At 36.7% G+C, this 144,179-nt stretch overlaps 1 protein-coding gene across 3 annotated transcripts; it reads left to right on the top strand.

Annotated features, from left to right (window-relative positions):
* The first annotated feature begins 38,269 nt into the window (after positions 1 to 38,269).
* TMLHE (trimethyllysine hydroxylase, epsilon) lies at positions 38,270 to 138,612 on the top strand. 3 transcript variants are annotated; one of them, XM_058535056.1, is made up of 8 exons: positions 38,270 to 38,388; positions 81,817 to 81,998; positions 101,312 to 101,488; positions 107,231 to 107,510; positions 108,838 to 108,957; positions 112,042 to 112,278; positions 137,245 to 137,383; positions 138,052 to 138,612. In XM_058535056.1, the coding sequence occupies exons 2-8, from the start codon at positions 81,818 to 81,820 to the stop codon at positions 138,181 to 138,183; spliced, it is 1,266 nt and encodes a 421-aa protein (XP_058391039.1). In that variant the 5' UTR covers positions 38,270 to 38,388; position 81,817; the 3' UTR covers positions 138,184 to 138,612. The 3 variants fall into 3 exon arrangements, with proteins under 3 accessions (XP_058391039.1, XP_058391040.1, XP_058391041.1); XM_058535057.1 differs by having other exon boundaries at positions 137,245 to 137,410; positions 138,052 to 138,111; XM_058535058.1 differs by lacking the exon at positions 101,312 to 101,488.
* Positions 138,613 to 144,179: the final 5,567 nt, after the last annotated feature.

Below are 144,179 nucleotides of genomic sequence, written 5' to 3'. Positions count from 1 at the left end.
TCTATCAAAATAGATTAGCAAACACTTAATTATAAAACCAAAGATCAAGGGAAGGTCAGCATCAAGCATAAATATAACCTCATCATGTTAAAAACGAACTCACAACACAAGAAGGAATAAGATGTGACAACAATAACATAGAAGGGGAAGAGGAAAGGGATTGAATCGACTTAGCCTAAGGGAATAAGAGGACATCAAAAAATGGACTATCATATCCATGAGATTTTTTATACAAACCTCATGGTACCCACTAACCAAATAATCAGAATAGAATCACACACCATAAAGAAAGAGAAAACTAAGAGAACCCCCATACAGAACTACCAAACTGCAATGGTAGTCCAAAATAGATGGGACAAGGAACAAAAGAAATGCAAAAGAACCAGAAAAAGAGTGATAAAATAACAACAACAAGCCCCCATATATCAATAATTACCCTAAATATAAATGGACTGAACTCTCCAATCAAAAGACACAGAGTGGTGGGATGGATTAAAAAACAAGACCCCACAATATGCTGCCTCCAGAAAATACATCTCAGCTCTAAAGACAAACACAGGCTCAGAGTGAAAGGATGGAAGACAATACTCCAAGCTAATGGCAAACAAAAGAAAGCAGGTGTAGCCATACTTATATCAGACAAAGTTGACTTCCAGATAAAACAGGTAATGAGAGACAAAGAGGGGCATTATGTAATGATAAAAGGGACACTCCACCAAGAAGACATATCACTTTTAAATATATATGCACCCAATACAGGAGCACCAAGGTACATAAAGCAACTATTAATAAACCTAAAAGGAGATATTAACAAGAACACAATAATAGTAGGGGATCTTAACACACCACTCTCATCAATGGACAGATCATCCAGACAGAAAATAAATAAGGAAATAATGGACCTAAAAGAAAATCTAGATGAGATGGACTTAATGGACATATACAGAGCACTCCATCCAAACACAGCAGATTATACATTCTTCTCAAGTGCACATGGAACATTCTCAAGAATAGACCATATGTTGGGAAACAAGGCATGCTTATATAAATTTAAGAAGATTGAAATCATAACAAGCATCTTTCCAGACCATAATGCCATGAAGTTAGAAATCAACTACAAGGAAAAAACTGGGAAAGTGACAAAGCTGTGGAGACTCAACAACATGCTACTAAACCACCAATGGATCATTAATGAAATTAAAGGAGAAATCAAAGCATATCTGGAGACAAATGAAAATGAAAATACACCATACCAACTCATATGGGATGCAGCAAAAGTGGTCCTGAGAGGGAAACTCATAGCAATACAGGCCCACCTTAACAAATAAGAAAAAGCCTAAATAAGCAACCTCAAACTATGCCTAACAGAATTAGAAAAAGAGGAACAAACAAAGCCTAAAGTCAGCAGAAGGAAGGAAATAATAAAAATTAGATCAGAAATAAATGAAATTGAAACTAAAAAAACAGTAGAAAGTATCAATGTAACAAAGAGCTGGTTCTTTGAGAAGATAAACAAAATTGACAAACCCTTAGCCAGACTCACCAAGAAAAAAAGAGAGAAGGCTCAAATAAATAAAATTAGAAATGAAAAAGGAGAAATAATTACAACAGATACCACAGAAATACAAAAGATAATAAGAGAATACTATGAAAAACTATATGCCAACAAATTGTACAATCTAGAAGAAATGAATAAATTTCTAGACTCCTACAACCTCCCAAAACTGAATCAAGAAGAAATAGAGAACCTGAATAGACCAATCACAAGTAAAGAGATTGAAACAGTAATCAAAAACCTCCCAAAAAATAAAAGTCCAAGACCAGATGGCTTCTCTGGAGAATTTTACCAAACATTCAAAGAAGACTTAATGCATATCCTTCTCAAAATATTCCAAAAAATAGAGGAAGATGGAACACTTCCCAACACATTCTACGAGGCCAACATCACCTTGACACCAAAGCCAGGCAAAGACAATACTAAGAAGGAAAACTACAGACCAATATCCCTGATGAACACAGACGCAAAAATCCTCAACAAAATATTGGCAAACCGAATATAGAAATACATTAAAAAGATCATATACCATGATCAAGTGGGATTTATACCAGGGACACAGGGATGGTTCAACATCCACAAATCAATCAATGTGATACACCACATTAACAAAACAAGGAATAAAAACCATATGATCATCTCAATAGATGCAGAGAAGGCTTTTGACAAGATCCAACATCCATTTATGATAAAAACTCTCAGCAAAATGGGTATAGAAGGAAATTACCTTAACACAATAAAGGCCATATATGACAAACCCACAGCCAACATCATACTCAATAGGTATAAACTGAAAGCCATCCCTCTGAAAGCAGGGACAAGACAAGAGTGCCCACTCTCACCACTCTTATTCAACACAGTACTGGAGGTTCTGGCCAGAGCAATTAGGCAAGAAAAAGGAATAAAATGAATCCAAATAGGCAATGAAGAAGTGAAACTCTTGCTGTTTGCAGACGACAAGATCTTATATATAGAAAACCCTAAAGAATCCATTGGAAAACTATTAGAAATAATCAACAACTACAGCCAAGTGGCAGGGTACAAAATCAACTTACAGAAATCAGTTGCATTTCTATACGCCAACAACGAACCAACAGAAAGAGAACTCAAGAAGACAATCCCATTTACATTTGCAACAAAAAGAATAAAATATCTAGGAGTAAATTTAACCAAGGAAGCAAAAGACCTATACAATGAAAACTATAAGACGTTATCGAGCGAAATCAATGATGACATAAAGAAATGGAAAAATGTTCCATGCACTTGGATTGGAAGAATAAACATAGTTAAAATGTCCACACTACCTAAAGCAATCTACAGATTCAATGCAATCCCAATCAGAATCCCAAGGACATTCTTCACAGAAATAGAACAAAGAATACCAACATCCATATGGGGCAACAAAAGACCCCGTATAGCTAAAGCAATCCTGAAAAAGAAGAACAAGGCTGGAGGGATCACAATCCCTGACTTCAAAACATACTACAAAACAATAGTAATCAAAACAGCATGGTACTGGTACAAAAACAGACACACAGATCAATGGAACAGAATTGAAAGTCCAGAAATAAAACCTCATATCTATGGGCAGCTAATCTTTGACAAAGGAGCTAAGGACATACAGTGGAGAAAGGAAAGTCTCTTCAATACATGGTGCTGGGAAAACTGGACAGCCACTTGCAAAAGAATGAAAGTAGACCACCTTCTTTCACCATACACAAAAATTAACTCAAAATGGATCAAAGACTTGAAGGAGAGACCTGAAACTATAAAACTCCTGGAGGAAAATATAGGTAGTACACTACTCATCATCAGCCATAAAGGGATCTTTTTGAATTCCGTGTCTACTCAGACAAGGGAAACAAAAGAAAAAATAAATAAGTGGGACTTCATCAGATTAAAGAGCTTCTACAAGGCAAATGAAAGCAGGATCAAAATGAATAGGGAACCCACTAGCTGGGAAAAATTATTTGCAAACCATATATCTACAAGAGATTAATCTCCATAATATATAAAGAACTCACACAACTGAATAACAAATAAACAAACAACCCAATCAAAAAAATGGCAGAGGAAATTAACAGACACTTCTCCAAAGAAGATATACAGATGGCCAATAGGCACATGAAAAGGTGCTCAACATGACTAGTCATCAGGGAAATGCAAATCAAAACCACACTAAGATATCACCTTACACCCGTTAGAGTGGCCATAATCGCCAAGACAAAAAGCGACAAATGCTGGAGAGGCTGTGGAGAAATGGGAATCCTAATCCACTGCTGATGGGAATGCAAACTGGTGCAGCCTCTATGGAAAACAGTATGGAGATTTGTCAAAAAATTAAAAATAGAAATACCTTATGATCTAGCTATCCCACTACTGGGTATCTACCCAACGAACCTGAAATCAACAATCCAAAGAGGCTTATGCACTCCTATGTTCATCGCAGCATTATTCACTATAGCCAAGACATGGAAGCAACCCAAGTGTCCCTCGACTGATGAATGGATAAAGAAGATGTGGTATATATATACCATGGAATACTACTCAGCCATAAAGAAATACAAAATCATCCCATTTGCAACAACATGGATGGACCTGGAGGGTATTATGTTAAGTGAAATAAGCCATAAGGAGAAAGACAAACATGGCATGATTTCACTCATATGTGGAAGATAAACCAACACATGCACAGATAGAACTGTTTGGTGGTTACCAGGGGCTAGGGGTGTGGGGGGGTAGGCACAAGGGGTGGAGGGATGCACTTATATGGTGATTGATAAACAATAATGTACAACAAAAATTTCATAATAAAAAAAAAAAAAAGAGATACTACTACACACCTATTAGAATGCTAATCCAACAAGGATGTGGAGGAACAGGAACTCTCATCCATTGATGGTGGGAATGGAAAAATGGTGCAGTCACTTTGGAAGACAGTTTGGCAGTTTCTTAAAAACTGAACATACTCTTACCATACAATCCAGCAATCACAATCCTTGGTGTTTATCCAGATGAGTTGAAAATGTATTTCCACACAAAAACTTACACATGAATCTTTATAGCAGCTTTATTCATCATTTCCAAAACTTGGAAGCAACCAAGATGTCCTTCAGTAGGTGAATGGATAAATAAACTGTGGTACATCCAGACAATGGAACAGTATTCAGCACTAAAAAGAAATGTTATCAAACCATGAAAAGACATGCAGGAACCTTAAATGCAAATTGCTAAGTGAAAGAAGCCAATCTGAAAAGGCTACATACTGTACGATTCCAACTCGATGACATTCTGGAAAAGGCAAAAAAAAACCTATGGAAACAGCAAAAAGATCAGTGGTAGCCAGGGGTTGGAGAGAGGGAGGGATAAATAGGCAGAGCACAGAGGATTTTGAAGGGCAGTGAAACTATTCTGTATGATGCTCTAATGGTGGATACATGTCATTATACATTTTTCCAAACCCACACAGTGTACAATGCCAAGAGTGAACCCTTATATAAACTATGGACTTTGGGTGATAATGATGTGTCAGTGTAGGTTCATCATTTGTAACAAACGTACCACTCTAGTGTAGAATACTGATAATGGGGAAGGCTGTGCATGTGTGGGACAGAAATTATATGGAAATTCTCTGTACTTTCTGCTCAATTTTGCTTTGAATATAAAACTGCTCTAAAAAACACAAAGTCTATTAAAAAAACTAGAGGCTGGAAAATATAGTGCTTAGTTTCAAAATAATAAAGGAAAATTCCAGAATTTAGAAAATGTGACCTCAATGTAAAGTTTAATCTGGGATTTAGAACTGATTACCAAAAAACAATTATTGATGAGAAGAAAAAAAACGTGATGATCACCAGGATGATCACATGTATGACCAACAGTTTTGACAGAATACTCTAGTTTCCTGCTGAAAACTCCATGCTGACTTTTGATAGAACAAAAGACCTAAAATAAGTTACTTTGAATACTCTATTTTGGTATGTGGTACAGCTAGAAATATCTGTTGTACTGAGGCAAGCAGCTTTCTTCTCCCCTAAGCATCATATTTTGCATATTGTACACGCTTGGCACAATGTTACACTAAGAAGCTCAATCAACAGAAAATAATATATAACAACATTGTCAGTAGCTGGCATATGTAGCTGGCCAGCCACACTTTTCCCACGCTGCCTAATCTACAGTATTTTGGATGTCCTTTGTCTCACTCATAATGACCCAAGTTGTAGAAAATATTCCTGTTTGGAAACCACCACCTTTGCTATGTGTCTCCTAACACCTAAAATTTTGTCTCTGCCACCCTGGTGGGCCTCAATTGACTACTCTACTGTTTACTTTTGGAACTACTGGTGTATCTTTAAGTTATGTGCCAGTCACTCTCAATTACTCTGACATCTCTCCCTTCTCATTCCATGACCCCCCAAATTTTCGTCCTCTCTTTCCATGCAGAGACATATTTCTGGTTTCCCTTGGAGTCTTTCTCCTCAAGCAAGCCAGAGACACATCCCCACAAATTCTTCCTGTATACTTATTGGCAAGCAACATCTAAGCTTCCAATTGAAAATTTCATGCCTATTTATAGACATATTGCACTTGCTTCCTAGGGTTACCATATTAGTAGATAGAGTGAAAGCTGTATACATAGTGTACCTGGATCAAACAATGCAGGCATTTGACAAAGTTTCATATAATATACTTATGAAAAAAATAGAAAGGTGACAACACAATTAGATGGGCTCACAACTAGCTGAACAATTACACCAAAACAGTTCTGGTTACTGAATTAATTAGAAGCTCCACGAGGACAGAAACTGCAGGTGTTTTGTTCATTACATAAAAGATGTCCAAGAAATGTCAAGTGAAGTGATAAAAGGTATCAAATATAGGGAGGTCTGTAGCCCTTGGCCTGTACAGTATTTTTGCTGATGACTTGGATGAGAATGAAGAGAGCTGAAATGGACCCAATATTTTAAAAAATAAAATGTGATAATGATCAATGGAAAAATCCTTCAAATACACAGGATGGAGCAGACTTGTCTTAAGAGCTTCATATGTGAAAAAAGACTTAGGGGACTTAGTTGACCGTAAGCCTATGAGTCAACAGTGTGTAGTAACTAAAAAACCTAGTAAAATCTCAGTCTTCATTAATAAACGTATTGTATACAGAGGAAGGAAGGTGAAAATTTCTACTTAAATTTGCTGTGACCAAATTCCACGTGAAGGAATATGCTCTGTTCTGAGAGGCAGACTTAAGTTTGATAACAAGTGGAACTGTATAACTATTAGATTTAGCCAGCAATGGAATGGACTTTCTTCCCTGAGAGGCAGTGAGTTCCCCAAAACTGGACATATTCAAGTAGAGAATGAAAATCTACTTAGAAAGACTTTGTACAGGAAATTCATCTTCGATATGAGAGGATGGAGAAAAAAAAGGAAATCTTGGAATCTCCCAATTGGTGTGTTGTCTTTGGCACACTGGTTCTCCACAAATGGACTATAGGTATGCAATAAGATGTTGATTCCTTCAGCCCTCATGGTAACCAGACATGGCTTTAGGTAGCTGGAACCTCCAGGCCAGATGCCTCTGGCTGCAAGCAGCCTTACCTGTTCATCCCAGTGAGATATACAAGTACTACTTTCTGTTTGTGTCATGATGTGAAAAAGATTGGGAACCACTGTCCAAAATGAACTCTGGATTTCTTTCAACTATGATGACTTAATTGTCAAAATCAGTGTTACAGTTGAACTGGAAATTAGTCCAGGGTTCTTTCTAAATTACAACACCTATATTAGAGAGTAAAACATCTATAGAATCTTGAATTGAAACAAAACAAAGACAGCTGCTGTGGAATTTGACTTAGAGAAAGATCGTAAAAAAGACAAATGGGACAGTCTACAGTTCTAACAGTCTGGTACAAGGAAGAGAAATCCCATCCTTTGTGCATTAACAGTAGAATTGACCAGAGGCAAATAGGGCTATCCTCTATTTAGGTGTATCCTGAATCAGTGTCTATCCCCAGAGGGTTAGTCTTTCCAAGTCTATGGCTTTCTGAAAAAGAGTATAGATACATTTTGACCAGCAAAAGACTAAATAGAAAAATCCCAAGCAGGAACTGCCCACGTAAGACTGATCTGGGTGAGATGTAATAGGAAGAGGGCTTGGAAAGCTGGGGGATACTTTGAAGGCACTGGAAATTTGAGATCCAGTAGTCAGGGAGGTTGGAAGGGCACCAAAGTAACCTTGGCTGATTTCACACTTTGGCAGCATTTCTGACAAAACTTCAGCCAGAAACCTCTCCCACTGCAATGTCCCCTTTTGAGAATACCAGGCAGGATTTACTAAAACCAACAAATGCTTTTCACAGGAGCAATACCAACACCTTTTCAAATCTCCTTCATATTTAGTGAACAAAGAAGAAAACTGTGTTATATACATGCAGATAGATAGATAGATAGATAGATAGATAGATAGATAGATAGATAGATAGATAGATAGAAACACTATGGATATCTACTCAAAACAAATGTTTGAATGAAATAGTTAGATAATTGTTAAGGCTTGGAATGACACCCATAAGAAGATGGAGAATGATTTGTTCTAGCCCTTGGCGAGCACTTCCTGCTTCCTCACCAAGCCCAAATACCAACTCGCAAGATATTCCCATCCCCGGAAGCAATAACCTTCCTGCAGAAGAAAACTGGCTCCTTGCCTCTGGGATCAGAATGACTCAGGGGAGAGAGTGATTAACAAAAACCTTATCAGGCTAAAAGATTACTGTATAAATCATGAGAAGCCTAGAAGAAAAACTATTTAAAATGAGTAACTATCTTCCTCTTCACAGCCCATTATTCCTCTATGTCTTGTAGTTCTACATCCTCAAGCCCCCAGCTTCCTCATCATCTCTAAAATAAATAAAGCCTCAAAAGGTGGGAGTACAGTGGTTCAGCAGGAGATAGATGGAGGTAAATGGCATAAGTGTGTATTATGAAAGGAAAAGGTTGCTGTGAGCTCACATCTGAGGAAAAGGAAAGATCATAGACTGGTAATTGGTATGGGACTCTGTTTGAGATCAGTGGATCTGGCCCCTAAAGGGTTGTAAAAGGCCAATATGGTAGTATGGAAAGAACACTGCAATAGAAAGGTTCTAGCTCTGGTTCAGCCATGTGTGACCTTGAACAAGTCCTTTTGCCAATCTGGGCCTAATACCTACTTTGCCTAACTCACAGGTTGTAATGAGGTTATATGAGATAGTTCTCATAAAAGAATATTTAAAGCTATAAAGCAAACATGTCTAGCCATTTATTGAAACAGTCCTGTGCTCTGTGCTGTGATGAGGAAAATAGTGTATCACCATAGGGATTATAAATATGCTTATGATTCATCTTTCTGGAAGGTGTGAGATTTTCAGTTTAAGGTCAGTTTCTTAGAAATACAAGTAATAATGTGCGAGATTCATTTGACTCATACATATTGTACACCTTAAATAGTTCGATGTTTAGAACATGGGGGCGGGGGATGAGAGGTCCAAGGATGAATTTTAAAAGGCTTTGTGGAAGATGACTGATGAATACAATAGCACAAGTATTAAAATAGATGGCATGATGTGAAGGAATAAAGGATATAGGATATATAAGGATAGAGCAAGGATGAGAAAAGAGGGCAAAGGAGAATTAGCTTAAAGGTAACTCTATAAAAGCCATTGATGATTATTTACAGACACATTAGAAATTATTCAGTGGGTACTTAAAGTCTACAAAGAATCCCTTTATTACTTATCTGATCTAGGTTGTTTATCTCCAAAAGCAAATCAATGGAATGGGGCCAGTATTGCATTAGGGTTACTAATGGCTCACTGTCTATGATGGCCTACTTTTTTAATTTGAAAGACACTTAAAGAACATATCCTCCATAAGTACCCCTGAGCCCTTGGACCTTTATAACATGGACAATTCTAAATCATGGAACAGGGAAGAGGGCAGAAATAGAATACCCCAGAGCTGATAGTTATGGCTTGGAACATAGTGACTGGAATATTCTATAAGATTGGCCTAAGCAAAAGAGAAAGAAGAAAGAGGATCAGCAATAGAACAGAGAAGACACAGGAACAATATGGGCCCCAAGGAGAGGTAATTACTCTGGAAGCCCCAGAATAGTGTTGTTTCATGATTTAAAGAAGAGGCTCAAAACAAAGGAGTGAGGAGAGATGTAACATAAGAATTACCTCAGGAGCTTAAAAAATTTTTCAGATATAACATGCATAAAGAGCAATAATCTTAAGTGTACAGCTAAATAAAATTGCACATATGTATAACCCCTATACAGATAAAGATATAGAACACATCTAGCACCAGAGGAAGCTCCTTCTCGTCCTTTCTGATTCTATATTCCATTTGCTCTTTCCCAGGAGGTAACCCCTATTCTCACTTTTTATTATCATAGATTGGATCTGCCTTTTCTAAAAATTGGTATAAATGGAATAAGTCAGTATTTACTCTTTTATGTCTGGCTCTTTTGCTTAGCAAACTGTTTTTGAGATTCATTCATACTGTTGTATGAGTCAGTAGTTTGTAACGGTATTCAAATAAAAGTTTTTCATTCTACTATTGATGGACTTTTGGGTTATTTCCAGTTTGGGGCTATGACAAATGATGCTTTTCTGATTAGTCATATACATGTCTTTGGGTGAACGTGAACATTTGTTTCTGTTGTGTATATATTTAAGAGTGAAATCACTAGGGTTAGGATTATGGGTAGGGTTAGGGTTAGAATAACCATGTTTATGATAATGAATCTTCCCCTCATGAACATAGTATAACTCTACATTCTCTCTTGGGCCTTTTAAAAATACTTTTTAATTGGGGCCGGCCCAGTGGCATAGTAGTTAAGTTCACATGCTCCATTTCGGTGGCCTGGAGTTCACAGGTTCGGATCCTGGGCATGGACCTACACACCACTTATCAAGCCATGCTGTGGCGGCATCCCACATATAAAGTAGAGGAAGATGGGCACAGATGTTAGCCCAGGGCCTATCTTCCTCAGCAAAAAGAGGAGGATTGGGAACAGATGTTAGCTCAGGGCTAATCTTCCTCACACACCAAAAAAAATTTTGTAATTAAAGTTTTATAATTTTCATCCTATAAATATTACATCTTTTATAAGATTTATTTATTTTAATATATCTCGTAATTTGTGTTGCTATTATAAATAGTATGTTTGGGAGGGGGCTTCTCAAATTTTGCATATGTATATGTGTGTGTGTTTTATACACATAAAATATTTCACCATGTGATCTATTTGATTGGTCTGTACTTTTCTATGTATCTTTTGCCATTGAGAAAGGTTTCATTTTTGTTCTAATGATATCTTTATTCCAGTGGTTCTCAAACTTTAGCATATATCAGAATCCCTTTGGAGGGCTGTTACAACACAGATTGCTGGACCCAACTCTAGAGTTTCTCATTCAACAGATCTGAGGTAGAACATGAGTATTTGCATTTCTAACAACTTTCTAAGTGATATGGATCTACTGGTCCAGTACTACACTTGAATAACCATTATTTTATAATAATATCGTCATATAATACTTTTATCCCCCTTTTAAAGGTACTGTATATTGATTCCCTTCATAAGTCATAATGAAATTTGCTAATAACCTCTTTTTGCCTCTCCCCTCCTTCTGACTCAGCCTTTAATTTAAACCTATATCTTCTTGCTCCTAGTTAATATCTATGAGGCTATCCTCCTTCTACATCCATTTTTGTTATTCAGATTTTATCTATATTTAAGAGTATATAATATTTGCCTCTATTCCATCACTTCACCTCCATCATTATTCTTAGCTTTATAGGTAAATATAGCTACTACTAAACTTCAAACATATGCCAAACTTCTACTATGATTTCTTGGTTATATGAAGCTTTTTTTTTTTATTAAATCTCTTAGGAAGGCATCATGGAAATATTTCCTGAATTCTTGCATGTTCATTATAGCTTGTATTTATACCTGAAAGTTAGCACAAAGAGTCAAGGAAAATGAAGACAAAAAGAGAATATGTTCCAAACAACAGAACAAGATAAATCTCTAGAAACCAATCATAATTAAATGAGGAAATATGATTTAACTGACAGAGAATTCAAAAGCACTACCATAAAGTTGCTCAATGAGGTCAGAAGCACAATGCATGAATAAAGAGAAATTTTCAACAAGAAATAGAAAATACAAAAAAAGGATCAAACAGAAATCATGAAGCTAAAGAATACAATAACTGAACTAAAAATTTCACTAGAGGGGTTCAACATCAGACTAGATCAAGTAAAGGAAAATATCAGTGAATTTAAGGATATGTCTTTGGAAATTATCCAGTAAGAGGAACAAAAAAGAAAAAAGAATGGAAAAGAGTGAAGAAAACTTAAGGATCTATGGAATACCATCAAGCAGATCAGTGTATGTATTATGGGAGTCCCAGAAGGAGAAGAAAAACAGAAAGGGGCAGAAAACTTATTTGAAAAAATAATGGCTGAAAACTTCTAAAATTTGGAGAAGAGAACAGACATTCAGATCCAAAAAGCCCAATGGATCCCAAATAAGATAAACTAAAACAAATTCACACCAAGAAACATTATAATATAATATATATTATATGTTATTATTACATATAAAGTAATACATAATATATTATGATATATAATAGTAATGTAATAATAATATCAAGTTGTCAAAAGTCAAAGACAAAGAGAATTTTGAAAGGAAAAGTGACTTTTCACATACAAGAGAAGTCCCGTAAGACCATCAGCAGATTTCTCAGCAGAAACATTTCAGGCCAGAAGGGAGTGAGTTGATATATTCAAAGTGCTGAAATGTTATAAACCAATGCTATCTCAATAAATAAATAAAGAGAAAAAAATAACAGATGGGTTTTGGAATAAAAAAAAAGAAATAGAAAAACCCCACAAAGTGCTGAAAGAACAAAACTGCTAGCCAAGAATACTATACCCAGCAAAATTGTCCTTCAAAAATGAAGGAGAGATAAAGATTTTCCAGACAAACAAAAGCTGAGGGATTTCATTACCACTAGATCTGCCTCACAAGAAATGCTAAAGAGAGTTCTTCAAGTTGAAACAAAAGGATGATAAATAGCAATATGAAAACAAATAAAAGTACAGAACTCACTGGTTAAGGTAAATATACAGACAAATACAGAATATTGTAATACTGTAATAGTGGTGGGTAAATAACTTTTAATTCCAGCATTAAAGTTAAAGACAGAAATATTAAAAACCACTATAAAAATACATATATGTTAAAGGATACATAATATAAAAGATGTAAATTGTGAAATCAGTAACAAAAGGAGAGAGAGGAGAAGTAAAAGTATAGAGATTTTGTATGCAATTGAAGTTAAGTTGTTATCAGCTTAAAAGAGACTGTTATAAGTTGTTTTATGTTATCCCCACAATAACCACGAAGAAAATACCTATATTAGATACACAAAAGAAAAAGAGATAAAAATGAAATAACATCAATACAAGAATCAACAAAACACTAAGGAAGAGAGCAAGAGAGGAAAATAGGGACAAAAGAACTATAAGAAGACAAAAACAATTAACAAAATGGCCATAGTAAGTCCTTGTTATCAATAATCACTTGAAATATAAATGGATTAAAACCCCCAATTATAAGACAAAGAGTAGCTGAATGGATTAAAAAAAATAAACAAGATCCAACTATATGTTGTGTACAAAGAGATTCACTTTAGCTTTAAGGACACATATGCAGTCATGCATTGCTTAATGATGGGGATATGTTCTGAGAAATACATCATTAGGTGATTTTGTAATTGTGCAAACATCATAGAGTGTACTTACATAAACCTAGATGGTCTAGCCTATTACACACCTAGGCTATATGGTACTAATCTTGCGGGACCCCTGTTGTATATGCTGTCCGTCATTGACTGAAATGTCATTATGTGGTGCATGAGCGTAAGTTGAATATGAAGGGATGGGAAAAAATATTCCATGTAAATGATAAACAAAAGAAAGCAGGGGATGGCTATAATTATATCAACAAAATAGACTTTAAATAAAAAACTCTCACAAAAGAAAAAGGACATTATATAATGCTAAAAGGGTCCATTCACCAAGAAGAAATAACAAAATACACATGCACCAAACATCAGAGCATCCAAATATATATAGCAAACATTGACAGAACTGAAGGGAGAAATAGACACCTATACAATAATAGTAGAAGACTTCAATAGTCCCTTTCAATAACTGATAGAACATCAAGACAGAAATTCATTAAGGAAACAGCAGACCTCATCAATGCTTATAGACCAAATGGATCTAACAGATATATACAGAACTTTTCAGCCAACAGCAGCAGAATATACATTTTTCTCAAACACAAAGGGAACATTCTAGGGTAAATCACAAAACCAGTCTTGACAAATTTAAGAATGAAATCATAAAAAATATTGTTTCCAATCAAAATGTAATAAAACTAGAAATAGATAACAGAAAGAAAACTAGAAAATTCGCATATATGTGGAAATTAAGCAACACACTCTTGATCAGCCAATAGGCCTAAGAAGAAATCAAATGCAAAATTAGAAAATACCTTGAGGGAAATGAAAATGAAAACACAACATACCAACATTTATGGGATTCAGTAAAAGCAGTACTAAGAGGGAAGTTTATAGCAGTAAACGCATACATTAAATAAGAAGAAAGATCTCAAATAAATGACCTAACATGACACTTCAAAGAACTAGAAAAAGAACAGTCCAAAGTTAGCAGTAGGAAAGAAACAATGAAGATTATTGCAGAAATAAATGAAATAGAGAAGATAAAAACAATTTAAAAAAAATAAATGAACTAAGAGTTGTTTTTTTTAAAAAGGTGACCTTGACAAACCATTAGCTAGATTAACTAATAAAAAAGGAGAGAAGACTCAAATAGATAAAATCAGAAATAAAAGTGGAGACATTAAACCTGATGCCACAGAAATAAAAAGGATCATATAAGACTACTATGAACAATTATACACCAACAAATTGGAAAAACTAGAAGAAATGGGTAAATTCCTAGAAACATACAACTTACCAAGATGGAGTCATGAAGAAATAGAGAATCTAAACAAACCAATAATGAGTAAGGATATTGAAACAGTAATAAAAACCTCCCAACAAAGAACAACCCAGGACCAGATGACTACAGTAGTTAATTCTACCAAACAATTAAAGAATAATTAATGCCAATATTTCTCAATCTCTTCCAAAATGTTGAAGAGGATGAAACACTTTCAAACTCACTTTATGAGTATGGCATCACTCTGATACTAAAGCAAGACAAAAATGCGACAAGAAAGAAAACTGCAAGCCAATATCCCTGATGAACATGTATGCAAAAATCCTCAACAAAATACTAGCAAACCAAATTCAAAAGCAAATTAAAAGTATTATACACCATGACCAAGTGGGATTTATCCTTGGGATGCAAGGATGTTTCACATTATGAAAATCAATTAATGTGATACAACACATTAACAGAAGGATAATAACCACATGGTCATCTCAACAGATATAGAAAAAGCATTTAACAAAATTCAATACTCTTTCATGATAAAAAAACATCCAAAAATTTGTAGTAGAAGAAAATTATATTAACATATGCAAGGTCATATATAAAAAGCCTACAACTAACATCATACTCAATGGTGAAAGACTGAAAGCATTTTCTCTATGATCAGGAACAAAGAATGCCCACTCTCACCACTCCTATTCAACATAGTATTGGAAGTCCTAGTCAGAGAAATTAGGCAAGAAAAAGAATTAAACAGCATCCAAATTGGAAAGGAAGAAGTAAAATTATCTCTGTTTGCAGATGACATGATCTTATATGCAAAACAACCTGAAGACTCCACAAAAAAAATCCCTGGAACTAATAAATGAATTCAGCAAATTAGTAGGATACAAAATCCACATACAAAAATCTGTTGTGTTTCTATACACTAACAATGAACTATCTGAAAAGGAAATTAGAAAAACAATCTCTTTCATAATGCATCAAAAACAATAAAAACTTAGGAATAAACTTCACTAAGGAGGTGAAAGATTTGTAAACTTAAAACTATAAAACCCTTCTGAAAGAGATTAAAGAAGACACAAATAAATTGAAAGACATCTTATGTTCATGGATTCGAAGAGTTAACATTGTTAGAATATCCATGTTACCCAAAGCAATCTACAGATTCAGTGGATTCTTTATCAAAATCCCAATGGCATTTTTTACAGAAATTGAAAAAACAATCCTAAAATCCACATGGAACTACAAAAGCTTCCAAGTATCCAAAAAAATTTTGAGCAAGAACAGAGCTGGAGGTATCACACATCCTGATTTCATAACATATTACAAGCTACAGTAATCGAAACAATATGATACTGGCATAAAAACAGACATATAAACCAATGGAACAGAATAGAGAGCCCAGAAATAAACTCCTGCATATATGGTCAACTGATCTTTCACAGGGAGCCAAGAATACACAAGGGGGAAAGGATAGCCTTTTCAATAACTGGTGCTGGGAAAACTGGATATCCAGGTGCAAAAGAACGAAATTGGACTCTTATCTTACACAATACACAAAAATCAATTCAAAATTAAAGACTTAAATGTAAGATCTGAAACTGCAAAACTCCTAGAGGAAAACATAGGGAAAAAGTTTCATGTTATTGGTCTTGGTTCTGATCATTTCTTGGATATGACATCAAAAATACAAGCAACAAAAGCAAAAATAGACAAATGGGAGTACATCAAACTAAAAAGCTTCAGCACAGCAAGGGAAACAATCAACAGAGTAAAAGTCAATCTATGGAATGGGGGTAAATATTTGCAAACCATATATATTATAAGTGGTTAATACTCAAAATACTTATGAAACTCATACACATCAATAGCAAAAAAAAAAAAACCAATAATGTGATTTTAAAAATGGGCAAAGGACTTGAATAGGCATTTCTCCAATGAAGATATACAAATGCCCAACAGGTATATGAAATAATGCTCAACATCACTAATCATCAGGAAAATGCAAATTAAAATCATAATTAGATATCACCTCACACATTTTAGGATAACTTTTATCAAAAATTAACAAATGTTGATGAGGACGTGTAGAAATTGGAATCATTGAACACTGTTGGTGGGAATTAAAGTGGTGCAGCTGCTATGGAGAACAGTATGGAGGTTCCTCAAAAATTAAAAATAGAACTACTGTATGATGCAGCAATCCCACTTTTGGTATATATCCAAAAGAATTGAAATCAAGATCTTGAAGAGATATCTGCATTCCTATATTCATTGCAGCATTATTCACAATAGCCAAGATATGAAAACAACCTAAATGTTCATTGACAGATGCATGGATAAAGAAAATATGTTATATACATACAGTGGAACATTTATTCAGCCTTAAATAGAAGTAAATCCTGCCATATATAACAACATGATGAACTTGGAGGACACGGTGCTAAGTAAAATAAGACAGTTACAGAAAAACAAATACTGCATGATTCTACTTATGGGATGTATCTAAAATTGTCAAAATCATAAAAGCAGAGAGTAGAATGGTGGTTGTCAGGGGATTGGGGGAGGGGGGAATGGGGAATTGCTATTCAGTAAGTATAAAGTTTCAGTTAAGCAAGACAAATAAGTTCTAGAGATCTGCTGTTCAACATTGTGCCTATAGTTAACAATACTGTATTGTACACTTAAAAATTTGTTAAGATAGTAAGTTTTTTTGTGTGTGAGGAAGATCAGCCCTGAGCTAGCATCCACTCTAATCCTCCTCATTTTTTCTTCTTTTTTGCTGAGGATGACCGGCCCTGAGCTAACATCTATTGCCAATCCTCCTCCTTTTTTTTCCCTTTTTCTCCCCAAAGCCCCAGTAGATAGTTGTATGTCATAATTGCACAGCCTTCTAGTTGCTGTATGTGGGATGCGGCCTCAGCATGGCTGGACAAGCGGTGCGCCGGTACGCACCTGGGATCTGAACCCAGGCCACCAGTAGTGGAACGCGCACACTTAACTGCTAAGCCATGGGGCTGGCCCCAAGATAGTAAGTTTTATGTTGTGTTCTTATAATAAAAAAAGCCAAAGACGGAAATTATATATTGATAAAAGGGTTAATTACTCAAGAAGATACAACAATTATAAATATATACACACCTAACAACAAAGTCCCAAAGTAAATGAAGAAAAAAGCTGACAGAATTGAAGGGATAAATAGACTGCTGCACAATAATAGCTGAAGACTTCAATATCCCACTTTCAATAATGGATAGAACAAATGGACAGGAGATCAATAAGGAAATACAGTACTTGAACAACACTATAAATGACAAGACTTAACAGACAATATAAGACAATTCACCCAACAAGAGCAGAATATACATTCTTCTCACATACACATGGACATTATCCATAATAGACTATATATAAAGCCACAAAAAAAAGTCTCAATAAATTTTAAAAGATTCAAGTCATACAAAGTATATTCTTTGACCACAATGGAATAAAACTAGAAATTAATAACAGGAGGAAAACCAGAAAACTCACAAATATGTTAACATTATAGCCAGCCCTCTTGGTCTAGTGGTTAAGATTCAGCACTCTCACGACCATGGCCCAGGTTCATTTCCCAGTCGGGGAATTGCACCACCTGTCTGTCCATTGTCATACCGTGGTGGCTGTGTGTTGCTGTGATCCTGAAGGCTATGCCACCAGTATCTAAAATACCAGCAGTGTCACTCATGGTAGACAGGTTTCAGCAGAGCTTCCAAACTAAGACAAACTAAGAAGAAGGACCAGGCCACCCACTTCTGAAAAAATTGGACATGAAAACCCTATGAAAGGGGTGTGATGTCAGCATTGTGGCAAGGTGAATTGTTCCTTTTGTCTCTCCCCTCTAAGTTACAACCAGTACGACATCCATAGACCAACAAAGGACTCTGCACAGCACACCAGAACACCTGAGAGATCCATCTATACATCCATCTATCTATCTATCTATCTATCTATCTATCTATCTATCTATCTATCTATCATCTATATACACATTTATACATCTATACATCTGAAGGTGGGTGGACTGGACATCTCAGAGGTGGTGGAACAAGGGAAGCAGTGATGGCAGCTCCCAAGACCAGAGGGTCCAGGAGTTGCAGCCATGCCTGCAACCAGAGGCCCCAAGAACAGTGGTAATGCCTATGAACGGAGGACCAAGGAACCCAGGCAGCCTATGCTCCTGGAGGCCCCAGGAACCACTGTGGGGCCCATGACCAGAGGCTTTGGGAACCACAATGATACCTGTGACTCAAGCCCCTTCCCCTCCCCCAGCAGTGGTGCCTTCGACCCTGGCCCTCCAAGCAACAGGGACTGCATCCAAGACTCTGATATCCCCGGCAATGGTGGTGGTGCCTATGACCTGAGGTTCCAGGAATTGCTCCAGCACCTAAGAAAAGAAGCTGCAGGAACTGCAGCAACACTTGTGACTCAGCTCCTTCTCCCCCCTAGCAGTGACTGGTGGCACTCATGACCTGAGGCTCAGAAACCACAGTGGTGCTGTTGACCCAGCCCCTTAACCCTCCCCCAGTGTTGGCACCTCCAACACAGGCCCTTCCACCAGTGGGGACTGCATACAAGACCCTGGGCCCCCAACAGAAGTGATAGTGCCCATGATCTGATTTCCAGGAACTGTGCCAGTACCCAAGGCATCAGGAAACCTGGCAGCACTCACAATCCAGGTATCCTCTCCTGCTGTGCTGATGGCGGCATTGCCCATGACCCTGGCCCACCTGGCAGTGGCAATGACCGGCAAACCCAGAGCCCCCAGAAGTGATGGTGCCAGCACCCCTAGAAAACCCAGGAGCAGCAGGCCAGGCAGATCATGCTGCAGCAGCATCTAAGCCTATGGAAAGACCATGGAGAGCTGGGTAGCAGTGACAGAAGAGCCCATGACCCCATCCCTCCCAGCTGTAACTGGCACCTGCAACTTCAGTCCCCCCACCCATAGCAGTGCCACCTGCAGACTCAACAAACCCAGAGGTGTCAGAGGTGCCCATGACCCCAGCTCCTGCCCCCCTCTCCCCCTACCCCCACTGCAGTCGGGGAACTTGTGACCCAAGTACTCCAGAAGCAGCAGAGGTGGTTGCCAGCCTGGTGACCCTGGTGGTGACACCAGCAACTGCAGAAACATCATAAGCAACAAGGCACCAACAACCTCAGAGTCACAAGCAACACAAAGAGGGCACTGGTGACACCTCTAGTAGAGGCAGTGGAGGGTGGAAAGTGCAGACTCTCAAATACAACCAGAAGCAGCTCAGAATCAAAGTAACCAAATCCTTACCCAAATAAGAAAGGTGTTTACTACCACAAATGTTCTGGCAGAGGATCAACTCATCAAGCACCACGAAGAACTACAGTAAAATGGTACCACAAAAAGAAAATGACAATTCTCCAAAAACCAAACTTGAAGATATGGAAGGCTGTGCTCTGACAGAGAATTCAAAACAGCTGTCATGAAGAAACTCAATGAGTTACAAGAAAACTCAGAAAGACAGCTCAATGAGCTCAGGAATAAAATTAACGAACAGAAGGAGTACTTCACCAAAGAGATTGAAACTCTAAAAAAAACAAACAAACAGAAATTCTGGAAATGAAGAACACAATTAATGAGATAAACAATAAAGTAAAAAGTAGAAAGCATTGGAAATAGAGCAGACCATATTGAAGAGAGAATTAATGAACTCAAAGATAGAAATCTAGAAATTATTCAGATGGAAGAGGAGACAGAACTAACATTTTTTAAAAATGGAGAAATTCTACAAGAATTTGACTCAATCAGGAAAAGCAACATAAGGAAAATGGGTATGCCAGAAGGAGAAGAGAGGGAGAAGGGAGCAGAAAGCTTATTTAAAGAAATAAATGCTGAGAACATCCCAAACCTGGGGAAGCAACTGGATATACAAGTATAGGAAGCTAATAGAACACTGAATTATCTCAACACAACAAGATCTACTCCAAGGCACATTATATGAAAACTGTCAAAAGTCAAAGACAGAATAGTAAGGGCAGCCAGGAGTGAAGAAAATAACCTACAAAGGAACCACCATCAGGCTATCAGTGGATTTCTCAGCAGAAACTCTACAGGCTAGGAGAGAGTGGAATGATATACTCAAAATATTGAAAGACAAAAACTGTCAGCCAAGAATACTCAATCCAGTAAAGTTATTTTTCAGATATGAAGGAGAAATAAAGGCTTTCCCAGACAAACAAAGCTGAAGGAGTTCATCGCCACTAGATCTGCCTTACAATAAATCATGAAAAGAGCTTTCTTATCTGAAACAGAAGGGCAAAGGTAAACAAAGCTTTAAGCAAGGTGATAAATAGACAAATAGAATCAGAAAATTGCAACTCTACACCAGAATAGGTAAGTAAACACTTACTTATAATATAAAGACTAAATGGAAAGAAAGCATTAAAAATAACTATGACCACTTCAATTTGGTAATAAACTCACAATACAAAAAGGGATAATTTGTGACAACAAAAATATAGAAGGAGAAGAGGAAAATGACAGAACCTGCATAGGCAAATGAGGATAAGATGCTATCAGCAGAAAAAGGACTATTTCATCTATGAGATCTTTTATACAAACCTCATGGTAACCACAGACCAAAAGTTCAAAGGAGAGACATAAAACATAAAAAAAGAGGAAACTGAGAAACACATCACAGAAAACCACCAAACTGAAATGGCAGATGGAAACACAAGGAAAAAGAAACAATGGAAATATAGAACAACCAGAAAACAAAAGATAAAATGGCAATATTAAGCCCTCATTTTTGTCAATAATCACTCTAAATGTAAATGGATTGAATTCACCAATAAAAACACACAGAGTGGCTGGATGGATTAAAAAACAAGACCCAACAATATGCTGCCTCCAAGAGACCCATCTCAGCTCTAAAGACAAACATAGGCTCAGAATTAAAGGATGAAAGATTATACTCCAAGCAAATGGCAACCAAAAGAAAGTAGGTTTAGCCATATTTATATCAGACAAAATCAACTTCAAGCCAAAAAAGATAACAAGAGACAAAGATGAACATAATATAATGATAAAGGGGGCAATCCACCAAAAATACATAACATTTATTAATATACAGGAGCACCAACGTATAGAAAGCAACTACTGACAGACCTAAAGGGAGAAATTGACAGCAACACAATGATAGTAGAAGACTTTAACACCCCATTAACATCAATGGATAGATCATCCAGAGAGTCAACAAGGAAACACTGGCCTTAAATGAAACACTAGACCAGATGGACTTAAGAGATATATATAGAACATTCCATCCAAAAGCAGCAGAATACACATTCTTCTCTGGTGCCTATGGAAAATTCTCAGGGATAGACCATATGTTGGGAAACAAAACAAGTTTCAATAAATTTAAGAAGTCTCAAATCATATGAAGCACCTTTTCTGACCACAATGGTATGAAACCATAAATCAACAAAAGAAGAAGCTGGAAAAGTCACAAATATGTGGAGACTAAACAACATGCTACTGAACAACTATTGGATCAACAAAGATATCTGTCTTGAGTACATGTTTGTTTGGCTGCTCCATTGACCTACAGCCACCAGCACAAAAAGAAATATAAAAGCTGCTTTCTGCATGGTGGGAACTGGCCCTTCTCCCATGGAGATAGTTGCAATGCGTAAAAATTTCAAGGCCCTTTGGGCGCCACAGCCTGGAACAGACTGGCCATCTGTGCTGGGCTGGGATGATAAGCAGGGTAAACAATGCACGTACACAACTACTGGGCTGGGACGATAGCCAGGGGGCTCAGTGCACGTACGCCACTGATAACCATTTGTGCATGGAAACACTGAATGCTTGCTCTGTAAACTCTGTAACTGCTTATATAAACTGCTGAAAACTGAGGCCTGGTGAGAGTTCCACCTGTGGAAGGGACGCCTTGCCCAGGACGTGTGATTCCCACCCAGCCATGTCAATTGACAGGACTCTCCCGACAATGGGGCCTGGGTGTTGTGAGTAATTGATTTATTGTAAAATAATTGATCTGATATGTTCTTTTTTTGGTCAACCTGGTGTTTCTCTTTCCAGTTGATTTGTGTCATTTCCCTTCAGTCGATCTGGTGTTTCCCTTTCTGATCGAACTGATGTTTTTCTCTCTTATTATAGGACCTATTCGAATCTGCTGCTATCTCAGCTGATGTGGATGTTTTCCTTTTCCAGTCGAGCTGGTGTTTTTTCCCTCTTATTATTTGACCTATTCAGATCCGTTTGCAGACTATCGCCTTTACTATCCTCTATATAATAAAATATACCTTCAGTCCATTTGTTTGGAGTGAAAAGTTTCTTTTACATCTCCGATCAAGTCCCCAAACCTCTCATAACAATATCAAAGGGGAAATCAAAAAATACCTAGAGGCAAATGAAAATGAAAACACAACATATCAAACTTATGGGATGCAGCAAAAGAAGTACTAAGAGGGAAGTTTATAACAATACAGGCCTACATCAAGAAACAAGAAAAATCTCAATCTAAGAATACACCTCAAAGAACTAGAAAAACAAGAACAAATGAAGCCCAAAGTCAGTAAAAGGAAGGAAATAATAAAAATCCGAGGGGAAATAAATGAAATAGACTACAAAAACAATAGGAAAGATCAATGAAACTAAGAGCTGGTTCTTTGAAAAGATAAAATTGACAAACCCTTAGCTAGACTCACTAAGAAGAAAAGAGAGAAGGCTCAAATAAATAACATCAGAAATGAAAGGGGAGAAATTACAATGGATACCACAGAAATACAAAGGATTATAACAGAATACTATGAAGAGCTTCCTGCCAACAAATTGGATAACCTAGAAGAAATGGATAAATAATTAGAATCATACAACCTCCCAAAACTGAATCTGAAGAGGATAGGAGGCTTCCTATCTCATTTTACGAGGCCAAAATTACCCTTATACCAAAACCAGACAAGGACAACACAAAAAACAGAAATTACAGGCCAATATTGCTTATGAACATAGATGCAAAAATCCTCAACAAAATGCTAACAAATTGAATACAATATATTAAAGTATCATACACTACAATCAAGTGGGATTTATCCCAGGGATGCAAGAATGGTTCAATGTCTGCAAATCAATCGACATGATACACCACATTAACAAAATGAAGAATAAAAAAATCACATGATCATCTCAATAGTTGCAGAGAAAGCATTTGACAAGATTCAACATTCATTTATGATAAAAACTCTCAATAAAATGGGTATAGAAGGAAAATACCTCAACATAATAAAGGCCATATATGACAAACCCACAGCCAACATACTCAGTGGTGAAAAGCTTAAAACTATTCCTAAGAACAGGAACAAGACAAGGATGCCCACTCTCGCCACTCTTATTCAACACAGTATTAGAAATCCTGGCTAGAGCAATTAGGCAAGAAAAAGAAATAAAAGGGATCCAAATTGGAAAGGAAGACGTAAAACTGTCACTATTTGTGGATGACAGGATTCTATATATACAAAACCCTAAAGAATCCACCAAAAAACTATTAGAAATAATGATACAGTAAATTTTCAGGGTACAAAATTGGCATAAAAATATCAGTTGCATTTCTATACACTAACGAACTAACAGAAGGAGAATTCAAGAATACAATCCCATTAACAACCACAACAAAAAGAATAAAATACCTAGGAATAAATTTAACCAAGGAGGTGAAAGATCTATAAAATGAAAACTACAAGATGTTGAAAGAAATTGAAGAAAACATAAAGAAAGGGAAAGATACTCCATGCTCATGGATTAGAAGAATTAACATAGTTAAAATGTCCATATTACCTAAAACAATCTACAGATTCAGTGCAATCCCAATCAGAATCCTAATGACATTTTTCACAGAAATAGAACAAAGAATCCTAAAATTTATATGGAAAAGACTCTGAATAGCCAAAGCAGTCCTGAGAAAAAAGAGCAAGACTGAAGGAACCTCACTCCCTGATTTTGAATTATACTACAAAGCTATAGTAATTACAACGTCATGATATTGACAGAAAAACAGAAACACAGATCAACGGAACAGAATTGAGAGCCCAGAAATAAACCCACACATCTATGGACAGTTAATTTTCAACAAAGGAATCAAGAACACACAATGGAGAAAGCAAAGTCTCTTTAAAATATGGTGTTGGGAAGACTGGACAGCCTGATGCAAAAGAATGAAAGTAGATCATTATCTTACACCAAACACAAAAATTAACTCAAAATGGATTAAAGACTTGAATGTAAGACCTGAAACCATAAAACCCCTAGAAAAAAACACAAGCAGTACGTGTTTTGTCTTTGAGATCAGTCTTAGCAGTATCTTTTTGAATATGTCACCTCAGGCAAGGGAAACAAAAGAAAAATAAACAAATGGGACTGTATCAAATTAAAAACCTTCTGCACAGCAAAGGAAACTGTCAACAAAACAAAAAGACAATCTACAAATTGAGAGACTATATTTGCCAGTCATATATCCCATAAAGGGTTAATATCTAAAATATATAAAGAACTCATACAACTTAACAACAAAAAAACAAACAACTTGATCAAAAAATGGGCAGAGGATATGAACAGACATTTTCCCAAAGAAGATATACAGATTGCTGACAGATGGCACATGAAAAGATGTTCAACATCATTAATTATTCGGGAAATGCAAATCAAAACTACAACAAGATATCACTTCATGCCTGTCAGAATGGCTATTATTTAAAAGACAAGAAATCACAAGTTTTGCTGAGATTGTAGATAAAAGAGAACCTTTGTGCACTGTTGGTGGGAATGTAAATTGGTGTGACCACTATGGAAAACAGTATGGATATTCCTCAAATATTAAAGATAGAAATACCATATGATCCAGCAATTCCACTTTGGGTATGTATCCAAGGAAAATTAAAACACTAATTTGCAAAGATATATGCACCCCCATGTACATTGCAGCATTATTTACAATAGCCAAGGCATGGAAACAACCTAAATGTCCATTGACAGGTGAATGGATAAAGAAAATGTTAAATGTATATGTAATATATATACACACACACACGCAATGGAATATTGTTTGGCCATAAAGAAGAAGGAAATATTGCCATTTGCGACAACATGAGGGCATTATGCTACGTGAAATAAGTCAGACAGAGAAAGACAAATACCATATGATGTCACTTACATGTGGAATCTAAAAAAAAAACAACTGAGCTCATGGATACAGAAGTGGGGGGTGGGAGGTGGGTAAAATGGGTAAAGGGGGTCAAAAGGTATAATTTCCAGTTATAAAATAAATAAGTCCTGGGGATGTAATGTACAGCATGGTGACTATGGTTAATAATACTGTATTGCATATTTGAAAGCTGCTAAGAGAGTAGATCTTAAAAGGTCTCATCACAAGAAAAAAATGTTTTGTAACTATGTAATGGGTGATGGATGTTAACTAAACTTATTGTGGTGATCATTTCACAATATACACAAATATGGAATCATTACATTGTACACCTGAAATTAATATAATTTTATATGTCAATTATACCTCGATAAAAAAATTAATTAATTTTTTTAAAAAGCATGAAATTAAAAAAAGAGTAAAAGAATATTTCAAGAAGTCAGAGATGCCAGTTCTGGCTTCTGATGAAAGATCTTTAGGGTAGACTGATCATGAAGCTTTGGCTCCCTAACAAATGTTAATGATATCTCAGGTCACATTGAGATGACAAAACTGAAGCAAGGAGCACTTGCTTATGTGATAATTTTTGGCCTAAATAGAGGACATTAAAAATACACCCACAATGCAAAAGGATGAAGTTGGACCCCTCCATCACACCATATACAAAAATCAACTTGAAATGGGTAAAAGATCTAAATGTAAGAGCTAAAACTATAAAACTCTTGAAAGAAAACATAGGTGTAAATTTTCATGACTTTAGTTGAGGCAATAGGTTCTTAGATATGACATCAAAAGGACAAGCAACAAAAGAAAAAAAAATAAACTGGACATCATCAAAATTAAAATCTTTTGTGCTTCAAAGGACATCAGCAAGATAGTGAAAAAACCACTCAAAGAATGAGAGAATATTTTTGCAAATCATATATCTACTAAGGTCTTGTATCCAGAATATATAAAGCATTCTTACAACTCAATAATAAAATGACAATTAACCCAATTTTAAAATGGGCAAAGGATTTGAATAGAAATTTCTCCAAAGAAGATGTACAAATGGCCAATAAGCACATAAAAGATCTCAACATCATTAGTCTTCAGGGAACTGCAAATCCAAACTACAATGTGATACCACTTCACCCCCACTAGGATGGCTATAATCATTTAAAAAAAAAGAAAATAACAAGTGTTGAAAAGGATGTGGAGAAACTGGAACCCTTATGCATTGCTAGTGAGAATGTAAAATAGTGCAGCTGTTGTGGAAAACAGGCTGGCAGTTCCCCAAATGGTCGAATAGTGTTACCATATGACCAAGAAATTCGACTATTAGAAAAATGAGAACATATCTCCACGCAAAAACTTGTACCCACATGTTCATAGCACCATTATTCACAAAAGCCAAAAAGTGGAAACAAGATAAATGTCCATCAACTGACAAACAAACAAACTGTGGTATATTTATACAATAGAATATTATTCAGTCATATAAAGAAATGAAGTGTTGATATATGTTACAACATGAATTGACCTTGAAAACATTAAGCTAAGTGAAAGAATTCAGTCACAAAGGATCACACATTGTATGATTTGATTTATACGAAACTATCAGAATAGGCAAATCTATAGAGTGGAAAGTGGTTTATAGAAAGTGGATTAGTGGTTGCCCGTGTTGGGGGTAGGGGTTGGGAGATCATGGCTAAGGGGTGCAGGGTTTCTTTATGGGGTAATGAAAATGTTCTAAACTTGATCGTGATGATGGATGCACAACTTTGTGAATATACTAAAAGTCACTGAATTGTACACTTTATTTTTTTAGCATTTTTTTTAATTTTTTGTTTATTGCAGTAACATTGGTTTATAACATTGTATAAATTTCAGGTGTACATCATTATACTTCTATTTCTGCATAGATTACATCATGTTCACCACCCAAATACTAATTACAACCCATCACCACACACATGTGCCGAATTATCCCTTTCACCCTCCTCCCTCCCCCCTTCCTGTCTGGTAACCACCAATCCAATCTCTGTCTCTATGTGTTTGTTTATTATTGTTATTATCTACTACTTAATGAAGGAAATCATACGGTATTTGACCTTCTCCCTCTGACTTATTTCACTTTGCATAATACCCTCAATGTCCATCCATGTTGTCACAAATGGCTGGATTTCATCGTTTCTTATGGCTGAGTAGTATTCCATTGTGTATATATACCACATCTTCTTTATCCATTCGTCCCTTGATGGGCACTTAGGTTGCTTCCAAGTCTTGTACACTTTAAATGTATGAATTGTATGGCATGTTTATTATATGTTAGTAAATCTGTTTAAAAAACATACCCACAAATAATCAGCAAAACTGAAACTGTGGGAAACTACAGATAAACAATTCTTCAACAAACGAATGGCAAGAAAATGGTAAAACAGAGAGAGATGAAGAAGAAATCTATATTCAAAGAGATTTAAAAGACAAACTGACAAATTTCATTTTCTGGACCTTATTGGGGTCTGAGTCAAACAAACTGAAAAAGAGAAAACATTTATCACATGTATGAGACAATTGGATATTAGGATACTGACTGAACATTTGATGATATTAAAGAAATATTGTTTGGTGTGATAATGGTATTGTTATGTCAAATAAAAAAGTCCTTATATTTTACAGCTACACACTGAAAAAATTACGGATAGAATGGTAAAATATATGAGACTTGTTTGAAAATAATTTAGATGAAACAAAACTTGCCATGACTTGAATAGTTGAAGCTGGGTGATAGGTATATGGGGATCATTACACCATTCTCTCTACTTTGGTACAGATTTGAAATTTTCCATTAATAAAAATTTTTTAAAAAGAAAAATGTGTCAAAGCTCGGGGGGGTGCCCCTATACCCCAGAGAGGCTGACTTTACAGTGGGGACCACCCACCTGCACTTTGGAGGTGGCCTTTGGCTGCTGAGAGTTTGCAGTAAAAATATGGACAGAGCAGGGGCATTGCAGAGGTCTCTTCCACCGCTCTGTTGGAGAAGTCCCTCTCTCAGATGTATAGATGTTGTGGGATAAGATGGGGGTATAAATGAAGAGCATCCTGAATGCCTTGGGCTGCTCTGGAGTCCCAGAGACCATTATGAATCTCTTGCCCTGGAGGTCAGTCATACTGGAGAAGTTGGGCCCAGCACTACTGGTAATACACTGTAAAGCCCAAATAAATCTTTGACCATACTGGAGGGAGGAGACCTTGGCTGACATCATCCTGACTCCCTGAGTGGCGAGGACACCATTAGGGAACTTGGCCTCCAGACTCTTGAAGACACAATTTTTCCTGTTGGCATGGGAAGGCAGTCCAACTCATTTTATGAGAAGCAGTTGAAGCAACGGGGAATGTTTAATCTAGGGAAAAGGATACTCACGGAAATGGGCGAGTGGTAGAACAAAGGAAAATCCAAGAAGGGTTAGGGTGGGCAATGCAAGGGGATAAGCATAAAAATCTAGGTTTGTCAGAGTCGAGAGCCCAGAGACTTTGCCTCACCAGCAGTAAGACTGAAAAGAAAGTAATGGGTAATAAGAGAAAAATTAATATGATTTGGTGACTAGAATATTTCACTGTTTTGTGCATTTCTTGACTTAAATCCAACATAGATTTAAAGCAATTTATGATACAGGACAGGCACACATGGAATAAGTCTTCTAAAACAAAGGTTAAAATCTATTTAGTATCATATAATATAAGGATAATAATTAAACTAATGATAACAATTGTGACAGAGTTTGATCACAAAATCTAGCCATTCTTGTATGAGCTCACATTCATTCATGCTCTCTCTGTAAGCAGCCATAATTATTTGCCAGATTGAGTTTCCAGCATAGAAGCAGCAGCCATTAACATTACTGACTACAGTAGAATTTTTGTTGCAGAAGTAGCATGGTATAAATAGTGGTATCTAGTGTTCTGTGATATCAAAAGAGGTTTCCTCACCACACCAGTTTTGCAGTGAAGTTTTGGTTGTTGAACCTGGAAACTTAGCCCCATACCTGGTTCTCCATGCCTCATGGTAATTCTGTTAGCTACCAAATGTCCTTTCTTCCAACATAATTTTTATTGAAGTATATTTTATACAGGGTAAAATATACAAATCATAACTGAACAGGTCAATGAGTTTTGACAAAAGTGTACACTTTGTAACCAACATCACAAGATATAGAATGAAGTCATCACTCCAAAGCGTTCCCTCATTCCTCTTTTCAGTAAATCCATATTCTGTCTACTCCCAGGCAATCGTCATTCTGCTTTCTATATCACCATACGTTAGTTTGCATTTTCTAGAATTCCATATAAATCGAGTCATACATTATGTATTCTTTTGTGTCCAGCTTCATTAGCTCAGCATAATGTTTTTGAGATTCATCCATGTTTGTCACTTATAATTCATTTCTTTTATATGGGTTAGTAGTATTCCATCCTATGGATGTACAGTTTGCTTATCCACTTGCCTGTTGATGGACATTTGGATTGTTTACAGTTTGGAATTATTAAAAATAAAGCTTCTGTAAACATCTGTGTACCAAACTTTGTATGAATGTGTATTTTCATTTCTCTTGGGTAAACACCTAGGAGTGGGATTACTGAGTCATGGGGAAAGTATATGTTTAACTTTACAAGAATCTGCTAAATAGTTTTCTAAAGCAATTGTGCCATTTTATTTTGCTGTCAGCAAGGTATGAGAGTTAAAATTGCTCCCCATTCTCACTAACATTTGGTGGTATGATTCTTTTAAATTTTATGTATTTTAGTTGGTGTGAAGTGTTTTGTCTTTGTGATTTTTTTTCTTCATCTAAAGAGTAAATGATGTTGAGCATCTTTTCATGTGTTTATTGATCATTCATACATCTTCTTTTGTAAAGTATACAATCAAGTCTTTTGCCCATTTTTAAAAAAATTATTTTTTTGTGAGGAAGATCAGCACTGAGCTAACATCCGATGCTAATCCTCCTCTTTTTGCAGAGGTAAATTGGCCCTGAGCTAACATCCGTGCCCATCTTCCTCTACTTTATATGGGACGCTGCCACAGCATGGCTTGACAAGCGGTGCGTCGGTGCGTACCCCGGATCTGAACCTGCGAACCCTGGGCTGCCAAAGCGGAGCGCGCGCACATAACCACCGTGGGACTGGGCTGGCTCCCTTTTGTCCATTTCTAATTGGGTTTGTTTGTGTTTTTATTTTTTATTTTTAAGAGTTCTTTATGTATTCTAGATACCTGACCTTTGTAAGATATATATAGTGACTATTTTCTCCCTAGTTCATGGCTTATGTTTTCATTTTCATAACAATGTCTTTGATGGGCAGAAGTTTTTAATGTTGATGAAGTTCAATTTATTAATTTTTCCTATTATGGTTAATGATTTTCTCTGTTCTAAGAAATATTTTCCTAACCCAAAATCATGAAGATATTCTCCCATGTTTTCTTCTTTATGCTTCACAGTTTTATCATTTATGTTTGTGTCTATGATTTATTCTAAATTAAATTTTGTGTATGGTAAGAGGTAGAGTTTGAAGTTTACTTTCTTTAACATTCAGTGGTTTATAAGATTTCCTTTCCCTAATAATGGCATTGGTGACTTTAGAAAAAATTAATTGAAGTAATCAAAGCAGTGTGGTATTGGCAGAAGGACAGACACTTAGATCAATGGAACTGAATAAAAAAGTCAGATATAGGCCCATGCAACTATGTCCAAATTATTTTTGACAAAGATGCAAAAGCAATTCAGTGGAGTAAGGAGAGCTATTCAAGCAATTGTCCTGGAACAACTGGGACATCCATAGGCAAAAATATGAACCTCAAATCTAAGTCTCACACCTTACGAAAAAATCACTCACAATGGATCATGGATTTAAATGTAAAACACAAAACTATACAACTTTTGGAAAAAACATAGAAAATATTTGAGATATAGGTTTGGGCAAAGAGTTCTTAAATTTAACACTTAAAGCACAGGCAATAAAAGAAATATTGATAAATTAGACCTCATCAATATTCAAAACTTTTACTTTATAGAATACTCAAGAGGATGAGAAAAGACAAGCAACAGAGAGGGAGAAAATATTTGTAAACCATATATCTGACAAAGGATTAGTATCTTAAATATATAAAAAACTCTCAAAACTCAACCATAAAAAAACCAAACAATCCAAGTGGAAAATGGGCAAAAGACATGAAGAGATTTCACTGAAGATGATATACAGATACCAAATAAGTGCATGAAAATCTATTCAACACCGTTAGTCATCAGGAAAATTCAAATTAAAACCGCAATGAGATATCACTACAGACCAATCAGAACAGCTGAAATAAAAAATATTGACAATAAAAAATGTTGGAAAGATTGCACAGAAGCTAGATCTCTCATACACTGCTGGTGGGAATGTAAAATGGTATAGCCACTCTGGAAAACAGTTTGATAGTTTCTTAAAATATTAAACATGTAACTAGCGTATAACCCAGCAACTGTACTTCTGGGCATTTAGCCCAGAAAAACTAAATCTTGTGCTCACACAAAAACGTGTATATGAATGTTCACAGCAGCTTTATTCACAATGGAAAAATATTGGAAACAGCCCAAATGTTCTTTGATGAGTGAATGGTTGACAAACCAAAAAGATAAATGACTATGTATGTGTAGATCTGTTACTGGATTCTACTCTGGTCCATTGACTTATTTGCTGTTTCTTAGTCCAATATCACATTATTTTGATATGTGTAGCTTTATAGTTAAGCCTTGAAACCAAGAGGTATAAATGCTATACCTTTTCCCTATTTTTAAAGATTTGCTGGAAACCCCAGGACATATATTTGCCCATTTCAATATCTGCACAGCTTTGTCTTCTCTGATGCCTTGCTCCACAGATTTCATCTGCTTTAGCTACTCTGAACTCCGATCTTTGCCTCCTGACCTCAGTGTGACTGCCAAGCTCAGCTTGGAATCCAGCTCTCTGTGTTGGGGGTCAGGAAATTGTCACCAGGCAAACAACTGGGGCAATCCTGGGGGCTTACTTTGTGAGTTTCTCTCCCCTGTGGATCATAGTCATGCACTGACTATTGTTCAATACCTGTAAACAGTTTCCTTGCATATTTCATGAAGTTTTATAATTTCTCTAACAGCAGGAGTGCTAGTCTAGTGCCATTCACAAAATAGGTTTATTAAACTTTTTTTTTTCTCATTAAATCATCCAGATTCAGCTTCCTTTGCATGCAACTAAGAGCCCTGACTGATGAAAGCCACTACTTTATGCCATGTTCAATGACAGGTGCTTAGTATTCATTATGTGATTTAATCTTAATTTGGAGAAATCCTTCCCTGTAGGAACAAAAGCAATGGGCAAGAGGCATTTCTCTCTAACAGTGGTAAGAAGAGTAAGGGGAGGGAGGTTTCAGTGGGAGAAGTGTTCTAGATGGAAGAAGTATGTATAAATGCACAGAGAGTGAACATGACAAGAAATAAAGTATGAGACCTTTGGCATTTTCAAAGGAATAGTTCTTAGAGACCTTCATAAATTCTCCTAATCCAATAAAACCACTATAACATAGAATTTCCTCCATAAAATGCAACAAAATACAATTCTTTATATAGTATACAATCCTGTAGGATTGTCTTAAGTGCCCCTCTCACTCCTATTAACATGGATACCACTAGGATAACCAACCATCCCAGTTTGCCCTAAACTGTCCCAGTTTTAGCAAAGTCGCACACATCTCAGGGAATCCCTCAGTCCCAGGCAAAATGGGATGGTTGGTCACCCTTGAAAACTGTCCTTTAGTATAATGACATCGCTCACCTAGCTACAGTTGATTGGTTCTGGACGGGCACCACACTTAAACTTGGCCAATGAATCCCTCCCCTAGATTTATGGATATGGGACCACAGTGTCTGTGGCAGCCAGGGAGGTGCCTATCAGATTTTCTTTCAAGAGAAAACCTACTGAAGGAGTGGAGTCAGCCAAAAGCCTCCAGCTGTAGCACTTTGGGGATATTTTTACATCATTTGATCCAAAGCCATTTCCACCCCAGGCATCTCCAGCCAATTTCTGAGCACAGGCGGGATACTAGAGCCATTTCTGGCTCCCCCACTGGAATCCCCCACTGTGGGATTCCCCTAATCAGCAATCTTTGCTCTGGAGTCCTCAATAGGGCTGGCTGAGATTTCCATAGAGTTGCACTGCAATATGAGGCATTTCATACCCATTCCTCCTTCACTACCTGTCCTTTAACTAGTGTCAGACCTGTATTGTGGTCTGAAGTCTCTCTCTGCTTACTCCTGCTTCTCCTCTTTATCTTCCTAATCATTGCTCACAACAGATCTCTAGATTGTAACTCCATCTTGGCATCTGCTTTTCAGAGGACCCAATCTGGTGTAGTGTCTCTCTCCAGTGGCTGAAGCTGTAACATGAAAATTTAGGAAAGTGTCAGTAACCATATTTCTTGTTGCACGGACTTGAGAAAAAAAGGAACTTTTGGGGGAGGGGGAGAGAGTGAGAGAGAGAGACAGAGACAGAGACAGAGAGAGACAGAGAGAGAATGCACAAATGAACGTACAGGGAATAATAGAGATAAAAGAATGAGAGTCTTAACAGCATTTGAATCCTTGGTTCTGACCATTCTTGAGACTTAACTGTACCTTGCCCTTTCCAAGCTTTGATTGTTCCATTCCTTGAATTTCGTGAGACACCCCATTATCTCTCCATAAATTTCTCTCCTTCACTTAAGTTAGTTTTAGGTAGGTTTTTGTCACTTTCAAGTAATGAAATACCTCTTCACTGCAAAACTTCCTGTACAGGCTACTGAATTTGTGCTGAATCATATTTCTGTTGAGAGTCAGAAATTTTCACATCTTGTTCATATCCTCAGACACAAAATAATACACTTTTCAGCTTTTACCAAATTTTTGTCCCTCAGTAGATGAGGAAAATTTTGCATGGCCTAGGTGATTTCTGAAAAGTTTTAGCATTTATTTATTTCTATAAAGAGTATACAGTAGAATTGTTGTCATAGACCAAAGCCTCAGCCAAACTTAATATTGCACTGTGTCCAGAATATTTATTTTCTGGTGAAAAATCACTTTTAGTTACATAATAAAAGTTACTTTCATTATGAATCTTTTTTTTACTTTTCTTCATTTTTTAACCTTTTCAAAGATCACTAGTAGTTGGCGCTTTTAAGGACCATTTTGACAAATCAAAATTAAAAATTACAATACACACTTTGAATCACTTTTCAACAACTCTTAAGGTTATGAGCAGGATTAGAGAGCATGACAGCTTCATTAAGATGCTGATAAAACCAAGACATAGATGCTGGCCAAAGATGATGGGTCCCATACATCATTCTTACATGCTAGTCCATGCAAGAGATGGTGGTAATTTGGTTTAGTGCAGGGGTTGTCAAATCGTAGCCCACAGGCCAAATTCTGCCTCCTGCCTGTTTTTGTAAATAAAGTTTTATTGGAACACATCCACACCCATCATTTAAGTATTGTCTGTGGCTGCTTTGGCTCAATGATGGTAGAATTGAGTAGTGGCAGACAGAGACTGAATGTGCCCCACAAAGCCTAAAATATTTACTACCTGACACTTTATGGAAAAAAATTGCCAACCCTTGGCCTCAAGTGTTACCACTGCCTATGGAGACAAATAGATGAGCAGATTATATTTTTGGAAGCAGAGCAGGAACAAGCCTGGTGTGTTCTAGGAACACAAGGAAGGCCAGTGTGGCTGAAACATAAAAGGACTCAGATACTATCATTAGTTATTTTTCTTATTTTGTAGCACATTTGTACCTATTGCTTTCTTTTCAGACATTAATTCATTCAAAAAATATTCTTTAAGTTCCCACTCTGTGCCAGACACTGCATTAGCTGCTTCATACACACACAAACACACACAAATCATAATAAGGGAAACCAACAAGCAAACAATTACAACACAGAATAGTAATTGCTAACTAAAAATGAGGAAGAAAAGGATTCAATTGATACAAAGAGGAGGAAATAAACTTTTGTTTCACCACCCATTCAATACTTATCTGATATTCCATGTCACCTTTCTCAAATTGTACCTGAATCACATCTTACCTGGTTGGTCATGCCTCCCGTCCTCAGTCACTAAAATGCATCATTATAGTAATAATCATCATCATAGCAGCTAATATTCATTGAGCATTTACTGTGTTTCAGATATGGCCAGGTACTTTACACAGATTGTCTCATTTAATCATCACAACCCTGTGATATAGACATTATTATTATGCCTATTTGTGAAATAGTAAATTGAAAGTCAGGGAAGTGAAGTCCTTTGCCCAAGGTCTCACATGTGCTCCACAAAGTAGCACTCAGGGTATCTATCATTTTTTTTCTCCTCTGCTCTGCCTTGCTGCTAATGCCTAATGTTATGATCACTGTTGCCTGATGGTATCAACCATCAAAGACACTACTACCACTGCCAACACCAACCAATGTCTATGCCAAAGTCTTATGTCTGGAGCATTAATGTTTGAGTTCAGGGTATTATTTCTTGAAGCTCTTACAATTTTTTTCTCATAGATGCCAAATATCTTGGAACAATGAACATATTTTGTGAAAGAGTTCTTTGTAGTTTTTACTTGTGCTTTTATTACAGTTCCCGCCTTTGGGTCTGTAGCCATATTACTTAGTTTTGAATCTCAGCCTGGAAATTTAACTGCTGTGTGAGCCTGATGAAATTGTTTAACTTCTCTGTGCCCCAGTTTTCTTATCCTTAAAACACGGATAATAATATTATATACCTTAAATGTTTGTTGTAAAACACTTAGCCCAGTGTTTGGCATATAGTGCAGGTTTAATAAATGTTAGTTACTATTACTAAGGCAACTGGCTTCTTTTCCCAACTCTTAAACAGGCTTTACCTATTAACCTATTGCCTCTTTCTGGGTACTTTCTATCTGTTGATTTCACCTTACCTTTATTGATCTTATTCACTCTAATTGCTACTGTCATGCTCCTTCCTATCACAGGAACTTTGATCATGCTGTTCCCTCTGTCTGGAATGTTCCTTTTTCTGTTTGCCTGGCCAATTTCTATTTGTTCTTTAAACTCCATGAAGGCATGGACTTTATCTGGTTTTTGTTTACCATTTTACTCCCATAACTTAATATGGCACCTGGTTTACAGTAGGCACTCATTAATGTTTGTTGCATGAATGAATACTAGTCTGAGTCTAGAAGCTCACGTTACACAGTTATTCCTCTGTATATTAATTCATACGATAGCTATACCTCTTTTCTGTCTACTCACTGCTTCTAGACAATTTTCAACAAATATTCAGTAAATACATACTATATGTTAGATTCTGTGCTACAGTCTTGGAAAATAAATTTGAAAAATACGAATTTTTTGCTCTCAAGAAGCTATTTGTTCGTTGGAGGACACAGGCGTGCAAAAAAAAAATTATAAACTGGGATGATAAGTGGTATACTTGAGGCCTGTACTGGATCCATTAGGCATACTGGACCCATGGAAAAAGAATATAAACTTATCTGGGAAAGGCAGGGAAGGACTCACAGAGGAGGTAATATGTAAATTAAGTCAAGAATAATGAGTAGCAGTTTTCCAAATAGACAAGCAAGGGTAGAGCATTTGGTAGAAAGAATTCCAGGGCAAAAGTATGAAGGTTTTTTCTTCTCTTGTTCCTGACTTCTACAAACCATTTCCTTTATTTCCCTTTTGATATTAGACTAATATTTTTCATCTCTAATAACTACAATACTGCTCTGTTTCCCATTTTTCAATGTCTATACATTATATTTCGTTTGTTCTTGCTCTCAATTTTTTTCCTCTGCCCTGTATTTCCATTGCACATACTATTTCAGTGCACTTTTTGGTCCTTGTTTGTAATATATATTGTTCTTGAATTTTTATGCGCATAAGAAGTGCATTCCTAATGGCTCGTTCCCTTCTAGGTGCTCAACTGAACTGGTGGGAGTGCAGCAGTGAGTGGTACTTGATGTTAGTTCAACAAAGCGGTGGAAGGATAGTGGATTTTGGTTCCAGTAAATCTCGGTAAGCCACCACAAATAGGAGACTAATGGGGAGACGCGGAAGGAGCAACGAAAAGGCAAGCAAGGCGACCTGGACTTTACACGCAGTTTACTTTTATGGGTGCGTCTATTCTCCTCTCTGTGCCTGTGGCTCAAAATTTGTTAAATGAAGGCGATCGACTAGAGCGCCCCAACCCGACCCTTTCGAATCAGAAGTTTTTAGCACGCCTCTTCAGCGGGCGAGGTCTCTGCCGCGCAAAGCGCCCACCCCGCACGACCGGAAGGAGCGGGGCGGGGCATCCAGACTTGCAGCTGAGCCTGAACGGGTTGGGGGAGGGGAGCGCCGGGCCGACAGTTTCGGGGGAAAAAGCAAAAGGCGGGCGCAAGGCTGCCTCCCGAGGCTCGCCTTGCTTGCAGTTCCTCCCGCTTTGCTGAGTTTGGAGTCTCCACCTCCAGCACAGGTGGGTTCCGCGTCGTGGATCGGGGAAGGGGTGTCCTGGGTGGGTGTGATGGGTGCGTTTACAGAGGCGCTCGCTTTCAGGCCTGGCGCAGTGGGGGGCAGCGGCTCCCACCCCGGCTGCTTGGCCCCAGGGCGGTGGAACTCACCTTAACCCTGGCGGAGGAGAAGGCCACTTGTGCCTTGCTGCGGGGCTGTCGTCACGGTTTGTGCTAGCTGCGTGACAAAGGGTCTGCCCGGAGATCAGCGCGGGGCCAGATGGGCCTAGCGCTCGGGAAGAGCTCGAAGAGCTGGAGCAAGCTCCCGTTGCGACTGACGCCCAGTGTACATTGTTTCAAACTCGATCGGACTTCCCCGCCCTGGGTCTGTCACTGACTTGGTGTCTAGCTTTCAGCGAGTCTCTACCCTCTTCATGCTTCGCTTTGCTCGGCAGTGGAGTGGAAGGTGGAACTCGGCTGTCTTGCAGCACTGACTTTCTTTTGTTTTAATATACACGAATGTTCTCTGCCCACATTTTACCCTTTGTCTCCTCCTCCTGAGCAAGAATGCCTAACAAGATTACATACAATTTCTTTTACATTAAGTTAACTATAAAGCAAAGAAGAATTATAAACGCTATGGACCAACATTGTGGTGTCATTCTGATTCCTCCTCATTAAGGAACTTATGATAATGATAATGGCAACCATGTATTGTGCAAAACACTGTAATCTTCACAACCATGAGAGGTGAATGTGTTTATCACCATACTTAAAGAGGTTATACTTTATCTCATAAGCAGTATGAAGAAGGAAATGTTTGCTGGTTTGGCTGAGTCTGGGGGCATCTTTTGCGTGTCCCACGTCATTCTTTATTTCTGGGAAGTGTGGACTGGGACGGATCACTTCCTGGTTTTGGTATCTGTATCAGGAAACACAAGCAGTTGCGTGACTCTGCTTGTCAACCCTGGGAACAGCAGTAAAATATCCAAACTGATCACTCGGTATCTGCAGTGTTTCTGGCGGCTGTGTTTTCTGCCTGTCAGGACTGGGGAGGGAGGTCCCTGGATTAATAAATCTCTTTGGTGGGAAGAGTCTCTTTCTGCTTGGAGCCAAAGTGAACATAGATCTACCAGTTGGGCACCATCGTGACCCTGTTTCTACAACACCAAAACAGTCACTGATGCTGTACATGCACCTGCCATTGCCCTCACGTAAAGAATTTGCAGGATAAGAGGCTCTTGGCAAAACCTGGTCTGTGCCACACCTGCAGGTTCTAGGCAAGGTGTGGCTGATATGAAGGTGGGTGTTCTCCTGGGCATGGGACCTGATGATTTCCCAAATGGTCGATAAAGTGAGCGGGAAATTGTGATAGACATCTGCTGAGCCAACCTTGAGGGTGAGTTTAGGACTGGCTGTTTGGCAGGACCTGGTGAATGCTTTGTTTGGCCACATTTTCACTCTGTTCGCTCATTCTTTCACTCCAAAGACAATCAATGAATGCTTACTCTGTGCCGGGATGCTGATCCAACTCACTGAGATTAGCGGCACAGGAGGACAGTAACTTTGGGAGGACAACAGGGATTCAACTTTAAGCATGCCAAGTCTGAGACATCCTCACTCTTCCCCATTCCCTATATCTACTCAGCACAAAATCTTGTCAATTCTGCATCCTGAGTATTTTTAAACCCATCCACTTCTCTTTGCTCCACTGCTACTCCAAATTTCAAGCCAACAACATTCTTTTTTATTTATTTTTAAATTTTTATTTTAAAATACTAGAATCATTGCTTGACCTTCAGCCCTCATGGGCAAACCACCACTCCTACTGTCACCACAGCAACAACAACAACAACATACAACAGCGTCATGAGCTCTATATGATCCCTAATAAGTTGCCAAAGATATGAACTTTCTTTTTTTTCTCTGCTTCCCAGAGTGTCTTTAAAATTTTGTGTTGAGACAAAATTTGCATCCCATAAAACTGACCCATTTTAAGTGTACACTTCAAGATTTTTCAGTAAATTTATCTAGTGGTGCAACCATCACCAGAGTCCAATTTTAGACATTTCCATCACTCCAGTGACCTCTCCCTTGCCCATTTGCAGTTAATCCCTGTTGCCACCCCCCCACATCAAGCAATCATTGATCTACTTTCTGTGCCTATGGATTTGCCTATTCTAGACATTTCATATAAATGGAATTATACAATATGTGGTCTTTTGTGACTTGCTTCTTTTACTTAGCATGATGTTTTCAAGGTTCATTCATGTTGTGGCACATATTAGTGTTTCATTCCTTTTGATGGCTGAATGATGTTCCACTGTATGTATATACCACATTTTATTTATCCATTCATCAGTTTATGGACATTTGGATTAGTTCCACCTTTTGGCTATTGTGAATAAGGCTGCTATGGACATTCATATACCAGTTTTTGGGTGGACATATATTTTCAGTACTCTTGGATAGATACCTAAGAGTGGAATTGCTGGGTCCTATTGTAATGGTATGTTTAATCTTTTGCCAAAGTGTTTTCCAAAGGGGCTACACCATTTTACATTTATTACATTTACATGCCCCACCAGCAATGTATGAGAGTTCTAATTTCTCCTCATTCTCACCAACACTTGTTATTTTTCCTTTTTTAAAAATTATATTATAGCCACCCTTGTGGGTGTGAAGTAATATCTCATTGTGGTTTGGATTTGCATTTCCCTAATCGCTAATGATATTGAACATCTTTTCATCTGCTTGTTGGCCATTTGTATATCTGATTTGGAGAAATGTCTATTAAATATTTTGCCTGTTTTTCAGTTAGGTTGTTTCCCTTCTTATTATTGAAATATAAGAGTTCTTTATATATTTTGGTTACAAGTCCTTTATCAGGTATATGATTTGAAAATATTTTCTCCCAGTCTGTGGCTTGTCTTTTTATTTTCTTAATGGTGTCTTTTGAAGGGGAAAAGCTTTGAATTTTAAGTCCAATTTATCATTTTTCTTTTACAGATTGTGCTTTTTGGTGTTGTACGTAAGAACTCTTTGCCTAAACCAAGGTCATGAAGATTTTCTCCTATATTTTCTTCTAAATGTTTTATAGTTTTACGTCTTACATTTATGTCTCTGATCCATTTTGACTAAGGTTTTGTGCACAGTGTGAGGTAGGGGGTCTAAATTCGTCTTTTTGTATATGGATGTTCAATTTTCCCATCACCATTTATTGAAAAAACTCTCCTTTTCCTGTTGAATTGCAGTGAAACCTTTTTTTAAAATCAGTTGACCATAAATATAAGGGTTTATATCTGGACTCTCAATTGTGTTTCATTTATCTATATTTCTATTTTTCTGTCAGTCCCACACTGTTGTAACTACTGTAGCTTTGTAGTAAGAATTGAAATTGGAAAGTACGTGTCCTCAAATTTTGTTCTTCTTTTTCAAAATTGTCTTGGTTATTCTGGGTTCTTTGCATTTCTGTATAAATATCAGGATCAGGTTGTCAATTTCTGTAAATGATCCCACTTTGATTTTTATAGAGCTTGCATTGAATCTGTACATCAATTTGGGGAGAACTGCCATCTTAACAATATTGTCTTCCAATCCATGAAAATGAAATACCTCTCCATTCATTTATATCTTCCTTAATTTCTCTCAGCAGTGTTGTATAGTTATCAGTGTAATAGTCTTTCACTTCTTTTAACTTTGTTCCTAAGTATTTTATTCTTTTTGATGATATTGTGAATTACTTTCTTAATATCAATTTCTGAATTTTTTTTGCAAATATGTAGAAATAAAAATGACCTTTGTGTATTGATTTTGTATTCTGTGACCTTACTGAACAGAATTATTAGTTCTAATAGTTTGTGTGTGTGTGTGTATGTGTGTGTGTTGTGTGTGTGTTTGGGTGTGGGTTAGGCTTAGGGTGGGGGGGGTGTGTGTGTGTGTGTGTATGTTTTCCTTAATATTTTCTCATACAGGATTATGTCGAAGACTGTTTTACTTCCTTTTTTCCAAATCTGTATACCATTTTGTTCTTTTTCTTGCCTAATTCCCCTGGCTAGAATCTCCAGTAAATGTTGAATACAAGTGGCAAGAGTGGACATACTTGTCTTGTTCCTGATCTTAGGGGAAAGAAAACATTCAGTCTTTTACCATTAAGTATGATATTAGCTGTGTCTTTCTTGTAGATGTTCTTTATCAGGTTGAAGAAGTTCTCTTTTGCTGTTTGGTTGAGATTTTTTATCATGAATGGGTGTTAGATTTTGTCAGATGCTTTTTCTGCATATTTTGAAATGATCATGTGGTTTTGTCTTCTATTCTACAATATAGTTTATTAACTAATATAATATGGTGCATTATATTAATTAATTTTTGGATGCCAAAAGCAACCTTGCATTCCTAGAATAAATTCCTCTTGGTCTTGGTGTATACTGTTTTGTTATATACTGGCGAGTTTGGTTTGCTAACATTTTGTTGAGGGTTTTTGCATCTATAATTAGGGACGTTGGACTTTAGTGCAATTTCTTTTTTTATGATGTATTTATCTTGTTTGATGTAAGATACCAGTCTCATAGAATGAGTTGTGAAGAGTTCTTTTGTCAGGTGTGTATAATGTTTATAATTATTGTGTCTTTCTGATGAATTGACCCTTCCATCATTACAAAATGTCCTTCTTTTTCTCTTGCAACAGACTTTCTTCTTAAAGTCTATTTTGTCTGATATTAGATATAAGTCTAGCCACTCCAAATCTTTTATGGTTGCTGTTTGCATTGTATAAATTTTTTCATCCTTTTATTTTTTCAACCTGTTTATGTCATCAGATGGCATATCCTTTGAGTCTGTTGTTTTATGCAGAGTCACAGTCTTTGTTTTTTGATTGGAGTTTAATCTATTTACATTTGTTGTAATTAAAATTACTGTAATAAATTTAATTTACTGTGATTGGATTTTTGATGATTTACTATAATTTTTGGAGTTTTTATTGATTGTTCTGGGAATTACAATATGTATGTAAACTTAATATAATCTACTTTAAATTAATAATTTAATTCCAGTAACACAGAGAAGCTTTGCTCCCCCATTCTTTATCCTATTAATGTAATATATTTTACACGTTAATATATTATAATCCCAACAATATAGTTTTTAAATTGTTGTTTTTTGTAGTTGCTCTTTAATAAAAGAAGAAAAAGCATGTACACTCTCTTTTATGTTACTAGTGCTCTTCATTTCTTCATGTGGATTCAGGTTATCATCTGGTGTCATTTCGTTTTAGACTAAGGACTTACTTTAGTATTTTTTGTAACGTAGGTCTGCTAGAAATGAATTCTGTCTTTGAGTATTGTGGAATTTCTTTATTTTACCTTCATTTTTGAAGGATAGTTTTGCTGGATATAGAATTCTTGGTTGACATTTTTTTTCTTTCATCATTTTGCATATGCCATTCCACTGCCTTCTGGCCTCTCCTGCAGTATGTGGCCTCTGATGCCTTACTCAGTTTGTTGTTGTTATTGTTACTTTTACTTTTAAGAGTAGCTTTCTTGGGGTCACCCCTGAGCCAATATATTATGGTGGTCAGCCAAACATCATTCAGATGTGCTTAAACACCTTGTGCCAGTGAAGGTTCCACCTTTTGCTGAGTGTATTGCCACATGGTTTGGGGAACACATTCAAGGTTCAGGCCGTTTAGAAATCTGCCCTGGCTTTTACTTTCTGCATGAGCATGACCTCACATTTAGTCAGGGACTAGTAGATAACTGGGACACTTTCCAGTTTCTCTTGAGCATGTTCCTAGCTTTGCAGACTCCCAGGAATACGTAGGTCCTTATCAAAGGCCATATAGTTATATCATTCCCTAGATATCCCTGTTAAAATTTTCATGATCTCTCACTTGTTCCAACTAGTATTACAACCTCTGGCAGCTGCAATGTTGGTCTTCTCCAATTGATTGCCACCGAGAATGCTAGTGTTTTTTACAATGCCTCTGGGAATGTTTTTTTTTTCCCCTCAGAGCTCCAGAGCAGTTCAACTCTGCTGCCAGGCCTCATGGCTACCACGGCATGGAGCTGGGGGGGTAGAATAAGAGTGGCCCCATATTAAAATGCCACAGACACCACTGTTTTTACCGAGGTTATATATCTTTTCTAAAATAAACTCTTGTCAATTTTCTATATCCCCTGGTCAACGTCCAGGAACTGAGATGGTTGTTTTTGGTATTTTTTTCTAGTTTTATTGTTGCTTTTGGAGATATTTGCAAAGATCCTCATTCCACCATTCTGAAAGTCCCTCTCTATTACCAAAACCTCTTGCCTGCTCATCTGCAATAGCCATTTAATTTCCTCCAGTCATGCCCCATCTTCAAGGCCCTTCAAGGCAAGTTATTCAAAGTCCTCATTTATTAATCCCTACCTACCTCTCCAACCATGCGTTTAGTCTGTCTTCTACACTAATTCTGTAATCCACCCATAAAAAATACTTTTAGATCCTCGAAACTGGCCTGCTTCATCTTGCCTCATGCTATTTCTGTAGCCCCAAATGCTTTTTTCTTTCTCTTCTTCCATTTACTGTCAGATCAAATTTTGCCTCTTCTGAGAAGTCTTCTCAAAATCCCTCAGTCTGTGCTCCCATAGCGTTATTTGTAACCCCTTGTAATATACTTATGACACTGTATTGTAATTGTCTGTTTACATTTCTTTCCCCCTAATGGGCTGTAAGGAGCTCCTTCATTAATTCCATTTATTGAACACTTATTTTGTGCCAGATAATGTTCTAGATGCTGGGGATACAACAGTGAACAGGCAGACAAAGATCCCTGCTCTTATAGAGCTTACATTCTAGACAGTGCTTTTCAAACTCTCTGTGGTGAAGGACCAGCTTTTTAAACTTCAAATACATTACACACTGATAATTTCATAAAGCCAAGTAAGAATGCTGCAGCCATCTAAAATTGGTATAAAAATTTCTAAACACTTACTCCCACTTGGTAACAAAGAGTTTGTGGACTGACAGCATGGCTCATACTTTGAGTAGCACTGTTGTAGATAATGAAACAAACAATAGATATAATAAATAGGTAAATTATGCTGAAAGTGATAAGGGTTATGGAAAATGATGTAGATCAGGTTAAGGGAAGGTCAGCAGTGGTGAGACAGAGGGGTAGGATGGTAGATTGCAGGCATGGACAGATTGTAGTGTTAATTGATATGGTTAGGGATGCCTATTTGAGTAGGTACATTTGAACAAAGGCTTTGAATGAAATGAGGGTTAATATGGGAGAAGAGTACTCCGGGAAGAAGGAACAGCTATGGGTCATACCTGGTATGTTTGAGGAAAGCCTGTGTGTCTAAAGCATAGTGAACATGGGTGAGAATAGAAGAAGAGGGGGTCAAAGTGGTGTTCTTTTCAACTTCTGTATAATATTCCATTGTATGATCATACTATAGTTTATCCACTCTCCATTTGATATTTTTGTTGTTTAAATTTTTTTACTATTGCTGCAGGGTCTCCATGTGTGAGAATTGCTCTCAGCGTAAATCTTATGAGACTCAATTGCCCCTTTTTGTAACAAGTGTTTTGTACCAACTTCTTTACTAACCAGAAGTGAAATTCATAGATAGCACGACTTACCTATAGACATAATTTTAAAAATATCAACATTATGCCCTAACTATAATGTAAATGAAAAATTAAATGTGATTTACAGTCAAATAATGTATTGAAAATTTATACAATTATATAAACCAGTTACCGTAATAAAAAAATTAATTAAAAATCACACAAAAAAATAATGTATTGAATATGTAAATATTAGAGCATGACTACTTGAAGTAGCCAAATGCTTGGACCTATACAGGATCACCATGAATGTGACAGCTACAAATACAGGCTGGTACTATAAACTGCAGTTATTATTGATGACAAAATTTACTCTTCTTTCAATTTACTTGCATTACTAGAATATTCAGTGTACGTTAGATTCATGCAAAAATATCCTGTTTATATATAATTAAAGGATTTAGGTTCTAGAATCTAGTAATTATAGTTTTTTAAATCTGTAGACATGTCCGGGGTAATATTAAAAAGTTAGGCAGGATTCTCCATTGTCTGAGACTGTCCTGAATATTTCAGGATACCTAATAGCCCTGGTCTCACTAAATGCCAATAATGCCTCTCCAATTATTGTGATAACCAGTCCTCTCTACACATTTTCAACACACCCCCTAGAGGTGGCAAGTACAGAAGTGTTATTGCTAGGGGAAAGTGTATGCGTATCTTCAACTCTAGTAGATAATGCCGAATGGTTGCATCAGTTTTTATCTCACCAGCATAGTATAACGGGAATGCTTTCAGTATTTTGCTGTCAAGTAAGTTTGCTGTATTCCCTTTTGTTCTTTTCCTTCTACTTTGTTTTTTTCTGCTTTACAAAAATCTTCTGAAACTGAATGCTTACCTCATTAATTTGTAAGCATTTAAGGACTGTGGATTGCAGCTAATGCATGCAAGTACTGCTTTAGCTGCATCCTATAAAGTTTTCCCCCTTATTGTCTTTTAAAGGGATATTTAATACAAATGAAAGATTATCTAATATCTGTATATAAACTATGAAGCATACCAATATAAAGAACACCTATGGATCCAACACACAATTCAAAACTATATGATATGAATCTTTTGATATTTGTTGGTATAAGCTTTATGGCTTAGCCTCCTGGTCAATAGTTTAATTTATTTCAAATGTTAAATAGAATGATTATTTCTATTTCTATTTCTATTCACAGTGGCCCATTTGTGTCCATAAGTTAAGCACATTAATTATGTTTTTTAAATCTGTATTTTTACTGAGCATTTTTCTTCTTACCTCCAATTAGTGAGATACATGTTAAAATCACCCTCTAAGATAGCTGGATTATGAATTTTTCCTTATAGCTCTACCAGTTTTTGCTTAGTATATTTTGAGTCTATGTTGTTAGTTGCATAATTTAAAATTTAAAATTTTAGGGGTTGGCCCCGTGGCGTAGTGGTTAAGTTCTGCATGCTCTACTTCAGTGGCCCAGGTTTGGATCTCTGGTGCGGACCTATATCACTCGTCAGCCATGCTAGGCAGGGACTCACATGCGAAATGAAGGAGGATTGGCACAGATGCCAGCTCAGGACTAATCTTTCTCAAGCAAAAAAAGAGGAAGATTGGCAACAGATGTTAGCTCAAGGTGAATCTTCCTCAGCAAAAAAAAAAATTAATATTTTATATCTTTGATAAAAAATTCTTATCGTTATGTAATGATTCTCTTTATTGATGATAATACTCTTAGCCTTAGAATCTTTTTTTCTGATAAAATAAAGCTACCCAAGTTTATTTTGGTTAGTATTTGGTGGGTACGTATTTTCCTTCTTTTTCCATTTAAGCATTGTTTGTTTTATCTATTAACATTACTTGTAAACAGCAAATAGATTTTTTCAAAAATTAAGTTTATACCATATGATTCAGCAATCACTTTCATTGGTATTTACCTAAATGAGTTTGAAATTTATGTCCACGTCAAAACCTGCATGTGGATGTTTATAGCAGCTTTATTCATAATTTTCAAAACTTGGAAGCAACCAAGATGTCCTTTAGTAGGTGAATGGATAAATAAACTGTGGTACATCCAGACAACAGAATATTATTCAGCTAAAAGGAAATGAGCTATCAAGCCATGAAAATACATAGAGGAAATTTAAATGCATACTGCTATGTGTAAGAAGCCAATCTGAAAAGGCTACATACTGTACAATTACAACTATATGACATTCTGGAAAAGTAAAAATTATGGAGACAATAAAAAGATCAATGGTTTCTAGGGGTTAGGAAGGAGGGGGGATGAATAGGCAGAGCACAGAGGATTTTTAGGGTAGTGAACTATTCTGTATGATACCATGATGCTGAATATATGTCATTAGATATTTGTCCACATGCATAGAATGTATAACACCAAGAGTGAACCCTAAGGTAAACTGTGGACTTTGGGTGATAATGACCTGTCAATATAGGTTCATCGATTGTAACCAATGTACCACTCTGGTGGGGGATGTTGATAATGGAGGAGGCTAGGCTTTTATAGGGGCAAGGGATATATGGGAAATCTGTGTACCTTCCCTTCAATTTTACTGTGAACCTTAAACTGCTCTAAAAAAATTGTCTATTAAACAAAACAAAACAAGACAAGGGAAGTCTCAGAAATTTTCACAGCCAAGAGGAGCCTAAAGGACATGATGTCCAAATGTAATGTGGTATCCTGGATGGGATTTTGGAACAGAAAAAGGGTATTAGGTAAAAACTAAAGAAATCTGAATAAAATGTGGACTTGAGTGATGTATCAATATTGGTTCATTAATTTTGCCAAATGCACCATATTAATATATTAATAATATGAGACACTTGGTGTGGGATATATGGGAACTCTGTACTATTGTCACAATTTTTCTGTATATCTAAAACTATTCTAAAATAAAAAGTTTATTTAAAAATTTAAATCAAAAAAATTAAGTACAAAATCCCAAGTAATCTATTAAGAAGCTACTAGATGTAATACGTGAGTTTGGCAAGGTCACCAGATACAAAGACAATATACAAAAATTAATTGTATTTCTATATACTAGCAATGAAAAATTGGAACTTGAAATTTTAAAAGATCAGTTGTCAACCTAAAAATCAAATTTGCAAGTTACTTTACCCTACCCTCAAAATGAGTTTATTTAGGAATAGCCAAAAGAATTGCAATTCAGGATGTGTATGCTATGGCAAACCATAGACAAATCTAGAGAACAAAGGAGGGGAGCTGCTTTTATACAGGAAAAGGGGGAGATAGGAGGGCTGTTCTAAAGGAAAGTCCATTGGGGGAGAGTGACAGATTAGGGCAGCAAAGGCTTCTCATTGGCTGAGCTGCGGCATTTCTGATTGGTTGGGCTGTTGCCAGGTTGGGAGAGAAATCATTCAGTAGTAAAGTAGTTGAACTTCCTGTTAAAGATACAAGCCCAAGTCTCTACCTGTTTGGAGTAATTGACAATGTATGATAGGGCATGAGAGCTACCCCTACAGGCCTTCCCAACTCTAATTTAGTTGAAGTTTTTCTTATTCATTTCACATTTTCCCCTTTGTGATCAAGATCTTTCTCCAAAAGCATCATTGATCAGCAGTCAGATTCTTTGCATGTAGTGGTCTTGTCTCTCGGTGCCTGGAAGGACTTTTCCTGGTTGTCAAATCCCACGTTGGAGGGAAAGTGCATAGCAGTTGGAAACCACTTAGGCCACATTTGAGTAACAAGGAAGGTTAGGAGGGAGAACTCTCAGGCGTTTCTTGTTTGAAGTCTATATTTCTCTGAGGTTGTATGCGTCGGAGGTCATCTGGAAGTGCTGAGCCAGCATCACCTTATTGGGCACGTCATTTTTACAGAGGTTCGAAGCAGTAGGTACAGAACTTCACACAAGTATACAGAGTAAGATTAAGAGCAATACTTATAAGCCCAGTGTGCAGGACGGTTCTAGACCAGGAGCCCAGACCTGAAGGTACCAGCTGAATAAATTGCCTGGATTGTTAGGTGTAATTTGTTGTAGCCAGTGTGCTTGCCCTCTAATCTTATGTGATTGGGTTTCCACTTCTCCAGAGGCATTTGTCCATGTGCAGCAGGAGGTGTTCACCACTGCACAGACACCTTCCTGCTCAGCAAGTAGGTAACCAAGGGCTATATGATTATCCAAAACTACCTTGGCCAATGAGTTAAGCGACGGTTGCTGAGCTGTGGAGTTGGCCAACTCTTCTAGTGTCGGGGAGAGGTTCCTGACCATTTGTTCATTGGCATGCACTGCAATCCACGAGGGGAAGGCTCTTCACGCAGAGGCAAACCCAGAGTCATGTCCACCTCCTGGAAGTTCTCATTGAGGGCAACCATGGAGATTTAATGCGAGAGACCAATGAGAGGTCTCTGGTTATGCAGAGAACAGAACAGTGAAGACAGCAAGGGCACACTGTCCTTGTATTCTCCAGCTGTCAAGGCAATGAGTTGCCCAAGAATAGAGGCCATTACTAAAACCTCCACAGATGAATACATAACCAGGGGGTGTGCATAAGGCCCCCGCATAAGTGCTATCAGCTATAGACTCGTTCATCGGCATAGAGGCATTAGCATTATATCACCAAGGCTCAGATACTATGTTGTTACGTACTGAGAGGTTGTCTAAATACATAGACGTGTTAAGAAATATATAAACAATTCAACTTACATTGATGGTCCCACAAAATTTTTCATACAAATATTCAAAAGATCTTGTTTTCTCCTTCTAAGACTGGGTAAAATTAAAGCAAGGGACAAGTTTAGGTGGGCTTAGCACCCTGACGTGGTAAAATGGGCCAGAGGAACACTTTAAACAGAAAATGGCATCTGGAATCTCAGTGAAATTATTTACAGGGTGAACTAAGGGGTCATTACTGTCTTGGACAGACTGAGGTTTCTGATGGGAATCCAGCAATCAGAGAGGTTTCCCCCTTTCACAGGGGACTGGGAAATGCGGGCAAGAGCATTGTCCTTCCAGGAAAAAGAGAGAGAGATAAATTAAAAAGCAATAGTGAGAAGAGGTATACCAGCCTGGTCCAGTCATCTTGGGAAAGCTATCTGCCCCAGATGTTAACCGCTTCTCTTCCAAGTCAATTTGATTTGGAGGTCTTCAGCATTTGTACAGCACTAGATGTCAGGTGGAACCTTCTTTGGCTGTGAGGTGTGTACCCAAGTCTTGAGTCCCTCAAGTTTGGTTGCCATCTGGGTAGTGAGGAGGACCTGGGATAGTCCCTTAGAAGGATATTTCAAGAGCAGTGAAAATTGGAGATGTTAGTTTAGAAAGTCATAGCCAGACATTTAAGGAAACTGGAAGAAATTAGGATCCAGTCCAACTTACAGGCATATAACAAAACCTTAAAGATAGTTAATAGGGCTAGAATTTAATATCTACAAAGGTGCAAACATAATTTCTCTCTCCTTAATTACTTTCATTGTTATTTTATTAAAGATAATCATAGTAAAACTAATTTGTATTAAATTTGGCCTGATTATTTATATAAATGCAGCAATAATAATGATTGATGATATAAGCTCTTTTTTAAAAGACTGTTTTGCTAGAAGCTTGTAAGCAAGGTGCTAGGCCGATTTTCCCAAGCAGTTCCTTAAAGTTGTCTGGTCATCTCTGGGTCTATGTACATCTCTCTTGAGTATAACAATCTGGTAAAGCCTTGGTAATATTAGCTAATATTTCCAATTGTGTCCTGTTATAAGGAGAATAGATTCTCATTGAATTTATGCAAATACATATATTGTCATGAAAAGAATACTTGAGTTTCCAAATTCTGGAAAGATCAATTAGGGAGAAAAAGATAAATGCTTCAACTTTGTTGCAAAGATACACTGCACCAAATTGCTGTTAGATATAGATAGCTTAAAAGAGAGGAGAAAAGGGGTCCTTTACATCTGGAAAACAACACATTAAAGCAGTTTTCCATTAGAATTTTAGAAATTATTACCCAGTTCAGTGTTAATGATCTTAAAGTTATCAAAAATCTGTATTCCAGAGTGCCTGTTGAAGTCTTTTCCATGAATCTCTTTGAAGATGAAACATATTTATAAAAGCATCAGAGTAAGACGATAACTGTAAACGGCAAAAGACTTAAAAAAACGCAATAGGTAGGTATCAGGTGAGGGTTCATTATGATGCAATTGACAAGGAAACTGGAGTATTTTTGTGACTTACGCTTTTAGATAGTAACTAGAATTACAAGTGATAACATTGTATCTATTTGATCAGAGTAACAGTAAAATATTTCAAAGGCAAATACAAAAGGTTACATAGTTGTAAGCAAAGCTTAACTCTTTTAATATTAAGAAGACTCAGTTTTTCTAAGTAATTAAAGACCTGATAAAAATAACACAGGAAATTATTTTGATAAAACACAAAATCTGTTTTCTAGGCTTATTACTTAAAAGATAAAAAAAGCTTTCACGATCTGTTATCAGAAGCAGACCAATAGTCCAAGAAAACTTTGTCTTTTTAACAGAAAGAAAGCCAAATTTTAATTTTGCATCAGCTTACTTTTGATATTAAGACTCATTCATTCCAGTCTTGTCCTGACTGTGCATAATATTCCTTTCCCAAAACCTACAACTTTCGTTTTTTACATTCACATTTTGTCCTGTGTTTTCCCTTTTTCTTAGTGTGAAATGACCAGCCTCACTTTAGGACAAACTTGCTTTCTTTTCCCTCAACTAAATGCATTTCCATTCCTCATACCTTCTTTTACTGGAACACACATCCTATTTTCCTTGCATATGGAGATGTTTCCCTTTTTATTTCTAGTAGCTTTAGTTACATATATGAGAATTCTTAACCCTTAGAATCCTCAATTCCTAGTGAAAACTAAGAATTAAGCAATCATAGACTAGCAGATTTATAAATACATTTCATAACTTCTAGAAGTAAATGGTCAGTCTTTCAATGTGGCACAAGATATGGTTACTAACATACCCAAATTTATCTTTTATTTGTTTACAATAGGGAGCCCAAAGTACATAAACCTATGTTCAGTAATTAATGTTTTAGTATTTTATTGTGTTTGGAAAATGATCCAGATATTCAATTAAATTCCATCATTTAATTTAACTTGGAAAAACTCTAAAGTTTCAACTTACCAAAAAGATTTTGGAAGCTACTTTTCAAGCATACATACTATAAAACATAATTATTGCGCCCAACAACTCTTATCCCATTTTCATCTATCTAAATCATTTTTTCCCAACAATTATGTTAGGTTACTCACAAAAACTTCATATGACATTAAAGTAGTTAGCTTCAACTTAAGTTACTTTTGTAACAGAGATAACATGAACTTAATAAACCTAGGCAGAATGAAAGATGTATGTCTGCATTACATTCAGAGTTGATAACTCTAAAGATATGCCTGTTTCAATTAGACCAACAACCTAAAACTAGCTTTTATTTACTAAAATTAATTCTAGATCATGTAAACTTTAAAAGCATTTGGTTTAACTTTTATTATATTTTTTAAATTTGAGAATACTTAATTTATAAGTACCTAATTTCAAGTTAATTAAATAGAGGTCTTTGTTTTCTCAGTTAGCCTGGCTAGGGGTTTATTGATTTTTTTTGTGTTGTTTTGATATTTTCAAAGAAACAGCTTTTGGTTTCATTGATATTCTCTATTCATTTCCTGTTTTAAGTGCCATGCTAAACCACTCCTGCCCTCATTTCCTGTTTTAAATTTCATTGATTTCTGCTCTAATTCTTATTTCTTTTCTCCTGCTTACTTAGGACTTAATTTCTTCTTCCTTTTCTAGTTTCCCCAGGTGGAAATTTAGAGTATTGATTTTAGATCTTTTCTTCTTTTCTAATATATGCATTCAATGCTGTAAATTACCCCCATGCACTGCATTTGCTACATCCCACAAATTTTGATAAGTTGTGTTTTCCTTTTCATTTACTTCAAAATATTTTTAAATTTCTCTTGACATTTCTTCTTTGACCATGTGTTATTTAGAAGTGTGTTGCTTAATCTCCACATACTTTGGGGTTTTCCAGTTATCTTTCTGTTATTGATTTCTAGTTTAATTCCATTGTGGTCTGAGAGCAGACATTGTATGATTTCTATTTTTTAAAATTTACTAAGGAGTGTTTATGACCCAGAATGTGGTTTATCTTAGCGAATGTTCCCTGTGAGCTTGAGAAAAATGTATATCCTGCTGTTGTTTGATGAATTAGTCTGTAGATGGCAATTATATTCAGTTGATTGATGGTGGTGTTGAGTTTACCTGTGTCTTTACTGATTTTCTGCCTGCTGGATCTGTCCATTTCTGAGAGAGGCATGTTGAAGTCTCCAGCTATGATAGTGGATTCATCTATTTCTCCTACAGTTCTATCAAGTTTTTCCCTACACAGTTTGACACTCTGTTTTTAGGTGCATACACATTAGGAATTCTTATGTCTTCTGGGAGAATTGACCCCTTTATCATTATGTAATGCCCTTCTTTATACCTGATTACTTACTTTGCAGACTCCTCTGTCTGAAATTAATAGAGCCACTCTTGCTTTCTTTCGATTGGTGTTAACATGTCATGTCTTTCTCCATCCATTTACTTTCAATCATCTATATATGTTTTCATATTTAAAGTGGGTTTCTTGTAGACAACATATAGTTGAATAGTGTTTTTTGATCCACTCTGAGAATCTCTGTGAATTGGTGCATTTAGGCCATTGATATTAAAAGTTATTATTGATATAGTTCGATTAATATCTATCATATTCATTACTGTTTTCTATTTATTACCTTTGTTCTTTGTTCTTATTTTTGTCTTGCACTCTTTTTCTGCCTTTTGTGGTTTTAATTGAGCATTTTATATGATTCAATTTTCTCCTCTTTCTTAGCATATTAATTATACCTCTTTTTTAACAATTTTTAGTGGTTGCCCTAGAGTTTTCAATATACATTTACAACTAATTCAAGTCCAGTTTCAAATAAAACTATACCACTTCACAGGTAGTGGGAGTAATTTGTAATAACAAAATAATCCTAATTCCTTGTATCACTGCTGTCATTCATTTTACTTATATGTAAGCATACATAAATATGATATACCTGTATATGATATATATATACATAAGCATATACAAATACATTGTTACTTTTATTATTTTAAACAAACTGTTATCTGTTAGATTCATTAAGAATAAGAAAAATAAAAGTTTCTATTTTACCTTCACTTATTCCTTCTTTGATGCTCTTTGGCTATGAGTTTCTGACGTATATTATTTTCCTTCTCTTTAAAGAACTTCTTTTAACATTTCTTGCAAGGCAGGTCTACTGGCAATAAATTACCTCAATTTTTGTTTGTCTGAGAAAGACCTTATTTCTCCTTTACTTCTGAAGGATAATTTCACAGAGTACTGAATTCTAGGTTGGTCGTTTTTTTCTCTAAACACTAAGTGTTTCACTCCACTTTCTTCTTGCTTTCATGGTTTCTGAGGAGAAGTCAGACGTAATTCTTATTTTTGTTCCTCTATAGGTAAGGTGTTTTTTTCCTCTGGCTTCTTTCAAGTTTTTTCTTTGTCTTTGATTTTCTGTAATTGGAAAATGATGTGCTGAGGTGTAGCCTTTTTTTTAGCATTTTTCCCACTTGGTGTTCTCTAAGCTTCCTGGATCTATGGTTTAGTGTTCAACATTAATTTGGGGAAATTCTCATTCATTGTTGTTTCAAATATTTCTTCTGTTCCTTTCTCTCTTTCTTCTCCTTCTGGTATTCCCATTATGTTACACCTTTTGTAGTTGTACTGCACTCCTCAGATATTCTGTTCTGTTTTTATCAGTCTTGGTTCTCTTTGCTTTTTGGTTTTTGAGAATTATATTGATATATCCTCTAGCTCAGAGATTCTTTCCTCAGCTGCATCCAGTCTGCTAATAAGCACATCAAAGGTGTTCTTCATTTCTGTTATAGTGTTTTTCATATCTAGCTTTTCTTTTTGGTTCTCTCTTAGAATTTCCATCTCTCTGCTTACATTGCCCATCTGTTCCTGCAAATTGTCTACTTTACCCATTAGAACTCTTAGCATATTAATCATAGTTGTTTTAAATTCCCAGTCCAATAATTCCAACATCCCTGCCATGTCTGGTTCTGATGCTTGCCCTGTCTCTTCAAATTGCGGTATTTTGCCTTTTGGTATGCCTTGTAATTTTTTCTTGATAGCTGGACATGATGCACCAGGTAAAAGGAACTGCTGTAAATAGGCCTTTAGTGTTGGTGAGGAGTGGGAGGAGGGGAAGGGTTCTGTACTCCTATGCGTAGATCTCAGTCTTTTAGTGAGCCTGTGTCTCTGGACTGTGAACTTCAGCAGTGCTCAGGTTTTACTCCTCTTGTACGTAGGAAAGGATGGCTAGAGCTGGCTAGAGTTGAGTACTTCCCTTCCCTTAGGTCAGTTAGGCTCTGATAGTATCCCAGGTTAGGCTCTGGTTAACTAGTTTCCCCTGAGGGCAAGGCTTGTTAAGAAGAACATAGTGCTCTGGTGTATTTAAAAATTATTCCTTTTCCTCTTCCTCTGCCAGAAGCACCAGGGGATTTTTCTCTGGTATTTACTGTGGGAACCTGGTCGACCTCCTGGAGGTAAATCTCATAGTCTTGTGAGGGTCTCCCTTTGACTGGATCCCCCTGCAGTTTTTAATTGTCAGACTTGTCCACACTGAGCCTCCATCAATTCATCAATTACAGTTCAGGTTTTCCTACCCCCACACTATTTCCCACGATGGTTTCCATTAGTGAGTCTGCTCCAGTTAGCTGGGACTCCCTGTATTTGCCTTTCTCTCCAATCTTGGGAGCAGCAGTTTGCCCTGTGTCCTCCCCTCTCGTTTGGATTTAAGAAGAGTTGTTGAGGGGCTGGCCTGGTGGCACAGCGGTGCGCGTGCTCCGCTTTGATGGCCCGGGGTTCACAGGTTCGGATCCCAGGTGTGCACCGATGCACTGCTTGTCAAGCCATGCTGTGGCAGCGTCCCATGTAAAGTAGAGGAAGATGGGCACAGATGTTAGCCCAGGGCCAGTCTTCCTCAGCAAAAAAAGAGGAAGATTAGCATCAGATGTTAGCTCAGGGCCAGTCTTCCTCAGAAAAAAAAGGAGGAGGATTGGCATCGGATGTTAGCTCAGGGCTGCTCTTCCTCACAAACAAAGAAGAGTTGTTGATTTTTCAGTCTGTTCAGGTTTTTACCTGTTAGGATGGACTGGTGACTTTCAAGCTCCTTACATGTGGAACCAAAAGTGCAACCGTTCTCTTAAGTTCATTTTCAGGTTGTTCATTGATGGTATGTAGAAATACAATTGCTTCTTGTATATGGATCTTACATCCTGCAACCTTGCTGAACTCAACTGTTAGTTCAAGTGGGGTATATGCATGTGTATGTATGTGTGTTTGTATTCCTTAGGTTTTTTTTACATATAGAATCAAGTCATCTGCAACTAAAGCTAATTTAATTTCTTCCATTTCAATATGGATGCCTTTTGTTTCTTTTTCTTTCCAGATTGCACTGGATAGAAACTCCAGTACAATGTCAAATGTAAGTGGCAAAAGTAGACATCTGATTTTAGGGATAAAGCATTCAGTCTTTCACCATTACACATTGTTAGGTGTAGGTTTTTCATGGATGCCATTTATTGGATTGAGAAAGTTCACTTGTATTCCTAGTATTCTGAGAGGTTTTGTTATGAATGGGTGGTGGATTCTGTCAAACTATTTGCATCTTCCTGTGTATTTTCTTCTATATTCTATTAATATAATACATTACATTAATTGATTTTTAGATCTTAAACCAATCTTGCATTTCTGGGATAAATACCACTGGTCATTATGTATAATACTTTCTATATGTTGCTGGATTCAGTTTGCTAACATTTTGTTGAGGATTTTTGCATCTATACTCAGGAGGGATACTAGACTGTTATTTCCTTTTGTTGTGATGGCTTTGGTACTTGCCTCATATTATGACTTGGGAAGTGTTTCTCCTCTTCTACCATCCGGAAGAGTTTGTGAAGGCTTGGTATTAATTCTTCTCTAATAGTTGATGAAATTCACAAGTGAAGCCACCAGGCCTAGGTTTTTCTTTTGGGGAGGATATTTAATGACAAAATTAATTTCTTGAATTGTTACAGATCTATTCATATTTTTTATTTCTTCTTGATTTAGTTTCAGTAGTTTGATTCTTTTGAGGAATTCATCCCTTTCCTTTAAGTTATCTAATTTGTTGGCAAGAAGTTGTTTATAGTATTTTGTTATAATACTGTTGATTTCTGTAAGATTGATAATGATGTCCCATCTTTCATTATTGATTTTGATAATTTGTATCATCTCTTCTGTTTTCATGGTGACTGTAGCTAAAAGTTTGTCAATTTTGTTGATCTTTTGATAAAACCAACTTTCTCTATTGTTCTTCTGTTCTCTATTTCATTGGTTTCTACCCTAATAATTATTATTTTCTTTCTTCAGCTTCCTTTGAATTTAATTTACTCTTCTTTTTCTAGTTTCTTAATGTGGAAGTTTAGGTTATTGATTTGAGATGTTTCTTATTTTGTAATATAGATATTTAAAGCTATACATTTCCTTCTAAGCTCTGCTTTAGTTGTATTCCATAAATTTAGATATATTATTTCCCTTTTCTTTAAAGTTCATAATACTTTATAATTTCCTTTTGATTTCTTCTTTAGCCCATGGATTATTTATTAGTGTGTTGCTTAGTTTTTAGATATTCGTGGATTTCACAAATTTATTTCTGCTGTTGATGTCTAATTAATTCCATTGTGATCGGAGAACATACTTTATTATTTAAGTTCTTTTAAGTTTATAGGGAATTATTTTATGGCCTAGCATATGATCTTTCCTGTCTATGTCACACGTGTGCTTAAAAGAATGTGTATTTTGCTGCTTTGGGGTAAAGTGTTCTATTGATGTCAGTTAGACCATGGAGGTAGGTAGTATTGTCTAAGTTGTCTATATGGATTTTCTTCTTATTGTTCTCTCCATTATTAAAGGTGGGGTTTTGAAGTCTTCATCTATTACTTTTGAATTATATTTTTGTCTCTAATTTTGTAGTTTATCCTTCACATACTATGGGACACTCTTTGTTATATGAATCTCTTTTTAATTTTCATATCTCCTTGATGAATTAAATTATTGAATTATAAAATGTCCCTCTTTTACTTTTAAGTCTATTTAGTCTGGTAATAGTATAGCCACTCCAACTGTCTTTTGGTTATGGTTTGCATGGTACGTTTTTCCTATTCTTTCCCTTTCAGACTCTTTCTTTGACTATAGTGTGTCTCTGATAGTATAGTTGGTTCTTTATGTTTTCTTCCAGTTTTTTAAATCCAGTCTGACAATCTCTGCCTTTTGACATGAACATTTAATTCTTTTGTACTTAATGTAATTGCTTACATTTAATCTATGTTTCAGTTTGCTTCTACCATTTTGCTCTTTGGTATCTATATGTATCTTATTTTTTTGTTCCTCTCTTCCTCCTTTATAACCTTTTTTTGTGTGTTAAATAGCTATTTTCTAGCTACTTTCCTTTTTAGATGTTTTCACTATCTATTTTTTAGTTATTTTCTTACTGGTTACTCTAGAGATTATAATATGCATCTTATTTTACCAGGGTCTTTATATGATTAATGCTAACTTCATTCTAGTAGTATATAGAAACTTCACTCTAGTAGAGCTCCATTCTCTCCCCTCCTCTGTGCTATTATGGTCATATATATTACATTTATATATGATATTAATCCCCAGATACAGGGTTATAATTATGAATTTGTAAAATCATGTCTTTTAAAGAAGAGAAAGAATAAAGGAGAAAATACATTTATAAAGTCTTTTAGATGAACTCACAATTTACTGGTTCTGGTGGTCTTCATTTCTTTCTGTGGATTCACGCTAGCAATGCATTATTTTCTTGCTCCAATATAGGTCTATTCTCTCCCTCCACATTTTTGCAATTAGTATCATATATTTTGTAGCTTTATATGTTGTAAAACCAACAGTACATTTTTATAATTCTTGTTTTATGCAGTTGCATTTTAGATTAGTTAACAGAAAAAAAGATATATGTGTATATGTGTGTATATGTTGTATGTATGTGTATGTATATGTATGTATGTGTGTATGTGTGTTTTATATTTACCTGTGTAATTACCTTTATTTCCTTGTGATGATTTGATTACTATCTGGTGTCATTTCCTTTCAGCCTGAGGGACTTCCATTAGTATTTCCTATAAGGGAGATCTGCTAACAATTTCTCTCAATCTTTGTTTATGTGGGAATGTCTTTATTTCATCTTCATTTTTGAGGGATAGTTTTGCTGCCTATAGAATTCTTGGTTGACATCTACTTTTTTTATTTCAGTATTGTGCATATGCCATTCCACTGCCTCTTGCCTCTATTGTTTCTGATGAGAAGTCAACTTTTAATCTTCTTGTAGTTCCCTTATACATGAGAAATTATTTTTCTCTTGCTGCTTTGAAACTTGTCTGTTGTCTTTGGCTTTCAGCAGTGTGAATGTGATTTTCTAGGTGTGAATCTCTTTATGTTTATCCTACTTGAAGTTTTTTTTAGCTTCTTTGATGTATAGATTAATGTTTTTCATCAAGTTTGGGAAGCTTTTTGGCAATTATATTTTCAAATATTTTTTTCTGGCCTTTTTATCTCTGCTCCTTCTTGGAATCTAATTATTCATAGGTTGTATTATGGGTTAAATTGTGCCCCCCCCCAAGTTCATATGTTGAAGTCCTAACCCCCTATACCCAAAAATGTAACCTTATTTGGAGATAAAATCTTTACAGAAGTAGTGAAGTTATAATGAGGTCGTTAGTGTGGGCCCTAATCCCACAGGACTGGTATCCTTATAAAAAGGGGAAATTTGGAAACAGAGACACACATAGAGGGAAGATGATACAAAGACACAGGGAGAAGATGGCCAAGTACAAGCCAAAGAGAGAGGTCTGGAACAAATCTTTCCCTCACAGTCCTCAGAAGGGATCAACCTTGCCAACACCTTTATCTCAGACTTCTAGCCTCCAGAACTGTGAAACAATACATTTCCCTTGTTTAAGCCATCCAGTTTGTGGTATTTTGTTCTGGTATCCCTAGCAAGCTAATACAGATTGATCCCCACAGGTCTCTGTGGCTCTGTTAATTTTTCTTAATTATTTTTCTCTCTGTTCTAAAGATCAAATAATCTCTATTCATCTATCTTCAAGCTTATTGACTCCTTCTTCTGCCAGCTTAAATCTTCTGTGGAACCTCCTTGTGAATTTTTTATTTCAGTTATCATACTTTTCAACTCCAGAGTTCCCATTTGATTCTTTTTATAATTTCTGCCTATTTATATTCTCTATGTGATAAGACACTGCCCTCATACTTTCCTTGAATTCGTTAAACATGGTTTCTTTAGTTCTTTGCTCATATTTTTTATGTCTTTGTCTGCTATATGCAACATTTGAGCCTCTCAGAGACAGTTTCTATTAACTGCTTTTTTATTCCATGTATATGGATCACATGTTACTGTTTTTTGCATGTTTCATTTCTTTTTTTACTGAAAACTAGACATTTTAGATAATATTACCTCTGTGTCAACATAGCTTAGTGGTCAGCTAATGGGGTCAGATTGTGGTTAAAATCTTAAACCAGTAAGTTTCCTGCCCTTTGCCAATGGATCTGTATGTGTGATGGGAAACACAATCATAGTTCAGGCTGTTTGCAACTCTGTTCCAGCTCTTACTTTCTGTGTGAACAAGGCCTCACATTTTTCCAGGGTCAAGTACATATCTGAGACCCACTCTGACCTCTCCTAAGTCAGTGTGCAGCCTTGCACATGTTTGTGGTCTGCCAGACCCCCATCTGTGAGAGCTTTTCAAGACCCACTTTGGCTGTCTCATTCCTTGAATATCCCTGTTAAATTTTTAACTGGTCTCCTGGTCTGTAGCTCTCCATGACCAGTATCAAGATATAGGCTAGTTATGATGTTGGCCTTCCTTGAATATTTGCCACTGAGATTGCTATTGTTTTCAGCAATGCCATTGGACATGGATTTTGTTGTACTTTGCTCCAGATCATGGCAGCACCCTCCATCAGTGAAGCTGTCAGTCCTTAGGGCATCCTAAAAGGCCCTAAGAACTACCATGCCACAGAGATGGTGAGCGGGATGAGAACAGCCCCAAATTAAAATGCCACAGATTCTCACCATTCTTACTCAAGGTTCTGTAGTTTTTCTTGAATTAATGCTTCTCAATTTGTTGTATGAATTTGGTCAATTTCAAGAGTCATGAAGAGGTTGTTTTTGACAACTTTGTCCAGTTTAATCCTTGCTTTTGGGGGAGTAATTTTGCTGAGCTCTTCACTCAGTCATTCCAAGGTCCTGCCTGTATTTATTTTAGGTATATATCTTGAGTGATTTGCTTTCTTCAATTGGATAATTTGTTTTGTTTTGTTTTGTAATTTGAGGTAAAATGTAGACATTTGGGATTTCAAGTACTTAGCATGATTCTTTTGCTGCAGAAAAAGTAGAGGCAAAGTTGTTTTCATTCCAATTCCTAATGCAGTCATTCTTCTCAGAGTAACTGCCAGTCATTCAGGAATCAAAATGCCCTAGTTTTTGGCTTGCAGCCTTTCAGGAGATGATTTCTCTTTCTTTGTAGTAACCATGAAAAGATTGAATTCGGCCCATATGTGATTACCTACTCCGACTAGAATTTCTAGCTATGGACATTCCCCAGGTATTTCTGATTATTCTGCAACCAATGATTGTTGGATCTTGATTTAATTTAATTCACATAAAATGTATCAAGCCTTTAGTATATGTTTGTCATTATGGCAGTTACAAAGAAATTGATTCTGTGACCTCATGGAATTTGTACCCTAGCTGGAGAATCAAAGCTTATGTACTTGAATCAATTAGGAGAACAGTTCAAATCAAGACAATACCATCACGTTTGGTTCAAACAGTATGTGCCATATACCATCAGAAAAGACAGAAATCTGTGTAGTCCAGATGAGGTGAGGAAAACTTCTTTTAATGAACAGAATTAGAAATGGCTTTTGAAGAATAAATAGAGATTTTACATAGAGTGAAGAGAACATTCTAAGGTAAAGAGCAACACCATAGTCAGAACCACTGAGACCTCTCCTTACTAGAATAGTTTGTCTCCTTTAACCGTATATACTCACTTTTTCAGTGTGTACCTCAAACTATAAAAGAAAGGGAGTTCTTGCACATAAGTGGCCATTCACAGGGAAATCATGAACCATTCCATCTAACTAACGCTGGCCCATCTCCCACTTGACTCTCCTAGAAACCATCTTTGCTTTTTGTTTCTCCTGTTGCACTTTTGCCTCATCCTTTGTATTGAACGGTCATTGTAACCTTCTGTTTCTCCTGACCACAGTCTTATCTTGTCATATTAGTAGGTCATCCTTAGACTACCTTTGATGGTTTCTCTCATGGTTTTAGCAATGCTCACAACCTTCCACCTAGAAACCGATGGAAATCCTCCTTGTATTGCAATACCTTCCCCTCATAAACTCTAACCTTAAAGCAGTGATTCTAGTGGCACCATGGTGTGTTCTTGCAAAAGATCATGGCCCTCCAGTAGACAATATATCTGGCAAGTATGGCCCTGAGAGAAGAAGCTGCCTCTCTTCATTTAAGGATGCTAACCAATCAGCTAGCTAACAGAACACAAGAGTATAATTGCTAGCCTTGAAGTCATCTTGCTCCACTTACTCCCCCTGGAAAGCACATACATGCACAGAGCCCTCGTTCAGGTTTCACTTTAAAGGCACTACCTGTACCACCTATGCTTCTATTGGAACATTTTTTTCTAGAAATTCATTATAGCTGCCCAGATTTCATAATGGTCCCTGGGGCTCCAAAGCATACCAAGGCATTTAGGGGGGCTCTTCATTTATACCACATCTTATCCCACAACATCTATGCATCTTCTCTAACACAAAAGTACAGAAGACCCCACATGAGTGATAGGGTGCCTTGTCCCTACTTTTACTACAAATTCTCAGCAGCCAAAGGCCACTCTCAAAGTACAGGTGGGTGGTCCCTGCTATAAAGTCAGCCTCTGTAGGGTATAGGGACATCCCTCTAGCAGGCACCAGGGTCAATAGGCTTCATCTAGAAGCAACAACAGACCACCTGTGCTTAGCAGAGCCTGGTGAAGATTCAGAAAAACCTTACTTTGCACCTGAATATGGAATGTGTGAGTGATTATGGGTTGGAGGAACTACACTTTCATTGTAAGTTGTTAAGTCCTGATGGGCCAAGTCCCAGCCCAAGTTCTCTGCCTGTACCATAATGCCATCCCAGTGTGCCTCTGTGGCTCCTGGAAGATGTCACTTAAAGACCTTTGGTGGCACTGCATTTGACATTATGTCCTGCAGCATGCAGAAACGTGAGGTCTGTGCACTGTAACTAAGGACGTACCAGGAAAACCCAAAGGGCAGCTGCACCTACTCTTGACCCTAGAATACCCTTGTTTGACATAAACTTTACCTCAACTGTCCTGCCCTGCCTTCCAGTACCACAAACCATACTCATTACAGTAGATGTACTGGTGAAATTGGCCATGTCCAGTTTGACATTATTGTTTCTTACCAAGGGCCACAGTTGTCATTGTTTTTCAGACCCCAAATTCTTTAAGCTCTTGCTTCTCCTCTCATAGCATACTACATAAAGTATATGTAACAGTGCTCATTGTCCTTCCATGTAAAAAAGATCGGCAATGCTCTGCTTTGTCAATGATTATCATCCATTTCTGTCTTTCAGCTTCACTGTTTATTCTCCTATAATGCTTATAGACACTTTGCTTTAAACAATACATTTGCTCATACTTTTTCCTTTTGGATTGAAATTTTTGCCCCTCCGTACCTTGAAACCACCTCTCTGTTCTGGCAGTGCATTTTTAACCCACCTCAGCTAATGCTTTTCATGTTCTAACCTGGTATCTTAAACCCTACTACTTAGATGCTGTTGGTAATCTATTTTGGCCTACCTCAGGATCTGTATATAGCTAGCCTGTTGACTGTGAAATATATGTTAGTAACTAGCACAGAGGTTGAAAAATGTCCACATTTGGGCTGAATATAACTTGAAGATGTATTTTGGGCCTATACAATTCTGGCCACCACGATGTTAGATTTAGTTGTTCTGGTGCCCACAACAAAGTGCCTCTCAAATATCCCGCTAAAGGAAGAATAACTGACCAAGGGCCCAACTGCTGTGTGAGGCCACACTTCCCACTGGCTGCTCCCAACTACTGACTGAGCATGGCAAGGTTACTAATGAAGGCCTATTCTTGGAGACTCGTACTGCTCTAATGGCTACTTTTGGCTTGAGGACTCCCCAACAAGATTGTTGAAACCTTCTTAGAACTGCATTGCAGTCTAAGACATTGCCTCTTTCCCTCTCATCTCCACAGGGATCAGACCTACACCGTGGTCTGACAACTCTCCCAGTCTTTTCAGACTCTCTCCTCATTTTCTCTCACACGTTTCCCCCAATAAATCACTTGAGCATCTATTCCTATCATGGCATCTCCTTTTCAGAGGACCTGGACTAATGCTGTTGTCAACATTACAAATTGGGAGATTTCATATATAATCTGCATTTCTGGCTCCTCTTAAAAAATTCTGAAGATCTAGCCAACACTAGGCCTGTCCGGCAATAAACAGCTAGAGCTGAGTAGTGGCTAGGATTTTTGGACAGATCAAACATTCTTCAATTCACCCCTCTCTCCATCACAATTCCCTATTGTCTCTTATACTTGACTTATTATGTGGCTTGCCTAGCCCCTGTGGGCATTTAATTTTGAGACCTTGATGTAAAGGAGCATTCTTTTAGCTCATGTAACCCGATATATTATTGTGCTAGTTATGCCAGCTGCTGGTAGTAGTGGAAAAAAATGGCATAGACCCTGCACTTCTTGGAGCTTTTTCTTGTGATAAGGCAAACAGACATTAGCCAAATAATCACAGAAATAAAAAAATATATAATTATAAATTGTAATAAGTGCATTGAAGGAAAAGTAAAGGGATCTATGAGAAAATAACAAGAGTGTTGATCCTCTTCTTTTCTCTTTCTACACTGACTTCTTGGTTGTCTCATCCAGTTTCATGACTTTAAATATCAACTATAGAACAACTCTCAAATTTATATCTTCAGCTCAGACCTCTCCCCTGAACTCAAGACTTATATATCCAGCTGCCAGCTTGATATTTCCACTTAGAAATCTAATAAACATCTTAAATTTAATAGATCCAAAACTGAACTCCTACTCTTCTCCAAACCTGCTCCAGCAGTCTTCCCTATTCCATCTTTTCTGTTGCTTTGTCCAAATACCTTGGACCATCATTCATTATTTTTCTTCTTATACCTCATATCTGATCCATTAGCAAGTCTTCTTGTTTGTACCTTCAAAAATACATAGAATCTGGCCACTTTTCACCACCTCCACTTCTACCACCCTAGTCTAAGCCACTAGCAATTCTTGCCTGGATTACTGCAATAGCCGTAATACTGCAATAGACTACTAACAGGTCTCCCTCCTTCTTTCCTTGGCCCATTTATAGTTTATTCTCAATACAGCAGCCAGAATGATCCATTTAAAATATCAGTCATCATGTTACTTTTTTGCTTTAAATCCCTATGATGGTCCATCATTTCTTTCAGAGTAAAAATCAAAGTTTTTAGGTGTTAGCATACAAGGCCCTACATGATCTGATCCACCTACCCCCACCTTTATGAAATCATCTCCTATTAGTCTACCCCTTGCTTACTCAGCTCCAGCCACACTGGTTTTTATGCTGTTCTTTGGCCACAACAGATATAATTCCAGCTTAGAGCCTGGCCTACTTTATACCAGATATCGTCATGACTAACTCCTCCTTTGTTCAAATGTCATCTTTCTCAATGAAACTTACCACCATGTTTAAAAGTCCTACTACCTCCAGCACACCCCTTTATCTTGCTGGGTTCTTTTCATAGCTCTTATTGCCTTATAATATACTATATAATTTACTTATTATGTTTATCTTTGTCTGCCTCCTCCCACTAGAAGATAAGCTCCACAAAAGCAAAAATTTTTGTCTGTTTTGTTCACTGATCTATCCCAAGTGCCTAAAATAGTTCTTGGAACAAAGTTGGCACCCAATAAATGTTTGTTAAATGAGTTGATTAACTAATTACCTAGTTAATAAGGGTGTCAGGGAAGGTTTCTTCAATGAATTGACATTTAATCTGAGACTTGAAGAATGAATAGGAAGAATGAGAGGGAGAACATGGTAGGCAGAGGAAACAACATATGTGAAGGCCCTAAGGCAATGGGGCAAGATAGATGGGGCCAATTATATAAAGTCTTGAGTGCCCTTGTGTAAAGAGATGACTCAATCCTTTTGCTTGCCCTCAAGGAGCTCTCAGCAAATGGGGAGGGAAAACTAATTAAACAGACTATTATTGTATGTGTTGTAAGTGCACTAATAAGCATATGCACAGAGCACTGTGAAAACACTGAGTAGGCAGCTACTAACTCTTCCTAAGGGAGTTAGGAAGATTTTACAAAGGTGACATTTGAGCTAGGTCTCAGGCAGGAGAGTGACATGATTAAAGTGTTTTAAGAAGATTAATCTGGCTAATAGTATGGAAAATGGATTGGAATATGGATGGACTGGAGGCAAGGAAACCATCTAGTTTATGGCAATAGTCCAGGTATGAGGTGATGAAGGCACCTATAGGAATGGAAAGAGAAGGACAAATCTGAGAGACATTTGGAAGGAAAAATTGACAGGAGCTAAATGGACTCTTGGCTTTAAGCCTTTCAGGAGGTAATGCTTCTTCCTTAGTAATAACCATGAAAAAATTCAGATTGACCTATTATGTAATTGCTTACTCTGACTAGAATTTCTAGATATGGCTGTTCTCCAAAAGTTTCTGTGATTGTGATTGATACTTGTTGGACCTTAATTTATATTAAGATGGCTTTAGACTCTAAAGGTTGGGAAGCTCTCAAAAACATAATTTTGACTATGAAACAGCAATTATTCTATTAAAGGAGAAATGAGGGAAACCATGGGGCTTCATAGGAAGTTTTACAATGAGCTTATAGTTCCTCTTTTTGAAAGGATAATATGTAAAAGATGGAAAAGGAGGATGAATATAACAGGTGGCATGTGCCTAAAGGATTAGTATTTGCAAGGATAAGGCCCCAAATTACCTCAGGCTTGTAGAAGTACGTATTTGTAAAGACAGCAAGAGCAATATTTTAACTATGTTCTCAGAAAACAAAAGTACATGTGTCCTGGCAAGGATAAGTTTTAACTCAGATGATACCATTAAACAACTTTCAATGATCAGAGGAATTAAGGAGAATAGGAGAGGTGCTTTAAGACTGGATTTATCTAAATATATTATTACCTCTAACAAAGAAAAAGAAGGAAGAAATTTTCATCTACTAATCAGTGAGCTAAATATCTCCTGGGTTAGCTTCTAAAACAGATTTTCAATTAAGTGAGTACTTAGAAAATTACAAAGTTGTGAACAAAGACATTCCATACAAATCTAATTTTTATTTCTGACAAGATTATTAGAGGCAGTTTATGGAAATATGGCAGATATAACATGTACATTAAATGAATGAATGAATGAAATTTCAGCAAGATTTTAACAAGTCTTTTATGACACTCATGAACAAGAATTATGAACCTATATTGATGGGTTAGATAATTAATACAATTATGTATTAATTAATTAAATTACTGTACTCAAAGAGTGCTGCTTAACAGACCATAGGCCAAGGAAGAGTTTTTGGTGGACTGCTGCAAACCCTACCTTTGGCTTGACATAGTCAATATTTTTATTAGTTACTTCAGTGAAGATTTAGAGCAAACATCTTACCAGATTTAAAGAGGCTATATAAGGCTAGAAGAAAGGTAATTCAATCCAATTCACACAAACATTTATAGAGTTCCACTAAGTACTAGGAACCATGCTAGATGTTAGGGTACAAAAATGAATGAGACATAAGTCTTCCTATTGAGAAGCATCCAAGTAGTACTAGGAGGAAAGACATAAAAACATAATTTCAACAAAATGTATTAAGAAGCAAGGTAGAGAGAAGAACAGAGTATTATGAGAGAACAAATGAAAGCTATTAGTTCATTCTGAGAGTTTAGGGAAGAATTCTCAGGTGAGATGATGTCTCCACTGATTCCTGAAAGATGAATAAAAGGCAAAGTAGGAAGAGCTTCCAGTTTGAGGGAACAAAGAGCATGAACATGAGTTTCTTAGAATCAGGAAAGAGTGTAGTGGGTCTTGAAAGCTATAAGCAACAAAGTAAAAGCAGGGAAATAGCAGGAAGTGATGTTGAGAGGTAGCTCGGGGACCAGGTAATGGAAGGCATTACATACAATAAAGAAATTCGACTTTACTCTGAAGGCTGTAGGGATCCATTCAAAGGGAATGACATACTGACATATCTATTTCAGTTTACTCTTCCTACAGTGTGCAAAATGGTTTGAAGGGAGGGCAAGTGTGTATATGGACAGATCACTTAGGAGGCTGTTACAATCTTTGAGTGAGAAATAATGGTAATCTGGGATTGGGATGATGGCAAGTGGAGATATAATGAAGTTGGTCAGGTTTGAGAATCATTTAGGGGGTAAAAGTTACCACGATTTGATCATTGTCTATAGGGGATAAATTTTAAAGAGAGGGTGTCAAATTTGAAGCACAGATTTCAGAATGAACCAGTTATACAACTGATTGGATGGTACTGGGATTGACTGTGATGAAGAACACTGTGGGAGGAGGCAGTTTAGGTGTAGGGGAGAGCAGGATGACATTAAAAGATGCTTCATGAGAACAGGAATATTTGTTTTGTTTACTGATACATTTCCAGCACTGATAACATTGCATGTTACCTAGTACATGTAAAGATCTGATATATTTGTAATAGGAGTCCTAAAAGGAGACAAGAGAGAGAATGGTACAGAACAATATTTGAAGAGATGATGACTAAGAGTTTTCCAAAAGTGACAAAGCATTGTGTTGTTTTGCTATTGCTGCATACCAATTTACCACAAACTTAGTGGCTTAAACCAACACCCATTTATTAGCTCACAGTTCTTCTGTAGGTCAGAAGACCAGGCCTGGCATGACTGGGTTCTCTGGTCAGTGTATTAAAGGCTGAAATCAGGGTGTTGGCCAAGCTGCATTCCTTTATGGAGGCTCTGGCTAAGAATCTACATCCAGCTTAATGCAGATTGTTGGCTGAATTCAGTTCCACGTGGCTGTAAGACTGAGGTCAGTTTCCTTGCTGCATGTCAGCTGTGGGTCCCTCTCAGCTCCTAGAAACTCCCTGAATTACTTGCCACATAGTCCCCTCCATCTTCAAAGCCAGTGGAGAATCTCCTTGACAGCAAATCCCTCTCCTGCTTCAAGTCTCTTTCACCAGAAAGAGCCCTGTCCCTTTTAAGGGATCATTGGGTTAGGTCAGCCCAGCCAAGGATCATCTCCTTTTCTTAAAGTCAGCTGTGCCATATATATAATCTATTCACACAAGTGAAATACCATCATATTCACAATCCCTCTCACACTCCAGGGAAAGGGATTATAATATGGCAAGGATCACTGGAGGTCATCTTAGAATTCTGCCTATCACAAACATCGAGTCATAGACTTAAAAAGTGCTATAACTCAAAGCAGAATAAATACAAAGAAAACCTTATCTAGGTGTATTTTAGTAAAAACTACTAAAAAATTTAAAAAAAGGGAAAATCTTAAAAGCAGTTGGAGAAAAAAGACATATTACCTTACAAGGAGTAACAATTAGATTGGCTTTGACTTCTCAGTAGAAACAAAGTGAAGATAATAAAATTGTATCTTCAAAATGCTGGAGAAAGTAACTGCCAATCTAAAGTTCTATATCCAGTGAAAATAGCCTTCAAAAATGAAAGTAAAATAGCTGTTTTTAGATGGTCCCGAACTTAGGGAACCTGCCACCAAACACTAAAGGAAATATTAAGGATTTTCAGGCAGAAGTAAAATGATCCCAAATGAAAGCTTAAAGATATACAAGGGAATGAAGTACAATGGAGAGGTTAGGTATATGGGTAGATCTCAATGTCCATTGATTATATAAAACAAAAATAGTAATGTCATATGGCGTGTGTGTATGTGTATGATTACAATACACAACAGCAGTTGAAGAAGGAGTATAAATGGAGTTAATATAAATTCTCTAATTTGCATTATAATTTAATAAATTAAAGATACATGTTGTAATCCCGAACTACTTTTACAAAACCAGTAAAAGAATGTATAACAAATAAGTAAACAAAGGAGGAAATGGAATGATACAAATTACCTAATTGGTGCAAAACAAAACAAGAGAGAAAAGGCAACAAAACAGACAAACAAATAGAAAGTAAATATTGGGGCCAGCCACGTGGCGTAGCAGTTGAGTGTGTGCGCTCCACTGCTGGCAGCCCGGGTTCAGATCCCAGGCACGCACTGACGCGCCGCTTGCCAGGCCATGCTGTGGCGGCGTCTCACATAAAGTGGAGAAAGATCGGCACGGATGTTAGCTCAGGGCCAGTCTTCCTCGGCAAAAAGAGGAGGATTGGCATGAATGTTAGCTCAGAGCTGATCTCCCTCACAAAAAAAAAAAAGTAAATATTGATATACACTCCTGCATCACTTAATGGTGGAGATACATTCGGAGAAATGTGTCATTAAGCAATTTTGTCATTGTACAAACAACATAGAGTGTACTTACACAAACCTAGAAGGTATAGCCTACTACACACCTAGGCTCTATGGTACTAATCTTATGGGACCACTGTTGTATATGCAGTCTGTTGTTGACCGAAACGTCATTACGCATTACGCGACTGTAGTAGTTAAACTCAAATATGTTAATAATTATATTAAATGTAAATGGGCTGAACACATCAATTAAATGACAAAGATTATTAGACTGGTTAAAAAACAAAATCTAACTGTGCTGTTTATAAGAGACACAAGTTAAATGAAAGGATATGGAAAGATCGAAAGTAAAAGGGTGAAAGAAGTATACAATGCAAATACTACCCAAAAGAAAACTTATGTAGATATGTTAATATCAGACAAAGTTGACTTTAAGGCAGGAATCTTCAGTAAACATAGAGATATTTTATAATGATAACAGAGGCAATCCACCAAGAAGATAAAATTATTCTAATTTGTATGCACTTAACACTCAAAATGTAAAAAGCAAAAATTGAGAAATGTCCATTAAATAAATTCACAGTCATAATCAGAGATCTTACATCTCTCATTAACTGACAGAACAACAGACAAGTAAAACCAACAATTATATACAAAGATTGAACAATAATGTTAACAAATTTGACCTAATTGACATAGACATGTACAAACGACCACATGCGACACCTACAGAATACATATTCTTTATTTATTTTTTAAAATTATTTTATTGAAGTCACATTGGTTTATAACATTATAAAAATTTCAGGTCTATACATTTTATTTCGACTTCTGTATAGACTGCATCACGCACCAAAAGTCTAGTTTCCATCCCTCGCCATACATATGTGCCCCTTTACTCCCTTTGCCCTCCCCCCACCCACTTCCCCTCTGGTAATCACCAATCTGTTCTCCGTATCTATGTGTTTGTTTGTATCTTCCACATATGAGTAAAGTCATAACGGTAATTGTCTTTCTCTGTATGACTTATTTTGCTTAGCATAATACCCTCGAGGTTCATCCATGTTGTAACAAATGGCTCAACTTCATCTTTTTTATAGCTGAGTAGTATTCCATTGTATACATATACCACATCTTCTTTATCTATTCATCTGTTTATGGGTACTTAGGTTGATTCCAAGTCTTGGTTATTGTGAATAATGCTGCAATGAACATAGGGTGCATATATCTTTTGGAATTAGTGTTTTCATGTTCATTGGATAAATATCTAGAAGTGGAATAGCTGGATCATATGGTAGTTTTATTTTTAATTTTTTGAGGAATATCCATGCTGTTTTCCATAGTGGCTGCACCAGTTTGCATTCCCACCAGCAGGGTATGAGGGTTCCTTTTTCTCCACATCTTCTCTGACACTTGTTATTTCTTGTCTTTTTAATAATAGCCATTCCAATGGGCATGAGGTGATATCTCATTGTAGTTTTAATGTGCATTTCCTTAATAATTAGTGATGTTGAACATCTTTTCATGTACCTGTTGGCCATCTATATATCTTCTTTGGAAAAATGTCTGTTCATTTCTTCTGCCCATTTTTTCATTGGGTTGTTTGTTTCTTTGTTGTCCAGTTGTATTAGTTCTTTATATATTTTGGATATTGGATATATCATTTACAAATATCTTCTCCCAGTTGGTAGGTTGTCTTTTTGTTATGTTGATGACTTCCTTTGCCTTGCGGAAGCTTTTTAGTTTGATATAGTCCCATTTGTTTATTTTTCATTTTGTTTCCATTGCACTCAAAAATACACTGCTAAGACAGATGTCGAAGAGTGTACTGCCTATGTTTTCTTCTAGGAGTTTTATGGTTTCAAGTATTACATTCAATTCTGTATCCATTCTTTATCAATTCTTTAATCCATTTTGAGTTAATTTTTGTATGTGCTGTAAGATAATGATCTACTGTATTCTTTAATGTATGGCTTTCCAGTTTTCCCAACACCATTTATTGAAGAGACTTTTCTTTGTCCATTGTGTGTTCTTGGCTCCTTTGTCAAAGATTAGCTGTCGTAGATGTGTGATTTTATCTCTGGGCTTTCAATTCTGTTCCATTGATATTTGTGTCTGTTTTTGGGCCAGTACCATGCTGTTTTGATTACTATAGCTTTGTAGTATATCTTGAAGTCAGGGATTGTGATACCTCCAGCTTTGTTCTTCTTTCTCAGGATTGCTTTGGCTATTTAGGGTCTTTTGTTGTTCCATACCAATTACAGGATTCTTTGTTCTATTTCCGTGAGGAATGTCATTGGGATTCTGATTGGGATTGCATTGAATCTGTAGATTGCTTTAGGTAAAATGGACATTTTAGCTATGTTTGTACTTCCAGCCCATGAGCGTGGCATATCTTTCCATTTCTTTATGTCATTTTCAATTTCTTTCAAGAATGTCTTCTAGTTTTCAGTGTACAGGTCTTTTGTTTCCTTGGTTAGATTTATTTCTGCGTTTTTTATTCTTTTTGTTGTGGTGGTAAATGGGATTGTATTCTTGTTTTCTCTTTCTGCTAGTTCATTCTCAGTGTATAGAAACGCAACTGATTTTTGTATGTTGATTTTGTACCCTGCAACTTTACTGTATTTGTTAATTATTTGTAATAGTTTTTTGGTGGATTCTTTAGGGTTTTCTATATGTAAAATCATGTCATCCACAAATAGTTACAATTTTACTTTTTCCTTTCCAATCTGGATCCCTTTTATTTCTTTTTCTTGCCTAAACACTCTGGCTGGGACTTCCAATGCTATGTTGAATAAGAGTGGTGAGAATAGGCATCATGCTCTTGTTCCTGTTCTAGAGAAATAACTTTCAGTTTTTCACCATTGAGTATGATGTTGGCTGTGGGTTTGTCATATATGACCTTTATTATGTTGAGGTACTTTCCTTCTATACCCATTTTATTGAGAGTTTTTCTCATAAATAGATGTTGAATCTTGTCAAATGTTTTCTCTGCATCTATTGAGATGATCATGTGATTTTTCTTCATCATTTTGTTAATTTGGTGTATCACATTGATTGATTTGTGGTTGTTGAACCATCCCTGCATCCCTGGAATAAATCCCACTTGATTGTCGTGTATGATCCTTTTAATGTATTTCATTGTATTTGATTTGCTAATATTTTGTTGAGGATTTTCGCACCCATGTTCATCAGCAATATTGGCCTGTAATTTTCCTTTTTTGCATTGTTCGTGTCTGGTTTTGTTATCAGGGTAATGTTGGTCTAGTAAAATGAATTAGGAAACGTCCCATCCTCTTCAATGTCTTGTAGGTCTTTGAGAAGGATAGGTATTAAATTTTCATTGAGCATTTGGTAGAATTCACCAGAGAAGCTGTCTGGTCCTGGATTTTGTTTTTTGGGAAGATTTTGATTACTGTTTCAACGTCTTCTGATTGGTCTATTCTGATTCTCTATTTCTTTTTGATACAGTTTTGGAAGGTTGTATGATTTTAAGAATTTATCCATTTCTTTTAGGTTATCCAATTTGTTAGCATGAAGCTTTTCATAGTATTCTCTTATAATCCTTTGTATTTCTGTGGTATCCATTGTAATTTCTCCTGTTTCATTTCTGATGTCATTTATTTGAGCTTTCTCTCTTTTTCTTAGTGAGTCTAGCTAAGGGTTTACCAATATTGTTTATGTTTTCAACAAAGTAGCTCTTAGTTTCATTGATTTTTTTCTATTTTTAGTCTCTATTTCATTCATTTTCACTCTGATTTTTATCATGTCCTTCCTTATACTGACTTTGGGTTTTATTTATTCTTTTTTTTCTGGTTATTTTACGTGTATTGTTAGATTATTTGAGAGATTTTTCTTGTTTCTTGACATAGACCCGTGTTGTTATAAACTTCTCCCTTAGCACCATTTTGCTGCATCCTATAGGTTTTGGTATGTTGTGTTTTCATTTTCATTTATCTCCAGGTATTTTTTGTTTTCTCCTTTGATTTCTTTGTTGATTCAATAGTTTTTCAGTAGTATGTTGTTTAGTCTCCACATATTTGTGACTTTTCCAGCTTTCTTCTTGTAGTTGATTTCTGTTTTCTTACTCTTGTGGTTGGAAAAGATGCTTCATATGATTTCAATCTTCTTAAATTAATTAAGACTTGTTTCGTTTCCCAACATGTGCTCTAACTTTGAGAATGTTCCATAGGCAGTTGAGAAGAATGTGTATCCTGCTGTTTTTGGATGGAATGTTCTACGCACATCTTTTAAGTCCATCTGGTGTACTGTTTCATTTAAGGCTGATGTCTCCTTGTTGACTCTCTGGATGATGTATCCATTGATGTAAGTGCTGTATGAAAGTCCTCTACTATCATTCTGTTGGTGTAATTTCTCTCTTTAGGTCTATTAACAGTTGCTTTATATTCTTTGGTACTCCTATTTTATGTGCATATATATTCATAAGTGTTCTGTCTTCTTGGTGGAATGTCCCCTTTCCTTTATCATTATATATCATCCATCTTTTGTTTTCCGGTTGTTCTATATTTCCATTGTTTCTTTTTCCTTGTGTTTCCATCTGCCATTTCAGTTTGGTGGTTTTCTGTGATGTGTTTCTCAGTTTCCTCTTTTTTTATGTTTTATGTCTCTGCTTTGAATTTTTGGTCTGGGGTTACCATGAGGTTTGTATAAAAGATCTCATAGGTGAAATAATCCTTTTTCTGCTGATAGCATCTTATCCTCATTTGCCTATGCAGGTTCTGTCATTTTCCTTTCTCCTTCTATGTTTTTGTTGTCACAAATTATCCCTTTTTGTATTGTAAGTTTGTTGCCAAATTAAAGTGGTTATAGTTATTTTTTAATGTTTTCTTTCCCTTTAACTCTTATGTTATAATTATTTACTAACCTATTCTGGTATAGAGTTGCAGTTTTCTGATTCTATCTGTCTATTTATCACCTTGCTCAGAGATTTGTAAACTTTTCCCTTTTTGTTTCAGGTGGGAGGTCTCCTTTCAACATATCTTGTAAGGCAAGTGTAGTGACAGTGATCTCCCTCAGCTTTTGTTTGTCTGGGAAAGCCTTTATTTCTCCTTCATATCTGAAGGATAACTTTGCTGGGTAGAGTATTCTTCACTGAGAGTTTTTGTCTTTCAATATTTTGAATATATAGTTCCACTCTCTCCTGGCCTGCAGAGTTTCTGCTGAGAAATCCACTGATAGCCTGATGGGTTTCTTGGTAAGTTATTTTCTTCTCTCTGGCTGCCCTTAGTATTCTTTCTTTGTCATTGACTTTACACAGTTTTAATATAATATGCCTTGGAGAAGGTTTTATTGCATTGATGTAATTAGGAGTTCTATTAGCTTCATGTACTTGCATATCCGGCTCCTTCCTGAGGTTTGAGAAGTTCTCAGCTATTATTTCTTTGAATAAGCTCTCTGCTCCTTTCTCCCTCTCTTCTCCTTTTGGGATACCCATTATCCTTATGTTGCTTTTCCTAATTGAGCCAAATATTTCTTATAGAATTTGTCCATTTTTAAAAAAATGTTAGTTCTGTCTCCTCTTCCACCTGAATCATTTCTAGATTTCTATCTTTGAACTTGCTAATTCACTCTTTCATATGGTCTGCTATACTTCTAATGCTTTTTACTTTATTGTTTATCTAATTAATTGTGTTCTTCATTTACAGAATTTCTGTTTGGTTTTTTTTTTTAGAATTTCACTCTCTTTGGTGTAGTACTCCTTCTGTTCATTAATTTTATTCCTGAGCTCATTAAGCTGTCTTTTGGAGTTTTCTTGTAACTCATTGAGTTTCTTCATGACAGCTATTTTGAATTCTCTGTTAGATTACAATCTTCCGTGACTTCAAGTTTTGTTTCTGGAGAGTTGTCACTTTCTTTCTTTTCTGCAGTTTTACTGTAGTTCTTCATGGTGTTTGATGAATTGATCCTCCGCCAGCACATTTGTGGTAGTAACCACCTTTCTTATTTGGGTAAGGATTTGGTTACTTTGCTTATGAGCTGCTTCTGGTTGTATTTGAGAGCCTGCACTTTCCACCCTCCACTGCCTCTGCTAGAGGTGTCACCAGTGCCCTCCTTGTGCTGCTTGTGCCTCTGAGGTTGCTGGTGCCTTACTCCTTTCAATGTCACTGCCATTGCTGGTGTCACCACTAGTGTCATCGAACTAGCAAGCACCTCTGCTCCTTCTGGGGTCACCTGGGTCACGATTTCCACTACTGGGAGGGGGAGGCAGAGAGTGGACTGAGAGCCAGGGTCACAGGCATCTTTGCCATATCCAGGTTTGTTGGATCTGTAGGCACCACTGCTACAAGTGGGGAGGCTGAAGTTGTGGGTACTCCTGCAGCCAGGGGGGACTGGGGTTGTCTGCTCCGCTGTCACTGTTACCTGGCTGCATGTGGGCTCTCCTCAGGCTCAGGCACTGCTCCCATGTGCACCATCTGCACTGCTGCTCTCATGTTATCTGGGGGTGCTGGCAGTGCCACTGCCAGGGGCACTGGGTTCGCAGGTGTCACTGCTGCTGCCAAGTGGGCTAGGGTGGTGGGTGACATCACAACTGCCATAGGGGGTGAGGTACCTGGGTCATGAGTGTTACCAGGGTTCCTGAAGCCTCTGTTCTTTGGCACCTTTGCTGTTCCTGGAACCTCAGGTCACAGGCACCACTGCTGCTGCCAGGAACCCAGGGTCTTTTCTGCAGCCCTTGCCGCTGGCAGGGCCAGTGTTGGGTGCACAACCACTGGGTAGCAGGTATTGCTGTAGTTCCTGAAGCCTCAGGTCACAGGCACCACCTGCCCCTGTTGGGGGAGGGGGAGGGGCTGATTTGTGAGTGCCCACTGTGGTTTCTGCAGTGACTAGTCTCAGGCACTGGCATTATTCCTAGAACCTCAGGTCATGAGCATCACTGCTGCTGCTGGTGGTATCAGGGCCTTGGATGCAGCCCCCACTGCTGGAAGTGCTGGAGTCAAAGGCACCACCACTGGGGGAGGGGAGGGGGGTTCAGTTATAGGCATCATCGCAGTTCTTGGAGCCTCCAGTCACAGGCCCCACAGTGGTTCCTGACACCTGCAGAAGTGTGGGATGCCTAGATTCCTGGGTCCTCCATTCATGGGCATTACCTCAGTTCCTGGAGCCTCTTGTCTCAGGAGCTGCTGCCACTGGTCCCCTTGTTCCACCACCATTGGGAGGTCCAGTCCACCCACCTCCAGGTGCATAGATGCATGGATCTCTCAGGTGTTCTGGATGTCCTACTGGTTGTAACTTAGAGGAGAAAGGCAAAGGGAACAACTCACTCTGCTGTGATGCTGATGTCACTCCCTGGATACATATTCTTTTCTGCACACAGAAAAATAGATGATATGCTGGGTGATAAAGCAAGTGTCAAAAACTTTCAAAAATTACAGTTACATTGATGTTTTTTTGGCCACAGTGCAATGAAGTTAGAAAGTAATAATAAAAACAAAACTAGAAAATCTCCCTAAAATAGGTAGTATACTTTTAAACAACCTGTACGTCAAATTTTGAAAATCAAAATGGAAATTTGAAAATATTTTTAACTGACTAAAAAATGAAAATATTGCATATCAAAACTCATCATGGAGGGAGAGATGAATAGGCAATGCACAGAAGATTTTTAGGGCAGTGAAACTATTCTGTATGATGCTATAATGGTGGATACATGTCGTTATACATTTGTCCAAACCCACACAGTGTACAACACCAAGAGTGAACCCTGATGTAAACTATGGACTTTGGGTGATAATGATGTATCAGTGTAGGTTCATCAGTTGTAACAAACATATTATCCTCTGGTGGGGATGTTGATAGTGGTGGAGGCTATGCATGTGTGGGTGCAAGGAGTATGGGAAATCTCTGTATCTTTCCCTCAATTTTGCTGTGAACCTAAAACTTCTCTAAAAACATAAAATGTTAATTTAAAAAGTGTTCAGTGGGCAAAAGATCTGAATAGACACTTGACCAAAGAAGATACATAGATGGCAATTAAAAATACGAAAAGATACACAACATCATACATAATTAGGGAAATGCAAATTAAAACAACAATGAGATATCACTGCACACCTATTAGAATGGCTAAATCCAAAAAACTGACTATACTAAGTTCTAACAAGGATGCAGAGGAACAGGAGCTCTCATTCATTGCTGGTGGAATGCAAAATAGTACAGCTACTTTGAATCTCAGTCTCAGAGTTTCTTATAATGTTAAATATAGACTTAGCATATGACCCATCAATAACACTCTTAGGTATTTATGAAAGTGGCCAGAAAACTATGTTCACACAAAAATGTGTGTATGGAAAGTATGCAGATTTCAACTGTGTGTGTTGAGAAGTTGGTCCTCCAGATTGCTGATTATTGCTGAAGTTTCCTTTAAGGAATGGGTATGGCAAATAATGAGGGAAGGAGGATTTCACTTTCCATTTTATATATTTCTGGGTTATTTAGATTATTTTTCTTTCCTTTTTTTCTCTTTACAATGATAAATTTTTGTTTTGTAAGTAAATAAAAAACAATGAAACACTTCTACAAAGAGCACTGATCACGTAGAGTCCTCCCTCTTTACAAGCATAGTTAACCACTTTTTCCTTTGCCCTTTTTTCACTGTACTCTGTGCTTAAAACTATCAGAGATAAGTAGTAGTTATCACCCTATAATTGTCTGTCTTTCCCACTGGATTGTGAGCTTTTTGAATGGTGGCTGGAATTGTTGACTTATAGTTTATATTCCAAGTACTTAAGAAAGTACCTATTATACATATGCTCCGTAATATTTGTTGGGTGAAATAATGAAGAAATTGATGAATACACTTGCTTAAGAGTGTCTTTTTGGGCAGTAATCCAGTGTAAAGGAAGAAGAGTATTGATTAAGAACTGAGCATTAGACCTGCAATTGGAAAAATTTTTCTTTGAAGGGCCATATAGTAAATATTGTAGACTTTGCAGGCCACATATAGTCTTTCTCTCATATTCTTTGGTTTTGTTTACAACACTTTAAAAATATGAAATCAATTCTTAGCTTGTGGGCCATATAAAAAATACATGAGGAGAAAATAAATGTAACCCGTAGCCTTTCTATGCTCTGCTCCTTGCTCCCACCCATAAAATCTCAATAAATTTGACTTTAGCTCTCAATTTCCTAAGCTGTTATTTCAGAACCCTCCACTAATCATCATCAAATTCTACTACATCTCTAGCTGTGGCCTTTGTGTATGTTATTGGTTTCATCCCACATCAACATGAAATTCAAACCCTTTATCAGCTTTCACCACACACACACACACAGGTACACATCCACTCAAGTATTTTGTGGGTTTAGTAACCTTAAGGGGTTATTGAGAAGGTTCCCCATCAAGCACCATACAGCTTCTCTGAAGCTCCATAGCTTTCTCCCTCTCTTCCTACAGGACAGATTAATTCCTTTTAAGGTCTTATGCAAATGAAGTTGTTTTATTAATCTTTCTGAAACCATGATGCTCAGGGAGTCACCAAATCCAAGAAGGTTTATCAAGGTACTTTTACCAACTGATATAGTTTATTCCTAGGAATAACCATAATAGTAATGATGACAATTATAAAACAGCTGATATATATAGGGCTTACTATGGGACAGACATAGTTCTAAGTACTTTAGTCCTCGCACTAAACCCATGAGATAAGTATTATTATCCTCGTCTTACAAAACAGGAAACATAGTCACTGAGAGTTTAAGTAACTTGCCCACAATCATACATAATCAGTGAAAAAGAAAGTTTCAAGGAGCCAGGGTGAGGGTGATCACTAGTGTCACAAGTGGAGAGGCCCAGAAGGATGAGACCTGAAAAGCAATCCTTATATGTGGTTGTAAGATTAAAATTGGTGAATTTTTAAAGAACTACTTCAGTTAGATATTAGGGTAGAAGCAAGATTGCAGGGCATAAAATAAGAGTGGCTAGTGAAAAAATGGAAGTACTGGTTATAGACCACTTATGCTTAGCTTTTCAGAATTTCTCCTTTGTTTAATCCTCTGTATTTGAGATAATTAAATCTATTCTTTTACATAGTTACATCTATAGTGTTATTCCTGTATCCTCATAAAAGTTGTTTTATGTTGTTACTAACTGTCTTTCTACTGTCGAATTTTCTAGGATGTGGTGCCGCAGGTTGTCCCACCTACAAAGCGGGATCCAGGACCTGCTGAGGGGAAGAGTCATATGTTGGGCACTTCAACAGCCCAGCTTCAATAGCTTATTTCCATTAGCCATCCATTGGCACCATACAGCCTCTAAGTGTCTGAATTGTGCTTGGCGGCAACATGAAGATCATTTTGGTAAGATGTTTGAAGACATACAGTTTATTTTTAATTGTGATAAAAAATATATAACATAAAATTTAACATCTTAACCATCTTTAAGTGTACAGTTCAGGAGTGTTAAACATATTTACATTCTTGTGCAATAACAGATACTTTTTATGTGGACTGAAAATATTTTCTGTGGAGTTGTGAGGACCTTTAGCCCCACTCTATCTCTCATCTAAGGGGAAAAAAAAGAAAAAAAGAAAGCCTCAGTATACATGGGAGAGGGTTTCAAAGACATAGACCGGAAATGCTACAGCCAGGGAAGGCATTAGATGGCAGAAGGGAAAAAGCTTTACCCTTGTGTATTAGTTTCCTAGTGCTGCTTTAACAAATTACCACAAACTGTATGGCTTAAAACAACAAAAATTTATTCTCTTACAGTTCTGGGGTCTAGAAGTCTGAAATCAAGACGTTGGCAAAGCCATGTTCCCTCCAAAGGCTCTTGGAGAGAACTTTTCCTTGCCTCTTCTAAATTCTCTGTTGGTTGCCAATAATCCTTGGTGTTCCTTGGCTTGTGGCAACATCCCTCCACTCTCTGCCTCTATCATCACATAGCCTTCTTCCCTGTGTCTCCTCTCTGTCTTCAAATCTCTCTTTCCTTATAAGGACATCAATTGTTGAATTTATGGCCCACCCTAATCCAGTGTGATCTCCTCTTATCTTGATTATCTTCAAAGACCTATTTCCAAGTAAGATCTCATTCACAGGTACTAGGGGTTTGGACTTCAGCATATCTTTTTGTGGAATACAGTTCAACCAACAACACCCTGGAAAGGGACAAAAACAATTGTGAAGGCCACAATCCCAAGACACCAGCCCACTGTGCACTCCAAAGACTGAGATTAGAGAATGCTCTCCTCCCCTACACATTACAAGCAGCTAATAAGCCTCCACTTAAAATAACAGTGGATTACAGCTGGGAAAGCTGCAAGAGACAAACTTTCTCTGAGGTGCAGCACAAAGGGAAGGGACAAGGCCAAGAGAGGAGACAAAAGCAAGATTACTAGAGGCATTTAATGCCTCTGGTACTCATAGAGACAACAAACATCAGACATAGCCCAACTCTTGGCCAGATTGATATAAATATTCACCCTAAAAGTCCTAGTTACCTCAATATCTACTGCACTGTACAACACATCTGGCTTTCAACAGCAACAAGAAAATTACAAAACAAAGGCAAGAAGTAACACAAGTTGAAGAGACAAAGCACTATCAGAACTAGACTCACAAATGACAACACAAGTGTTGAAATTATCAGTCAGGAAATTTAAAATAACTATGATTAATATTTTAAGGACTCTAATTGAAGAGGTAGACAAAATGAAAGACCAGATGGATAATGTCAGCAAAGTGATGTAAAATATAAGAATCAAAAGGAAATCAAAATCACAATAACAGAAATGAAGAATGACTTTGATGAGCTCATCAGTAGACTTGACACATCCAAGGATAGAATTAATAAATGTAAAGATAGGTCAATAGAAATTACCCAAACTGAAATGCAAAGAGAAAATGAGAGTGGAAACAAAATACATACCAGAGTAGTCAGGAACTGTGGGACAATATCAAAAGTTGTAACATGCATAAATAGAATACCAGAAGGAGAAGAAAGAAAGAACTAAGCAGAAGAAATATTTGAATAAATAATGGCTGAAAGCCTTCCAAAATAAGTGATAGATAACAAACCACATATCCAAGAAGCTTAGAGAACACCAAGTATGATAAATTTTTAATAAACCACACACACACACAAAATCCCACACCTAGGCATATCATATTCAAACTACAGAAAAGCAAAAACAAAGTGAAGGGCAGCCAGAAGGGAGAAAAACACAGATAAGAATTGCAGCAGACTTCTAATCAGAAATTATGCAAGGAAGAACACAATGGAATGACAACTTTAAAGTAGTAAAAAGAGAGTAAACTGCCAACCTAGAATTCTATGTCCAAAAAATTATCTTTAAAAAGTGAGAGAAAAATAAAGACTTTCTGATACAATGTCTCAAAATATTGTAAAGGAAGTTCTTCTGGCAGAAGGAAAATGATATAGGTCACAAACTTGGATTTGCATAAAAGAGGAAGAGTGTTAGAAAGGAATGAAGATAAAATATAAAATTTTATCTCTCTTATTCTTTTTTTTTTGTGAGGAAGATTAGCCCTGAGCTAACATCCATGCTAATCCTCCTCTTTTTGCTGAGGAAGACCGGCTCTGAGCTAACATCTATTGCCAATCCTCCTCCTTTTTTTCCCCCCCCAAAGCCCCAGTAGATAGTTGTATGTCATAGTTGCATGTCCTTCTAGTTGCTGTATGTGGGACGCGGCCTCAGCATGGCCGGAGAAGCGGTGCCTCGGTGCGCGCCCAGGATCCGAACCCGGGCCGCCAGTAGCGGAGCACGCACTTAACTGCTAAGCCATGGGGCCGGCCCTCTCTTATTCTTAATTGCCCTAAATTTGACTGTTTAAAGCAGTATAAATAACAATGTATTTAGTGTTAATAGCATATGTAAAAGTGAAACAAATGATAACAATGTGACAAAGAATAGGAGGGAGAAATTAGGAATATTCTATTATAAGGTACCTGCACTACACATTAAGTGATATAGAATTATCTAAAAATAGGCTTAGATTATTTTAAAATGTACATTGCAAACATTAGGAAAACTACTAAATAGTTTTTAAAAAACAGTATGAATAATACGTCAAGAAAGGAGATAAAATGGAATCATAAAAAATACTCAGTGAAAATCAGAGAGGGCAGAAAAAGAGGAAAAAGAAGTGAAAGAAGGAGTAAATACAACAAACAGAAAATAGCAAGAAGATAGATTTAAATCCAATCACATGGATAATCACTTTAAACGTTACCTAAACACACCAGTCAAAAGAGAAAGATTGTCAAATTGCATAAAAGAAAAAAAATTCAACTATATGTTGTCTGCAAGAAACACACTTTAAATATAAAGACTCAGATAGGTTAAGGGATGGTGTTGGGGCAGGGGATGTATGGGAACTCTGTACCTTTGGCTCAATTTTGCTGTGAAACTAAAACTGCTCTAAAAAATAAAGTCTACTTAAAATTTTTTTTTTAATTTAAAGTTAAGGGATGGAGAAACACTGTGCAAATGCTAATCAAAAACAGTAATAGCTATGTTAACTTCAGACAAAGTGGTTTTCAGAACAAGGAAGATTATCAGGGATACAGAAGCACGTTACGTAGTGATAAAGGGCTCAGTTCTCCAAGAGCACTTGTAACAATCCTAAAAATGTAGCACCTAACAACAAACCATTAAAATACATGAAGCAAAAATTGATAGAGATAAAAGTAGAGGTAAACAAATCGACAATTGTAATTGGAGACTTTAATAACTCTCTCTCTCTCAGTAATTGATAGATTTAGCAGGCAGAAAATCAGTAAGGATATAAATAACCTGAACAGCACTATCAACCAACCTTACCTAAATGACATCTATTGAACAATCTATCCAACAAAGTACACATTGTTCTGAAGTGTAAATGAAGCATCCACCAAGAGAGACCACATTCTGGGCCATAAAATAAAGCTCAAAAATTTTAAAAGAATCTAAAAACAGAAAGAGTACGTACTCTGACCGTAACGGAACCAACTAGTAATCAATAAAAGAAGGATAGTTAGAAAAGTCCCAAATATTTGGAAATGTAGCTATACACTTCTAAAAAATGTATGGGTAAAAGAAGTCTCAAGGAAAGTTAAAAGTATTTTGAACTAAATGAAAATGAATATGCAACTTATCAAAATTTGTGGTAAGCAGCTATTGCAGTGGTTGGAGGGAAATGTATGGCAATAAATGCATATATTAGAAAAGAAAAAAGGTCTAAAATCGATAACCAATACTACTACATTAGGAAATTAGATGAAGAAGAGCAAATTAAACCTAAAGCAAGCAGAAGGAAAGAAATGATAAAAATTAGAGCAGAAATCAATGACATTGAAAACAGGAAAAAAGAAAACAAAATCAATGAACCCAAAAGCTGTTTATTTGAAAATATCAGTAAAATTGATAAACCTCTAGCCAGGCTAACCAAGAAAAGAACAGAAAAGAGACAAATTATCAATATCAAGAATTTTTACCACTGATCCTACAGACACTAAAAGGACAATAAGAAGAATACTACAAACAACTCTATGCCCATAAATTTGATAATTATGTGAAATGGACCGATTCCTAGAAAAACACTACTATGGACTGAATTGGGTCCCCCCAAAATTCATACATTGAAGCCCTAATCCCCTAAATAGAGTACATTGGAGATAGGATCTTTAAGCAGGTGATTAGGGTTAAATGAGGTCATGAGGGTAGAGACCTGGCCGAATTAAACTGGTGTCCTTATAAAAGAAGAAGAGACACCAGTGATCAAACTCTCAATCTCTCTCTCTCTCTCTCTCTCTCTCACATATTAAGAAGGCAGCCATCTACAAACTAGGAAGAGAGCTCTCACCAGGATCCAAATTTGCTGGCACCTTGTTCATGGACTTCTAGTCTCCAGAACTGTGAGAAAATAAATTTCTGTTGTTTAAGTCACCCAGTCTCTGGTAGTTTGTTATGGCAGCCTGAGCAGACTAACACAGGCAAAAACTACCAAAACTTAGTCAAGGAAAAATAAATAACTTGAATAGTTCCATATCTATTAAAGAAATAGAATTAGTAGTAAAAAACCTTTCAAAATAGAGGACACTTGGCCAAGATGGTTTCACTCATGAATTCTGCCACATTTAAGAAATATTACCAATTCTACACATTTACTTCCAAAACATAGAAGAGAAAGGAAAACTTCCCAATTTATTTTATGAGGTCATCATTACTCTAATACCAAATCTAGACAAATACAGTAAAAGAAAACTACAGACAGTATTTCATGAATATAGACATAAAAATACTTGCCAGAATATTAACAAATTCAATCCAATATATAAAAAGGATAATATATCAAGACCAGGTGGGGTTCATCCCATGAATACAAGGCTCTTTCCACATTAAAAAAATCAATCAATGTAGGGGCTGACCGCATAGTGTAGTGGTTAAGTTCAGCGCACTCTGCTTTGATGGCCTGGATTCGTGGGTTTGGATCCCAGGTGCAGACCTACACCACTCGTCAGCCGTGCTGAGGTGGTGTCCCACATACAAAATAGAAGAAGATTGACACAGATGTTAGCTCAGGGCTAATCTTCCTCAAGCCAAAAAAAAAAAGGAAGATTAGAACAGATGTTAGCTGAGGGCAAATCTTCCTCACCAAAAAAAAAAAAAAATCAATCAATGTAATTCACCATATGAACATACTAAGAAATACCATATGATCATCTCATTAGGTTCAGAAAAACCATTTAACAAAATTCAATACCCATTTATTATAAAAAATCTCAAAAAGTTAGGAGGAGACTTTCTTAACCTAATAAAGGGTATATATGAAAAACATACAGTAAGCCTCATAATTTCAAGAGACTGAATGCTTTCCCCCTAAGATCAGGAACAAGACAAGGATCTCCTTTTCTCACCACTCCTATTCAGCATTGTTCTGGAAATGCTAACTAGTGCAATAAAGCAAGAAAAATAAATAAAAGACATGCAGATTGGAAAGGAAGATATAAAACTATTTTTTTCACAAATGGTATGATTGATTATCTTCATAGAGATCTCCAAAGAATCTACAAAATACTCTTGAATATAAACAAATTTAATGAGGTTCCATAATACAAGGTCAATATACAAAAGTCAATTGCTTTCCTATATAACAGCAGCTGACATTTGGAATTTGAAATTAACAAAGCAATGCCACTTACAATAGCACCAAAAAAATAAGTACTTGGGTTAAGTAGTTAGATACACACACACACATACATATATGCAAAATCTGTATGCAGAAAACTACAAAACTCTGATGAAAGAACTATATAATTGGAAAGACATTCCATGATTATGGGTTGGAAGACTCAATATTGTTAAGATGTGAATTCTCAATATGATCTATAGATTAAAAATGCAGTCCCACTCAAAATCCCAGCAAGCTTTTTTGTAGATGTTAACAAACTAATTCTAAAATGTATGTGGAAAGGGAAAGGTACTAGAATAGTCAATACAATTCTGGAAAAAAAAGTCAAAGGACTCAAATTACCTGATTTCAGGACTTACTGTAAAGCTACAGTAATCAAGACAGTGTGGCTGTTGGCTGAAGGGAAGACACATAGATCAGTGGAACAAATTAGAGAGCCCAGAAATAACCAAATAGACTGACACAAATATAGTCAACTGATTTTTGACAAAAGTGAAAAGTCAATTCAATGGAAAAAGGATTGTTTTTTCAACAAGTGGTGCTGGAACAGTTGGACATCCATATGCAAAACAAAACAAGACATAATAAAACCTTGACACTTACCTCCTACTTTGTGTAAAAATTAGCTCAAAGTTGATAATGGGCCTAAATGTAAAATGTAAAACTATAAAACTTATATAAGAAAACAGGAGAAAATGTTACATTGGATTAAGCAAAACATTCTTACATGTAACTTCAAAAGCCTAATCCATAAAGGAAAAAATGATAAATTGGACTCTATAAAATTCAAAACATTTTCTCTGTGAAAGGCACGATTAAGAGAATGAAAAGTAACGGACTTGGAGAAAATATTTGCAACCACATATCTGAGAAAAGACTTGCATGCAGAATATATAAAGACTTGTTAAAACTTAACAGTAGGAAAACAACCCAATTTTTAAAAGAGGGGAAAGATCTGAACAGACACTTTATCAAACAGGATGTGAGTATGGCAAATAAACATATGAAAAGATGCTCAACATCATTTTCATGAGGTAAATGTAAGTTAAAGCCACCATGATATACCATTACACACCTATTAGAATGACTAAAATCCAAAAAAAAATAACAACTATAGGAAAACTATCAAAAGTCAATGACAAAGAAAGAATACTAAGGGCAGCCAGGGAGAAGAAAATAACTTACAAAGGAGCCCCCATTAGGCTATCGGTGGATTTCTCAGCAGAAACTCTACAGGCCAGGAGAGAGTGGAACTATATATTCAAAATATTGAAAGACAAAAACTCAGCCAAGAATACTCTACCCAGCAAAGTTATCCTTCAGATATGAAGGAGAAATAAAGGCTTTCCCAGACAAACAAAAACTGAGGGAGTTCATCACCATTAGACTTGCCTTACAAGGTATGTTGAAAGGAGCCTTCCTACCTGAAACAAAAAGGCAAAAGTTTACTAAGCTCTGAGCAAGGTGATAAACAGACGGAAAGAATCAGAAAACTGCAACTCTATACCAGAATAGGTTAGTAAACAATTATGACATAAGAGTTAAAGGGAAAGAAAACATTAAAAAATAACTATAACCACTTTAATTTGGCAACAGACTTACAATACAAAAAGGGATAATGTGTGACAACAAAAACATAGAAGGAGAAGAGGAAAATGACAGAACCTGCATAGGCAAGTGGAGATAAGATGCTATCAGCAGAAAAAGGATTATCTCATCTATGAGATCTTTTATACAAACCTCATGGTAACCCCAGACCAAAAATTCAGAGCAGAGTCACAAAACATAAAAAAAGAGGAAACTGGGGCTGGCCCAGTGGCACCAGCAGTTAAGTACACGCACTCCACTGCAGCGGCCCGGGTTTCGCCGTTTCGGATCCCAGACGCACACCAACACACTGCTTGGCAGGCCATGCTGTGGCGGCGTCCCACATAAAGTGGAAGAAGATGGTCACAGATGTTAGCCCAGGGCCAGTCTTCCTGAGCAAAAAAAGAGGAGAATTGGCAGATGTTAGCAGAGGGCTGATCTTCCTCATGAAAAAAAAAGAGGAAACTGAGAAACACATCACAGAAAACCACCAAACTGAAAGGGCAGACAGAAACACAAGGAAAAAGAAATAATGGAAATATAGGACAACCAGAAAACAAAAGATAAAATGGCAATATTAAGCCCTCATATATCAATAATTACCCTAATGTAAATGGATTGAATTCACCAAGCAAAAGACACAGAGTGGCTGGACGGATTAAAAAACAAGACCCAACAATATGCTGCCTCCAGGAAACACATCTCAGCTCTAACACAAACATAGGCTCAGAATTAAGGGATGGAAGATGATATTCTAAGCAAATGGCAACCAAAAGAAAGTGAGTTTAGCCATACTTATATCTGACAAAATCGACTTTAAGTCAAAAAAGGTAATGAGACAAAGATGGATAATATATAATGATAAAGGAAAGGGGACATTCCACCAAGAAGACAAAACACTTATGAATATATAAGCACCTAACGGAGGAGCACCAAAGTATATAAAGCAACTGTTAACAGACCTAAAGGGAGAAATTGACAGCAACACAATAATAGTAGGGAACTTTAACACCGCACTTACATCAATGGGTAGGTCATCCAGACAGAACGTCAAGAAGGAAACATCATCTTAAATGAAACAGTACACCAGATGGATTTAATAGATGTACGTAGAACATTCCATCCAAAAGCAGCAGAATACACATTCTTCTCAAGTTCACATGGAACATTCTCAAAGATAGAACATATGTTGGGAAACAAAACAAGCCTCGATAAATTTAAGAAGATTAAAATCATATGAAACATCTTTTCTGAACACAATGGTATGAAATTAGAAATAAACTACAAGAGGAAAGCTGGAAAAGTCACAAATATGTGGAGATTAAACAACATGCTACTGAACAACTATTAGATCAATGAAGAAATCAAAGGAGAAATCAAAAAATACCGGGAGACAAAAGAAAATGAAAACACAACGTACCAAAACCTATGGGATGCAGCTAAAGTGGTAGTAAGAGGGAAGTTTATAGCAATAGAGGCCTACCTCAAGAAAGAAGAAAAATCACAAACAATCTAATACTATACCTAAAAGAATTAGAAGAAGAACAAGCAAAGCCCAAAGTCAGTAGAAGAAAGGAAATAATAAAAAGCAGAGCAGAAATTACTGAAATAGAGACTAAAAAGACAATAGAAAGGATTAATGAAATTAAGAGCTGGTTCTTTGAAAAGACAAACAAAATTGACAAACCCTTAGCTAGACTCTCTAAGAAAAAGGAGAGAAGGCTCCAAAAAATAACATCAGAAATGAAAGAGGAGAAATTACAACGGACACCACAGAAATACAAAAGACTATAAGAGAATACTACAAAAAGCTATACACCAATAATTGGATAACCTAGAAGAAATGGGTGAATTCTTAGAATCACACAACCTTCCAAAACCGAATCAAGAAGAAATAGAGAATCAGAATAGACTAATCACAAGTAAAGAGATTGAAACAGTAATCAAAAACCTCCCAAAAAAACAATAGTCCAGGACCAGATAGCTTCTCTGGTGAATTCTACCAAATGCTCAACAAAAATTTAATACCTATCTTCCAAACACTTACAAAACATTGAAGAGGATGGGATGCTTCCTAATTCTAGACCAACATCACCCTGATACCAAAACCAGACAAAGACAACACAAAAAAGGAAAATTACAGGCCAATATCACTGATGAACAAGGGTGTGAAAATCCTCAACAAAATATTAGCAAATCAAATACAACAATACATTAAAAGGATCATACACCACGATCAAGTGGGATTTATTCCAGGGATGCAGGGATGGTTCAACATCCACAAATCAATCAATGTGATACACCAAATTAACAAAATGAAGAATAAAAATCACATGATCATCTCAATAGATGCAGAAAAAGCATTTGACAAGATTCCACGTCCATTTATGATAAAAAAAAACCACTCTCAATAAAATGAGTATATAAGGAAAGTACATCAACATAATAAAGGCCATATACAACAAACCCACAGCCAACATCATACTCAATGGTGAAAAACTGAAACCTATTTCTCTAAGACAGGAGCAAGACAAGGATGCCTACTCTCACCACTCTTATTCAACATAGTATTGGAACTCCTAGTCAGTGCAATTAGGCAAGAAAAAAAAATAAAAAGGATCCAGATTGGAAAGGAAGAAGTGAAACTCTCCTTATTTGCAGATGACATGATTCTATATATAGAAAACCCTAAAGAATCCACCAAAAAAACTATTAGAAATAATTAACGAATACAGTAAAGTTGCAGGGTACAAAATCAACATACAAAAATCAGTTGTGTTTCTATACACTAACAACGAACTAGCAGAAAGAGAAATCAAGAATACAATCCCATTTACAATTGCAACAAAAAGAATAGTATACCTGGGAATACATTTAACCAATGAAGTGAAAGACCTATACACTGAAAACTATAAGACATTATCGAAGAAAAGCAAAGAAGACGTAAGGAAATTGAAAGATATTCCATGCTCATGGATTGGAAGAATAAACATAGTTAAAATGTCCATATTACCTAAAGCAATCTACAGATTCAGTACAATCCCAATCAGAATCCCAATGACATTCTTCATGGAAATAGAACAAAGAATCCTAAAATTTATATGGACTAACAAGAGACCCCAAATAGCCAAAGCAATCCTGAGAAAAAAGAACAAATCTGGAGGAATCACAATCCCTGACTTCAAAATATACTACAAAGCTACAGTAATCAAAACAGCATGGTACTGGTATAAAAACAGACACAAAGATCCATGGAACAGAATTTAGAGCCCAGAAATAAAACCACACAACTAAGGACAGCTAATTTTTGACAAAGGAGCCAAGAACAAACAATGGAGAAAGGAAAGTCTTTTCAAAAAGTGACATTGGAGAAACTAGACAGCCACTTGCAAAAGAATGAAAGTAGACCATTATCTTACACCATACACAAAAATTAACTCAAAATGGATTAAAGTTTTGAATATAAGACTTGAAACCGTAAAGAAGAAAATATAGGCAGTACACTCTTTGCCATCAGTCTTAGCAGTATCTTTTTGAATATCATGTCTCCTTAGGCCAGACAAACAAAAGGAAAAATAAACAAATGAGACTACATCAAACTAAAAAGCTTCTGCACAGCAAAGAAAACCATTGACAAAACCAAAACACAACCCACCAACTGGGAGAAAATGTTTGCAAATCATATATCGGACAAGGGGTTAATATCCTAAAAATATAAAGAACTGATACAACTCAACAAAAAAAACCAAACAACCCCATCAAAAATTGGGGTTTTTCTAAAGAAGATATACAGATGGCCAACAGGCACATGAAAAGGTGTTCAACATCACTAATTATTAGGGAAACGCAAATCAAAACTACAATGGGATATCACCTCACGCCTATCTGAATGGCTATAATTAACAAGACAAGAAATAACAAGTGTTGGAGAGGATGTGGAGAAAAGGGAACCCTCATACACTGATGGTGGAAATGTAAACTGGGGCAGCCACTATGGAAAACAGTATGGAGATTCCTCAAAAAATTAAAAGTTGAAATACCATATGATCCAGCTATTCCACTGCTGGGTATTTATCCAAAGAACATGAAAACATGAATGTGTAAAGATATGTGCACCCCTATGATCATTGCAGCATCATTCACAGTAGCCAAGACTTGGAAGCAACCTAAGTGTCCATCAAGGGACGAATGGATAAAGAAGATGTGGTGTATATACACAATGGAATACTACTTAGCCATAAAAAACTGGAAATTGTCCCATTTGCAACAACATGGATGGGCCTTGAGGGTATTATGCTAAACGGAGTAAGTCAGATGGACCAAGACAAACACCATATGACTTCATTCATGTGTGGTAGATAAACAAACAAGCATATATTTAAGGAGAACAGATTGGTGGTTACCAGAGGGGAAGTGGGTGGGAGGAGGGTGAAAGGGGTAAAGGGGCACATATGTATGGTGACAGATGGAAACTAGACTTTTGGTGGTGAACATAATGCAATCTATACAGAAGTTGAAATGTAATGATGTACACCTGAAATTTACATAATGTTATAAACCAATGTGACCTCAATAAAATAAAAAAATAACATAATATTGGATTATAACTCAATGTATAAAATACACATCCATTATACTGATATAAATAAATGATTGAATAAATGAATAAATGGGAAAAGTAGAGACATATCTTCCATACAGGACAATACCGAATAATTTACGTAGATATTCCCCCTCCCCCCACTACGGAGGTGGATCTTAACTCCCAGTCCTAAAATGTAAGCTGCACTTAGGGATTTGCTGCCAAAGAACAGAATACGGAAGGAGGTTGGACTAACTTTAAGTAGAGAAACCTAGCAAACACTACTTTGGCTAGGTGTTCAAGGTTAACATTATCAATGATAAATCATATTGATAACATGTACCATTGATATGAAGTGATGAGAAGGGCACTTCATTTCTGTGGCCATCCTCCCAAAAACCTGTAACCCCATTTTAACCATGAGAAAAGTATCAGACAGACCCAAATTGAGGGGCATTCTAACAAAATGCCTGACCAGTACCTCTCAAAACTGTTAAGGTCATCAAAAACAAGGAAAATCACAGCCCAGGGGAGGCTAAGGGGACATGATGACTAACTAAATGTAATGTGGGTCTTGGATGCGATCCTGGAATAGAAAAAGGACATTAGGGGAAAACTAATAAAATTCAAATAAAGTATGGGATTACTTAATAAATAATAGATCAATATTCATTTTTTAGTTGTGACAAGTTTACCATACTAATGTAAGATGTTAATAATAGGGGAAACTAGGTGAGGGCTATATGGGAACTCGTTGTATTTGCAACTTTTCTGTAAATCTAAAACCATTCTAAAATTTAAAACAAATTTATTAAGAGAGAGGGAATTGGAGAAAGTAGTAGAAAAATCAAGTTGTAAGTTTCACTATGAAAGGGAATGTAAATGGGGTAGGGTGGTAGTGAGAGGGGTATATAAAGTGAAGGGGAATATTGTTTTAAGATGGGAGATATTACAACTGGTTTGCTGATGAGAATGATCTAGTAGGGAGGGAAATTTGATGATGCAAAAGAGGAGGATGGAACAATTTCAGAAATGTGATAGCTGAGGAGAGAGGAGATAGGATCTAATTCATAAATGGAAGTGTTGGACTTGGTTAAGTGCAGACATGTTTCAACTGTAGTAACAGGAAGGAAGGCAGAATATATGGGCACAGATGCAGGTAAGTGGGTGGATGTGGAACATGAGTTGGTGGTTCTCTTTTAATTGCTTCCATTTTCTCTTTGAAGGAGTAAGCAAGGTCATCAGTTGAAAACGGGAAAGGAGAGGTGGTGTTGGCAGTTTGAGGAGAGAGCAGACAGTGTGAAATAATCTTTTTGGAGAGTGAGTGAGTGACTTTACTAGGAAGTTATGCAAGGATTGTTTGGCAGTGTTGAGTACTCATTTGAGATTTTTGGTGATTTTAAAATGAGAGTAGCCAATGCAGTTTAAAAATTTTTCTCTAGCAATCTTCAGCTGCTTGGCTACAGGCACAGAGGAGGTGGGGACTTAAGTTTATCAGGGTTGGGGCTTTGTCAGGGAAGTGTGGCAGAGGGGGAGAGAGGGGCAAGGGAGTTAAGGATATTTGGAAGGAATTGATTAAAATGATGGACCATGGAAGCTGGGCTCTGTAGGGAGGAAAGTGAAGAAGTTAAAGGAGATAAGATGATGGATAATGAAAAGGAGCTTATTGTCAATGTATTGGAGCTCTTTGTCAGGTTCAAGGATTGTTGGAGTGAGGAGTGCCGGAATAATTGAGCTGGAAAAGGGACAAGAGGTAGTCAGAGTATAGAATGTTTGATATGAAAATTATGAAGGTATTGCAATTAATGGTGATGAAGTTGCCAAGAATGATGACAGGGGAAGGGATGACAAGGGGTGACAGTGGAAGACAGTAAACTGATCTCCATTTATTTAAAAATAGAGTGACTCAGGAGATATTTAAGAGTAGTGAAGAAGGGTAGCGTTATATAGGACAGCATGAGCTTCAAAGGAGCAAGGAGGCAACCATCCTACCAGGAATACTATAGCCTTGTCTTGCTCCCCTGATGATCCAGAAACTGGAGCACTCTTTCCAAAGTACAATCTGATTTTACTACTCTGATTTTAAGAATCTCTTTGTAGAGGCCCACTTTTAGAGATGGTGATTGCTTGAATGTGGCAGGAGAAAGGAGTGGGAATGGAGAGGTCATATAGATTTCAAAGAGATTTAGGAGGTGGAATCAACAAACCTTGGTGATTGATTAAATGTAGGTAATGAGAGATGAGTCAAGATAAGTCCCACGTTTCTCTTTGTATTGACATTTTGGCAAGACCTAATTAATAAATGTTTGTTTAGTGTCAATTTTATGCAGAGCTGCAAACTTTTAGAGAACCCAAGATGCAAGACATAGTCCTGCCTTAATGTAAGATGCAGTATCCATGAAACATAAAATGAGTAAATAAATATAAGAAACATAAATAGCTTATGCCATATGCAAATGCCAATTAAATTGATACCTACCAAATACTTAAATTTCAAAGAAAATGTAGGGTTATTCAAGGAAGCTTCCTTGAATAAATGAACTTTTAGCTAGAGTTTGAAGGAAAACGTGGTTGTTTGGTTAGAGGAGCCTGTAATTTCAAGGAAAAAAATAGCAAGTGCAAAGGCAAGAATGAACTTCAGTCATGGAAAGAAGGCCAATAAGCATATTAACTTAACTAATGAAGGGGATGTTTTGGAGCTTGTTAAAAGATGAATGAGTCTAGCCATAGGGTACAAATTATTCCCCTACTGTACTGTATGTGCCTAGCAACTCCTAACCTGAAAATAGGATATAGCAGGTAGTAGCCAGGATTACTGGATATCTAATAGGGCAGAAAAAGATCATTCATAGTTTTGATAAGAGGATCCTTCTCATTTCTGATGTGTGACCTGTATTGGAGTTACCAATAAGGCATCTTCACCACTGCTCATTGATTTACTCAACAAACATTTAATAAACACTTACCAGGAGCCAGGCATTGTGGTAAGTGCTAAGCATGCAGTGATGAAGAAGACACACTTCCTATCCTCAAGATACTCGTAGTCTTGTGGCAAAGACAAACACATGGACAATTATAAGACAGTGTGATAAATGCTTTTAGGCAGTATATAGGGTGCTGTAAGAACAAAGAGGAGAGATGCCTAATCCAAACTGAAGAGTTATAAATGATTGCCTACAGGATATAACCACTGAGCTGAGTCATGAGTAATGAATATGAATTAGGCAGGGGAAGGGGATGAGAAGGTGAGGATGAATATTCTGTAAAGGGTCTAATATGTTAGGCTTTGCGGGCCATGTACAATCTCTGTTGCCGGGTCTTATTTGTTTTTTGTTTGTTTGTTTCATAACACTTTTAAAATGTACAAAAAAATTCTTATCTTGCAACCTATACAAAAACAGGCCATGGGCTATATTTGGCCAACAGGTTGTAGTTTGTCAAACCCTGGATTATCTCAGTGCAATGACCAATCTGAATGAGGGTTGGTGGTACTTAATCACCTCTGTCACTCCATAGGTATGGTTCTCAATATTTTTAGGTTATGGATCCCATGGAAATTCCATGGATCCTAGGTCAAGAACTCCAACTTTAGCTCACCACCAAATAAATAGCCCCATTCCACAGTATCAGCAATTGTTACATCAGAGACTCAATTAACTTCAGTTTCTGGATTTTCAAGCATTCAATTGGGATATGCCTTGAAGGCACAGATGCTTTTATAGGGCGTGAGTATCATCACAAAGTGACTCAAAGACCAACTGTTGACTCATAACTAGGAGATGATATAGGTATATGGAGGTGATGCCCCAGCGGTCCACTTTGCTTCTTTCCTGTAAAGCCTAAGGCTGTTAGAAGGGAAAGTCATTTTCCCCAGGTAATAGGTTACCTTCTAAGCTGCATTAGACAATAGGATTTCATGTAATATTCTTCTCAGATACGTTCTGTGGACTGCTTTTTTTCTGTGCATGGGTCACACTTTTCTATTTCTCTATGTCTCATGATTGTTTTGTTGAAAACCTGGACATTTAAGATAATATCTTATAGAAACTAATTTCTGACCTCTCCAGAGGGATTACTGCTGTGTTTTTGTGTATTTGTTTGTTTACTGACTTGCCTGGAGTAATTCTGTGGAATCTGTTTCCCATACAGTGTGTAGCCACTGCTGTCTCTGCTCAGGTTTTATTTTTACTTTTTGCTTTTATTAAACCTGTGACCTCTTAGGTATTGGGGTCAGCATAGCTCAGTGGTGGTTCTCAACAGGGGGCAATTTTGCCCCCCCAGGTGACACTTGGCAATGTCTGTAGACATTTTTAGTTGTCACAGCTGGGGAGAAGGATGCTTCTGACATATAGTGTATGGAGACTAGGGATGCTGTTAAGCATCATATAATCATATAGTGCACAGGACGGTGCCCCACAACAAAAAATTATCTAGCCCTAAATGTCCATAGTGCCAAGGTTGAGAAACCCTGGTATAGCTTAGTGGCCAGCCAACAATTGGTCAGAGGTTATGCTTAAAAACCTTGAACCGATAAGGCTTCCATTCTTTTCGCCTATGGATTTGTGTGAATTGGGGCACACATTCAAAGTTTAGGCTGTTTATAAGTCTGCCATGGTTTTTACTTTTTGCCCTTCTTCACGTCTTTGTGCTTGCACAAGGCCTCACATTCTCCTAGGGCCGTGTAGATAACCAGGGCCCTTTCCAGTCTCTCCTGAGTATGCACACAGCCCTGCATGTGTGCACAGCCTTACTGAACACCAGGGATATGAGCAGGCTTTCCAAGGCCCGCTATAACTGTCTCATTCCCTTGATCCCCTTGTTAGATTTCTGGCTGTTCTGTTGGTCTGTTGCTTGCCCCAACCAGTATGCCTTCCCTGGTTGTTTTCAACACCCAGGAGCGTGGGGTTTTTATGTGCTCTGCTCCAAATCAAGTTAGTCTCCTTCAGCAGCAAAGCTGCTGGTTTTCTTGGCTTGCCTGCACTGGTAGAACTAGTCCTGATGGAGCTGGTGGGCGGGGAGGGGTGGAAGTAGGGAGTAGGAGCACCCTAAGCTAAAACACATAGATTCCTACTGTTCTTTCCCAAGGTCAGTAGTTTTCTCTGGGTAAAATGCTTCTTGATTTGTTGTATGCCTTTGGTCAATTTCCAGAGTCCTAAAATGGTTGTTTTTGATAATTTTGTCTAGTTTTATCATTGTTATTGAGGGAGAGAATTTGCCAGGCTCCTTATTCTGCCTTTCCAAAAGTCTCACCTTCAGAGATTCCCAAGGCTACACTTTGAGAAACACTAGTGTAGTGGGTTTTGGCATTGGACTACTTGCGTGCATGTCCTAGCTCCACCACCTAGTGATTATATGATCTTACAAAGTTATTTGACATCTGTGAGCTTTAGTTTCCTTGTCCTTAAAGTGAGAATGATAATACCATGCAAAATCAATTTGAGGAATTCAGCTATACTGCATTTTTTTAAACTGTTGCCTAGTATCTCATAATGTAGATATACCACAGTTTATTCAGCTATTCCTCCATTTCCCCCACTGATAGACATTTAGTCTTATTTTCAAATTTTTGCTATTATAAACACTATTATAAATATCCTTGTGCACACCCCACATATGTGACAGTTTCTAGCAGGTAAATACTGAAAGATGAATTCCTGGGTCAAGCAATAAATATACATATTTTTTAATATTTTCATAGAAACTTCCAGATTGCCATCCAGTGTGGCTTCACCAATTTATACTCCCACTACCAAAGTTTGAGAGTATGCATTTCCCCATATCTTTTGAAAACACTTGTTTTAATCAAACTTTTAAAATTTTGTCACTCTGATGGATAAAAAATAGTATCTTAATACTCATTTCTCTGATTGCCATTAAGGTGAGGGGAGTGGGTTCATGTGTTTACTGGTCACTTCTGGTGAATTTCCCATCTTTCATTTATTTTTCTATTGAGTTTTTATCTTAATAATCATAGGCATTTATTCTATATGTTGAGTATTAATCCTTTTATGTTAAAAATATTTTTCCTGTTACTTGTCTTTTAAGTTGATTTTTTTTAGTTTGTCATATTAAAAGGGCCTTTCCCACCTCAAGGTTGTTAACATATAACAGTTTTATTTTTTATATTTTAATCTATCAGTAATTTATTGTTTTGAATGATATGAATACAGAATCAATTTTTTCAAATATTGATTTTTCCAAAACTAGATATTAAATAATCCATCTTTTCTCCACTGTTATGAATATGTTTGGGACTCTGTTGTGTTCCCTTGACTTGTTTGTCTATTCTGCATGAATACCATACTTTTTAAATGACTATGGATTTATAATATATTTTTATATAACTTTTATATTTACCCCTCATGCCTTTCTTCTTTTTCAAAATTCTTACTTTATTAATTCTGAATATGAATTTTGGAATTAGCCTATCCAGAACATGAAAATTTCCACTGGAGTTTGGATTGCAAGTACATGGAATTTTGTGTATTGATTTGTGGGAGAATTTGTATATTTTCATTATTGAATTTGCCCATCTGTGAGCATATTTCTCCATTCAGGTTTCCTTCAAGTAAGTCCTTCAGGATAGTTTTATAGATTTCTCCATAGCAATCTTCCACGTTTGTTGATTCCCAGACACTTATAGATTTTGCTCCTCTTATAAATTTAATATCATTCTTATTTACCTTTTCTAAATGAGTAACCTGGTGTATGTAGTAAAGTCTTTGATTTTTTGGTAACTTTTTATTTGGTATAACTTCAAACTAACAAAAAAGTTGCAAGAATAGTACAAGGACCTCTTTTATAGCCTCTATCCACTTGTGTTTCCTTTTTAAATACTTGAATGGTTTCATTTTCCAAATTTAGAACTCTGATCTATTTTGAGTTTATCGTGGAGATCTGGTGACAAAATGAGATATGGACCCAATTTTTTCTTTTTCCAAATGGCTATCTAGTTGTCCCAACACCATTTATTTAAAAATTCATATTTTCCCCAGTGATTATAGCTGCCAATTTATTACCTACCAAATTTCTATATGCATTTGGGTATATTTATGGACTTCTTATACTCTTCCATTGTTTAATCTGCCTATACCTATATCAACATCACACTGTTTTAATCATAGAAGTTCTATAGTATGTTTTAATATCTGGTAGGGGGCTAGTGCCCCCCTCATTGCTCTTTCTTGATAGAAGATTTTTTGAAGGAAGATTTCTGGCTACTGAGTTTTTTTAAGTTTTCCTAAAGAAATACTTCTTTATTTTTGTAAAATAATATAATAAATAATATAAAAGAATGTGATCTTTTCCCTAGAACTGCAATATGCTAACACTGTGATGCGCTTTGATTATGTCTGGCTTCGAGACCACTGCCGCTCGGCATCTTGCTACAACTCTAAGACTCACCAGCGCAGCCTGGACACTGCCAGTGTGGATTTAGGTATCAAGCCAAAGACTATTCGTCTGGATGAAACCACACTCTTTTTCACTTGTGAGTGGACAGGACACTTGGTCTTATTTGGGGTACTCTTCTAAAGAACAATTACTTTGCAAAAAATGGTCTGCCTCTCTCCAAAATATGGTATTCTTTTAGTTTTTTCTCCTTTTTTCTTTCTATGGAAGCATTTATTTTTTGAACCTTTTATTTTTCTTTTTAAATAAAATTGTTGCAATCCATAACTAACATCATACTTTTTATAATCATTTTTCCAGGGGCTGGCCCCGTGGCTTAGCAGTTAAGTGCGTGCTCTGCTACTGGCGGCCCGGGTTCGGATCCTGGGTGCGCACCGATGCACCGCTTGTCCGGCCATGCTGAGGTGGCGTCCCACATACAGCAACTAGAAAGATGTGCCACTATGACATATAGCTATCTACTGGGGCTTTGGGGAGAAAAAGGGAAGAAAAAAAGGAGGAGGATTGGCAATAGATGTTAGCTCAGGGCTGGTCTTCCTCAGCAAAAAGAGGAGGATTGGCATGGATGTTAGCTCAGGGCTGATCTCCCTCACAAATAAATAAATAAATAAATAAATAAATAAAATCATTTTCCCAGCTTTATTGAGATATATTTGACATATAACATTGTATAAGTTTAAGGTATACGATGTGATGATTTGATATTTGTATATATTGTGAAATGATTACCACAATAAGCTAAATTAACACATCCATCACTTCACATAGTTACCTTTTTTGTGTATGTGGTGAGAGCATTTAAGATCTACTCTCTTAGCAAATTTCAAATATATAATATAGTATTGTTAACTATATCACCATGCTGTGCATTAGATCCCCAGAATTTATTCATCTTATAACTGGAAGTTCACACCCTTTGACTACCATCACCCATTTCCCCCAGCCTTCAGCCCCTGGCAACCACCAATCTACTCTCTGTTTCTATGAGTTAGGTTTTTTTAGATTCCACATATAAGTGACAGTATTTGTCTTTCTCTGTCTGACTTATTTCACTTCTCATAATGTCCTCAAGGTTCATCTGTGTTGTCCCAAATGGCAGGATTTCCTTCTTTTTTATGGCTGAATAATATTCCATTGTATATATATACCATATCTTGTTTACTCATTCATCTGTCAGTAGACACTTAGTTTGTTACTATGTCTTGGCTATTGTAAATAATCCTGTGATGAGCATGAGGGTGCAGATATCTCTTTGAGATAGTGATTTCATTTCCTTCAGACATATGCACAGAAGAGGGACTGCTGGATCTCATAAGGCATTTCTATTTTTAATCTTTTGAGGAACCTCTATACTGCTTTCCATAGTGGCTGCACCAACTTACATTCCCACCAACAGTGCATGAGAGTTCCCTTTTCTCCACATCCTTGCCAGCATTTGTTATCTCTTGTCTTTTTTGATAATAGCCATTCTAACAGGTGTAAGGTGGTATCTCACTGTGGTTCTGATTTACATTTCCCTGATGATTAGTAATGTTGAGCACCTTTCCAGCTAACATCAAACTTAATGGTGAGACTGAACACTTTCACTCTAAGATAGGGAACATGGCAAGGATGTCTGCTATCACCACTCTTATTTAATATCCGCTTTCACCACTCTTATATAACACAGTTCTAGAAGTTCTAGTCATTACAATAAGGCAATAAAAGAAATAAATTGCAATTGCATACATATTAGAAAGGAAGAAAGAAAACTGTCTTTATTTGCAGATATATGATTGTCTAGATAGACCACCTCAAGTAATCTACAATAAAACTCCTAGAACTAATAAATGAGTTCAGTAAGGTTGCAGGATATAAGATAAACACACAAAAATCAATTGCATTTCCATATACTTACAGTGAACATGCAAAAATCAAAATGAAAAAGGCCCATCTACAATTGCTTCAAAGAAATTTAAATATTTAGATGTAAATCTAACAAAGTATATACAGGATCTGTATGATGACAATTATAAAATGCTGATAAAAGAAACCAAAGAAGGCCTAAGTACTTGGAGAAGCAAATCATGTTCATAGATTGGAAGACACAGCATAATAAAGATGTCAATTCTCTCCCAAATTGATTGATAATTTTAATGCAATTCTTATCAAAATCTCAGCAAAATGTTTTTGTTGATATAAACAAGCTTATTCAAAAATTTAAATGGCAAGGCACATGCTCTAGAATAGCCAAAACAATTTTGAAAAGGAAGAATGAAGTGGGAAGAATCACTTCCTGATGGTAAGGCTGCAGTAAGCAAGACAGTGTGGTATTGGTGGAGGGAAAGATACATAGATCAATGGAACAGAAAAGGGAACCCAGAAATAGACCTGCACAAAATACAGTCAACTGATCTTTGGCAAAGGTGAAAAAGCCATTTAATGGAGGAAGGACAGTGTTTTCAACAACTGCTGCTAGAGCAATTGGACATCCATAGGCAAAAAAAAAAAAAAAAAAAAAAAAACACCTTGACTTAAGTCTCACACCTTATACAGAAATTAACTCAAAATAGATCATGGACTTAAATGTAAAACATACAACTATAAAACTTCTAGAAAATAACATAGGCGAACAACTTCATGACCTAGAACTAGGTCCTGACTGGGATGAGGACTAAATAACTCTCAAAACTCAACGTAGAAAAACAAACAATCCAATTAGAAAATGGATAAAAGACATATACAGACATTTCACTGAATAGGATCTACAAATGGTGAATAAACACATGCAAATATGTTTAGCATCATTAGCCATTAGAGAAATGAAAGTTAATATCACAATGAAATTTCACTACATACCTAGGAGAATGACTAAAATAAAAAATAGTGACAACACAAAATGCTAGAAAAAATTTGGAGAAATTCTATTAGTCATAAATTTCTGGTGGGAATGTGAAATGGTAGAGCCACTCTGGAAAACAGTTTGTCAGTTTCTTAAAAAACTAAACATGCAACTACCATACAACCCAGCAATTGCACTCCTGGACATTTATCCCAAAGAAATGAAAACTTATGTTCACACAAAAACATATACATTAATGTTCATACCTTATTTGTAATAGCCAAGAACTCGAAGCTATTCAAATGGTCCTTCAATGAGTGAATGGTTAAACAAAGCACCCATGTAATGGAGCACTACTCAGCAATAAAAAAGAATGAACTATTGACACACATGGTAACTTGTGTTATTATTATTAAAGGAATTTTAATAATATTAATTAATTAATAATATATTGTGAAAGGAATTATGCTGAAGAAAAAAGCAAATCTGCATGATTCTATTTATGTAATATTCATGAAATAACATATTTATAGAAATGGAGAACAGATTAGCAGTTGCCAGGAGTTAGGGATGAGGAGTGAGCATGGCTTTAAAGAGGTAACATGAGGGAGTCTTGTGATAGTACAGTTGAGTATCTTGACTGTAGTAGTGGTTACACAAAGCTACACATGTAGTAATACTGCATAGAGCTACACACACACACAAATGAGTACATGTATAACTAGTGAAATCTGAATAAACTCTATGGAGTGTACCAATGCCACTTTCTTGGTTTTGGTATTGTAGTGTGGTTATGCAAGGTGTTAACATTGGGGAAGGCTCAGGGAAGGGTGCCTGGGGCTTCCTTATGCATTTCTTTGCAACTTCCTTTGAATCTATAATTATTTCAACATAAAAAATTACAAGAAAAAAGCATTGGAGGGAAAAAATATTTATAATCAATACATTTGACTATTAATTTCTCTACAATAAAAAAATGCCATAGAAAGGTTTATTAAAAAACAACTGACTTTGGGGGCTGGCCCCATGGTGTAGTGGTTAAGTTTGGTGTGCTCCGCTTCAGCAGCCTGGGTTCGTGGGTTCAGATCCTGAACACGGACCTACACCACTTGTCAGCCATGCTGTGGTGGCAACCCACATACAAAATAGAGGAAGATTGGCACAGATGTTAGCTCAGGGCAAATCTTCCTCAGCAAAAAAAGCCAAAAAACTGATGGCAAAATACTTGCAAAATGTATGACAAAGACTAAAATCCATTAATATATAAGGTGCTATTGCCAATCTGTAAGAAAAACACCAGCATTCCAATAGAAAAATGTGAGAAAGATGTGAACAGACAAATCATTAAAGCATGAGTCAGCAAACATTCTGTAAAGGGCCAGATAGTAAAGATTTTTAGGCTTTGCTGACTGTGTGGTCTCTGTCACAACTATTCAACTATTCAGTTCTTCGGGAGTAGGGTAAAAGCAGCCATAGCCAATATGTAACCAAATGGGCATGCATGTGTTACAAAACAGGTGTTACAAAAACAAGTGCCAGATAGGTTTGGCCCATGGGACATAGTTTGGTAATCCTTGCATTAAAAAAATATAGATGTCTAACAAATATAGATGTCTAACAAATGTTCTTATTAGCCTTGTTAGTAAGCAAATAAATTAAAATTATTACAAGAGCAGTTTTACTTACCACATTAGAAAAATTTGTTTAAAAAATAAGAATATTCCGTTTTGGTGGGCACACATATATTGTTGGAGGAAATGAAAATTGGTAGACTTTCTAGAAAGTAATTTGATTATATGTATCAGACTCTTGAAAGTTTATATCTTAGGATTTAACAATTCCACCTTCTATGTTTCTATTTTAAGAAAATTATCAGAAATATAGACAAGGATGATCACTATTAAATAATAGGGAAGTTTTTAAAAAATAAAACTACATGCCCCAAAAGAACAGATTGGTTAGGTAAATCTTGGTAGTCCATATTCTGGAAATTATAAGAATTCTTATAAGTATTTAATTTTTTAAGGATAAAATGATTGTTAAAATGTTAAGTGACAAAAGCAGGGTACAAACTTTTATATATATATATATTACATATTATATAAAGTGAAAGAATTCATAGAAAAAAACTGGAAGGAGTGATGCCAAGCTGTTAATAGTGGCTTCATCTGGGTGGTAGAATAATTATAGGTGATTTTTTTATGATACTTTTATTATCAAGGGGTGGGAAGCCAAGAGAGAGAGAGAAACAGAGATAGAGAGGTAGAAAGAAGTAAAAAGGAGATGTAAGATGCCAGCATAGCCTTTCACTCGTCTTGCTGTATCCTTTGCTTATACTGAAGATTTTCCGAAGCATTTTTGGGGCTGTTCTTTTACTTTTTTTGGGGGGGCAGTGGGCAAAGTCACTTATGAAGTCACTTTATCATACTGTATTGATGTCATATCATTAGACCAAACTGCCCTAATTCATTTAGAAGAGGAAGGCAGCATAGTATGGTACTGAACTGCTGGAAGCAAGAGGCTAGAGTTCTAGTTCCAACTTATTAGCTGTGTAACCTTGAATGAATCACTAACTGACTTTTTCTCCATTAGTAAAATAAAGATTAGTCTCTTCTAGCTCAAAAAGTTGTGTGTAGATGAGAAGTGGGGATGGGGGCAAGAGGAGAGAGAGGGGAGTAGGCCTAAAAGCAACTGATATTTTCTTATCCTTTTTTGATGACTTGATGAATGCTCCAGAGGCACTTTACTACGTAGCTATAATTCCATAAACTTAGTTACCTGCTGGGAAGATTTATTTGTTCATTCATTCACTTGTTAATTCATACTACTCAACCCACAAATATTTCTGTCTCAGGAACACTGTAGGCACTCATTTTAATTTGGTTTCATAAACAATACAGCACTGGGTAATTGGTTGCTAAAAATAACATTCTTAACCAGTAAATTATTGGTAGTATTTATAATTATTATTTTTAATGCCTTTTATCTTTCCCTTAAAAGGGCCAGATGGTCATATGACTAGATATGATTTGGATTGGCTGGTGAAAAACAGCTACGAAGGGCAGAAACAAAAGGTCATTCAGCCTAGAATTTTATGGAATGCTGAAATCTACCAGCAAGCCCAAGTTCCATCTGTAGATTTCCAGAGCTTCTTAGAAACCAATGAGGGACTGAAGAACTTTCTGCAGAACTTTCTGCTCTATGGAATTGCATTTGTAGAAAATGTCCCTCCCACTCAAGAGCACACAGAGAAATTGGCAGAAAGGATCAGCTTGATCAGGTAATTCATTAATTTCCCGATATCTACAGTAATTTATTTCCAAAGCAGGAACACCAATAAACTAATATAACAGGTATGGTCACCTTTGTTTTTAATCCAGAATATTTTGTGGCCTGAATAAGGGGATTCCCATTTATAGTGCTTTATTTAGGGCTGGATTTGTAATCTCTAAAGATACTTACATGTTAAATACGATGAAGTCTTCAAAGTCATTGGTATATCTTTGAAGCCCAGCGATCCTCAAAGTGAGATGTATCATTGTACACTAGAAAGAGCACTAACTGTGAGTAAAGAAAACCAGGTAATAGTCTGAATTCTACCATCAAGCAGTTGTGTGAACATAGGCAACTCCATTACACAACTCCCTACCCTCAACAACACCCCCCACCACAAGTGGCCTCTATTTTCCCATCTGATCAATAAGAGGATTAAATAAGATGGTGTCTAAAGATCATCCAGTTTTGACCTTCTGTGATTTCTAAGGCTTGATTCAGAGACTGATTGTTAATAATACTGCTTTACACTAGATAGCATTTAGCCAGCATATTCACACTCATTATTTTATTTTGGTCATTATAGAAATCCTGATAAGGTGTATTTAATCCTCTGTTCTACTGATGAGGCACTTGAGGCTCAGATACATTAAGTGGCTTGCCCAGGATTGCTGTGCTAGTAAGCAATACAACTGGGATTCAGATAGCTCAGGTTTCCTGATCCTAAATACGGTGTTCTTTCCACTTGTCAGTCTGCATTTCTAGGTAGTATATAGATTGATCTTCCATAGTATTAAATGTAATGTAACCTACTTTCTTATAATTAGTGCTTTCCTTTTACTTAATAGCCAGATATAGCTCATTGTATAGCAGATAGTATGCTGGGTCATTTGCTGTATCCTAGTAGACTATAATTAACATTTGTGAACCATTCAGTTTGAAACACAGTTTGAGAACTTTCAGTTAAAAGAAGCCATGCTGATAAACAATAAATTGAGAGGGCTTTAGAGATTATAGTTCAAGAGGAAGAACATTTCCTGTTTGGACTTGGAGGGTTCAGAGAATAAGATGAACTCTGAAAGCTGAAGAATTAAAGTGAAACCTTTAGTCAGATCTGACCCTACCAGAAAAATAACTAAAAAATTAAAACCTATGATGTATATCTCAAGGAGAGAGACAACAACAGTGATACAGCAAGTCTCACTAAATACTTGCTAACATAAACTATACTATTGCTATTTGTGAATAATTAAAGAAAGTGTTGGAAAGAGTTTTGAAAGACAAGAATGAAAATTTCAAATAGCTCAACAGTCTTCCTATATTTCATTTGACAGAGAAACCATCTATGGGAGGATGTGGTATTTCACTTCAGACTTCTCCAGGGGTGACACTGCATACACCAAGCTAGCTCTGGATCGACACACTGACACTACCTATTTTCAAGAGCCCTGTGGGTAGGTGGATTAGAATTTTCCAGAGTAGAAAATTTCCACATCTTTAGCCCTTCCCTACCTCTTGACTCCTTCCTATCAGCTATATCTTAAATCTCTACTTTTGTACACTTCCTTGGACTCTTTACATATAATGGTCTTGAATAGTTTCTTAATCGTTTTCCATTCTATTTGACTCAAGATCATATCTGCTGATGATGATATGTATGACTTTCTCTTCTAGAAATATGATCATTTTCAAATACCCTAGCTCAGTCTTCTTTAGACTTATAGGAATAACATTTTTTGAAATGATTGAAAATGTACCTTACTACATAAATAGATCTTAATTTTTTTTATTTACATTTTTTCTCAAAGTAATTACAAATAACTTACCAAAAAAAGTATTGACTAATCATCAGTTTTCTAATTTGTACAATTTTCTTATATTTAGTTATTATATTGCAAAGAGGTCAATCTTCCAAACACAGCTGCTTTGGGTATGGTATTAAGAGGAATTTGAATCCAATTTACAAGAAGTTGGAGAGGAGGAATCAATGAAAAATAACCTTCTTCACATGGAATCAGAAGCTATTGAGCCAAAGATGATATATACCATACTTTTGTTCCAGCTTTATTGAGATATAATTGACATATAACATTGTGTAAATTTAAGGTGTACAATGTGTTGATTTGATACAGTTATATATTGCAATATGATTACCATCATAGCCAACAGAGAGTAGATCTTAAATGTTCTCATCACAAAAAAGAAATGGTAATTATGTGACGTAATGGATACCATACTTAACTTTCCTGCCATTTGCCACTTATTAGAGGTACCTCTGTGATTTTTATGTTGTTGTTGTTGTTGTTGTTGTTGTTATTCATCTTGCTTCTGCATGCAGGTGATGAGCCCAAGGCACAAAGATATTAGTAAAGTGAGTGTATGTATGGATTTATAAAGACAATATGAGAGAGTGATAATACACAATTGATTGTGGTTACATTGATTTCCTTTAAGGGTTTGGAACTTAAGAATGTTTGGTTCGGGGGGGAAGAATAAAACAGCTTTTAGAGATCCTGCTCAATGTTACTGATATATGAAGAGACCAACAGCCCTGGATCCTCATTCTAGGGGATGCAGAAGGAAGAAAGAGGAAATGGGATGAAAAGCAGCTGGACAGGGATTGAGGTTCAAATATTGACTAGGTCTTCTCTCTGACCACTACCAGAGATAAGCAGTTGTCTGTGCATTTAATTTAACCCTTTCTAATCAATGGAAATGACCAAGTACACTAGCAGTACAGTAAGAGTGGTTAAGAGTTCAGGCTATGGCATCAGCCAGACCTGGATTTGCATCCCAGCTGGAACATTTATTAGCTTTGTGATCTTGAAGAAGTAACTTAACCTCTCTGTAACTGTTCGTCTGTAAGTTAGGACTAGTAATACAGCTTATCCATTATTATTGCCTAGGTATTAAATTACATGATGTATTTATAGCACGTGGCATACTGCCTGACATGTTAAGTGTTTGATAAATACTACCTATTATTATCATTTTAGCCATTATCATCGTCATCATCATCGTTATATGCCTTGTCCTTTCTAAAGCTACCTTGCTCTGGATCTCATCCTTTTCAGGCCCCTTGGGGATTTTTCTCTCTTATATCTTCAGCCTTTTCATACCTATTGACTCCTTCCTATCAGCTTCTCATATCTTAAATCTCTACTTTTGTACACTTCCTTGGACTCTATCTCCCTCTAGTTACAGCCTTACCTTACTCTTCCCCTTCACAGCCAAAGGGGAATTATTAATAGAATTATCTACAGTCAGTATATTTGCATTCTCACTTCGCATTCACTCCTCAAACCCATAGTCAGCTAGTTTATCCAGCCCCCTCCCAACTAAAATTACTCTCTCCAAAGTCACCAGCAACTAACTTAGTTGCCATACCCAGTGTATACCTTTCAGTCTTCATCTTACTTGACCTCTGGGGCATGCCATTAACCACTACCTCTTCTTAAATATCTCTTCTTTTCTAGTTTTCCTCCTATCTCTGACCACTTTTCCTCAGCCTCCTGTGCTGGCTTATTTTCCTCTGTTCATGTTCTTCCTAAAGGTTTTCTCCTTGTCCCTCTTTTCTTACTTGAAATGGTCTCTCCAAATGACTTCTTCCATGCTCTTGGCTTCAGCTATCATCTACAGACAACTACAAAATCTACCTCTCTTCTGAGTTAAACATCTTCATTTTGCTACTAGGTAATCCTGACCTAGAAGTTTCACAGAAAGCTCAACATGGCCAGAAGTGACCTTTCTCATTTTAATTGTCTTTATATTAGGTTCTCCTTGATTTTATGCCTTCCATTTTTATTTATGTTTATTACTTATTTTAGTTTGTTGTTTACTTTTCCTTATTTTTGCATTTTTTCTAAATTACTATTAATTTTATTTTCCCCTTGTTCATTTGAACATTCTACTTCAGTTTTCTAGTCCATTAATAGTCACCTTTCCTTTCCCTGTTAACATTTTCAGGCATATATAACTCAACTATTTCAACATGTTCCTAGGATGAACTTCTTCCTCAATCTCTCACACCTCCTCATTGTCATCCAATTACACATCTGCCTGGAATGCCGTCTCCTCACCTCAATCTCATCCATCTCCAACACATTTCTTTATACAACACCCCACTAGAATAATTTCCTTTCTGTATGGCCCCCCTATATCTTGTATAAACTCTATTATAGTGCCTATCATATTTTATTGGTACTTATTTGCTTCATCTCTTTTTACTAGACTATGGGCTTCTTTAAAACAGAGACTGTCTTACTCACTGATGCCTATATTCCCAGGGTCTAGCACATATAGGCTTTAATATGTGTTGAATATGTTTAGAAGAAACCTGTAGTGGCATTAATATTTCAAAGCACAAAAAAAGTGCAACTAGCTATGAGGGGAAAACAATTAGGAAATGAGATTTATTTCTTCATAAAAATAAAATGCACAAGTAGACTCAGTAATCATTTCGTATACAATTTTCTAAAAATTTGATATGTTCTCTTTTCTCCACTGAACAGAAGAATTTAATTTTTTTCCCTCTTTAGCATTCAAGTGTTTCACTGTCTTAAGCATGAAGGAACAGGTGGCAGGACACTGCTAGTAGATGGATTCTATGCAGCAGAACAGGTACTTCAAAAGGCGCCTGAGGAATTTGAACTCCTCAGCAAAGTGCCATTGAAGCATGAATATATTGAAAATGTTGGAGAATGTCACAACCACATGATTGGGGTTGGGCCAGTCTTAAATATCTACCCATGGAATAAAGAGCTCTATTTGATCAGGTGAGTACCAAAGAACTATCCCCCAATGTAATATATTTACTAAATGTTAGCCTTCTAATATAATGAAAATCCCTAAAATCCTTATATCTGCCACATTTTAATCTTCCTATTCTATACCTTTTTATTAGTACAATTTCTATTCTTATTATAATTCCCATGGAATAATAAATAGCCCAACAGGCAAGGAATACTAGATTTTCGAGGGGCAGATATTTGAGGTAGTATTTAAAAATGAAAACACTATTAAAATCAAAAACAGTTATTAAATTGTGCTCAGTGACCAAACAGTCCCCAAAGGCATGATGACCACATTTGTCTTTAGCCCAGATTTATGCAAATCTGACCTGTATATCCAATAGTCTACTAGATATCTTCACTTAGATATCTTGTAGGATCATAAAGCACATCATATTTAAAACTGAGCTCATCAAATCCACTCATTTCAAGCCTCCTCTTCCTATACCCACTTGTTGTGAAGATAAAAAATAAATTCTTGCCCTTGCCTTTATCCCTGGATTTTAGGGACTACATAAATACTAATTCACTTCCCTTGGATAAACTCCTCTGGGAAACTCTCCCTCCGTCATCTCTTGTATCCCCATTGCCTAGAACAATGAGTAGGTGCTCAATATTTTTTCCAGCATTTTATTATGAACATTTTTAAACATATAAAAAAGCTGAAAGCATTTACAGGGAAACCCCATAGACCTACTACCTAGATTCTACTATTAAGATATTACTATACTTGCTCTATTACCTATCTATCCCTGTATCCATCTGTCAATTCATCTTTTTTTGATACATTTCAAACTACATTACAGATACGAGTACATATCCCCCTAAAATACTTCAACATTTATATCCTTAAGTAGAGTTCAATATTTGTCTACAGATTTTTTATTTTGAGATAAAATTTACATACAATGATGTTAAAAAATATTAAATATACCCTTGCTAAGTTTTGACAAATGCATACACGTATGTAACCCAAACCCCTATATATAGAGAATATTACCATCACTACAGAAAGTCACCTTCACAGTCCACCCCTGCGCACACACCCCAGAGGAAACCACTGTTTTGATATTTTACCACCATAGATTAGTTTTACCTGTTGTAGAAATTCATACCATAGAATAAACCCATTCTTTTATGAATAAACACCTGGGCTGTTTCCAGTTTGGGATTATTATGAATAAAGCTGCCATGAATGTTTATGTAAAAGTATTTTGTAGATATGTGTTTTCATTCCACTCAGGTAAATACCTAACAGTGGAACTTCTGGGTCATAGAGTACATGAGTATTTAGTTTCATAAGAAACTGAAGAACTTTTACTAAAATGGTTGTTCCATTTTACACTATTGTCAACAGTGTATGAGAGTTGTAGCTGCTCCACAGCCTTGTCAGTACTTGGTGTTGTCAGTCTTATTAATTTTAACCATTACGTGGATATCTTCCTGGGGTTTTAATTTGCATCATTTTATGACTGATGGTGTTGAGTATCTTTCCATGTGTTTATTGGCCATTCATATATCTTATTTGTGAAGTATTTAGTTAAATCTTTGACCCATTTTTTCATTGGATTGCCTTTTCGTTATTGAGTTGTAGGAGTTCTTTATATACCCCGGTCACCAGTTCTTACCTGATATATGTTTTAGGAATATTATCTTCTAGTCTGTGGCTTACCTATTTATTTTTTTAACAGTGTCTTTTGATGAACAGAAAGTTTTACTTTTAATGAAATGTAATTCATCAGTTTTTTCTTTAATGGTAGTTGTGTCTGTGACATGTATAAGAAATCTTTGACTACCCCCATGACATGGTGATATTCTCCTGTGTTTTCTAAAGGTGTTATGGTTTTATCTTTCACATTTAAGTCTGTGATCTATCTCAAATTAATTTTTTCTATGTTGTAAGGTAAGGGTAGAAGTTCATATTTTTTACATATGGATATCTAGGTGTTATAGCACCATTTGTTGAAAATACCTTCCTTTCCCCCATTGGATTGCCTTTACAACTCTGTCAAAAATCAAATGACCATATAAATGTGGGTTTGTTTCTGGGCTCTCTATTTGGTTCCATTATCTATTTGTGGATCCTTATGACAGTTCCACGTTGTCTTAGCTACTGCAGGTTAACAGTAATTCTTGATGTCATATAATATGTTTGTCAACTTTGTTCTTTTTCAAGATTATTTAGGATATTCTAGTTCAGAGGTCTACAAACTTCTCTGTAAAGGGCCAGATAGTAAATATTTTAGGCTTTGTGGGCCATATGGTTTCTACTGCAACTGCTCAATACTGTGGAAGCACAACAGCAGCCATAGGTAATATATAAATGAATGGGTGTAGCTATGTTCCAATAAAACACTTACAGAAACAGGCGGTGGGCTGGATTTGGCCCACAGACCATAGTTTGCCAACCCCTGTTCTAGATTCTTTATATTTCCATATATATTTTAAAATAAGCTTGTCAGTTTTTTAGGAAAAAGCCTGTTAGGATTGTTATTGGGATTGCTTTGAATCTATGGATCATTTTGGTAAGAATCAACAAACTAACAGTTTTGAGTCTTCCAATCCATGAACTTGAACTATCTATTTATTCAGGTCTTCTTTGATTTCTTTCAGCGGAGTTTTGTAGTATAGAAGATACAGATCTTGTATATCTTTTGTTAATTTTATTCCTAAGTATGTATGTTTTTATCGTATTATAAAATGAAATTTTATTTTCTAATTGTTTGCTGCCATTATGTAAAAACAATTGATTTCTTTTTAAATTAGCATTTTATTCTATAGCCTTGCTAAAGTCATTCATTGTTCTAAGAAGTTTTTATTTTTTAGGTTTCTTGGGATTTTCTATATGGACAATTATGTTGTAGGGACAGTTTTATTTCTTTCTTTCTAATCTATATATAGCTTATGTTGTTTTGCTTGGTTTGGTTGGTTTTTTTGCGTTATTGCACTGGCTAGCACCTCCAGTATTATGTTAAATAAGAGTGGTGAGAGTAGACATCCTTAGGATGAAAGTGTTCGGTATTTTCCATGTATAATGTTAGCTGTAAGGGGCTTGGTGATGTCTTTTATTAGTTTGAGGAATTTCCCTTCCAAGTTTACTGAGAGTTTTTTTTTGTTTTGTTTTGTTTTTTTTTTTTTTTTGTGAGGAGATCAGCCCTGTGCTAACATCCGCCAATCCTCCTCTTTTTTTTTTTTGCTGAGGAAGACGGCCCTGGGCTAACATCTGTGCCCATCTTCCTCCACTTTATATGGGACGCCGCCACAGCATGGCTTGCCAAGCAGTGCGTCGGTGCGCGCCCGGGATCCGAACCAGCGAACCCCGGGCCGCCGCAGCGGAGCGCGCGCACCCAACCGCTTGCGCCACCGGGCCGGCCCCGAGAGTTTTTTTTTTTAATCGTGAATGGGTATTGCATTTTGATAAATGCTTTATCTTCATTTATTGATTAAAATAATCATGTGATTTTTCTTCTACTTCTACTACTTCTTCTACTAATATGGTAAGTTACATAGATTTATTTTCAAATGTTAAACCAACCTGGCACTCCTAAGATAAACTGTACTTGGTCATGATTTATTACTGTACATGCACACACACATATACTTATGTGTGTGTGCATGTGTATGTTAATAGTGTGGATCCAGTCAAGAGATAGATACCACACAGTAGGTTAAACAGGGAATATTTAATAGAAAGAATAATGAGCTATGATAAAAGAGTAACTATAAGATATAAAGAAATTCAGTATAGTACCCTAGGGCTGAGGGAATATCCAAGGAAGAATAAACCTGGAAGGGGTTCAGACCTCCAAGAAAGAGTGTTCAGCCACCTGATATCAGAGAAGTTTACTGGTTTTGCCAGGCAGGAGCTGATCTAGAGTTGCTGAGCAAACAATAGGCCACCCTCCCAGAGTGCAGGCGGGGGAGCAGGCAATCAGCAACTGGTAGTGTGAGTGTGCAAAGGAAGTCTGGGTGCCAGTGAAAGCAGGAAGACTTAAGAGCACATAGATTACACGATTTGGGAGTAAAGGATGGGAGCTTGCAGAATGACTGTTCAGTGTGTGACTCCACAGAACACAGGAGATTGCACGCAGGTCATGCAGGGGCTTGCCCAGGGAGTCTAGACACGCGGCTGCACGCAGGCCGTGCGAGGGCTCTGGTTTACCATGTCGAGAGAGTTGTGGAAAGTTTATCACCAGGCTGCAAGGTCGCATAGGGACCAAGTCCTGGGCTCCGAGGGCTGGAGCTGCCTGTTGTCCTCACACCCACACAGCAGAGAGCCCTGGCCAGGGCCAGAAACAAGAGAACCTCCTTCTCTTGTAGTCTCCCTCCAGCACCCTCTACTGAGAAAGTTTAATATTGTGCTCACTATAAAGGAGAAATGCTTAAAAGAATTTTTATATCTAGAATATATATGTAAGGATGCATTTGGAACTGAGAAACAATAAATTGGTAATTGACACATATGCATAGCTGGTTTCAGCTTAGTAATATCATGTTGAGAAATTTTGCATCTGGGTTCAAGGGTGATATAGGTCCGCAATTTTCTTTTTTTGCAATGAGTTTGTCACATTTTGGTATTATACCGATTTTGTAAAACTCTGGTTTACCAAAGAGTTTGTGTAATATTAGTGCTATTTCCACCCTAAATGTTTGCTAGAATTTACCCAGGAAACTGTCTGGGAATGGAGTTTATTTTATGGGAAGGTTTTGGATATTAAATTCGATTTTTTCCATAGATACAGAGCTAGTAAGATTTTCTGTTTCCTCTTTAGTAGTTCTTTCAAGAAATCTGTACATTTTATCTAAGTTGTCAAATTTGTAGTCACAAAGTCATTCATAATATTTTCTTATTATTTTTGTAATGTCTATAGGCATTATAGTGATATCAGATTCTTAGTATTGGTAATTTTTGCTCTCTTTCTTCTCATTTAGACTAGCTAAGAGTTTATTGATTTTGTTGGTCATTTCAAAGAGCCACCTTATTGCTTTGTTAATTCTCTCCATTGTTTCTATTTTTTTGATTTATGTTCTTATCTTCATTATTCTCTTATTTTTACATACTTTTGGTTTAGTTCATTCTCATTTTTCTAGTTCCCTAAGGTAGAACCTTAGGTCATTGATTTTATACATTTAGTCTTTTCTAATATAATCATTTAAAGCTATATTTTTACCTCTAAGCCTTTTTAGCTGCATCTCACAAATATTGATATGTTTTATTTATATGATCAAGTACAAAATATTTTCTAATTTCACTTATATTTTCTTTAACCATGTATTAATTAGAAGTATGTTCTTTAATTTCCAAATATTTGAGATTTTTCTAGGTATCTTATCAATTTCTAATTGAATTCTATTGCCACCGGGAAACATATTCTGTAGATTTTAAGTTTTAAAATTTTATTGTGACTTTGTTTTTGGCCCAGCAGATGGTCTTGAAGAGCATGTGCATATGTTCTGCATTTCTTGGGTGTACTATTTTATAAATATCAATTAGGTCAAGGTATTTGATAGTGTTATTTGATATTCTGTGTCCTTTCTGATTTTTTTGTCTAATTGTTCTGTGACATGCTGAGAGAACAACATTAAAATATCCAAATAATATTGTGTTTTGTCTGTTTCTCCATTTAATTCCATCAGTTTTTGCTTTCATGTACTTTGAATATTTGTTATTAAGCACGTACCCATTTATGATTTTTAGGTCTTCCTGATGAAATGACCTTTTTTAACCCTGAAATGTCCCTCTTGAACTTTGTTTTGAGGTCTATTTTATCAAAAATTAATTTAGCCACTCCAGCCTTCTTATGCTTTCTCCTCGCATGCTATTTAATTTTCCATCCTCTTTTTTCTAACTTATCTGTTTTTGTATTTAAAGTGTGGTTTTGTAAACAGCATATACTTCAGTCTGCTTTATGCAGTCTTCCAGTCTGACAGTCTCTTTTAATTGGGATATTTAGTGCATTAACATTTTTTAAAGCTTTAAAACTTTTTAAAAGTTTTTATTTGTATATCATAAAATTTATCTGCTTTAAGTGTACAATTCAATGATTATTAGTATATTTACAAAGTTGTGTAACCATTATCACAATCCAGTTTTTGGACATTTCTGTCAACCCAAAAAGTTCCTTTGTGCCCATTAGGCAGTCACTCCCCATTCCCCCACACACACCCCATCCCAGCTCCTGGCAATCACTAATCTATTTTGTCTATGTAGATTTGCCTATTCTGGACATTTCATATAAAGAGAATCATACAATATGTAGTCTTTTGTGTCAGCTTTCTTTTATTTAGCATAATGTTTTCAAAATTCATCCATGTTGTAATATGTATCAGTTTAATTGCTGAATAGTATTCTATTCTATATATCATATTTTGTTTATAGATTCGACAATAATGAACATTTGGATTATTTCTAGTTTGGGGCTATTCCAACAAATACTGCTATGAACATTTGTGTACAAGTCTTTGTGTAGCATGTGTTTTCATTTCTCTTGGGTAGAGTTCTAGGAATGTGATTGCTGGTTCATACAATAACTCTATGTTTATCCCTATGAAAAACTGCCAAATTGTTTTCCACATTGTATGTACCAGTTTACGTTCCTGCCAGTTATGTATGAGGACTTCAGTTTTTCCACATCCTCACCAACACTTATTATCTATCTTTTTGATTATACCCATCCTAGTGGGTGTGAAGTAGTATTCATTGTGGGTTTCATTTGCATTTCCCTGATGACTAATGGTGTTGAGCATCTTTTCATGTGCTTCTTGGCCACTTATATATCTTCTTTAGTCAAATCTTTTGCCTATTTTTAAATTGGATCATTTGTCTTCTTGTTGGTAAATTTATGAGTTCTTTAAATATTCTGGATACAAGTTCCTTATTGGATATATTATTTGCAGCTATTTTTCTCCCAGTCTGTGGCTTGTCTTTTTACTCTCTTGAGTGTGTTCTTCAATGTGCTAAAGTTTTAAGTTTCGATGAAGTCCAAATTATCTATTTTTTTGTTGCTTGTGCTTTTTGTGTTGTATCTAAGAAAGCTTTACCTAATCCAAGGTCATGAAGATTTACTTTTATGATCTATTCTAAGAGTTTTATATTTTTAGCTCTTACATTTAGGGTTCTGATCCATTTTTTAGTTAATTTTTGTTTATGGTGTTAGCTAAGGGTCCAGCCTCATTCTTTGCATGTGGATGGTCGTTGTCCCAGCACTCTTGTTGAAGAGATTATTGTTTCCCCCATTGAATGGTCTTGGCACTCTTATTGAAAATCAACAATACATAGATATGTGGGTTTACTGCTGACTCTCAGTTCTATAACATTGACCTATATGTCTATCCTTATGCCTAGTCCATTAACATTTAATGTAATTATATTTTTTATTGATGTTTTAATAGTTTTTAACATTGTGAAATTTTGCATTGTACATTTTTGTTTCTCCATCACCATATATATGTCTCCCTTCACCCCTTATGCCCACCCCCCACCCCCATTGCCCCTGGTAACGACAATACAGTTTTCTCTGTAGATGTGTTGGTTTATATTCCACATATGAGTGAGATCATACAGCGTTTGTCTTTCTCTTTCTGGATTACTTCACTTAACATAATACCCTCCAGGCCCATCCATGTTGTTGCACATGGGACAATTTTGTCTTTTTTATGGCTGAGTAGTAGTCCATTGTAGTATTCCATTGTATACCACATTTTCTTGATCCAGTCGTCAGTCGAGGGACACTTAGGTTGCTTCCACTTCTTGGCTATAGTAAATAATGCTGCAATGAACATCAGGGTGCATAAGCATCTTTGGATTGTTGATTTCAGGTTCGTTGGATAGATTCCCAGTAGTGGGATGGCTGGATCATAGGGCATCTCTATCTTTAATTCTTTGAGGAATCTCCATACTGTTTTCCATAGAGGCAGCACCAGTTTGCATTCCCACCAGCTGTGTTTGAGGGTTCCTGTTTCTCCACATCCTCCCCAACATTTGTTGTTTTTTTGTCTTGGTGATTATAGCCATTCTAACAGGCGTGAGGTGATATCTTAGTGTTGTTTTGATTTGCATTTCCCTGATGATTAATGATGTTGAACATCTTTTCATGTGCCTATTGGCCATCTGTATATCTTCTTTGGAGAAGAGTCTGTTCATTTCCTCTGCCCATTTTTTGATCGGGTTGTTTGTTTTTTTGTTGTTCAGTTGTGTGAGTTCTTTATATATTATGGAGATCAACCCCTTGTCAGATGTATGTTTTGCAAATATTCTCTCCCAGTTGGTGGGTTGTCTGTTCATCTTGATTCTGGTTTCGTTTGTCTTGTAGAAGCTCTTTAATCTGATAAAGTCCCACTTGTTTATTTTTTCTTTAGTTTCCCTAGTCTGGGTAGTCATGTCATCTGAGAAGATTCCTTTATGACCAATGTCAAATAGTGTGTTGCCTATATTTTCTTCCAGGAGTTTTATAGTTTCAGGTCTCACCTTCAGGTCTTTGATCCATTTTGAGTTAATTTTTGTGAATGGCGATAGCAGATGGTCCACTTTCATTCTTTTGCATGTGGCTGTCCAGTTTTCCCAACACCATTTATTGAAGAGACTTTCCTTTCTCCATTGTATGTTCTTAGCTCCTTTGTTGAAAATTAGCTGTCCATAGATGTGTGGTTTTATTTCTGGGCTTTCACTTCTGTTCCATTGATCTGTGTGTCTGTTTTTGTACCAGTACCATGCTGTTTTGATTACTATTGCTTTGTAGTATGTTTTGAAGTCGGGGATTGTGATGCCTCCTGCTTTGTTCTTTTTTCTTAGGATTTCTTTAGCTATTCGGGGTCTTCTGTTGCCCCATATGAATTTTAATATTCTTTTTTCTATTTCCGTGAAGAATGTCATTGGGATTCTGATTGGGATTGCATTGAATCTGTAGATTGCTTTAGGTAATATAGACATTTTAACTATGTTTATTCTTACAATCCACGTACATGGGATATCTTTCCATTTCTTTATGTCTTCATCGATTTCTTTCAATAATGTCTTGTAGTTCTCATTGTATAGGTCTTTCAACTCCTTGTTAAGATTTATTCCTAGGTATTTTATTCTTTTTGATGCAATTGTAAATGGTATTATCTTTTTGAGCTCTCTTTCTGTTAGTTCGTTATTAGCATACAGAAATGCAACTGATTTTTGTAGATTGATTTTGTACCCTGTAACTTTGCTGTAGTTGTTGATTATTTCTAATAGTTTTCCAACGGATTCTTTAGGGTTTTCTATATATAAAATCATGTCATCTGTGAATAGTGAGAGTTTCACTTGTTCATTACCAATTTGAATTCCTTTTATTCCTTTTTCTTGCCTAATTTCTCTGGCCAAAACCTCCAGTACTATGTTGAACAGGACTGGTGAGAGTGGAGAGCCCTGCCTCGTTCCTGTTCTCAGAGGAATGGCTTTCAGTCTTTCCCCATTAAGTATGATGTTGGCTGTGGGTTTGTCATAAATAGCCTTTATTATGTTGAGGTACTTTCCTTCTATTCCCATTTTGTTGAGAGTTTTTATCATAAATGGATGTTGTATCTTGTCAAATGCATTCTCTCCATCTATTGAGATGACCATGTGGTTTTTATTCTTTGTTTTGTTGATGTGATGTATCACGTTGATTGATTTGTGGATGTTGAACCATCCCTGCATCCCTGGTATAAATCCCTGGTATAAAGATCATGGTGTATGATCTTTTTAATGTATTTCTGTATTCGGTTTGCCAATATTTTGTTGAGGATTTTTGCATCTATGTTCATCAGTGATATTGGCCTGTAATTTTCTTTCTTTGTATTGTCTTTGTCTAGCTTTAGTATCAGGGTGATGTTGGCCTCATAGAATGATTTAGGAAGTGTTCCATCTTCCTCTATTTTTTGGAATAGTTTGAGAAGGATGGGTATTAAATCTTCTTTGAATGTTTGGTAAAATTCACCAGAGAAGCCATCTGGTCCTGGACTTTTATTTTTTGAGAGTTTCTTGATTAGTATTTCAGTCTCTTTACTTGTGATTGGTCTATTCAGATTCTCCATTTCTTCTTGGTTCAGTTTTGGGAGGTTGTATGAGTCTAAGAACTTATCCATTTCTTCTAGATTGTCCAATTGGTTGGCATATAATTTCTCATAGTATTCTCTGATAATCCTCTGTATTTCAGTGGTATCCATTGTAATTTCTCCTCTTTGATTTCTAATTTTCTTTATTTGAGCCTTTTCTCTTTTTGTTTTAGTAAGCCTGGCTAAGAGTTTGTTGATTTTGTTTATCTTCTCAAAGAACCAACTCTTTGTTTCATTAATCTTTTCTACTGTTTTTTTGGTCTCAATTTCATTTATTTCTGCTCTGATTTTTATTATTTCTCTCCTTCTGCTGACTTTGGGCTTTGTTTGTTCTTCTTTTTCTACTTCTGTTAGGTGTAATTTAAGATTGCTTATTTGGGCTTTTTCTTGTTTGTTAAAGTGGGCTTGTATCGCTATGAGTCTCCCTCTCAGGACTGCTTTTGCTGCATCCAATATGGTTTGGTATGGCATATTTTCGTTTTCAGTTGTTTCCAGATAGTTTTTGATTTCTCCTTTAATTTCATCAATGATCCATTGGTTGTTCAGTAGCAGGTTGTTTAATCACCATATTTTTGTCACTTTCCCAGGTTTTTTTTCGTGGTTCATTTCCAGTTTCATAGCATTATGGTCTGAAAAGATGCTTGTTATGATTTCAATCTTCTTAAATTTATTGAGGCTTGCTTTGTTTCCCAACATACGGTCAATCCTTGAGAATGTTCCATGTGCACTTGAGAAGAATGTGTAGTCAGCTGTTTTTGGATGGAGTGCTCTGTATATGTCTACTAGGTCCATCTCGTCCAGTTTTTCATTTAAGTCTGCTATTTCTTTATTGACTTTTTGTCTGGATGATCTATCCATTGATGTAAGTGGGGTATTAAGATCCCCTACTATTATTGTGTTGTTGTCAATGTCTCCCTTTAGGTTTGTTAATAGTTGCTTTATGTACATTGGTGCTCCTATGTTGAGTGCATATATATCTATAAGTGATATGTCTTCTTGGTGGAGTGTCCCTTTTATCATTATATATTTCCCTTCTTTGTCTCTCTTAACCTGTTTTATCTTGAAGTCTACTTTGTCTCATATGAGTATGGCAACACCTGCTTTCTTTTGTTTGCCATTAGCTTGGAGTATTGTCTTCCATCCTTTCACTCTGAGCCTGTGCTTGTCTTTAGAGCTGAGATGTGTTTCCTGGAGGCAGCATATTGTTGGGTCTTGCTTTTTAATCCATCCTGCCACTCTGTATCTTTTGATTAGACAGTTCAATCCATTTACATTTAGGGTAATTATTGATATATGAGGGCTTAATGTTGCTGTTTTGTCACTTATTTTCTGGTTCTTTTGCATTTCCTTTGTTTCTTGTCCCATTTGTTTCGGACTGCCAATTCAGTTTGGTTGTTCTGTCTTATGACTCTTCTAGTTTTCTCTTTGTTTATCATATGTGATTTTGTTTTGATTGTTTAGTGGTTACCTTGAGGTTTGTGTAAAAAATCTTGTGTATGAGATAGTCCATTATCTGATGGCCTCCTATTTCCTTATACTAAGTCAATTCAATCACTTTCCTCTTCCCCTTCTAAGTCGTTCTTGTTATGCCTTATTCTATCTTGTGTTGTGGGTATGTGTTTACAGTGATGAGGTTAAATTTGTTTTTGGTGAATTCCTTGCTTTGATCTTTGATTTTGGTATTTAAGTGGTTGCTAAGCTACTCCAGTAAAGATCTACTATTTTTCTGAGTTTGTCTACCTATTTTTCTCCTTGCTCCAAGCTTTATATTCCCTTTCTCTTCTATTTTCAGGTCTGAGGACCTTATTGAGTATTTCTTGTAGTGGGGATCTCGTGTCCATGAACTCCCTTAGCTTTTGTTTGTCTGGAAAAGTTACTATTTCTCCATCATATTTGAAGGATATTTTTGCTGGGTAGAGTATTCTTGGCTGAAAGTTTTTGTCTTTCAGTATTTTGAATATATCATTCCAGTCTCTCCTAGCCTGTAAAGTTTCTGTTGAGAAATCCGCTGAGAGGCTGATGGGAGTTCCTTTGTACGTTATTTTTTGTTTTTGTCTAGCTGCCCTTAATATTGTTTCTTTGTCATTGACTTTGCCCAGCCTTACCACTAGGTGTCGTGGAGTGGGCCTTTGCCTGTTGACATATTTAGGTGATCTGTTGGCTTCACTTACTGGTATTTCCCGCTCCTTCCCCAGATTTGGGAAATTCTCAGCTATTATTTCCTTGAATAGGCTCTCTGTTCCTCGTTCTCTCTCTTTTCCCTCAGGAATACCTATAATTCTTATGTTACATTTCCTAATAGAGTCAGATATTTATCGGAGACTTTCTTCATTTCTTTTTAGTCTTAGTTCTCTCTCCTCTTCCATCTGGAGCATATCTGTATTCCTATCCTCTATAATGCTAATTCTTTCCTCCATATTGTCAGCTCTGTTCTTTAAAGATTCCAGATTCTCCTTTATCTCCTCCATTGTGTTCTTCATCTCCATCAGCACTGATTGGTTTTTCTTTATGATTTCAATCTCTTTTGTGAAGAAACTCCTAATCTCATTCAATTGTTTGTCTGTGTTATCTCATATTTCGTTGAGTGTTTTTATGATAGCTTATGATAGCTATTTTGAAATCTCTGTCGTTTAGGTTATGGATTTCTGTGTCTTCAGGGTTGGTTTCTGGGTGCTTGTCATTTTCCTCTGGTCTGGTGATTTCCTGTATCTTTTCATTGTGGTTCCTGTATTGGCTTTGTATTTCCTTATTCTGGAAATATCTGGTTGCAATTTCCATCCGCAGCCACTGTGTGGGGGTAAAGGGCTGTGGAATCTGAGCATCCTGCACTCTGCTGAGGCTGTTCACTGCGATCCACAGGTTGCTTGGTGTGGTCTGGTTGGCTGAGCTGCAGGGTCCGGTTTGCGCGGAGTGGGGGGCTCTCTCTTTTGCCCACTGGGTCCCTGGCATGGGGGGCTTCTCATTCGCCCTTCGTTACCCACTCTCTGGGGTGCTCAGATGTTGATGGTACCCCGTAGCAGTTCTGAGTCCTCTGTGTGGGAGTTTCCCACTGGCTGAGAAAGCCCGAAGAGCTACAGTTTCCCCACAGAGGGCCACCCCTCCCCCCTCTCTAGGAGCCACACGGACCGGGATCGCTGATCTGATGGGGAGGGAGAGGAGTTGTCCTTACATCTCCCCACTTCCTCTGGGGGCCCAGCACATTCTACTCTCAGATGTGCGGCAGTGTGGATCTTTCCGATCTTGCTTTTCACTGTCTAGGATTCCGTTGTTGGTCTGTGACTGTTCCTTTTGTTGTATCTTATCAGGGGAAGAGTTTATGGGAAAGCTCACTCTGCCATGATGCTGACGTCACTCTCTGTAATTATATTTTTTATTTTTAATCTTTTGTTTTCTCTTTACCCGATCTATTTTTTCCTCTGTTACTCCTTTCTTTACTTCTTATGGATTATTTTAATATATTTTTTGAATTATATTTTAATTTATGCACCACGTAAACTTTTTTTCTGGCAGTTTTCAAGATTTTCCCTATATGTTTGGTTTGCAGCAATTTGGCTATGATGTTCCTAGGTGTGGTTCTCTTTGTATTCATCCTAATGAGAATTCTCTGAGCTTCTTGAATCTGTAAGTTTATGTCTTTCACCAAATTTTGGTCATTATTTCTTCAAATTTTTTTCTTCTCCATTTTCTCTCTTCTCTTTCTGGAACTCCAGTTACACACGTGTCAGACCTTTTGATATTGTACAACAGGTCCCTGATGTTCTGTTCATTTTATTTTCAAAATTTTTTTATCTTTTCTTTAGATAGATTAAATAAAATTATCCAGTTTTCAAAATCACAGACTCTTATCTGCCAACATCATTCTATTGTTAAGCCCATCTAGTAAATGTTTTTATTCAGATATTGTATTTTATGGTTCTAAAATTTACATTTGGTTCTTTTTCATCGTTTCTAGTTCTTTGCTGAGCGTTTCCATCCCTTCATTACAAGCATATTTTTCTTTACCTCATTGATTGTAGTGATAATAGCTGCTTTAAAGTCCTTGTTGAATAATTCCAATATCTGGGACATATCCAGATTGACCTTTGCTGATTGTCTTTCCTCTTGATAATAGGTTACATTTTTCTGGTTCTTGTTACATTGGAAAATTTTGGGTTTTAATCTGGAGAATGTGAATATTATGTTATTGGGACTCCAGATTCTGTTATATTTCTCCAAAGAATGTTGATTTTGGGTTATTTTTAAGAGGCAGTTAATTTATTTGTACTCAAAATTCAAACTCTGTTCTTTGATAGCTCAAATTTATGTTCAGTTATTTTATCTCTAAATGTAATTCTGGGAGTTTGTCTTGCACTTGTGCAATTCAGGGGCCATCCAGGTATTTGGGCAGAGCTTATACATAGAATTTAGCACTCTCCTCTGATTCTCTCCTTTCCAGGATTTCCCCTTCACTTTCTGGTGGCAGTGAAACTCTATGCTCTAGGTCTTCGGGCCAGAAAGTCTAAGAGATTTCTTTTGGGGTTTTTACTGTCCTGTATGGTGCAGGTTGTGGCATGCCCTCAGGCAAGATGCCATGAAAATGGGAAACTCACCCAGTGTAGTTCCTTTCTTCCAAGTGTCGACTCCCCTCCAGAATCTGCCTCTACAGTATCTTCAGGCAATTGTTTTTTGTGTTTTGCCCAGAGCTTTTAATTGTCACCTATGAGAGGAGGGGATTGATCCAATAAAAATTTACTTAGTCATTACCAGAAGCAGAACACAGTGCTCAATATTTTTTCATAAAATAAAAATATAGCATGCTTTGTATATAAATAAGCTTTTTCTATAAATGAGATATTGTAACAGGTGCAATGACTATTCATGTTTTAAAACTTATTAAACATTTTAGAGCAAGGGATATTAAAATGAAAATATTTACATAGAACTGTTTACCTGTCCTTCAGCCATTATTATTCAAAGCTTAGTCTAACTCTGTCTTCCAAGTCTAACTAACTCACTGTGAGGACTTTCATGGATTTTAGGGCTTGTTTTTATGGCTTGACATAGCTACCTAGTGTTTATTTTAGCTAATATTGTGTGTCAAGCACAGTGTTAATGTGTAATAGGTAATGCTTTATATAATCCTCATAACCATATAAAGTAGTTATTATTATTCTCAGTTTTCAGGTGGGGAAACTGAGGCTCAAGGAGATCAAATAGTTTCTCTAAGGTCACATATCTGAACTGGGATTGTAACAGTGATCTATCTGACTACAGTGCCCATCATCTTTCACTTGTACCTCAGCACATCAAATGCATTTTCCATTCTATCACTGAGCTGTCTTTACTTGGAAAATCTTCAATTGTCTGTCAACTAATGAGAAGAATAGCTTAATTAAGACTTCCTAGCTTTTCTTATCAGATAAGTATCTGCTTTATTTGCTTTTCTCTAAATCCAGGTCTTTCTTGTATCATACCAAAGCAGAAAAAAGAGGAAAATTACACAATAATATGATGACATTACTTTGTGCAAAAGTCCATAAATCATCTTATTTTAATCAGAAGAACATTGCAAATCCATTTCACTAATCTCTAATAAGCTTTTCCTGCTGCTTCCTGCTATCAGCCTTACAAAATAACATCATATATTATAAATAGTGAATACTAGATCCCATGTGACCTTGGGCAAATCACAATGCCTTATCTTTATGTCTGTTATCTATAAAGTAAGATAATAATTAATAGCTGTACTACTTACCTCACAGAGTTATCAGATACAGAGTCAGTGAGATTGTATATATGAAACACTTATAAACTGTAAATCTTATTTGAAGTCAAGAGATTACAATTATGATCTGTAAAAAGTTGACCTTATGAACCAGCATACACAGGAATTAGATTATTGTCCTGCTCTTCTGGTACAAACAATGAGTTAAAGTATTAAAGTCTGATTTTAAAACCACTCTGCTACTTATAAACTGTAAAAAGTTTAGCTTCTCTAAGTTTCAGTTGCCTTACATATAAAAGGAAGCTAATACCACCTTCCTTTCTGGGGTGATAAAATTATTAAATGAAATAATATTTTTGCAAATACCTAACACAGCACTGAGGGTTTCTGAAAGTGTCAATGGATGTCAAGACTCTGGTGAAGACTATGCTTCCTCACCCCATTTTTCCTATGGGATGAAGGACTACTATATGAATTCTTTCATTTGATCTTTCATTGTGAGATCAGATAAGCAGATGTTATTATGCTTATTTTATATAAGAAAAAAAGTAAGAATATTGGCTCTGATTGTGCCATGTACTATCTAACACTAATGAATACTGTTTGATGTCCAAAAAAGATACCATTAAATGTTTACTTCTCTTTGAAAAGAATAACTTTGGCAATATCTATTAAAGCTGAGCTTACACATACCTTATGACCCAGTGATTCTATTCTTAAGTTTATATCAAACATAAATGAATATATATGTTCACCAAAAGACAAGTAATGGAATGTTCATAGAAACACTATCTTTTTATTTTTTCCAGTTTTATTGAGATATAATTGACATATAACATTGTATTAGAGTAAGGTATACAACATGATGATTTGATATATGCATATACTGCAAAATGATCACTGCAATAAGTCTAGTTAACATCCATCACCACATAGTTACAAATTTTTATTTCTTGTGATGATAACTTTTAAGATTTACTCTATTAGCAACTTTCAAATATGCAATACCATATTGTTAACTATAGTCACCATGCTGTACGTTACAGCCCCAGAACTTGTTTATCTTATAACTTGAAGTTTGTACCTTTTGACCCCCTTCACCCATTTCCCACAGCCTCCATCCCCACCTCTGGCAACCACCAATCTGTTCTTAGTTTCTGTGAGTTTACTTTTTTTAGATTCTGCGTATAAGTGGAATCATATAGTATTTATTTTTCTCTGTCTGACTTCTTTCCCTTAGCATAATGCCCTCAAGTTCCATCTCTGTTGTCGTAAATGGCAATATTTCCTTCTTTTCTATGGCTGAATAATTTTTTTTATCCATTTGTCCATCAGTGGATGCATAGGTTGTTTCCATGTCTTAGCTATCATAAATAATGCTGCAATGAACATGGGGGTGCAGATATCTCTTTGAGATAATGTTTTTATTTTCTTCAGATATAGGACCAGAAGTGGAATTTGTGGATCATATGGTAGTTGTATTTTTAATTTTGGGGGGAACCTCCATACTGTTTCCCATAGTGGCTGCACCAATTTACTTTCCCACCAACAGTGCACAAGGGTTCCCTTTACTTCACATCCTCATACTTGTTATCTTGTGTCTTTTTGATGACAGCCATTCTAACAGGTGTTTGGTGATTATCTCACTGTGGTTTTGATTTGCATTTCTCTGATATTAGTGATGTTGATCACTTTTCACATACCTGTTTCCATTTGTATGTCTTCTTTGTAAAAATGTCTATTCAGATCCTCTGCCTATTTTTTAATCAGATTTTGTTTTTTGCTATTGAGTTGTATGAATTCTTTATATATTTTGGATATTAACCACTTATCAGATATAAGATTTGAAAATATATTCTCTCATTCCATGGATTGCCTTTTCATTTTGTTGATGGTTTCCTTTGTTGTGCAAAAGCTTTTTAGTTTGATGTAATCCCATTTGTTTAATTTTGCCTTTGTTGCCTTTGCTTTATTTGTCAAATCCAAAAAATCATTGCCAAGACTGAAGTCAAGGAATTACCCCCTGTGTTTTCTTCTAGGAGTTTTATGGTGTCAGGTCTTACATTCAGGTCTTTAATTCATTTTGAATAGATATTTGTGTGTGGTGTAAGATAGAGGTCTGGTTCCATTGTTTTGCATGTGGCTGTCCAGTTTTCCCAACACTGTTTATTGAAGAGACTATTCTTTCCCCATTGAGGATTTTTGGCTCCCTTGTCAAATATTAGTTGACCATATATGCATGGGCTTATTTCTGGGCTCTCTATTCTGGTCTATCAGTCTATGTGTCTGTTTTAATGCCAGTACCATACTGTTTTGATTATGATACCTTTTTAACATAGTTTGAAATCAGGAAGTATGATGCCTCCAGCTTTGTTCTTCTTTCTCAAGATTGCTTTGGCTTTCAGGGGTCTTTTGTGGTTCCATACAAATTTTAGGATTGCTTTTTCTGTTTCTGTAGCAAATGGCATTGGAATTTTGATAAGGATTACATTGAATCTCTAGATTGCTTTGGGTAGTGTGGATATTTAACAATATTAATTCTTTCAATCCATAAGCATGGAATGTCTCTCCATTTATTTATGTCATTTTCAGTTTCTTTCATGAATGTCTTATAAGTTTTAGTGTATAGATCTTTCATCTCTTTGGTTAAATTTATTCCTATTTTATTCTTTTTGATACAATTGTAAATGGGATTGTTTTCTTAATTTCTCTTTCTGATAGTTTGTTGTTAGGGCATAGAAATGAAACTGATTTTTACATATTGATTTTGTATCCTGCAACTTTACTGAATTTGTTTATTAGTTCTAACAGTTTTTTGGTGGATTGTTTCGGGTTTTCTATATATAATATTATGTCATCTGCAAATAGAGACAGTTTTACTTCTTCCTTTCTGATGTGAATGCCTTTTATTTTCTTTTTCTTGCCTAATCACTCTGGCTAGGACTTCCAGTACTATGTTGAATAAGAGTGGTGAGAGTGGGCAGCCTTGTCTTGTTCCTGATTGTAGAGGAAAAGCTTTCAGCTTTTCACCATTGAGTATGATGTTAGCTGTGGGCTTGTCATATATGGCCTTTGTTACATTGAGTTACATTTCCTCTATACCCACTTTGTTGAGCATTTTTATCATGAATGGGTGTTGAGTTTTGTGAAATGCTTTTTCTGCATCTATTGAGATGATCATGTGATTTTTATCCTTCATTTTGTTAATGTGGTGTATCACATTGATTGATTTACAGATGTTAAACCATCCTTGCATCCCTGGAATAAATTCCACTTGATCATGGTGTATGGTCTTTTTAATGTATTGTTGAATTCAGGTTGCTAATATTTTTTTGAGAAATTTTGCATCTATGTTCATCAGTGATATTGACTTATAGTTTTCTTTTCTTGTAGTGTCCTTATCTGTTTTTGGTATCAGGGTAATGCTGGCCTCATGAAATGAGTTTGGAAGTGTTCCCTCCTCTTCAACTTTTTGGAAGAGTTTGAGGTTTGGTATTAATTCTTTAAATGTTTGGTAGAATGTACCAGTGAAGCCATCTTTTTTGGGATGTTTTTGATTACTGATTCAATCTCCTTACTAGTAATTGGTCTGTTCAAATTTTCTATTTCTTCATGATTCAGTCTTGGTTGGTTGTATGTTTCTAGGAATTTTTATCCATTTCTTCTAGGTTGTCCAAATTGTTGGTGTATAATTGTTCTTAGTAGTCTCTTATGATCAGTTGTATTTCTGTGCTATCAGTTGTAATGTCTCCTCTTGCATTTATAATTTTATTTATTTGAGTCCTCCATCTTTTTTTCTTGTAAGTCTAGCTCTAGGTTTGTCTATTTTATCTTTTCAAAAGATCATCTTTCAGTTTTATTGATCTTTTCTATTGTCTTTTTCATCTCTATTTCATTTATTTCCACTCTAATGTTTGTTATTTCCCTCCATCTACTAACTCTTATCTTTGTTATTTCCTTCCTTCTACTAACTTTGGGCTTCATTTGTTCTTCTTTTTCTTGTTCCTTGATGTGTAAAGTTAGGTTGTTCATTTGAGATCTTTCTTGTTTCTTAATGTAGGTGTTTATTGCCATGAACTTCCCTCTTAGAACTGCTTTTGCTGCATCCCATAAGTTTTGGTATCTTGTATTTCCATTTTCATTTGTCTCAAGATATTTTTTGATTTCTCTTCTGATTTCTTCGTTGACCCATTGGTTATTGAGTAACATGTTGTTTAATCTCCACATATTTGTGAATTTTCCAGTTTTTTTCTTGTAATTGATTTCTAGTTTCATAACATCATGGTCAGAAAAGATACTTGATATGATTTCAATCTTCAAATCTTTTAAAAAGATTTAATATCTTTTCATATCTCTTTAATAACATATGTTCTATCCTGGAGAATGTTCCACATACACTTGAGAAGAGTGTGTATTCTGCTGCTGTTGGATGAAATGTTCTATAAATGTCTGTTAAGTCCATCTGGTCTAATGTGTCATTCAAGTCCAGTGTGTCCATATTGATTTTCTTTTGGATTATCTCTCCTCTGTTTGAAAGTGGGGTATTGAAGTCCCCTACTATTATTGTATTCTTGTCTATTTCTTCCTTTTGGTCTGTTAATATTTGCTTTATATGTGGGTGCTCCTATGTTGGGTGCATAAATATTTACAAATTTTTTATCTTCTTGTTGGGTTGACCCTTTTATCGTTATAAAATGACCTTCTTTGTCTCCTATTACAGTCTTTGGCTTAAAGTCTATTTTGTCTGATATAAGTATAGCTACCCCTGCTTTCTTTTGGTTTCCATTTGCATAGAATATCTTTTTCTATCCCTTCACTTTCAGTCTGTGTGTCCTTAAAGCTGAAGTGAGCCTCTTGTATGCAGTGTGTAGTTAGGTCTTGTTTTTTTAACCCATTAAGCCACTCTATATCTTTTGATTGCAGAATTTAGTCCATTTTATTTAATTATTGATAGGTATGAACTCACTATTGCCATTTTGTTCATTGTTTTCTGGCTGTTTTGCAATTCCTTTGTTCCTTTCTTCTTCTCTTTGTCTCTTCCTTTGTGATTTGATAATTTTCTGTAGTGGTATGCTTAGAATCCTTTATCTTTTGTGTATCTATTATAGGTTTTTGCTTTGTGGTTACCATGAGACTTATATGAAACATCTTATATTTATAATAGTCTATTTTAAGCTGACAACTTAAGTTCACACATGGACTAAAGCTCCATATTTTACTCTCTCCCATATGTTTTATGTTTTTGATGTCACAGTTTGCATCTTTTTACCTTGTGTATCCGTTAACAAATTATTGTAGTTATAGTTATTTTTACTACTTTTGTCTTTTAACTTTCATACTAGATTTGTAAGTGATTACCCACCACCATTTACATTAGAGTATTCTGAATTTTACTATATATTTATCTTTGTTGTTCCTAATTAGTGCCCTTTTCTTTCAGCTTATAGAAGTCCCTTTAACATTTCTTGTAAAGCCAGTCTGGTGGTGATGAACTCCTTTAGTTTTTGCTTGTCTGTAAAACTCTCTCTCTCCTTCACTTCTGAATGACAGCTTTGCTGGGTAGAGTATTCTTGTTTGGCAGTTTTTTCCTTCAGCACTTTGAATATGTCATGCCACTCCCTTCTGGCCTGCAAAGGTTCTGCTGAAAAATCTGCTGATAGTCTTATGGGGTTTCTCTTATACATAACAAGTTATTTTTCTCTTACTGCTTTTAAGATTCTCTCCTTGTCTTTAAAATTTAACATTTTAATTATAATGTGTCTTGGTGTGAGTCTCTTTGGATTCCTTTTATTTGGAACTCTCTGGTCTTGCTGGAGCTAGATGTCTGTGTCCTTACCCAGGTTAGGGAATTTTTCAGCCATTATTTCTTTGAATAAGCTTCTGCCCCTTTCTGTCTCTATTCTCCTTCTGGGACCCCTATAATGCAAATATTGGTTTTCTTGGTGTCCCATAATTCCCTTAAGCTATCTTCACTCTTTTTCATTATTTTTTCTTTTTGCTTCTCTGATTGGATGAATCCAACTTCCTTGTCTTCAAATTCACTGATACTTTCTTCCACTTTATCTAGTCTGCTGTTGAACTTTTCTCTTGACTTTTTCAGTTCAATTCTTGTATTCTTCAGCTCTATGATTTCTGTTTGGTACTTTTTTATATTTTCTATCTCTTTGTTGAAATTCTCACTTTATCATGCATTGTTCTTCTGACCTTGGCAAGCATCTTTTGACCATTATTTTGAACTCTTTATCAGATAAATCATTTATCTCCATTTCATTAAGATCTGTTTCTAGAACTTTATCTTGTTCTTTTGTTTAGAACATATTCCTGCTTCTTCATTTTCCTTGACTCTCTATGTTGGTTGCTATACAGTAGATAAAAGAGCCACCTCTCCCAGTCTTGAAGGAGTAGACTCATGTAGGAGATGAACCTTATTGTTCAACTTTGCCCTAGCTCTTGGTTGTCTCTCAAACCTTTGTGATTGTCCCACCAGCCTTCTTTGTTCTTAGTGGCTCCCAGTAGTTGAGGGTGTGTCAAGACCTTTCAGTGTCCCAAAGGGGAAGATCTCATTCAGCACCTAGATTCAGGCTGATTGGAAGCTGCACTCTCAGGCAGCAGCTTTGAAAGTATGCAAGTAGACCTCTTTAAGGGAAATAAAGACTGGAAGCTTGGTGTTTCTCTCTTTTACCTCTGCACTGAGACCTGGGAGGATAGCCAAATAAGAAGTGTTTCTTTGTTTGCTCCTATGGAATCTGGAACTCAAGCCCTCGCTACCAGAGCCAGGCAATCAAGGAGTGTGTTCCCTGGGCAGCAGCCACAAAAGCTGGGGCATCAGATATGTGTACAAGCTCATTCCAGGGAGACAACGGTGACCTCGAGTGGGCCAGAGAAATAATGCAGAGATGGTGCCCACTGGCCTTCCCCATCTCCAGGGAAGATCACAGTCTGCCCTAGATGTGTGCTAAATTAGAAGACTGACCCTCAGGCTGCAGCTTTTAAAGTATGAAAATAGGCCTCGAACAGGTGTTTCTGTCTGCTGTCTCTATGCTAGGCCTGGGGGGATAGCTAGATGAGTCTTCATAAGCCCATTAAGAACTGTTTGCTATAGTCTGTTGGGTCTTGGGGATTCAAGTCCCATTGTCTTTCAAGGCTAGGTGTTTGGGGGACCCATCTCTCAGGTGGAAGTCTTAAAAGTTGGGGCACTAGATATTGAGTCCAAACCCTTTACTCCTCAGGGAGAATCTAGGAGTTGTGAGTCCCCTCCTGATTGTATGTCACTGCACCAGGAGTGGGGTTTATGGCAAGATTGTGGCTCAGCTTTTCCTCCTCATTTTGATGTGGATTTTTATTCATTCACCAAATGTGTAGGAGTCACTCAGCTATTTTCTGGGTTTCTTTCAGAGGGAATTGTTCCATGTGTAGCTGTAGATTTGGTGTGTCCATGGGAGGAGGTGAGTTCAGGAGCCTCCTATGTTGCCATCATGGACTGGAACCTCCAACACTGTTTGTAATAGTCCCAAACAGGAAACTACTCAAATATCCATGAATAGATGAATAAATTGTGGTATAGTCACACAATAAAATTCTGTACAGTGAAAAGGATGAATGAACTACTGCTACAGAGCACAATGATGAATCTCCTAAATATAATATTAAATGAAAGAAGCCAAGCAAAAAAGAGTATGTAGTGTAGTATTCCATTTATATAAAGTTTTATAAATAAGCAAAACTAATCTTTGGTGACAGAAGTCATGATGGTAGTTATCCTTGGGTTAGGAGAGGAACAAGATGGGAGAGGGGAACAAGGGAGTGTTCAGGGGTTTAGGTAATGCTCTATTTATTGATGTGGATGCTAGTGATATGGATGTGTTCACATCATGAAAATTCATCAAGCTTATGATTTGTGTACTTTTCCACATATATACTGTACTTCCGCAGACAGTTAATTTGCCTTAGGTGAAAAAGAAATCCAATATCTTAGCAAACCTTTTCAGTGGCTTCCGATAGTACTCAGAATAAAACCCAAAGTCCTTACCAAGGCCTATAAGGCTATACATGATCTGGCCCATGGCTACCTCTTCCACATCATTTCTTACCATTATTTCCCTTGCTTACTCAGCTCCAGCCACATGGCCTTCTTGCTATTCTGCAAACATAATAAAACTTCTTTCCACCCTAAGACTTTGTACTTGCTGTTCCCTCTGCCTGGAACACTCTTCCCTCAGCTTGTCACTTTGCTGGTTTCTTATCATACAGGTGCCAGCTCAAATATTACTTCTTCAAAAAAGTCCTTCACTCAACACTCCATCTGAAATAGACTTCAGTCACTTTTTATCATGTAACACTATTTTTTTTCTTCATAGCATCTGTAACTAGTTATGTATTTATTGTTCATCATCTACCTTTCTCAATAGAATGTAAACTCCCCAAAGGCTGTGATCATGTTGACACACCACATAGCACATAGCAGGTGCTCATATAAATATTAGGGTTGAATGGATGAATGAAGATCCCTGGGTTAACTGTCCACTAGGCTGTAGCTGAGATTTCTCCCACAAAGGGAAACACCTGAGAAGTTGTAAGTTATCCTGTTAAAAAGAAAGCTTTGTTACTACAACCTCTCTTGCCCACCTCAGCTTGGTGAGGAGAAAGCTCAGATCTTTCCCCAGTGCTTCTATGAAATTTGGCCAAGGGAATGTGCAAAACGTCATATCCTAAGATGGGAGAAACCAGCTAGAACTTACTTCCACCCCCTACCCCCTAGATTCTCTAAAGAAAACAAAATATGGGAGCTGACCCAGTGGTGTAGTGGTTAAGTTTGCATGCTCCACTTTGGCAGCCCAGGGTTCACGGGTTCGAACCCTGGGTGTGGACCACCACACTGCTCATCAAGCCATGCTGTAGCAGCATCCCACATACAAAATGGAGGAAGATGGGCATGGATGTTAGCTCAGGGCCGATCTTCCTCAGCAAAACAAAACAAAACAAAACAAAACAAAATATGGTCTGCAGGCAGTGGAGCTCCTCTCTACAATCCTATAGTCCTGAGAGAACATTGGCTTATTATTGTCACCTCACTTCTGGGACAAGTAATGAATATAGGGAAAGCCTTATATAAAATTGCTCAATAAATAACAGATGTCTTTAACATGTGTTTGAGGAGATCTTTCTTTCTCATGATTTCATTTTAGGTACAACAACTATGACCGGGCTGTCATCAATACCGTACCTTATGATGTTGTCCATCGTTGGTATACAGCACATCGGACCCTAACAATAGAGTTGAGGAGACCTGAGAATGAGTTTTGGGTCAAACTAAAGCCTGGCAGGGTGGGTGCCAAACTCTGAAGATGTCAAGTAAGCTTGTTATACTGAAAGAGTGAAGAATGGGTACTTATATAATATGTGAGTCACAATCTTGCAAAGGAAAAAGAGAAAAGAATCCTGGGTGTTGGCCCTCATTCAGCCACTCACTCACTGAATGACCTGGAAGCAGGCCCCACCCTGTATCTAGGCATCAATGGCTCAGTGACTCTATTTGTATGATGCAGGAGATAGTCCCCAAGGGTACTTCCAGCTTCATAATTCCTTTCTTTTTCTTTTGCTCTTAATATTTCCTCTAGATGAAAAATATCTTCAGCTTAGCATAAAACATAATGAAATAGTTTAACCCTTTGAGAGAGTATATAATAAGAATTTAAAAAGAAACCAATTATCTGATTTGCTTTGATAAGAAAACAATTACTCAAGAAACATAAGCTCCTCAAGTGCAAGGTCTATTACCTACTGTTGCCTTTGTAACTTCCATTTAGCCTTCTACAGGGCTATGCACATCGTAGTTTCCAAATGTTTGTTTAATCTCAAAAGAAAAATACTTCATTGAATGTAACCAGGAAACAACCTAAAGCTTTTCTTTTAAATGATCTCTTCTGATTTAGAGTTCCTTTGGTCGGCCCTTGTTCTGATGGTGTTTTTTCTCTCTCTTTGCCCATTTACAGGTCCTATTTATAGACAACTGGCGTGTCCTACATGGCAGGGAATCCTTCACTGGCTACCGCCAACTCTGTGGCTGCTATTTAACAAGGGATGACGTATTAAACACTGCTCGTCTCTTGGGGCTTCAGGCTTAAAATTGACAGCATTGCGATTATGAACACACCTGGCACCCTGGCTACAGAATTTCATATCAGCGGAATAATGTTGTATCAAAATGTACTTCAAATTGTCTCTTTACCCCATCACACAAAACAGAAGCATCCTCTTACTCTAGTAGGAGAAACCTGTTGGAAAGTGGCCTCTAGTGTGGTAGCTCTCTTCTCCAAGTTATAACATGGGCTCATTTGTTTTTTAGACCTTTTGATATAGTTTTGGTCAATCTAATTCAGAAATATAATCTCCACATGGATAGGGAAACAATAATAGTCACTAGGTAAAAACTTGTTGCAACTAGATCAGTTAGAAAGAAATGCATTCTAGGATTCACAAAATTTTTGGTCTTACGACACCTTAACACTCTTAAAAGTTATTGAGGACTCCAAAGAGGTCTTAAGTGTGGGTTATCTCTATTGATACTAATCGTATTCAATATTAAGACTGAGAAATGTATAAAATTCAAGAACACAAAAGCACACATCCCTCAACTATCAGAGAAATGACATCATCACATGTTATGTAGCCTTTGGAAAATTCCTCTGTAGATTTATGAGATAATGAGAGTAAAAAAGGCAAATGTCATCTTAGTGTTGTTATAAAAAATAGTTTTTAACACACAGACCCACTAAAACGGTCTCAAGGACCCCTCCAGGTGTCTTCAGACGACACTTTGAGAACCAATGGGTTGGAAGATACCTTGGGACAGTTCTTTACATAGGCCTGTGGATTAAAGAGTTTAGCTGAAACCCTAGATTTTTCTCTACAGTCTCCTAAAACTACAGATATTGTAGGAATTGCTTGATAGCACAAGCTCAGTGATAAGATGAGAACTGAATACAAACATAGTGTTTTATCTTGTGAGAAGGGTTGTCTCCACCCAAGTCATCTCTCAAGGAATTAAACTAGGAAATCACAATAGTTCCTGTGGAAGAAACCCATCAGTTTGGTAGTTCTGTGAGGGATAACTACAGAAAGTTTTTAGAGACTTCTGAGGTTCCATATGATAATTCATACACATACACACACACACACGCACACACACAACACAAGAGAGAGTGCAGAGGGTTAGCCTGTAAGATTGTTTGGGGAACTCATCATGAGAGATGATGTGCCTCCAAAGAACTGGAGATTACTATCTAAACTTGCCCTTTGGCTTTTGATGAAATTTAGGATGCAATCTGTTTTCCTCCATTTTTGCTGATCTTTTTTCTTTTTGTTTTTCCCTTCTCTTAAAATATTATACATGTTAATTGCCAAGATTTGACTAGGTCAAGTATAATACCTTGTTTCATTTATTTTTTAATGGCTTCCTTTATATATGGAGAGAGAGAGAAGAGAGAGAGACCGAGATAGGTATGAGGCTTATTTTCCCCTAGCTTTCGTAGAAAGTGAAGCTGTACAATGTCCACTGTTGACCACTGTGGAATGATGAAAGAGAATCCAGGCTAGGATGTGCACAAGAGGGAAAAAAAGCATTGTTAGTGAGGATAAGATTCACAAAGCAGAGAACACTCAGTATTCTGACAGAGAATAGAGCCTAATCTGATGTTTTTAAGGAGTTCCTAGTTCACATTTAATAGTTTATGCATTATTTTATTGACCCATCCAGTGCTCCAAATTATGTTCTCAAAATATTTCTGCATTTTACTTGTACTATATAGGAATCTTTAGTAATCTTGCATGAAATTCATTTTCCTCTTAGGTCAAAGGATTGATAATTAAGTTCAAGTCTTAAAGACCATATCCATTAGCAATCAGAACAGAAGTAACAACATTTTAACAGGCAATCTTTTCTTTCTACTATTATGTACTCCTAAAATATGTTGCCATTAATCTTCATCAGGATATTTACCTTTTTTAAAGTTTTGCCTAAATTAGCCTTGAAAATTACACTCTAAGTGAGGTCAGCATTGACTTTATGACAAGCGAAGGACACATTCATGGCCCTGGAGAGATAAGGACACAGATCAATCTGCTCCCTCACTAAAGGACTCCCTTTACCTTCTGTCTCCCCTGGGACCTTGATTCATTAATTATTTCACCCTCACTTTCCTGAATTTTCAATCAATACTTTTCTACAACGTACTCCCTTCAGAGGAAGAAAGAGGGAAGGAAATTATTTGAGTGCTTATCATGCTGCATTGAAAACTTTCTATGTGAGACATTTCTTTTTTACATCTCTCTCTGGTGTCCCTGAGAATGTAAGCACAGGTCTATGTCTACCAAGCTCACTGTAGAGTCACTTTTACTTTTTTCAGTGGTGGGATGGGATCAGTAGGGTCAGGAGCACAGCACCTAACAGTGTTTCATAATACAAATTTGTCGGGATAAGAATAAATTGATAAATCCTTTTCAAACGAACTCACCAGAAATTACCACATTCTCTATAAGCATGTCCTTTGGTGTTTGGCAGTTCACTGGCACTGAATTTTGGTCACCTTCATCTAGAGTGGCCAACCATCCAAGTGTGCCCAGGTCTGAGGGGTGGGTTTCCTGGGCTGCAGAACTTAACGGTTTTAAAACTGGGAAAGTCCCACATAAACCAGGACTGTTGGTCACCCTACCTTCTTACTGCTAGCAATGTATTTTTCTTTAGTTTTCATCACTGCTTCCTGTTTCTGTCCAACTGCTTGTGAATCACGACCTGGGTAGTCCATGATGAAAAGGAAAAAAAGATATATGAACTATAGTGTGTTGTGGTGGTTCCCAAAGTAGTGTCCCCAGACCAGCAGCATCAGCATTATTTGAGAACTTGTTAGAAATGAAAATTCTCAGGACCCACCCCAGACTTACTAAATCAGAAACTCTGGGGGTGGAACCCAGCAGTTTGTGTTTTAGCAAGTACTCCAGGGAATTCTGATGCCTGCCAAAGTTTGAGAACCACTGAAGGGAAGGGCTCTGATGCTGAGTTCTAGGCCCAGTTATGCCACTGACTCACTAAATGACTTGAGACATGTCCCTCTCCTATTTTGAGCTACAGTGGACTCTTCAGTTTTCTCTTCTTCAGTTTAAAATGGAGGCCTTGGACTAGGCAGCATCTACAGGCTCTGACACTCTGTAATTTTATTTGACCTCTCATAGCTTAAGTTTTCTCATATGGGTACAGTAATGAAAATACCTACCTCACAGGGATTTCTAACAAATTTTTGATTATTAAATAAGATGTTTGCAGCACATGATGATGACCAATAATAATAGCTAACTCCTGCATAGTATTTTCTATGTGCTACGCACTGTTCTAAGTGCTTTTAATCCCTACAGCAGCTCTATCACCATTTTATAAAAGAGGAAATAGAGACAATGAGAAATTAAGTGGCTTACCCAAGAACACATGGCTAAATAAATGTCACAGTTTGGATTACCACCTTGACAATCTGGCCATAGAGACAGTGCTTTTAACTAATATGCCATATTGCTCAATAAATGTTAATTCCCTCCCCCTTTTCCATACTTACACAGTCTGGCTGACCTATCATAGACAATAATCATCATCCCCAGTTTCACAGTCCTTCCTACAAAATCTTAAAAGAACCATGAGAATATCTAGATTAGTTTTGCACATAGTTTGCAAACATCCACAAAAAAGCCCTCACTTTCTAAAATGTGTTTTCCACCTTCTCTAATTTTACCTCTTCCAAAGGTGGAAGCTTGAGGATAGAAGGAAATCAATCTATTCAGCATCTTTCCTTCTTACTGCACTCTTGCAAAATACCAATCAGTTGTTAGGATCAAAACTATTTTACAGGACGTATTCATATCACTGCCTCAAGGAGCTCTTGGGTGTATTGGAGATCCACTCACAGAGCCAGCTGGTGGCTTAGCTCAGCTCCTAGATGTGAGGTCAGGCCATGTCTATGTCCTCACCTCCTGCAGCTCGCCAGAGCCAAACACCCTGGCAGTTCTGGTAGTAGGGGGTTTTTTTTGGTCAGATTTACATTCAAGCTTTGGTGGGCTTGGGCATAGTTCCATCCTAGTCCTTGGCTCTAAGCTGTGAGCCTGGCTTTTGTCCTCCATCTTGCTCAGAGTACTTTTGGATGTTTATACCCTACAGGAGCTTAACTTCTGGCTACCCTTGTTTGCTTCCAGTCCAGTTGAAGCCTGCCACTTCAACAGAGAGACAGTTGTCTTTTCTTTTTTTGTCTTGGACATTCCTTTTTGGTTTTACCTTATTTTGTCCATCATTGCCATGTGTTTGGAGCAGCAGGCTATCCATAGCATGAACTCACTGTACTGTCTTGAATGGGAAGTCAATAGAAATCTTTCCCATGTGGATTTTACTCTTCCCTGATTCCCTAAATTGGGTTTGCAAAATATGACTGCATGCTTTCTTGATGATTTAGGCTTATTGTTTTGACTGTCTATTTTTGTGCCAGGCTATGAAGCAGTATAAAGTCTTAGCTTGATTAATGGAATGTAAGCTTCCTTTCTGGAAAAAAATAATCAAGCATCCTTTACAATTGCAATAAATCATCTTAAGCCATGTTGGTGTGTATCATATAGATTAATAGTGGTGTTCTAACTTATTTTCTGTGTGGGTAGATAGGTATGGTAATTTATCCTGTGCACAAGTGAAGATCACAAGGGCCAACGCTACGCAAACCTGTGAAGTTGGTGAAGGTTTTTCTCTGTTAGCCCCATCTTTCTCCATGCTCTACCCTTTGTCCCACTGATGGTAGCCACTTCCTCCAATTCAGGTGCTCAGTATCCTCTCACCTTCTGCTTTCTGTCTCCCTCGCTGATGCCTTGACTGAGACAGCGTAGTGTCATAGGAAGAGCATGGACTTGGACCGACCTGAGCTTGAATTCCATTTCTGCCTCTTACTAGCCTGGTGAATTTGGGGAAGCCACTTTCCCTCCTTGAGCCTCTGTTTCTTCATCTGCAAAGTGGGGCTAATAAATGCCATCTACCTGATAAAGCTGTGATGAAGAATAAAATGAGATCATGTCTATAGAAAGTGTCTACCACAGTGAGCAGCACATAAGAAACACTCAGTACTTAATAGTTGTTTATCGTGTCATCAGTATTGTTATTTGAGCAAATAGGAGGGACGAGGGCTAGCCTATGTGTTTGACAGCGAGAAGGAGCAAAGTTATGGGAGTCAGAATTGGAAAAGTATGTGGAAATGCTGGGGTCAGAGAGAGCAGACAGGTCGTAAAGCAAAGCACAGACATATTGGCAAGGCATCTGAACTTTAAGCATAGCCCGAGGGTTTGTGGATAGGAAATTGGTTGGGGGTAGGCGGTCCGGGGGCTGAGAGCTGAAAGAGCAGAATGGCCAGGGAATGGATCAGAGAGCCTTATGAGACAAGCTGAGTCTGGAGTGTTTTAGGGAGAGTGGCTTGGTAACAAAGGTGCGTAGGGTGAATGAGGCAGGCAGGCAGACACCCATGCCTGTGATGATACATAGTTAAGGTGGAACACATACTTCCACATCTAACTCCACCACTTCCCAAAACCCCACTGAAACTGCTATAAAATGATATTTGAAAGGAGACAACAACTAAATTTTGAATGCTGAAAGGCAGATGGATGAGTAGTAATTGACTTAGCAGACCCAAGAAGGCCACAAACTAGGAATCATAAGCCCTTAGTGGGAAAAGCCAAAAAGCAACCTGATTTACTACTCCCCTTCCGCCCCTCACAAGAATCTTCAAAGGCTGCACACAGGTAACCCTGGAAGTGGAGGTGAAGGGAGGTGGGCACCAAAATGATGAGGGTTGTTTGAAAATTGTTTAAGAAGTAGATTCATTTCCAAATCCCCTCCTGCAGTCGATGCCTGACTGCGCTGAGGGGCTGGCCCTTCCCTGCCCTGACAGAAGTCTGGAGTGTTGTTCCCTGGAGAGGGTAAAGCAGAGGGACTCTGGACTAGGAGTTCCCAAACCCAGCCGAGGGCTGGAGTCTCATATTGAAAACAGAGGGATTACGTGAGGAGGTATGCATCCTGAAAGCTGTAAACCCCCAGTCTTCTCTGACT

This window comes from Diceros bicornis, chromosome X, assembly GCF_020826845.1.
Source record: "Diceros bicornis minor isolate mBicDic1 chromosome X, mDicBic1.mat.cur, whole genome shotgun sequence".
NCBI classification, from domain to species: Eukaryota; Metazoa; Chordata; class Mammalia; order Perissodactyla; family Rhinocerotidae; genus Diceros; species Diceros bicornis.
The sequence above is the reverse complement of the archived record's forward strand: the minus strand, read 5'-3'. Positions and strand labels throughout refer to the sequence as shown.

What these genes read in the sequence shown, in the direction of transcription:
- TMLHE (XM_058535056.1), top strand. Translation starts at nt 81,818, where the DNA reads ATGTGGTGCCGCAGGTTGTCCCACCTACAAAGCGGGATCCAGGACCTG. An exon ending in AACCACACTCTTTTTCACTT is followed by an intron (nt 101,489 to 107,230) that starts GTGAGTGGACAG and finishes TTCCCTTAAAAG; the next exon opens with GGCCAGATGGTCATATGACT. An exon ending in TCAAACTAAAGCCTGGCAGG is followed by an intron (nt 137,384 to 138,051) that starts GTGGGTGCCAAA and finishes GCCCATTTACAG; the next exon opens with GTCCTATTTATAGACAACTG.